The 144,179-nt window shown below is 42.1% G+C and overlaps 2 protein-coding genes across 3 annotated transcripts; both read right to left on the reverse strand.

Annotated features, from left to right (window-relative positions):
- Nucleotides 1-24,193: 24,193 nt before the first annotated feature.
- TGFB2 (transforming growth factor beta 2) lies at nt 24,194-83,868 on the reverse strand. 2 transcript variants are annotated; one of them, XM_040059711.1, is made up of 7 exons: nt 83,505-83,868; nt 47,211-47,374; nt 32,473-32,605; nt 32,244-32,354; nt 30,319-30,493; nt 29,588-29,741; nt 24,194-27,736 (listed from the first exon to the last, which is right to left on the reverse strand). In XM_040059711.1, exons 1-7 carry the CDS (start codon nt 83,845-83,847, stop codon nt 27,578-27,580), a joined length of 1,239 nt encoding a protein of 412 aa, XP_039915645.1. In that variant the 5' UTR covers nt 83,848-83,868; the 3' UTR covers nt 24,194-27,577. The 2 variants fall into 2 exon arrangements, with proteins under 2 accessions (XP_039915645.1, XP_058275926.1); XM_058419943.1 differs by lacking the exon at nt 24,194-27,736 and having other exon boundaries at nt 29,605-29,741; nt 30,319-30,381.
- Nucleotides 83,869-91,799: 7,931 nt separating this feature from the next.
- Nucleotides 91,800-119,285, reverse strand: RRP15 (ribosomal RNA processing 15 homolog). Its single transcript, XM_040060551.2, has 5 exons — nt 119,190-119,285; nt 115,578-115,852; nt 113,652-113,749; nt 112,607-112,808; nt 91,800-97,410 (listed from the first exon to the last, which is right to left on the reverse strand). Exons 1-5 carry the CDS (start codon nt 119,254-119,256, stop codon nt 97,258-97,260), a joined length of 795 nt encoding a protein of 264 aa, XP_039916485.1. The 5' UTR covers nt 119,257-119,285; the 3' UTR covers nt 91,800-97,257.
- Between the last annotated feature and the right edge of the window lie 24,894 nt (nt 119,286-144,179).

Consider the following 144,179-nt stretch of genomic DNA (forward strand, 5'->3'; position numbering starts at 1 on the left):
CTTCATAGCCATGGGAGTGCTAATTAAAACATTCAGCAGCTTTACTGTCTGAGCAGTGTAAATATGATGTAAAAAGTAAATTAAAGAGCATTTACACAGATGCATACTTGTTCATTGTAGCTATAAAATATAGCTGCAGGGACCTGGCAAGAGCAGGAGTCTCTTATTCTTCAAAACAAGTTATTCAGCAAAAAAAATTATACACCAAGCTTTAGCTTGGAAGTGTTATTCTTTGCTAGCTTCATTTTTTATTCATTCCTCCAAAGCCATGTTTCCCCACTTTTTTCTTGGTTTATAATACTGGTGACTCAATTTACTGCTGAAATGGGTTAAGGGATGATTTGTAACAAAATATTTGTTTCACACTCCTGAGGTCACAATCCACACACAAAACTTTTTTCCCTCCTACTCATGCAGCAACCACTTCTAGACAGTGAATCCCAGTCACAGGGAACAAAATCCCCTGAAACGTCAGCCACAGGTTATGCCTAGGATAGGGAAGGCATTCTGGGGAACCTTATTTTCCAGCGTTGGTTGATGTTTCAGTCTGGGATTTCAAGAACACCGACTACAGTTGTTTACACTGCAAAGAAAGGAGCTTTTTGATCAGGGGAAGCTGAGTCACTACTCCCTGTTAGTTTTATCATTTTGCAGAGAGCGAGAGCTGATGCCTGATCTTTCTCTGACCTTTTATTCAAGCTTTTTTTCCTACATTCCCAGGCTGTTTTATTCTGTTTAATCATGTCTCTTTGATTTTCAGAAGAATCAGATACTTTTTTGTTTGGTGTTACATGATGTCATAGACAAAAGCAGCATTAATCCCATGAGGTTACCCTCCGGTCAGCACGGTTCACTGAGAGGATGAGACCCAGTCCTAGAAATTTTTTCTGGGTCCTGAGCTATTTTCAGGACTGGGGAGAGGGAAGGCGGGGGGGGAAACTGGTTTTTGTTTTGTTTTGTTTTGTTTTCCCACAGACATCATAAGACAAACAGACCATGGGTCAGGTAATGTAAGCAACAGACTGCAAAACCATTGCCAAAAATTGTAACCACCCAATCATCTCTGAAGGAAAAAAATTCATTCAAGTGACACATGTTAATAGTATTGAATTCAAAACACTTGCTCTGACATTGAGATGTTGTAAAGTGCCATATCCTGATTAACAAAAATATTTTCTGGTCTTTCAGATCTTCGTTTCTTATTTTGATCACAAATCAAGTTTTGGAGAAAATTTTTTCCCACTACTGTCCACTGATCACATCACTGAAGTATTTCAAAATTTTAGCTTGCTTCCTATAAGGAAAAAATGGGAAACATAACCACAAATATTTATGTTAGTGTCAGTGCTTATTATTGGAATCTTAGTCCAGTCTGCTGCAGTGCCAGTGCAAGAACGTACCATCAGATATGGCAGCCAGCTCTGCCAGGCAGCTCAGAACAACATCAACACACACGATCTTTATAACCTGGAAAAGACAGAGTATCCCGAATGGGAAGGTGTGGGCAACAAGCAGAAATGTCCCCACTTGCAATTGCTTCTAGTGTGAAAGCTTAGGAAAGGCAGGGAAATATTAGCAACATGCATGAGCTGGCTTTGGAGCACCTTGCTCGTGGAAAAAACGAGAGCCCCAGATTTTGGTGTTAATTCCTCTGGGGCAGGAACAGCCACTAGTGATGCTCTGTAGCATCCAGGTGTTTGCTTAACTGTCTGCTGTCTGATATTGTGCCAGGACCCAGAATTTCCCTGTAAGATGGTGGGGAGGGAGAGGGGAATTTTGGGCAGAAGGGATTTAGTCCACCGTCCCGTAAAGCCTGTTTGTCTTCTACTGCTTTCTAAGGGTAGAAGGGGTAGGTGATGAAATTGCCAAGTTTATAAAATTTTATTAACTGATAGGATGGGGGCTCTCCTTTTGAGGAGAAGGAGCCCACAGTGGTCATGGTGTCAATGCAGAGTTCCCTTTCCATAGCAGGCAACCTGTGTATCCCTAGCTGGGTTCTGTGTGCTCTTCTTGTGGTTGTCCTTCCTTGTGGGGCTTGCATTACCCTTAATAGCGGTAAGAAATAAAAGGTTGTTACATTACCAAGTTCTACTAATAGATAGTAGATAATAATAATAATTAGTGTTATTGAGGAATGTAGTTATCTAAGAGAAATAGGTTAGGGATAGATGGCTCAGTAATGTTTCCACTAGCCTGTCCATTTGTCTCTCTTTCTTTAAATATGCCAGCTGAGACCCCAATGTAATTTCTGTGACAAAAGATCCTCATTACATTTTTATTGCTTTTTTTGTAGTCCTACTGCTAACTATATTTAATAAATAAAGCCTTACAACAATAATGAAGGTCTAATCACTCTCTCAGGTTTCTTTACAACAAAGGTGCTCAGTACACAAGAAAGCCTCCCATTTCTTCTTCCCAGGTGGATAATCCCTTTTCAACTGGGAAAATAAAGGCCCTTCCGTCACCAAAAGTTTTTGAATCTAGGAACAAAGGGAGCTCAAAATTATTGAAATGTAAGGGCAATAACAACAACAGAGGGCATCTCAGCCTAATCAAAAGTCCAAATTAAGTCTGAGGTGTGGTCAAGAAGAGAATTCAAGTTCTTTCCATTCCCAGATGAGAACTGTAACCAGAACTATATTCGAATTCCTTATTTATTCTATTTTGGTACATTTTCACTTATCAACGAAGCAGTTTCATTTTCTGGAATTTTAAGGTTTATGACACATTTCAGTTTCTTCCTTTATGGGGAAGACACATTGCAAACATTGGGCAACGTCTTGCAAAGTCTTGTCCTAACCTAACACGACTGAGCAGTGTGGGAGGAGGAAGTAATGACTTCCCCCTGACCTGAGTAGCTGACATGAAGTCTGCCAAGAATCACAGCCTCTTTGCTCCAGGGAACACAGGAGCAACTCTTCAGAGAGGAGGCGGGGAAGGGGGGGGGGACAAAAGGGGGGGCTCAGAAGTGTGCCTCTGCCCCCCTCCTGTGCTCCATATGGCAGAAGAGAGTGGCTGCAACACTTAAAAAGAAGTAATAAATTCCTCCCCACCTTTTTCCCCCGCCGGTAGTTTGCTTGCAAAGGGTTGGGCAGTGCAGCCCTCTCGGGTTGGTAGCATTTCACGGTGTCCACAATGTGGGGTAGCATATAAAATGCAGAGTCTAGCCCCTTTGGAAAAGAAAATGGGTTTCCTGTGCGGACAGAAAGACAGAGCTGTAAGGATGGAATTTCACAACAGGACAAAAATAAAGCAACAGCACTGTTTCAGAATTTCTCGATTCTTATTCTAAACAGCAATAAACCCACCTCCCAAACCCCAGTCCGGACAAAATATTAGCATTCCCTCCACTCTGGTTACAGCTTACATCCCTCTTAATACCTCTTGCTCTGCCATGAACTATTTGTATAAGAAAGCCTTATGTTTGAACTGGAATAGGCACAAATAATTGGATATTCCTTTTCTGCAGCAATCTGATCTCTTTCAGTGCTTCACAAATCACAGTATCCACAGAGGACAGAAGCCTGTGTTTTCTTCTTCTCCAAAGAGAATAAAAAATCGGCAGTAACCCTGACAGCTTCCTGTAGTGTGGCTCTCACAGCTTATTCCAGATGAGCCAAACGTAAAACTCGCCATAAAAATGTTATGATGGGAGGATGTATCTCCCACAGTACTCAGAAATTATGTAGCGAGTTTTACCATCACCATCCCCGGGTTGTAACCATTTCCCAGCTCTTCTGAAAAAGTGAAAACGGCAAGGACAAACTTTAAAAAACCCGGACCACAACAACGACAAATAACAGAAATAATTATCAAAGGCGGCCAAAACGACCTAAGCAGAAGCCAGAAGCCGGGACGAGCGCGCCCCACGCCCCGGGGCTGCGGGCAGCGGCGGATGGCCGGGATGGAGCGCAGGCTGCGCTCCTGCGGGCAGCGCGGAGCGGCGGGAGGCGGCTGGCCCCGCGCCGGCCGCGGGAGGCGGAGGATGCGCTCCGTCCCTGCCTGCAGCCGCCCGGAGATCCCGGTGAGTCAGCTGGCCCCGGGCTCCCTCCGCTCCCTCGGCTCGGACGGAGCGCCCAGCAGCAAAACCAGCCTTCAGAGCCTTACTGATGGCCGGGAAGGAGCGCTAAGCTGCTGACATCTGTCAGGCTGCCTCTAATTTCACCAGCGATTGCCAAGCAGAGGATCTGCCCCCTACGGTTTTCTTCTCACTGAGCAGCTGCTGCTCCTTTATAGTCTATTTGGTTATGTCATCATTAGCTTTTTTAAATACGGGGAAGGAACCTTAAAAATGCTTTATGCTCTCAAGAGATCTGGAATTTCTCAAAAAAAAAAAAAAAAAGTTCTGATGTTTCTCAAGCCTCCCTCCCTCTCCCCTTCTGAAAGGGCTTAAAAATGTGGAATGTTGTGGGAAATTACTCAGAATGTAATAAAAAATGTACATGTTAAAAAAAAAAAAAAAAATCTAACTCACAGCTTCCTTGGCTGGAGTGATGTCCCAGGGCTGGATCCAGCTCAGCAATGCTCTTTGGCCTTTCCCTAGTTTTCTCTTTCCAGGACCACATCTCTCATTTAGTTTCTGCTTCCAGGACCCTCTCTCTCACCCACACACACCACATAAATATACAGACACATACAGCTCTGACACACATTTCTTTCTATGGCACAGGATACCCCCAAAGCTTCTTTTCCTTTTCACAAAGTTCAAGCAGTCCCTGTGCAGAGCACCTCCCTTCTCTGCTCTGTAGTTCCAGCTAGATACAAACAGTCCAAAACAAGGTTTATTTACTGGGTCTGCTTTTTTAGCCATTTGGACACTGCAACACTCATTTTTCCTCCAAGCATATCTTACAAAAAGTAACAAAAACACTCCTGGAAAGTACCTGCTGTTCAGGTTATTTTGCATTTTACAATGTTATTTTATTACTGCTCATTTTACATACACAATCTTTCTGACAAAAAGCAATTGAAAATAACTTTACAAAATGTCTTGCTGAGGATTTAAAAACATTAAAATATATAAAAGGCAGTTACTTCAAAGGTTCTCAAAATAAAACCAGCCCTGAATTTTATTGTTTTGGTAACAATTTTAACTTTCCTATCCAGAAGTCACTTCAAAAATGATGGTGTTCAGAGCTATACATACATGAGTCATTCCCTCCGTCTCTTTTATACCCCTAAATATTTCTGCTGTTACCATTCACCAAACTACACGCTGTTTACACCTTTCCATTAAAAAGCACAATATTTTTATAATTAAAAGTTCTATCAAAGATTATAATTACTATTCCTATGAATATTTCAGAGTTAAGCTTGCTGACTTGAGGCTTGGGCTGTATTGAAAGCCTCACATATGACTCAGTGGTGTAGAGATGGGCTTTTCAAAGCCAGTTAAAAGCATGAATTGAGGAATGCATTTCATGATTAGGCTCCATGCTGATCATGTAATAGGAAGTTGATTAGAGTTCTTGCATGCTTAAATATAGGCGTTGGTACCTTGCTTGATCATGCCACAAATGAGTATAGCTTAGATACGTAAATAGTTTAGAAAACACTGTGTGCTTAAAATAACATTTTACCCTTTAAATGTTCCTGTCCATTTTCAAATTTTCCATCTCAGATGGTATTGCCATTGAAGGACACAGAGTTGAGGACGTTCTGTCCCTGGGGCTGCCCAGCTGGGTCACTTCAGCTCCTGCAGTAACTCACCTCAAAGTGGCCAATGTGCCTCTTCCTGCCACGGCACATGACATGGGCTCCCTCTTGATGAGCGAGATTTTCACTCTGCGAAATTTCCACTCATCTGTGCTCTGGGAGATTTCAGGGCTGGTAAGGAGGGATCTCTGCAGAGACGGTTTGACCCACCAAGCGCTTCTGTTTTGCCACAGCTGCTGCAAAGGCCATCTTGCCATCCCGTGTGGCCTGAAGCCTGGGAAAAGGAGCTCCACAGCCAAATACATTAGGAAAGGAAGAAGGTCTCCCAGCCTTGAAAGTCTTATTTTTGCATAATTTATCCAAGTTTTGGAGGTACTTCTTTAGGTAATGCCCATTTCTGGATGTCCCCATAAGGCCTCAGAAATCTCCCATGGTGATGAGAATCCTGAAAAAGGATTGCAGTTTCTCTGTACTGAACTGCTTTCTCCAAGTCCATATCCTGGCACTATCCTGTTTTCCAGGACAGATGTTGTTTAGCTAAGCATCTCCCCAGTAATGTTATAGAGACAGTGGCAAAGAGAAAAAGCTGCAGTAGGTCTCTGCTGTCCTATCTCTATTTGACATTGATATATTTGCAAAAGAATGGTGTTAGACACAAGCCCAAAGTGCTGTAGGTGTGTTACCAGGCTGGAACGAATTACCTGCAGGCAAAAGGGAGCCAGCATCTGCATGGCATTGTTTTGGCAGAAACTCTCTCCTTGGCACAAGAGAGCTGTGTGTAGTCCAGAGCCAGGGAAGCTTGGGGATGAGGTGATGCCGGGTGTCACATTGTCAGTTCTGACTGAAGAATTTGAAAGAGAGGGATGTAAATGTCTCTTTCCAGGTCTCAGTTTTCTAACCACTCCTCATAAAACTTAATCAGAGTAACTGTTGCAGCAGTGAGAGGTCACCAAAATTATTAGAAATCCTCTGGTTTTGCATCTGCTGTCAAAAAATTCCTCCAGGAGAGGGGATCTTCCCAGGACCAGAGCCATATAGGCAGGCTGTAGTAGAGGTGAAGAAAGGAAGAGAAAAATAAAAGATCAGGTGTCCCGATATCAGAGGAATCATTTCAGATCTACCTATACATCTGAGAACAACATTTCACCCACTGGCTTCCTGATTAAAAATGCCTCCCTCATCTCCTAGAAAGCAGCAGCTCCCTTACAAGTTCCAGCCTCAAAAGTCCTTTGCTCATTCTTGCTCCCAGAACATTTGTGAAGTGGATTTTAGGCACCCAGCTCCTGTTGGCTTCTAGGGACCCTTGGAAGCCGAACTCCTTGAGGAATTTCTTCTCTAAGATGCAGAAGGGTTTCTATATTGAGTAGGAGTGGGTCAAACTGACATCTCTGCTCCCTGTTGCTATAGTCTCTTCCTGAGTGCTGATGAGCACTCTGGCCATCTGCAGTACCAAACCACCAGTGCCAACTCTAGGAAGGTGTCTTTTCTGACAAATTTTTCTGAAGCTCCTTGCAGGCTGAGAATGCACACTAGGTCCTCACCTGCACCAAAAGCAGCTGGCTGGCTATGCATATTAAAAATATAGGGTATTTCTGCCCCAAAATGATTATGGTCTGAGTTGCTTACAAAACCTGTTTGTACTGATAAGCTTCTGTGTTTGTGCAGCAAAATAATTCTCCAGGAAATTGTGTCAGGTTTGACTGCAGCTGATGAATTTAACTTCATTTAAATAATACCTGCAGGTCAGAAAATATGAAAGTATGCAAAGAGGTACCAACAGTCTACTACAGCGAGTTCACAGGGCAGTGGCCCAAAACTATCTTGGTTTTTGGCAACACCAAGCACAGTTTGGTTGTGCAAGTCTAATTATGATATTGATGGGCATTATTCATCTGCCACAGCTTGTCACTACCATGATACACAAAAATCAAAACAACAATTCTGTATTAACATCCAAAAATCCAAGTGCTTTCTACAAATACCAGCTACATCTCAGCTATATAAAATCCTCAAAGTCTCTCGGAGTAGAGCCAAGAATGGAGGACAGCTGTGCTTGCCTTTTTCAACATTCCTAGTTTGGGTTTTGGAGTTCATCTGAAGGAATGACAGTAAGCAATCAAAGAAAAAGATAGGTAATTCTATAGCTGATTGTACTGGAATGTCTTGGAAAAAGAAACTTGTGGATTCACTGAAATGTCGTTTTAGCGCCAGTGCGAAAATTACATCCAGATTACTTCGCTTCAGCATTAATGACACTGGGGAGACAGGGAACATTAATTGCAGTTTGTGCTGTAACCTAAGTAATTAGTGATTGCACCTGCCTTTCATAAATGGCAGCACTCTGCCTGCTATGAAATTGCCTCTAACACAAACACAGACAAAATTTACCGAGGCTGCTTGCACGTCAGAGAGAGCTGTTGCACATGGAACAGGGAAATGAGCAGCACAGGGTGGCTAATACTGCAGCATTTGAACTTTATAGTGGATGGCAGACAATCTAATGGGTAATTAAGCAAAGGGCTGTTCTACTACTCAGCTTTAACGAGAACCGTATTTCCAGCGTATGGAAAAGTATTTAGATACGATTTGCTGAAAGAATTACAAGGAATCTCAGTGCACACATAAGGACTGTGCTGAGATGGAAGAATAGCTGACCATTCCGAGTAAACTATTACATAACAGCTAAGCTATAATAAAACCCTGATTCCAAATCAAATAACTCTCCCAGACTGCTTAAAATGAGTCACCAACAGCTTTATAAACATACAAAATACTTGACAAGGAAGTCTCTGATAATTTTTTAGTAATTATGTCTGTGAATTGTTCTCTGCTGACATCACTATTAGAAATGGTTTCCCATAAGCTTGCACTGCCTGTTAACATCTGCTCATTTATCACTGAGGCTTTGAATATTTCTTTCATTACAAATTTATTAGAGAGTTTACACCATTTGTTCAAAGAAATGTTTAATTAGTACACAAACGATAGCTAAAGACAATACAGGTTTGCTTTGTATGGATTTTTATGGCTTCAAAACACCCCAAACAAGACATGATTTCACAAGATGATCACAGATGAAGAAATAGCTGTGCATCTCAGAAATTTGCAAGGAATAGAAAATAATTTTTCAAGTGCCAAAAGGACACTTTCAAACCTTGTCTATCATCTGAAGAAAACACTGAAATGTGATTTGGAAGCAAATCACAAATTTGCAAATAGCAAAAACTATATTTCTTAAGACAGTACTGCAGGGCTGATATAGTGAGCAGATAAAATTGGCCTAAAAATGACCATGAAATAGGAAGGATGTAATCAGGGCCCGAGGGAAGAAGATCATCCTCAGGAATACAATTTTTGATGAGAGTCTGACAGTTACAACAGAGTGTTTTGGAGGCAGGAAGGTCCTAAGTTCAATGGCAGCTAAAGTATCACCACAGGCAGTTCTCTTGACCTCTGTGGTACCTCAGTCAGCTAAGCTGTAAGACTGGCTTCCACGGAAATCCAGATGTTGCCTCTGAATTAAAAACTGTCCTGAGTAAATAAGTTACCAGAAGAATTGCATATCTGAAAAAAGGCTTAGCCAGAGGTTACTAAAGGGTATTACTAATGACAGACAAATGAGGAATATCAGAGAATGCCATATTTGTAGATACTTCAGCCATGGGTGTTTCCTACGTAAAACTTTGAGGAAAACAAATAATGAGTTTTTTACACTTTTAAGAATATTAAAAAAAAAAAAAAAATTAAAAAAAAAAAAAAAAAGCCACAGTGGAAAAACAGATGCTACTGTTTAATGAAAGCTAAAATGTTTTCATGAGGAGAAAACCTATAGTGGCAGCTCTCAGTTCATTTTAATAGGATATTAAAGTACATATGAAATCCCATGCAGTCTATCCTGCAAAACACAAATGTAGCAGCACTGACGGACAATGTGTATGGAAAAAAAAAAATTCAGATGGCCAGCAAGCTCATGCCCCAAGTGCATGAATAGATACCAAGAGATGCCAAGCTGAAATTAGACCCCTAAATAAATAAAAGAGACAGAAGCTGCAGGACAGCTATGAAAGCTTCCAACAGGAAATGTTCCCAGTGGTAAGCTCTTTGTCCTGATGAGGACACACTGGTCTGTGGCTCTGGTAATGGAATGGGGACAAGGGCTGCCTGCTGGTTTGCTTTCTCTGAAGAACAGTTTTGGGGGAAAGAGTGGCAGTAGAGGGGAAGGGGTATCGATGGCTGGTGTCAAGGAATAACTGCTATGACAGTCACATTTATCCACAGCTGAGCACTCTAGGTTATGTCAAAGCATGGCCATATACAGGACCTGCATCCTGGACCAACCCACAGAAGGAAGAAATGCAGTTGATGGTGATCATAAGACCAAAGATAATAGGCAGGTCACTCGATCTTATGATTATGTTTTTTCAAGTCCTCCTTCTTGCGCAATTTTTAGTCTTGTGGGATGTGGGTTTTTTGTTTTTTTTTTTTTAATCCTTTTTGCATCTCCCTCCTTCAAAAAGCAAAGTAGCAAGAGCTTCACCTAGGACGGGCTGCTGTACTGGAGTGGGATGGAGTTTGGTCTTTATGCTTTTCTTTTACACAAGAAGCTTTGGTTTGAAAATAGTGTCCAGAAATGAACAGGGATTTTGCCATTTTTTTATTATGTGCAAAATGCTAGGAATGTTTAAAAGTAACAGTAACCAAAGTAACAGGGTATAGGAAATAGGAGAGACATTTATCCCCTTAGAAACAGTTTATTCCCCTTGCATTTCTACAGGAGCATAGACATTTTCTGTCTGCTTTGGCACCAGGAGCAACTTTTTCAAACATCAGGAATTTTTCTGTCTTTTACAAGAGCTGCATAATACTGGATGTGAGAGCAAGAAAATGGACTTCATTTTTAAAACACTTTATCAATGCTACCAGCAGGACAGTGTAACAAATATGACATTCTCCTGAACAAGACAGGTTGTAGAAGAAATACATGTTTTCAGAGGACTCCAAAGTAGATTTTTTATTTTGTTTTGCAACTAGTTCCTGCTTGGTCAATCCATCCATAAAAGCAGCTGAAAAATGTGGAGTAGGTTAAGATGAATGTATCTGTAACTTGTACTCCCCGGTTGGGAGATAAGTACAGCTCAGCATGAAAAAAGAGGCATTTTTATTGTAACAGTGATCCAGCAAGATCAGTCACAAAAGGACCTGGTCTAAAGTCCATTAACATCCAGTTTTTTCACTGATTTAATAGGCTTTTAGTCAGACCTACTGCCTCTTCTACAATAACCATCTCCTCTGATCTTAGAGCAGATTAGTACAAAGCAAAAGATATGCACACTGCCATGAAGGTCATGTGCGCTGATCAGCCATAGCATATGCCATAGACAGGATTTCATGTACCTCGAGCTGACATCAGGAGCAATTTAGAGTTAGAGGAGAGTATTGAATAACAGCCCTTTAAATACAGTAATTATAAGGTCTTTGAAACAAATACCGGCGTTGTGATTTGGGGAGCCCGAGGAATTTAATCAGCCATTCTTGATCTAATTGCCAGTGTGATTTTCACTCTATCAGATGTGAGTTGTAATTGGTTTTGAAAAGTTTGACATATGATAGGCTTCTGGGCTCGTCTTACTTAAATACTTTATTTATTTTATCAAACAACTTTCTAAGCAGAATATGTACCCTGGTCTGAAACTCTCACCCTCTTTCTTAGGACACAGTGAGGTAGATGTTGAAATGCCTGGAAGAATAGCTCTGGAAAGCTATCACAGCTAGTAAGGTCTGAGGTTTCGATATTTACAAAGAGCCAGAAACCACTTTCTGCTAGGATCCAGTATTTTAATTTTAATGGAAAGAAAAATGAATCTTTGTCTTAAATCCCACAGTAGAAGGACAACTTCAGGAAAATGAAAGGAAGTGCTTCTTCCCAGAGTGGAATTCATTGCTGCAGGAAACACTGGAGTCAAATACTATGTCTGGATTTCTACAGGACTGCAGCAGCACTACTAATAACAACTGCAAATTCAATTTATGAGCGCAATCCTGCACCAGTAGAGTCCTTGCAGGATTTGGGCTTAGATCTGCAGATTCGCAGAAGCAGGAATCTGTGTTCAGAATTATCTGTGCGGACAACAAAAAGGGATGAGAAAGGCTGAGCTGCCACGGGTGTTGTGGGAGGCTTCACCAAAACCATTGAAATATCAATGGGTTTTGTTACCTGTCTCAGGTAAAAATACTCCTTTTTAAGGCGAGGAAATTGCAAGCATCGTTTTGATTCAGGGGTAGTGCCTCTCACAGTCTTCTCTTTCTGCTAAATTCAGCATGCTGAAGGGACTTTGCAAAGAGCAGCAAGCTGGTCCTGTTATTTAGGTCTGATTATGGGGCTGAGCCTCCTCCTATATGGCAGAAAAAGGGCAAGTGCTTTCTGTCAACATAGGACCGTAGAGAGGGGAACGTAAGGAGGCTGTAAAGAAATGTGATGCAACACGACCTGAGCCTGATCCAGAGCTCAGCAGAGCCAATGGAAAGACTCGTAACGAGTCCTGGATCCTGCTCCAGAGGGATTGTAACTGTGCTCTGCCGAGAGCCCAGGACCCACCTTCGCCGGCTGCGCAGCGGGCCCGTGTCCTCACGCCAGGCAGAGCCGAACCCTGCCGAAAGGTTGTTTGTTATTGTTATTGTCATTGTTGTTATTATTGAAAGAAGTATTTTCACAGCAGTGAAGGTCAGCTACGAATGATGACTCACTTGCACCGCAGATCTACACAAATAGCATGTGCTAAGATTACCATCTGGTATAACAATCTACATCACAAGACACCACATTTCCTGTTACCCAGGGTAAGTAAATTTCAAGCATGAGGGAAAATTTTAGCAAGTTTCCCCAAGTACCTTTGCAGAAAGAATAATGTGGCTTACACAGAGGGGGGAAGAGAAAGGGAAATTATGAGGTAAATGCTATTCCCCTCCCTCCTGCCCCCTCATCTCCCAAGAAGAAAAACATATTAAGTTTGCACTTCTCATTTCTATCGTATTTAAAAAGTCAAATCTATGTAATGAATACCTGTCTGGAGGGAGTCCAGCGGGATGCTGACAGCCAGGCTTTCTGGACACTGTGTGAAATGGAGGGTGTACGTTTCACTCTCTCGCTCCATCTCTCTTTTTTTACTATTTATTTAATGTCAGGACAGTGCTGTGTGTGCAGCCGCAGTGAAGGGCGTTGGATCTCGGCGGTGCTGACGATGCTCTCCCCCGCACCCGGTGGGTCTGCGCCTGTGGTGGGAGGACAGCCGGGCCCGTGCCAACCTGAGGCACCCCAAAAATTGAGGAAGGCTCCGCTCCTTTCCCCGGGCGCCGTCTGACTGGCAGGGGTGTGCCACCCTTCGGCCCCTCTCCTTGGAGACGCTATTTGGGCAGCCCCCCAGGCGAGGCACGGAGGAAAATACAAGGATGAATCAAGCTGGTGTGTTTCCATGGATGACAGTGGCCTGGCTGTGGCAGCAGCTGAGAGCCTCGTCCCAGCCAGAACGGCACCCGCTGGCAAGGGAGAAAGAGGCTTTCTGTGGCAGTGCTAAGCCTACGCATGCCGGGTGCTGAGGGCCATATTCATGGCCTGGCAAATTTTCCCGGCGCCAGTGAACGTTTTCCTCCTCCCTCCATCAGATTTGCCTTTCCCATCACCGCTGTGTGAGAGGGGGCTGTGTCCCTGCTGGAAGCTCAGCCCAGGGCTGAAGCCGCGTCCCAGGGTGACACTGCAGCCCCACAGCCTTCGCAGGGTGCCAAACACCACATCTCCCACCTGACATCTCTCCCTCCAGCTGCGGCGCCGCATCCCTCTCCTGGCAGGTCCTGGTCACCTCCCAGGAGCTGGCTGCTGGCCAAGCTGACAAGGGACGAGGGATGGCTCCTCCTCCAGAGAGGCTGGCAAACCCAGTGGCCCCCGGATTTGGCAGGAGCTGAAAGAAAGGCCTGAGCCGCGGGAGGAGAAACGGGTAAGTCTTTTCCAGACAAAACAGAGGTGAATAAAACAAATAAATAAATAAATCTGGGCAAGCCACTGGATGCCAGAGGCGCTGCACATGAGTGAGGTGGCTGGGAATCCCCTTTGGGATGCTGGCAAGGCTTTCTTTGGCTTCAGGGAGTTCCTGGTGTCTTTTGCCGTGACTCAGTGCTGTTCAAAATCAGCTGCAGAGACAGGCCTCAGCAAGGATGAGGGAGGTTTCATCTCCTGCATCTCCTGCTCACATTTCAGACAAAATCCAGGCACTTGGGAGGAGGCGTCTTTCTTTCTGACTGTTTGCACGCCAAGGGCTGCAGCCTGTGCTGTGGTGGAAATACCAGGAGACAGGCAGACAACACAGCAAGAAACACAGAGATAAAGTGACTGTAAGAGCCCTTTTTTCCCAGCCATGGGCACCCTTCTTGCCCTTCCCTGTCCTTCCCTGCCCTTCCCTGCCCTACCCCAGCACATCCTTTCCAAATTTGCCATCCAAAACCCTCCTTTCTGTGACTCATGAATGTTTTAAGCCATCTCTGGGGTAGTGCTGCTGCCTAGCCATGAGCACGTCTCCAGCCAGGAGAAGCTGGCCCTGCTCTGTCAAAGCCTGAGACCATAGTCACTTGGGGAGAAAATCCTTTTAATTGGTAGTGCTTGTCTTAGTTTTCTCCACTTAGATTTAGCTATCTGTGCCTCAGTGAAAGGGCAAAGATCAATTCTTCCTCTTGCTCCAGGTATGTCTAGGCCTGCTGTCAATGCTGGCAATACAACTGCTGCTGTCTGAAATAAAAAAGCAGTAATGCAAAGATCATAAACTGAGACCTGCACAGCCTGCTTGCTCATCATTTTAATCACCAGCATAACTCTGACAAAATTAGGATCTATATATGATGTAAACTGGCAGACCATTGCATATGACCTTTTGAATCTCCATGAAAACTGCTGCCCCGTGGTGCCAAAAGGAGAGCTCTTCCATTCTGCATTGGCCACGTAGTCCAAACAGCCTGAAAATGCAGGGGCTGCACCTCAAACCCTGTAAGACAACAGACAGCAAACCTGAGAAAAGGCCTCACTGTTATAGCTGGATTAGAGCAGGCCATGTTTTTTCCACCCAGTGATCTAAGGAGCTTTAGGAGAATCTTCAGAGAGAGAAATACTCTCATGAGCTGGTAATATACATGAAGAACAGCAGTGTTCCCGTGACGTGCAGCATCCATTGAACATATGACGAAATACTCTGGTGCCCCAAACCTACAACCACCCAAAGTCAGGCCAACAACACTTTTGCTTCTCTTTCTGTTTTATCAAGGCCTGTGATGACATAAATCAGACCTCCCCTGAAATCACTGTACTGAACTAACGCAGCAGATGGAGACCCATCTCAGTGTGCATCAGGACAGCTTGAGATGTGGCACAGTGGTGTGTAACTTCACATCTTAGTGATGAAAGAGCGCTACAACCCCAATTAGTTTTATAAACTTTCTTTAAAGGATGATGCACTGGACAGCAACAGATGGGAAAAATTTTAAATCAGGACAACCTTAGGGACGTTACATTTGCCGTGAGTCTGAAAACTCAGAGTGGGGGCTGCTTTTTTAAAGGTATTTTCTTAGTTTTTAAAAACTTTACCGAAACCCATCTCTAAAACCTCAGTTCCAAGAGCACAGATTTCATTAGTAATCCTGCAAGAATAAAAATGTGACTTCAGCACTTCTGAGTTATTCTTAACATATGAGCCATTTTCTGGAGAATCCAAACCTTTGATCAACTTTATGAGAAATACCTGTGGCAGAAAGAAAACATTTAATGAGCTAGAGACGTCAATTACAAGCTTTCAAGCAATTTTATACCCTATATAATGCATATAAACCAATACAATTTAAAGTGTATTTTATCATTCTATAAATGTCCTAAACTATCCCTTTTAATATTTCAACTTTTTTTTTTTTTTTTTTTTTTCATTTATTTGTTTCAAAGCATGAAAGATAAACCCTTTTCAAATGTTCATGGTCTTTCATGGTATAAGGCAAAACAAATTGGGAACAAACCAGCAGAACAGCACAGAGATTGTAAATTTCAAACAAATGAAACACGTCTGCATTTTTTATTTTAATCAAAAATTGTTCAGATGGGTAAGTGGCTGATGTCGATTTTGTGGGTTTTATGTTTTGCTTATTTTTTTAACATTCTCCTTTACTGACCCTTGTGCTCAGGACCCGACTCTGAATCACCAATATTAAGGAGGAACTTACCTCTGACTTTAGAAAAAACATATTCTTTTGCCAACATCTTTGGGACAATATTTAGACATCTTTATTTATTGTCGGTGTCTGTTCTTAGGTGTCTTATGGTGCCTTGGTTTTTTAAGAGTGCTGAATTCTAGTCTCCTGATCTGCACAACCATTATGTGACTTGAAGATAGACTTTCCAAATATCTCTTTGCTTTGGTAAATCTTGATCCTTAGACCTTGAGTTCTGCAAAACTGTTCCATCAGAATGCTAAGAATCTCTGATTATCAGTATAATAAGGAGTGGTAAAAAACCGCTACTTTAGCCATTTAAAGCTCATGTAGACCAAATTCTAATTTTTTCTGTTATCAGTACACTTTGACTGAGAAAGAACAGGATGTTTCCCTTATGCAGCTAGACAAATACCCAGGGAAGACAAAATGTTACAACTTCTAATTTAACTTAGGTACTCAAGCAGCAGACAGGCTAAATCCAGCTGCTTTAAAAGGGTTTTCATTCCTTTGCAGTCTCTGGGCCTATCTCTAATACCTTATGCTTCCATTTTGTGAGGTTTCTTGCAAAACATATTAGCTTCAGTAAGAAATCTTCAATTCCCACGGAGAATTACATTTCAAAATGATGCTCCGTGCTAGTAAGCAATATTTTTCCTGGGCTTCCACATATGGCAATATTTATCTTCAAAGTTTTCTTCTTTGGCTTGTAGGCTGGTTTGCAAACCAGATGGTCTTGTGTGGCCTAATTGTAAGATGATTTGTTGTGTGATTCAGTAGCATTGTTTATTTGTACAGTGGTTTGATGGAATTTGTAAACTGCATAATATTGTTTTACTGTGTTTTCTTTTATGACAGAGCCACATCTTGCTCTGGCATTTGTGGTGGTGATTATAATTAAATGTAGTTCTCAAGATACTTTGATCTCTGTTTTCTTGCTGTATTAAACTAGTAACATAAAAACACAATATTTCTCATTTAAGCTGTTAAATAATGCTGGATTTGAAGGCTGAGTGAATGCACCAGATTTTATCTTAAACCCCCCAAAAATACACCAATCAAACAAGATGTTTGTTGAACGCTGGAAATCCAATGGCTATTCAGCAGTGTCAAGTGTGAGATTTACTTGGAGCTAATCATAGAATCACAAAATGGTCTGGCTTTGCAGGAACCTTAAGGATTTTGGAGTTTCAAACTCCCCACCACAGGCAGGGATGCCACCCACTAGATCAGGTTGCCCTGGACCCATCCAGCCTGGTCTTGAACACCTCTAGGGACATCCCCATTTTATCCAGCCCTTTTCACTATGGGTTCTGCAGAGAAGTCTCTTTTGCTTTTTTGAGACAAGAAGAATTTGGCTGTAATTGATCATTGCATATGGTTAGTTGTTTTCACATCAGTAGTCCTTAGCTAGGAATATATTTAGATTTCCAAGCCTATAAACACATCTAAAGAGCTTTCTGGCCTTCCGGTTCTGTTTCCATCATGAAAGGCACCTTGTGTTTAGTTTCTGGAAGCAGACTTGAAGAGGAACGACTGTGACTGGAACCCAAAAAACACTTTGGAATATGGGCTCCAAGATCAGGAATTTAGGAGGTTTCTTTCACTTTTAGGAACTCAACTTCAAGCCAACCCATTTTACTCAAAGTCAAGTGTATCTCCTAGCTGTCAATGGTCTGTGTGGCAAACTGATGGACAAACTTCAATGCCATACACTTTTTCAAGATACGTCAACATAAGATACAAGAAAATGAACACCACGAACTCATGGCATTGATACAGAGAAACTTCAGGAGACAGGCTGCAGAATGAAGAGATAAAAGAAACAGATTTGTCCTTTAGCCGCTGGAAGTAGTTTCCTTAAAGCAAATTGAAAATTTTTGGTATGGATTAAGAATTATTTTAGTACATGCTCAGCATGTAATCTCTAGTCAGTAATTTACAACAGATTTGAAATACATCAAAAGAAGCACAGTGTTCTAAACAAATCTCCTAATTATTCCAGCAGGAAGTATGGGTGTAATGATGATTCACATAAAAGGTGTCTGATTGACCTTTATTTTTCATGTGGACATTTGCTGCTTTCAGCCCTTTACGCAAACATATTCTGTGGCAGATTACCCTTGAAAAGATTTCAAAGGAATAAATCACGATTCAGAGACAGACACATACCACCAAACAACCCAAGTGCATGAGGAAGCTGAAACTAGACTGTGATGAAGCTACTCCCACGCAGTGCCTGGCCAGCCTAGGGATGTGTCATCATTTTTTGTAGTGCCTTGAGAGAGAGAGTCACTGCTCTTGCAGTTTCTTAAGCAGGTCTTTGGTAAAAAACCTTCTCCTTCTGCCTGTTTGTCTCTGGAGATTCAGGGTACAATTCTTGCTGTGGTAATTTTTTGCTAAATGAGATCCCTTCATGCTTGCATTTTCTCTTGGGTCAGACAGTGGTTGAACATCCAGATGTGTCTGAACACAGTTTGTCTTCTGCATCTACCTTATTTCAAAGGGCCATTAAAGCTTTATTCTCTTGTCAAGTTGCCACTGTTCAGCAGCGAATAAAGGCCCAACTACAAGAGAGAAGTGCAGCTAAAAGATGAGTCTGGCATCCCTTTCCATAAGCTGATGGAGAGTATTGACACTGAGGTGTTTGCCCTCTTAATACAGATAGGAAAGGGCAAGGCTCTTTCTGGAGAGGCTTCTCACTAGGACACTTACTCTGGTGGACCAGTGCATGCTGCAATTTCTTTTTCTGAGAAGAATACTGTTGAGGCGGAAAACAGTTTAGATTGTTAGCTATTTCTTTTTCCTATTTTTTTTTTTTCCCTCCTCAACAAGAACCTGAAATCCTGACATTTTCATTCTTAAATTCCAAAGAAAAAAGATGACAATTGTTTCACTTGTGAGACGTTGTTGCTGTATGTCAGAGGCATGGGGGAAAGGCCTTTCCTCTGAAAAGAGCTTATTCTCCATTGAAAAGCTACAAAGAACAAAACTTCACTCTATGATCTGTTGCGGTAATTCTTCAGACTCAAGTAGATGTTGCTGTGTTAATTCAACACAGCTCATGGTTTCGTATATTTCTTTACAGTCAGAACACTGGAAATCTGCTTTCATGTTTGAAATGAAGGCTGATATACTCATCTGACTGTGACCCCAACAAACTAGAGGGCAAATGACTGAATTCTGCTCTCAAGCTGAGTTGTGTGTGATTGAAAAGTATAAGGCAAACATACCTATTACTCTCAGAAGTCAAAGATATCGCAGCCATACCTGATAAAACTGTGTAGACAAATTTATCTCTGGGCTGGATTCCAGTATCAAAAGGTCAGACTGAAAATTATTTGAGAGCACTATAAGCAACTCAAAAGGATACTTTTCCCCAGGCTATAGTTATATATTACACCCATGCAATAAATACAACACAGGAATTGATTCCAGCATTAGAGAATGTTATTTTCAATGCTGCTGGATGAGATAAAAATGGCAGCAACACCTTGCAAAATATACCAGTTTAAATGATAATAAGATCAATTTCCTTCTCCAGAAGACTGCCATGTTCATAATCTTTCTAGATTTCAAATATAAGCTCAAACGTGCAATAGAAATACCTTCTTGTGGGCTACTGTGGCAATCAGTGTTCAAACACTTCACAAACACATATGCTTTGTGTGAAGGCTCTTGTAAAACAGCAAACTGAGCCTGACTATTCTTAGACAAATGACTTTAAATCTGGTTTGTCCCTTGTTGAAATAGTTGTGCTGTAGTAAAGCTGAAGTAAGAGAGCTGGGAATAAGACCAGTCAGTTCAACTCTGTTGCCTCCAAAAGTAATTTCCTGAATGCACCAATGCAAGTTACAAACCCAAACTGCTATCGTGGAGTAACCCAGAAGAGAATCAGCCTCTGAAATTTCCTTTTTTCCTCCCTGGGGCCATACAGCAAGATTGCTAAGAATACATGCAGTGAAACTGCCCAGAAAGTGCAAAGTTACTTAGGAAATAGAGAGTGGATTATGAATACAGGAAAAAAAAAAAAAAAATTGCAACCCAATGTATGTTTTAAAGAGGTCTTTATGTACACCACTTTAATCTAAGTATTCACAGAAACGGATCAAGCATGACTTGATTCTTTCCTTTTTCACTATGTACATTCTTCCTTGCAAGTGTGTCCTGAGTTTAAACCCAGCTGGAGATGAGGCACCACACAACTGCTCACTCAAACGCCTTCACCCCGGTGGAGTGGGGAGGAGAATCCAATGACACTTGTACGTTGAGATAAGAACAGTTTAATGATTGAAAATAAAGTAAAAATACAATAATAAGGGCAAATATTATTATTTTTACTTTTACTGGCAATAAAAGTAAAAAAAAAAAAGTCATGCACAATAGAATTGTTCACCACCTGCTGATCGATGCCAGGCCACCTTCGTGAACCCAGACTGGCTGCCCTTCCAGGTAACTCTCCCCAGGTATATAGAAGGATGTTCTATGGTGTGGAATACCCCTTTGGTCAGTTCAGGTCACCTGTCCCAGCTGTGTTCCCTCCTAGCTCCTTTTGCTCACCTCCTTACTGGCAGAGCATGAAACAAGGGGAAAAAATAGTCCTTGCCCTAGGATAAACACGACTTAGCAAAAAGCCCAAAGCATCAGTGAGTTATCAACACCATTCTCATTCTGAATCCAAAACACAGTCCTTTAAGAGCTGCTGAGAAGAAATTTACTTGAGCTGAAATCCAGGACAATAGGGTTTTCCCCTCTGCAATCCATGGCATCTATTTTTGCAGGTACATATTTATCAGCTTCTGAGGATAAATTTCCCTTGGCATGGGTGAGAGTTATGGATCCTCCTACACTGCTCAGTAGTTAGTTACAGTAGGGGAGGAGACCTGATCAGTGAGAGTTGTTTGAATGAGTCCACGAGCATCTCGTGGAGATCAAAACAGAGTACGTTTGCATTTACGTGGGTAGCCCACTGCTGAGAGTGCATTTGAGGTCTTGTTTTGTGCGCAGCCTGCAGATCATCTGGTGTGTTACAGCACTGCTTTAAGGGACCAGGAACTATACAAACCTGGGGTTTTAATGGTTGAGAGCTCCTCCTCAGTCCTTGGGATACTTGCTGAGATTTTGACTATTTGATAGACACCATCTGTTACCGCAAAGTAGTGGAGGAATATTTAACACTAAAATAAGAGATAGAGGCCAGGAGAACAGCAAGGGGTGCTTAGCTATAGGAAAAGTTAATTAAGGTTTTGTTAACAGCTCATTTAAATTATGTCTCCTGACTGCTAATGATCTTAAAATGTATCAGTGACTTACAATTATTCCTAGGTAAATTCCTACCTCCCTAAAGATACCCCTTCTCTTAAAGCATGAGAAATGGGAATGGCCCGTTGTGCCGTGGAAGCAGTCCAAAGCAAAAAGTACAACAAAAACTAGTCCAGTTTTCCTGTGGTGTTATGTAGGGCCTATACTTTTGCTGACAAAAACCTCCTGTTGTGTTCATCTTTCCTGCTCCGCTTTCTGTGACCCAAGCTTGTGTACATCAGTTGGCTGTATCCAACACTCAGGATCTGCAGTGATTCATCTTCAGTGTTATACATCATAGCTGGGTATCAAAGTGGAAAATGTCAGTTCATTTGCTTATTTACAGTCTTCTAGCTTTCTTTTTTTTTAATGGTAACTGAGGGTTTCCTAGAAGCAAAGGAAACAATATATTTCAGAGTATCTCCAAATGCAGCTTTCCTTCCCAACTGTTCACAAATTGATCCAGACCACCTCTTTGAGAACAGGTTACACACTGCAGAGGAATGCATAACTTGCCCATGAACTGCTGCATATTTTGTCTTGTATTTACATTTTTCCATGGGGAGAAAAAAAAAATCCTGATAAAGATATTTTCTGCTTTTGATGGACAAAATTAGTCTGCATATTCTTGGAGTCTGTCAACAAGTTTACACTAAGAACTGGAATGAAGCCATCAATTCATTTCACGCGGGTTCCATCAGACGGCAAAAAAATCATCACATAGTCCCATAATGCTGATCTTTAAATCACTGAAGAATGAGGTGACCTGTAACACTCCCTGGGAAACACCTTGATGCACACAGGCATTTTGACTGTTTCCAACTGCTATTCCTATGAGTGGCAATTGTATTTATGTGCCTTTGTTCTTGGAAGAAAAAATAGAACACTGGGCTGTGACACTTGCATCTGGCCTGCTCAGAGCAGCTCCAGCGCAAGAACTTCTGACATATTGAGCTCAAAGCCTCACACACTCCAGCAACAACTTTGGTGATTAAGGTTTGGTTATAAACCAGTTGCAGAGATTGGACCTAACTGAATTTCATAAAAGTGATTCAGGTTTGAATACTACTTCCAAGCCCCAGTCATTTGATTTTTGGTCAAATGTATACTCACACATTAATATTTTGGTTGCATCCATCTCTAATTTGCTGGATGAAACAGTATGTGGGAGCTCATGGTGTACTTCAGTTAACAAGAGACTCTGGTCCCCTTTGCCATTTTTATCTTCCTTATTCCCTTTCTTGCAGCAAATATTTTTGGAATGAATTTGTGAATCATTAAATCAGGACCTGCCTATAGGATGTGCAAACAGTGCTGAGACCCAAAGATCAATGATCACTGACCCTTCCTCCTGCAATCATCTTGGTCTGGCACCAGAACACCCCATTTATAGGAAATATTTGTTTCTTGGACCACCATATGGTTGAAGAAAGGTTTATTCCACAGGGGTTCTGTATTAGATTCCAGAAGGTTACTTCATTAAATGAGCATATCAAATTTGATTGGAAGTTCTCATCAGCTTTCTGTTCCATTTAATTTTATTTTTATACAGATGAAGAAATTACTGTTACACCCATACCCACTGACAAGCCAACTACATTACTTCACATCTACTTTATAACCACATATAATTACATAACCTCTTGGTTTATTTTCTTCCAGAACTCATGGCTCCTCATAGAATCTATTCTGTCTGAACTGAGAGTCAGATTTTGGCCTAAAAAACAGTTTTCAAGACATTTACGTGGTTTGGATTTTTTTCCTTTATTAAATATTCCACATTTATTAACCACAATTTGATTCAAGCACAGTAAGGGCTTCACTGATACAGTCTGGAGAGGCTATGTTAACAAAAGGAAAACAACAAGCCCAGCATCAAAATACTCTGCATAAATCTCATTATCATGGGAAATCTTCCATCTTTTCAGCCCCATGCTCTAAGATCTTTTAGCACACAACATTCCCTCCATTTTGTTCTTCTTTAGTTACAGGCACCATGATCACTTTCTCACCTACAATTTCAAATCAGCATTCCTCCTCAAACCCTCCTGTTCTTCACTGACTTCATGAAGACAGCAGACAGGGCTGTAAAGTATTCTCACCTCAAGGCAGTGAGAGGGCTTCTTTGGATAAGAATGAGGCTGGCAGGATATATTCATGTCAAAGCACATCGCTGGGTAGCTAAAAATAGAATTAAAATTGGCATCTGGAAAATCTTGAAGGACTACAGTTTTATGCCTGTGTAAACTCACAGAAATCAATTAAGGCTGGAGCGCAATCGTGGTGGAATTGCCCCTAAGATTGTTTTTAATGCTCATCCCGTTACATTCTTAAACATATTGACAGACCACAGAGCCCATTTGTTATAATTTATCACAATAACCCCAAAAAATCTGGCATAAACATGCTCTTTCATTCAAGCCAAGAAATGCTATGCACTCCTTAGATGCCAGAGAAGGCACCAGGAAGAGCAGTCCCTGGTGAGAGTTCCTGGTCTGGGAGAATTTTCATATATAATTTTATCAACTTTAAAAGCAATGATTCAATCCTGAAGTCCTTCCTCCCATCAGTTTTATTTATTTAAGTGACCAGAGCCTGATAAAGAAAAGCTGCAATTCCAGGCTCCTTAGTTCTTATTTGCTTAGATAATGCAATTGCATATTGCAGAGTGCATGGAAATAGACAACAAACTAGGGAATCCTATTTTCTGTCAAAAAACACTTCCATGCGCCCCATGGCTGCTCCTGGTAAACTGATATAGCTGAGGCAGTTGTCTACAGACCGAGACATCCACTGCAGCAGCTGAGGGTAGGGCAAACCCCACAGCAGATATGTTCCACCCTCACCCTGGACGGATGCTCTTCACCTCAGCCTGGGATGGACCAGATCAAGATCACCTATGCCAAAATCCCACACCAAATCAGGCTTTGCAGGGATTTAACATTCCAGAGCTGAGGAACTGCCTGTGCCAGAACAACACTGCCATACGAAAGCCACGCCAACATATAATTGAAATAATTTATTTACCACTAGAGCACCACAAAAACAGACATACAATGTGTTAAAATACAGAGTAATCAATCACCAAAATACAACACAGCTGTCCTTTAAGTTCCTTTTTTTTTCTTCCTCCTTTAAACCATGCCAACCATAGTTTTATTGATGCTAAACACGTAAGAAGTGCTATCCTACCCCACCCAGCTAAGTGCTATGATTCCCCCTCAGCCCTAGTCAGCCCCTTGGGTCTGATCTTTCAAGATGCTGAACATTTCCCATCAGCTCTCAGGGACTTTGCTCAGACAGCGGCAATCACCTTGCCAAAATAAGGCCTCATAGCACAAAATCCTTGAGCTGTTGCAGACCCATCTAAAGATCATTCGAGGGGTATTTACATCAGACCTGAAAGGTGCTAAGGACTCACATTACCCCACTCTGCAAAGGGGAATTTCAACCATGAGTTCCGCATATTGTAGGATCAGGCCTAACACCCTTGATAATTAAAGGGAAATAAATGCCTTATGAACAAGAAAAAAAAATTGTAGGAGCTTTAAAATAGAGAATTTCAAATATTATCAGTGCATTTTGAGGAACACTACAAATTAAAAATAAATTGCTCTTGGGGCAATGACTTACAGAAATAGTGTTTTATGCTTAGAGAGAAACTCCAAGTTCAAGTCCAAATTTTTTGCTGCATCCAGCACACAATGAGTATAGTTGGACAACTATGCTACCTCCCATTCCACTTTTTCAAAATTGGTTTTGAGCTGCATTCCTGTATCAGAGAACTGCAACAACATTAGTTTAAGTTTTGCAAAAGGTGCTCACTGTCGTCTTCTCTCCTGTCCAACAAAAATACAGTTCTCATACTGAACCTGATAAAACTAATTTTGCTGTTGTTATACAGCAAAATCCAGAGTATGTGTTACCCTGAGGAGTTTCACTGAGTTCAGTGCATCTTCTCACTGGAGTTAGTCTGGCTCAAGCAAGTGTTAGCAGGACAGGTTCTTCACCTGTTCACCTCAGCTCACTAAATAAAACAGGAGTCTAACATATCTTCTCCTCCTGAGCCAGGGGGTGGGATTAGATCATCTCTGGAGCTATGCTCCTATCTAGGCAATAAGCACAGGCTTCACAGAAGTCCTGAGGAGCTGACTGTGCAAACCACCATGGCACCTCAGTTTTACACCAGTATTCTGCTGAAGCCAAAGAAACTGCACTTCTTAAAACTGGAGCTGACACCACCAAGCTCAGGAGTGTCCTCCCAACACTGCTCAGGACAATGGCAGAAAATGTCCTTCTCACCCAAGCAGAATACTTGCATTGCAGGTTTCCAGCTTTGCCCTACAGAAGCATTCATTACGTGAAATGAAATTATTGCGCCTTCTTCAGAATTCTTTTTATCCTTATTTAGGTTGGGGCTTTTTAAAAATGAAGTATGCGACGTGATTTTTTTCTTTTTACTCCTCTGCAATATGAAAATGTGCAACAACAAAAACCTAGGAACCCCCATGTTCCTTTTCATTTTTTTTAAATAAGCTTTAATGTGAACTCAATTGAGAAAAAAATTGGTAGACTTGCAAAAAAATCAAGGGTCTGATCCTGCCAATCCTTACACACACCCCGAGAGCCTAAAGGGCCCTGCTGTGCCACTGCAGAAGTCAAAGGCAAACCGCTGGTACCTGCAGTAGGAGCAGGAGCAGCCCCACAAAGCCCCACCGAGGACCGAGCTCCCGCGTGCCAGGCCAATGCACCTGAGCGCGCTCCGCGCCCGCTCCCGCCTTGCGCATCGCCGCGGCAGCCACTGCCTCCAGCCTCCTGCACAGTGGTGAATGTCATTCTCTGCGAGGGTTTGCCTCGCCCCAGCCAGGCTGGGACAGCTCTTCTCTCCACACCTCGCTCCCTGCCCATCTGTTCGAATGCCTACAGCCGAAAGAAAAAGGGAAGGCGCAGAAATGCGAACCGCATCGCGATCCAAGTGTTACGAACGGGGACAACTGGAAGAGGAGGGGAGGAGCGGGGTGGGGAGATTGCTTTAATCCATCCTTTTTTTATAAAACAGAAAAACAAATGGAGTCAGGTAGCTTATGTCATAATGATGAACAATATACAAAGCACATGTATAGCAATTATTATAAAACATGTATTTGTAGTGCAAGTCAAAATATAGGGACTCTACTCATACTGGCCAGCTAGAGGGAAACACATGATTCTGAGTGATCAAAAAGAGCCCCAAATTCAAATTCAAAGTCATGAGAGCTGACAGTATTACAGAGTACAAAAATATGGTGAAAATTTACACATTACACATAAAGTACGTAATTTTTTAATAGTTTACAAATAGAGATCTACAGATATGTTTCCAATTAAGCTGGCTTTTACTACCCACCTATTGTAATACTCTAGGTATGGTTACATATACCAAAAGAACAAAAAAAATTCCCATAGCATAGCTATACAGCAACATATTAAGGTCTGAAGATTAGACCAGTACATGTTAAATATTTCACTGGTTTACTAAACTGACATTTTAAATCATTTACAGTAAAAAAAAATCTTATAGACTTGTCTTTGAGACTGAAACAGAGTGTCCTTTATTAGTAAATTATTCAGTATTTAAAACAAGGGTTTGAGACCTTACAAGAAGTCTCTCTAGGCAGCTGGCATGAAAAATAAAGTATTTTAAAGGCAGAGTTTGTCAGTAATGTAATAACTGATTTCTATTTTAATTGAACTAAACTAACCATTACTTTTCTGATTCTTTTGAGCTGGTGTTCCTTTAGGCTTTACATGTATTTCTGGCAGCTTATTTGGTCTCCACTTTGTCCACATTAGCTGGCTTTCGTTTTTCCAATGGTGATACAGAAATGTTCATCTGATAGTTTTTACACACAAATAAATAATGCACTGTTAACTCTAGAACTAAGAGGAATGGGTAGGATGCCTATTGCGTAACAATACAGAGAGATCAAGTAAGGCACGGGACAGATACAGCAACTCCACATCATGGGATTTTCCTGTTTTTTTCCTTTCACATAGTAACACTAACAAATTTCTTCCAGTGTTTATTTTTTAAAAGGTTTCTCTTTTCTTTAACTTTGCTTCTTGTCTATCTCACACTATGTGTAGGTGAAATGTAGGAAAAAGCCTTCAATGTTTTGCTTCAGATGCCAGTTTAAAAAACAAAACAAAACAAAACAAACTTTCAAACAGTTCAGACTAGTACCGCTTTTTTTTTCTTCTTTTTTTTTCTTTTAACACTGATGAACTCGGGTTTTTATTTTTCTTTCTTTCCTTCTCATTCTCTCTTTCTTTTTTTTTCCTTGGTTATCTTTTTTTTTTTTTTTTTTTTTTTTTTAATAAACACATCATGCTGTTTCAGGGATATCCTTTAGCTGCACTTGCAAGACTTTACAATCATGTTGGACAGCTGTTCAATTTTGGGTGTTTTTCCAATGTAGTAGAGGATGGTGAGGGGTTCCAAATCCTGGGACACACAGCATGGAGAGGCTGAAGCTTCTGGATTTATGGTGTTATACAAGCTGAGCACCTAGAAGGAGAAACCAAAAGACAGATTAAGGTAGCTATCTCTAATGAGTGAACTGTTTTCTGCATCACTTCCTCTCACAGCACCTGAGAGAATGTCCACTGAAAGTGGTATGAAGATTCCTGGATTTTAGGGGTCTTTTTATGCTTTTCCACTTTGATCTGGTGTTCACAATATGCCTGAATTTCCCAAGGTTTTGTCCAGGCAGCCTTAAGCCTCAAAGCAGGTACATACCTGGAGTCTGCCTCTGAAGTGCTGCCCTTTGAATCAACAGGCTATACTATATTTACGAGTACAGAGGAAATGGAAAGGGTTTTTTTAAATCTGTTTCATCGGGTTGCCATTTGCCATTTACATGATTTTGGATTTACAAGTGACCAAAGAGAAAAGAGACCTCTTCAGAGCATAGGCACTGCTTTTACCCTCTGGCTATGTTAGTTAAGTCCATTAATGCAACCCTGCAAGCACCAGGACTCAAGGTACTCAGCAGACTCTCAGCAGACTCTCAGCATTTACTCCTGCTGAGAGCCAGATGCATGGAGTTATCACCTATGTCACCCTGGATTCCTGTGCATGGTTCTCTGCAAGGGAAGTATGTAGGGTTAGCCACTGATGATGCATAGGTGCTCCTGAGGATGCCATTAATGCCTTAGCCAAACACCAAGTGACCTTTTCCTAGAACTTCCACACAACATTTGCAGCTTAGAGAGACAGAAGATCTGTTCAGGACAGCAACACTAACTACTTTATTAGGCAACTTCTGGCTCCTCGGGCAATTATCCAAACCACATATTTGTGACCATGACAGTTACTCTTCCTCCTTCCTTTAAAAACAAGCGCAGTTCCAAAATGTGTACACCATTACTCCACACCAGCATGGAAACATACCTTATTTATACCTCTGCCTGCTGAGATTGCTAACAGTACAATGTCAGAGACAGTGACAGCTACAGAGGGGTCTGCAAGCTCAGGAAGAACATGATATCATGGTTTTCCCAACCAAAAGGAACTCAAGCCGTCCCTTGGACACAGTGAATTCTCCCTGCTGGCTGACACTGATCTGTCATTTTAAGGGAGGCTTAAAAAAGGGGAGACATCATTCTTAGTATAGAAGTGAAGGTGAAATTCCTACTTTATGATAACCATGATACAAATGTCTGTCTCTTACCTTTACTGTCTAGACATCCTTAGTGATAGTTGAGAGGAAATTAGCACTTGTAGAATACTACTCATCGTAAGGCAGCTGGCTAAAATACCACATCTAATCCCTAAAATAAAAAGTCTCAGACAACTGATGTAGTTTTTCAACATCTCATACACAAAGTCCTTCCTTCCCATGTAAATTTTTGAAGTGTAAGAAAGAATATGTCTTTTGAAGTAAAAGAAATACAGCTATCAGTAGATTTTCATGAAATTCAGCATAGCAGGTGCTAACCTTGAAATGGCATGCCATAAAAGTAGGTGATGACCAGGTGGTACAACTCAGCTCTTTAGTTACCCTGAAAGTGCCTCCCTCATTGTCTTTGCAGACCACCTCATTGTGCCATCTTCCACTCACATCTATAATGAAAGACTTTTTCCAAGCCACCTCACACACTCACAAAACATATTCAATCCAACCATGTGTTCCTATCAATGAACTTATCTATAAAGAAAGTAAATCTCTGAGCCAATACATTTCTCCTGCTTCAACACTAGGCTTGAGGCCATGTGTGAGTTCCTCTATAGGGCCACAATCATCATCCTTAGTTACTGAGATTAACTCTGGACACTGGTGCTGATGTCAGTCCCAGAAACACAGCTCAACTTGCAGTTAGAAAACAGAAGCTGAAAATTAGCAAATCTATTACTTACTCTGCTGTGTTGAGTATCTGAGCTCCATAAATAGGGGCAGGCTCCTGCACAGAAATTAGCATGGTATCCTTTAGGTTCATGAATCCATTTCCAGCCAAGATCCCTCTTGAAGTCAATATAAAGTGGACGCAGACAGCAATTATCCTGCACATTCCTGGGAAGTAAAATACAAACACATAGGTCATAACAAAGACAACACCAGGAATAAAAAAATCTTGTTGCTTGCTCCCTGAATGATCCTTTACAGGCAGGCAAGTGTGAGCCACAAGAATTCTCAACTAAACCGAATCGACAGTAGCTTATGCTGTAACTGAAATGACAGTTACTGCAGGATGCTTAGACATGGCAGGACTTGCTCACACAGATAAAGCCAACGGCTTCCCTGGAGGGGAACACTACTCAAGTGTTTCTCTCCAGCTACTACAGAGGAGACTCTGAGTAGGTGAACGAAGTAAAGGTGATAATTTGGCTCTAACTATGGAACTAATGCATCTGGGAATCATCCCAGATAGAACTGAGCTTCTGCTGTCTAAGGTCACAACAATCTGCCACTGTCTCTGTGGGACTGGAGACTGCCAGGCAGAGACCTGCTGCACACAGACCCCGGGTCTGAGGATGAGGCTGTGCATTCTGTATAAATGCCAACTGTAAAGAAACATGATAAACAACTGCATGGCACCTCCCAGGCTAGCAGGACTGTGTAAGAACATTGGATGTGCAGTCATAGTTACCTAAAACAATAGGCAGCATCTAGAGCACGCTTCTTCCGCCGACTGGGCTGTTGCGACTCAAGTCTGTAGGAGGGTAACAACATTAGCAGAAGATGTGGGGTCTTCCCACTGTATTTTTTCCTATTGGACTTTAAAGCTTTCACATCACCACTGGAATATGTGTAGTCATCAATACCTTCAAAAAATACATTTTGGTGATAAACATTGTGTTGCTTTTTCTTCACAAATTAAATAAACCATCTCTTAAAAAAAATCTCTCAGAAACTGGGCCATGATGGTGTCAGCTGGGCATGTATACTGGGGAAGTGGGGGCAAATTTTAACCCAAGATGCCTAATATATTCACAGTTCTCATGTTAGCTATTGTATCAACCCTCCCACATTCACGTCTGTTTAATGGCATTTCAGTACATTTACCAGAAACGTTTAAAAGGGTAACAGAGTAATTTCAATCACTCCATCTGTGTGTCTTAGCTTCAAATGCCCCAAGCAGTGATTCTTTTGTTGCATCAGTTAGAGGAATACTCACAACTTTTAACAGGTATGCAACTTTTAAAACCTTTTAACACACTTAAAGCTGCTCTGGATACTTCATTTCCTGCTCTTACTTCCATCCCATTAGTTTCACCCATCACATTCACTCCTTTCTGATACTTGTAAATTCCCTTTCATTGCCAGTTTATTGAAAAGTCTTTCATTGACAGTTTATTTAAATCTGCTAATTTTCTCCAGAAAGTCAGTTATTCTAGTCTCTTCTTTTATATGGGCATGGCAAAGACACCAATCAAAATATTTCTTCTTGAAATGGCAATCCATGGCCTCACATTCTTTATTCTCTTTTAACACTAACTGCCTTATTAGCTTCTTATCACGGCAATAGTACAGACAAGAGACCCAAGGTATTGGCCTTTCATAGGAGACATGTTATACCTTTTGTTAAGATTCTTTACAAAATTAACCTGCCCAACCAGATACTACCATCTAAACAGAAAAAGATACACTATTCTTTTATTAACATATACAATTATAGGGACCAAACATCATACTGACCATTTTTTTTAATGCACACAGTGGCTTTAATCATATGTACAGAACATGTATTTACTTAGAGGAAAAAATTCCAAAGCAGTGAAACAATGGTTAGAAAAACTTAACTTGACAGGGAATATAGCCAAATACTTGGACCACAAGTGAACCAAATCATGATACACTTCAATAAATGAGAACTTGATGAACAGAATTCAGGTTAAAATTGGTTCTAATATAGCTATAGATTCATATGTGCTGGTGGATGGTAACTGTAGTACAGCCAATTAAATGTAATTTCTCTTTCTGAAAATGAAAGTTTAATGGCTTAAAAACACAAGAGAGCTTATACAACCTTGGTATATTTACTCCATACCACCTTGCCTGCTGTCCAGAAAGAGCACATATATTCATAACCCTCACTACACAGTTTTTATTTTTTAACACCCATTCATTCCAATCTTTTCAACTAAGTCTGACTCATTACAGCACTAGGATGGAGAGAAAAAGGTTTATTTTGAAAATATTGAGCTATTTTTTCATTACTATCCAAGAGTGGATGGCAAACTGTGCAAGAGTCCTCACTTAATCCAAAATTGTATGTATATCCCATGAGCATGCTGCAAACTGCAACACAGACTCTTAAGGACATCAAAGCTGCATGCATGGAATGAGGCAGCTTTTTCATACCTTCTGATTCTAGAATTGTTCAGGTGATATAGTTTTACCCTTGTGACTTTAGTACTGTTTCCTACCAGCCGAGAATCACGGTTCTCAAGTGAGGAAGTTTTCAATCAGCTGAATGCCATTTAGGAGGCAGAAACAGCTTTTTGTTTCCTTCCTCAATTAGTGCATACCACAACATCTTAAAAAGCTGGAGGTTTTTTTTTCTTTCATTACCTGCAAATCTTGCTTCAAGCTCCTCACTTTTATTTGGGATGATGTAATTATTGGAAGGCACGAAGGTACAGCATGGACAATGCAAGCTAATCTTAAATCCAAGATTCCTGTCTGCAAAACATAAAAGTGAGTGGAGTTGGTTTTTACACATGGAAAGACTCTGAAATACTCCTGAGTTAATGGAGGAGCAGCTGGGGCAGGAGTGCAGGTGAAGAGCACTTTTTGTCACCTCTGTGATGGAGCCACTCATGTACAGCCTCAGTGACATCAAAAGACAACCATTCTCCTTCAGCTCTTGTTTTAACTACTTTGCTGTCGATATAGCGCTGTCCTGGTGATGATAATTCTTTAGATTTTAAAACCTGCAAGAAACAACAAATAAGATTGCCTACAGGTTAACATTTACCTGGTTGGTTTTAAAATGGACCACAAACATTAGAAAATAGCACAAGAAACTATTACAGCTGAAACCTCTACGCAGTAGATGAACGTTCATGCAAGTTTTCAGAGAGAATCTTCTTAGGGTGTGTAAAGAGAAGAACAATGTAAAAACACCTAATGAAATCAGCTTAGGCTCCCAAGCAAAACACATCACATATTCCTTTGTGAGAGAAATCCCACAGAAAGAACTGACCTGAAAACAACCTGTAATACAAGTGCTGAAGAGATCACAGTAATTATCAAAGGAAGCTATTTTATCTTCTTCAGTAATACTTACACTGGCTAGAGCATAAGATGCCAAAGTCCAGGCTGTACAATGTAGTCTGTACACTGAAGATAACGACACTGCTCTCCTATAACTAACCTATGGTATTGCCTTATCCATTCTTTTAGCCTTCCCTCTGATTTCAGGTACTAATCATACATTAAACAGATGGCCATGCACAGATTTGTGCAACAGGTGAGGCTCCTTCCATCCAAACTTTGACGCAGGCTGTTTTTGTATTTGTGTCAAATGTTTCAGCAAAGCTGCTACTGACCAAGCAATAACAAATACCTGAACAAAAGAAACCCAGGCCTTGTATGACCAGAATTTCAAGTGCCTGCAGTCCTCCTCATCCCAGGCAAACAACTTGGTGGGTGTCTTCTCATATGCAAGCATAGTCTGCTATTACTTACCCTAACTCTAGGACAAAAATAATTGGACTTTTGGCTGTTAACACGTTTCTGGTTTTCTGGTTATTACTCTGTTGATAGTTTTGTGATGCAGGGAGCTGGAATGCCATGCATCATTAAGCCAACTCCAATCAAGATACCACACGATAACATCACTTTGTAACTTCGGGCATGCCAGCTGTTCGACTTCATATATTGTTTCGGGGTTTTCCTTTCTTTAAACACCCAAGTCCATCTCCAAATGAGTAACTGACAACACCTCATTGTTTTCTCCTATTTTCTCAGCCCAGAACAACCTGACATCTAGCAAGCACTGTTGTAATAAAATCATGGTGAAACCGCATAATACATGTAAAGAAAAATATTTCAAAAGAGGTGTGAAACTGTGCCATCATGATAAAATCAGGCTTTTCATAATTAAACAGGCTTGAAAAGATCAGATTCTGTCCAGCATGTGGAGTCAGAATGTAGAGTCTCCCCATTTATTGCAAGGCAGTGCTCGATCTCTCACAGGCCAACAGTGTGGCTCCTACAGTAACATTTGTCTTATGAAAAGAACAGCAACACGACAAGCTCCTTGTCTTCCTTCTGATCAACACCTTCAGCAAAAAGCCATGAGAAGATGTTGGTTCAAGTCCAGAAGATTACTAAGGGCCCCTGGTAGGCAATACCGAGTTCCCCAGGAGAAACTAAGGGCACTCAAACAGTGAACATCGGGACTCCTTTTTATGAGGTAACCTTCAAAGCGTCTGAATAACTGTTTACAGAGAGTCTGCCAGCAGCAAGGGGACTACCACTGCTCAGAAGTGCCAGAGGGATGAGAGAATCAATAATCAATGCTGGGAAAGTCCCAGAGAAGTACAAATATAACTTTGCCTTCCCTTTGGTCTTTATCAGGTCAAGTGTTTCTGAGGATGTAATGCAGCTGTCATTCTGCAGGGATGTGCTGGAACTGGGGGGGGGGTGGGGGGGGGGGGTGAGGCAGATGGGACACAAGAACTTGGCTCATTTCTCTTCCTTTCTGCACAGTCATATCTTTCCAAAGACTCCAGAAACTGCATACCTCAGTTTTGGCAGTGATGTAAGGATTAAATTAAGTAATGTGCCAAAAGCAATCTCCTGATGTTAACTATAATTGGTCTTAGACATATTCTGAAGACACAGCTGTGCCTTGATATCAAAAATAAATGTATTTATCCCAGTCTTTATCCCAACTGCTACCAAAAGACAGAGTCAAGGGCTGTCAGCGTGTACCTGGAATAAAAGGCATTCGTAAAAGTACAAGAAATCATCACTGCAGATATCCAATGGTACAAGGAAAATCCACCCCCACTGTTGAGCTGAATGGCAAGAAAAGTGTTGGCAGGTTTCTGAACTGTATGACACTGTGGGACAGGATAGATACTGTGGATTAAAAAGAGCTGGATATTATCCATCCTATGGTACCAACAATATCTGAAAGTAAAGTTTCTCTCCATGTTTTTTATACAGCATGTTCAGGAAAGAAAATTATAAAGAATGAAGTAAAAAGTCACAAACTAAGTATGAGATAATTTCCACAATTGACACCATGGGTTAAACAGGCACTGGCAGGTCTTAAGCAGAAGGCTGTTAAATGAGAAGAGTGTTACACTTAATGAAATTAACTTCCATCTCCTTCTCTTGGGTTAAGTGTCTTTATAGTGTTAGGGTGATGTATGATCTTCAAAACGTGAGTACTCGTAAACAAGAATGATCTTCTAGCCTCACTATTTCCATTCTCCCTTCTTTTGCTCTTACATTGCTGCAAGTGTGGAAAGTTAATGGAAGATAAAATCCTAGGCTGGATCTTCAGAGTCCATTTTCTCCCACAAAGCAATCTGATTAAATTTCTTATCCTACACTGCTTTCTATTTCCATCCACACTGAAGCAATTGCATCCTATAATGGTGCTAAACAAAGGGGCCTTTTTGTAGGAATATCTCGGAAATTTTTACAGCTACAGTATATTCTTCAAATGAGTCTTCCAGAATACTACATGGTTCTCTCTGCCATTTCCCAGCTTTGGTTTGCTTCTTTTTACTTTGCCCTACATTTCTGGTTTTAACCTTCCCCATCAGCAACACACCTTTTTCTTCCAACGCACCCTCAAGCCTACATCCCCAATGAAAAACTTCTCTTTCATTGTTTCCAATCCTTTCTTCCTACTAGATCAACTAATTTAGTTTCAAAGAAGAATAAAAGCCTTTTCTGTGCCTTGCAGCTTTAGTGCTTGAAAGCTTGTCTACTTCTTCCAACCACACTGATTGGTCTTAGAAGAGATATTACCTTCCTCTGTAAACATTGCCTTGCCTTACCTTTTATAAACACCACCTCACCTTCATGCTTAGCCCATCACAACCACATCAAACACCGTTATCAGAACTGCTGCTGCACAGCTTGTACCTGCAGGAGCTAAATGAAAGCCTTTGTGCAAAAGTTTTCAGTGCACTAAAAATATTAACAGAAGGCAAGGGGAAAAAAGAAAATCCACAGAAGAAGAAAGTCAACTGAGTTAAACTTCCCCTTTAATCCTTTCTTGCTTCCTTCTGGCACCTTACCCAAACACTCCCTCTTAAAGAGGCAGCAGGAGTTTGGTGACTACACGACTACAGGCCATGACGTGGAAGGCGAAGGTTTTCCGGTGGGGGAATCCGGTGCATCACCCGCTGCATGCAGAGACACAGAGCCCATCATTTGCATGAGCAGGAGACAGAGTTCCCACACAGGCAGCCCCACCTCCCTCACTGAGGAGGGACATCCCAACGCCACACTACAAAGAGCTGGTGATGCACCACGGCGGCGCACGTACGGGTGTGAGCAGACACACCTTCACACACGCCTCGGAGAAGGCTCAAAGCCAACAAAGCCGGGTTCTGGATGTGGGGATGTCTGTCCAGGGATACCTGCTTACTTGGTCTTGCTTCCAACAGTGATAAATGCAGCACTGCCTGTTACAATAAATGATCACACAGCGAACATCGCATGCTGTGGGGGTGAGCTGTGATGGAAGAAGTGTCACCAAACGGTGATCCATCAGACTTCTAGACCAGTATACAGAGTAATTTCCATTCAGTAGCAATACTCTAAATTCTAGGCACAATTTCAGGGTTTTTTTACCCCGTTTTTGTATGTGATTCCTCCCTTTCAAAGGAACATCATCAACGAGAAAACCTCTTAATCCTCTTCTCGACCGGTGTCTTGTACACTGCCTTCTACCTACTTTTCTTCTATGCCCACTGCTAACCTACCTCTCATACACCTTTTTTTCAATTCTGAGGCATCTTGAAAACACCTGGTGAAAAAATGATCTTACAAATACCCATGAAGAGTCTCCAGATATCACATACATGCAGCTACTGCCAGCACATCAAGGTGAAACGAACACATGAATAAATGAATAAAGCAGTTAATTTCAGGAAATGGCTCACGAAGAAGCCAGATGCAAACAAAGCATTGCTCTTGTTTGTGCAGCTCCATTTGTTTAGGAAGCCCAGCTGGGGATCTTGGTGATGACAGCACTCACATGCCACCCACAACAGGCCTGCCAGATTTCTGGTATTTTACAAATCCTGTTGAAATCTACTCCTCATCCTGCTTGGTCTTCTGGGGGAGAACCTCTGCTCGGCTGGCGGGGACTTGTCTGTGCTCCTCTCCATCCATTAGAGGAGGATGACCCATGATGTTATCTTGAAAGCATATGGCAAATCACCATGACCAGGGCATTCAGCAGTGAAAAACTTTAGTTTTGTCACAAACTGGTTTCAGAAGAATGAGGAGTTTCCAGGAAATACTGATTTGTAAATTAATTCTGTCACTTGCTATGCTTGTTTTTCAGACTAACTGGAAAGCAGTAACAGATACATTATTTAAAAAATTTAAGTATCAAGTAGCTGAAATCGTAATTAAAATACAGGAGGATGAAACTGTTTATTTATAGGCACACATGTTTATACCCTCAAGAAACTATCACACAGTTCTGAGTATAAAAGTAAGGATAAGGATTATCTTAGTTTGTATTTTATAAACTAAAGTACACTGAGAACACTACATAATTCATGATAACAAACAAAGCAGAATGCTTGCAAAATTAGCAGATGCATGACTTCTTTACAGAATGGGGCATATCAGAAGTTGACATGAGCAGAGCAGTAGCACTCGGCATCGGTGTAATTATAACTGGTTCAAAAACAAACTCGAAAAAACTCCTAAGCCCAAGACTCTGTTAAAAGAAACTTAATTATTTTGCTCAAAGTTTCCTTCGCCTACTCCCCCGCTCATTTATTTAGGCAGCTAAAGCAGGGGATAACTGAATCAACTCATTAGTGTATGTATTCTAGACAATAACCACTGACAGTGGAAGCCAGAACAGCCTGTCTTCTGTGACTCATTACACAGCTAAAAGGAAAAAAATTGACACAAAGATACACTGGTTCTTTCAAATAACTAGAGCTCCGAACAGCAACTTGTTAGTTCATTTCAGATTTGGTATTCTGGCCAATAACTACTTCTAGTCTTCTATTGTCACCACAATCAGATGCAGAAGAATAGGAAAATTACAATTAAGTACAATTTACAGTGGGATAGTTTTGGCTAATAAATTCACCACCTCCTCAGCAAGCAAACAAAAAACTGAATGCGGTTCAGCAGTGATGGTACACAGGCCGATGCATCAATGACATACATCTGCTGCAGCCAAGAAAACCAAGAGCATTTTACAGCTGGCTTTGAGAATTATGGTCACCAACTCTTTGGAAACATTTTTGGTGACTGACAGTTTCTTAAAACCAGCTGATGAACTTTCCAAACATAGTAATAAGATCACACGGCCACTTAAAAATATCTATCCTGTTTCCTGCATTGCCTTGGAACTTGAAATGGCCACTGCTATCAGCCAGTGTGGGTTCTACAGTCACTGAACAGCAGTAAATACGGCATTATCTTGTGAAAACCTGCCATTAATCTGTCTTTCCTCTCCATTCATTCTGGACTGTCTGATCTCCTCCCTCCAGATGCTGTTGGCCCCCTGATAACTTCCTTCCTTCCCTTCCCTTCTCTGTCATTTCAGACTCCTGTGATGTTCTAGTGTATTACAACATCTTGGCAGGCTCACTACTCTTTCTCTTACTTATCAGTCATTATCCATGATTTCCATTGGAACTTCACAGCCCTTTTAAACATAATGGAAATAACCTGACATGTACTTGTAAGCTTAAAGTAAATGAGCCCAAACAATGAGATCCAGTGGTAAATGATGTGCTTATGCTGGTTAACATGAGAGCAGAGATAAGTTCAGCTATGCACAGCATGGCTGAAAACTGCCATTAGGATGACCTTTTCTGAACTAGAAAAAACTGCAGGGGACTCCAGCCCAGCTCTCTACACTGGAATGACCAGAGTCCCAAGGTCTGCACACACAGCTGCTTGGCATTTCCAAAACCTTGCATGCTATTCACCCTTACTGAAAGATTCACTCACTGCCTGGTTCCAGATTTCAAAGGTCTCCTCGGACAGCTCTCAGGGACTTCAGCCAGCTCCTTCTGAAACTTACAGTTAAAAAATGGCCATGCTAATTATCAATCCTTTCTCATTCCCTAGTTAAATCTGAGGCCTTTGATCCTATTTTGGACACAAGGAAAAGCAAAGCATTGATTCTGCTGCAAACCTCTCCAGTTTCTTACTCATTATATGTGAAAACATATGGTGCAAAGTGCAAAGCTTCCATACAGTACCTTTTGCCAGATAATCGGGAATCTACTGGCTATCAAAATCTTAGCCGCTTCTAAGCGCAAGATACCAGCTGAGTATTTTTTAAAAAATGGTCAGTGTGAGTTTTTAAGCTCTTCTTGTAGCCACTCCTGCAAAGGAGCAATTCAGACTCTGCCTTCAGTGCTATGGAGTTAAAAAGGGCTTTACAGGCCCCCTGCTTATCAATGAAGTCTTTCCATTACTTGCAATTGTCTCCGAATCAGGCTCAAACTGAGGGCAGAATCTTTAGAGACTAGTATATGAGATGCAGAGTTCCTGCCAAAATACAAAGAAAGGTATGGAGTACTTGCCAAAGTTTGTAAAAAACCCATAGCTCTCTGATCCATCTGCTCAGAACTTGCCAGACACGTTCTTCATGCAAACTTGCAAGTAAAAAGAACATATTGCACACATAACCCAACCTCTTTTATATCTGGATGGGCTACAGCTGCAGAAGGATTCTCTTACAGTGTTGGCTGATGCTCACTTAAAGGTAAAAGAAGGTGAAGTGTGAGGAGGGTAAAGAGATGAGCCCTTAAGCAGGTCACAAAGGGAGGGGAAGTCAAGCATGTCATGGAATCACTGTAACTGACTCATTTCATCACCCTGCGGTGACAGGATGAGCTCTGGGAAGAGAACGGATCCTGGGAAGGGATTTCCTCTCCATTTGTTCCCCAAGCAGAGCCTTCCTCCTGATACTGAAGATACATGTGCGGTGTAAGTTGGGGACAGAGCCCCGAGGCTGTCCAGCCTGATTTATGTTTAAGCAGGCAGGAAGACTCTGCACTGTATAAGCAATAAACAAGAACTGAGGGTCTGGGGTCCTTCTCTTGGAAGATTCTGAAATATTGAGGGCAATTTCCTGCCATTTGGGAGATTTTAAGATAGCTCCAAAGAAAGATCTCATATAAAATGAAGCAAAACAAAAAAATCCCATAAACTTATCTAGCCTTTAGCTTTAACTTGCCAAAGGCACATTATGTTTTATTAAAATATCAACAAAGAGGAGCCAAAATCAACAGAAATAGAGTGGGTTCTCCTGTCTTCTAGCCAAATCTCCCAGATCCTGCAGGGTACTCCTGTGTTCATCTCCCCTTTATGCACAGGTTTAAGCCCTTCTCTCTTCCTTGGTCCTGTCCCTGACAGTCGTATCTCATCTTCATGGGCATTTTACTACAACATTTTGGCACGCAGCTTTCTTGGCTACATGAGTACTTGGACATAGCACTTTCTCCAAGATGTTGTCTTCTTCCACAAGTCCCTCCTCTTTCTTCCCTTCCTCTTGCCTGCCTTGTTCCCTATAACTCACAGTTCTCCTTGCGGTTTTCTCTTCCCACCACCTACAGATTTCCACCTAAACCACTCCCATCCTCCTCCATTTTCTCCCATCATCTATTCTGCTTCACCTTGGCTTCTCTCCAACAAAGCTTCACACTGTTTCCTACACCTCCCCAGAACAGGAACACCACCTTTCCCCCTCCAACAGGTTCTCTAGCACATGGCCACCAAGCCAACCTGATGTTCCTCAGCCCAGTGACCACCACGAGGAGTTGCTTGGTTCGAACTTGCTCATGTCCCAGCATTATGTAGGCTTGGCTACCCCAACAAAACCTAGCCCAAAGAGCAGGAACCCAAACCTAGTTGTTGTTTTCAGACCCATGGCCTGCATTGCCATGCCTCCAATAATGTACAGGCACTACAAATGGCAATACAGCCGTCTGTGGCCTGAATTTCTACACATGGCAGTGTCCAGATGGGGAACACATGCTGGCCCTTGCCAGGAACTGATGGAAATATTATATATTTCTCCAAGTTGTCTTCAGTAACTGATCTATTCCTGGCAAGAGGCGGGTGCATCTGAGATATGCTCTCAAATTACAGTGAAGATGATGCAGCCATAAGTACTTCCCATCACGCTCACAGAGTATTTCCGAAGGTGCTCTAGACATGGTCTCCCATGCACTGACATCTTTTTGTAGGGCATATAAGTATTTGGGACCAGAAAAAGGGAATTCTGGAACAAGGAGAAAACAGCAGTTCAACTGAAATATACTGCAAATTAACTTCCTCTGTTGCTGGGGGAAAGAGAAGGAGTTTGGTAGAAGAGAAAGTTATTACATCCGCGCTTTATACTGGGTTTGGCACTTCAAAGAACACTGTACATTGCCATTCAACATAACCTCGTAACCCTTCAGAATGCAACAGTCTGGTTCCAGGATCGCAATACATAAATTGTGAGATCCAAATGCACTGCTTTATATGTGGGTCACAGCGATGGCAGTCAATTATAACCAAGTGCCCCAGGTGATATCTGTAATACAGACATCCTGCGCCAGCTCACAGCCACAAATCCTGCTTCATGGTATTCTCTTCCTTGCCATTAGAGACAGCACTTTTTGGCAAGAAAAGAGAGCAAGGCCCCTCTGCTCCTGATTATACAGAGATCAGCCTGAAGGATCTCTGTTGCAGTCAGTGTAAATTGCCTCAGATTTGCACCGTGGAGATTTGGCCCAAATCTATAGTAGCTCACTCTAAACGTATTCCCCAACTGAAAAACAAGACAAAACACTGTCTGAATTGAAAGTATTTGAAGAACCGACTGTGGTTTAAATTTAAATCTGACTCATGATGGGGTAATATGTTCCACAGCATCTTCCCCCTCGCACCTCTAAGGCGGGAGAGAGGCTCTGGAAGAAATGGGGGTTACTACCATCTAGAGGACAGACACTCCTTCCTAGACCCCAAGCAAGCTCCACGGGAGCTCTTGACATGGACTGCGCCCTCCACAACATGGGAAGACCAAAGGTCTGCTCCTGTTTGCTTCACATTCTTCAGTACAATCGGATGTGTCCCCCCCAGCTTTAACCTGGGACTGTCCATCTGCCTCAACCCTTGCTCTGGTAAGTCCTCTGGGACGTCCCTCCCATCCACAGCCTCTCAGGTAATCCCACCCACAGCAGCCTCAGATAAGGATGACAATAAAACACAGCGCTTCAGCTGCACTTTTTGAGACACTTTATGATGTGTTAACAAAACAAGGCACTGCTTCCACAGGAAGTAATTATTACTTGTTATTGTTTGACTGCTGTACATAATAAAAATACCTTAAACCCAATACCACAGCACTCTCTGAAGGATGTCTTTTCACCCTGTAAGGGTTTCCAATAGTTCTGCTTTGCAGGGGTGCCTTATATGTTTTCTGGAATGTTTATTCATAAAAGACAAGGCTTTTTTTGAAGGGTGCAGGGACTTTATTCATAAATACAGAAGCACCTTAATAAAAGAAAGATGTGATGAAGTCTTCAAAGCAGGCAAGAAAACTGATGAACAAAGACATTCCCATAACAACTGAGCTTTATCTGATCAAATTCCAATAAAGCCTGCATTTGGCATAAATCTTTAAAAACATAGCAAGGGCCACTGGAGGATGCTAAAACTTGTTTATTTAATATTATTCCTCCTCCCTTCCCCTAAAGCACTTTATCCTCTTAATATTTTCTGAAGTCTTGGTGCACGTTGGGAAGCGCATTGAGCGAGCATGGCGTGTGGAAGAACGGGAGAAGGGCGCCTTGTCCGAGGTCACACCACTTCCTTCCTTCCCTTTGGCTTCCCACTCTCCAATGTGCTGATGATCAGCAGTGTAACCATCAGATTAAACCTCCCTTTTGGGCAGAAGAAACAATAGAAAAGATAGTGCCTTTTAAGAATTTAATTCTCTGCGGCTTCACTTGACCAGAGCCCAGTAGAGACAGAAGATTTCATACCAGCCTTATAAAAGTAACTTAATTCCTACTTCTGTGAGTTTTATTATTTTCCATCTTAAGACCACTTAGCATGTGCACTGCACTTCCCATCTGTGCAGGAACACACAGATGTGACTGACTAATCCTTAAATACCAAGAGAAGTATTCTGGGTGAAAACAGACATTTTCTGCACACAGGGATTACTACTTGCCCACCGGCTTTGTGGATGCATCCAGGGCACCTCCATGAGAATTAATCTCTAGGATTCACTGACTGGGGAAATCCAGATGGCAGAAAACCTGGCAGCCAGATTCATAACCACTCACTCCCAGCACAAATACAATGGGGTGCTCCATGCTCCAACTCAGCCTCTGAGCTGGGAACAGGGTCCTGCTGCTACTGAGCCAGGGGCTGGGAACAAGGGGCCACAGCCCTGGCTCACCATGCCAAGCAGCCCCAGACTGCCTTCCCAGAGTCAGTGCAAACAAGGGCTGTAGGAAAACACGAAGTCCCTTTCTGATGTGGTTTGGAAAAGGAAGCCAAGTACAGCCTGAGGAAAGCTTAGCTGAAAAGGTGCAGTTTTGCATTTCTTTCATTTTACGGGGGAGATCTGTAAGGTCAGAGGACCACACAAAGAAAGAATCAGGCAGAGAAACAAAATATTTATGTTCTGCTTGCTTATTTTTTCAATTTACCCTGCACATCTGTCTCTAGCTGTTCCTAAAATAGTCCTTTAGAATAATGTTGTCCCTTCCGCATCAGTGGTATACATGCTACTACTAAACTGCCACTGGTCTAAATCAGAACGCTCCTGGAGGGCAATTAGATGTGCACATGTTCAGGGACTATCTCAGTGAACTACAAGGGAGCTCTGATTCTCCCCAGAAGCCTTCTCCTGCTTGATTGAGAAAGACAAGGGGACAAAGGAACAACCATTCCTTGAAACTGCAGGTATGAGAGGAATTTCAAAAACCCTCATCAAGAAGAACTCCACAACAAAGCAAAACACTAGGCAACCTGAGACTTGGAGGTTGGAGGAGGAAAAAACCCCTAATAATTAAATGTTGCTTATGCAAGATGAAAAACCACACTGTTCCTTCTGGGCACAACAGCCCTGGCAGGCCCAGCACATATGTCACAAGACAGGAAGCAAAGCTCATGCACAGAGGAGGAGCGGCAGCTGCTCATGCCAACTCCACCGGCAATCTTCTCTGCAAGGCTCAGCCTCCACGCACGGCTTTTCATGCTCGAGTCAGATATCTGACTAAGTCCTCAGCCCTTACAGAAGATAGTTGCCTCTTCCACTTCCATTGAAATGAGAATCTTCCCTTTTACCTGCCACGTTTGTACCGTGTTCACCACTAGACAATTCTACCTGCATTCTCAATACATTAATACACAGCTCCAAACCTCCTCCTGCACCACTGGGGCACCAATGCCTCCTATCCCTCCTTCTTCATCCGCATAGATTTTCTTCTTTCTAATCTCTGGAATTCATACAGTAAGTTTTAGAATGCTTTCTATAGCACTGTTCTACAATACACCATGGCATATCTCAGGCTGGAAGGGACTCAAAGGCATCTTGGGTCCCTTGTCTCCAATTTCTCCCTCTTTTGCTTTTCCTCTTAAAACACCACATCCTAATCTCCTGTGCTGTGACGGAGATCAGCTGCAGCAACATTTAGGGACGCTCATACTCCTGGCAGAAGAGCTCCTGCCAAGGAACCCATGCAGTTCAGACTGCCCACCACAGAGCTGTAATACCCCCATAACAAGGTTTTAGGAAGAGCTGCATACAAGATTGCAAGAAATAAACATGGCCAAAGGGAAATGATCCAGAGACAGCTTGCCTCTCTACAAGCAAAGGAGCAAAGTAATGTGCCTAAAATATGCCTGGCACAAACACACAGGGCATGCTGCCTTTGGCTTGCCTGTTACTTGGTGGAGAAAAGATCTAATCCTACAATAACCTGCACTCATTACTCACCTAACACTTCACTTAGTTTGCTCCACCCAGCCTAAAAAAGAAACTGCCTTGCTCACCAGGCATATATTTATTCAGGGACCCAAGTACCTGCCCTGGATGCAGGTGTCAGTCATTTCCATGGGCACAGGCTTGCTGGAGTCAGGCTCTTTCAAGTAAGCCCCAGCTGTTTCTCATCACAAGGCAAAATCCCAGCCAAGCAAAGGCCCTTTCTTCCATACCTCTGCTGAACTCTTTGTGTCCCATGCTCCTCAAACACAGAAAGGCAAGGAACTGAGCTCAGGCAACCACATCTGTATTCTTTTCGGGTGGCTGACTAATAGCTCTCAAAAGTAGAACAACAGAAACCCCAGAGATGCCATCAACTCCTTTTAGGATGTCTGAACAGTGAGGTCAAGCCAGAATATACAACTGTTTCAGCAGGCTGCTGTGGCAGCATCCCTGGGACTCAAAGTGTGTTTCTCTGGGATGGCATCTACAGGCAACACCAATGATTCTCAATAGACATTCTTAGCTTTCCCTTTTAACAAATAACACATTATTTGCTCAACTTTTCTGCCACCCTGTTCTTGGAAAGGCTGGCAGTCAGGTCGCAGCCCACAGTGACCACCTGTGGACCTGAACCACATTCAGATGGGAATTAAATCTTTCCCTACATTTAAACAACATCTAAACAGACCAACACACTTTTCCTGCTGTCAGCCTCCGTGACTGGCTTTTACTGTCACTTCAGCAAGCCTGTGAACCCAAACTGCTCCCTCTCCCTGCTTCAAGTTTGGCTTCCACTTGACCAGACCAGGCAGGAAAAGGTGAACATTTAAAGTGAGGGAGAAGACTCAAATTTGCACCCACAGGATCCGAGCTGGACTTTACAGTGCTGCAAGCCCAGGACAGTGCCCAAGCACAGCTAATGCAGGCAGCAAGAAGAGAGCTAAAGAGGGTCTCCATACGCTTTTACAAGGTGGTATCATATCCTTCAGGGTTTTCAGCAGAACATGTCACAGGCTGCTGGAACAACTGTGAGTTTTCCTTGGTATAAAACTTCTGGGAGCTGGGCCTGTTTTAGCCGCTGCGTTTCTCAGTGAGAACTGTGCTTTACATGAAATATGCCCTACATAGTACTTGCACAAATGCACAGACTCTATGCTAAATGAGGTTAAAGGCTCTAAAGTCCTTAAAGATTAAATGACATCAATCTTGTCAACACTCAGGAGTGAAAGAGTCATGGGGCGTTTTCTTACTCACTCCACAATCCCTGAATTGTCCAATCCCTTGCCTCAACCCTTGAACTACTATACAGAGGCCAGGTTGGAAACTCCTAAGCTTTGCAACTCAGTTTTAATTCCATTTCTACAAGGAAGGCTTTAAAAGCTTCTCCGGAACACGGGCCAGAGAGAGGAATTTGACCTCTATGTAAACTACTGTTCAGGTCAGGTGTTGGGAAACAGAGATTCTGGGAATAACTTGATGTCTTCTTCTCTCACTTTTTTTTTTAATACACTGTGAAACACAGAACCACAGAATAACAGAGCCACTAAGGTTGGAAAAGACCTCCAAGATCACGGAGTCCAACCTTTGACCAAACACCACCATGTCAAGTGGACCATGGCACTAAGTGCCATGTCCAGTCATTTCTTGAACTCTTCGAGGGATGGTGACTCTACCACCTTCCTGGGCAGCCTGTTCCAATACTTGATAACCCTTTCAGTGAAGGAATTCGTCCTCATTTCCAACCCCAACCTCCTGTGCTGCAGCTCAAGACCATTTCCTCTTGTCCTGTTGCTGGCTGCAGAGGAGAAGCCAACCCCCACCTGGCCACACCCTCCTTTCAGGGAATTGTAAAGTGATAAGGTCATCCCTGAGCCTCCTTTTCTCCAGGCTAAACACCCCCAGCTCCCTCAGCCACTCCTCACTGGACTCCCTCTCTAAACCCTTGCCCATCTTTGCTGCCCTTCTCTGGACATGTTCCAACACCTCAATGTCTTTCTTGCAGGGTGGGGCCCAAAACAGGACACAGGATTTGAGATGCGACCTCACCAGGGCTGAATAGAGAGGGACAATCACTGTCCTGGTCCTGCTGGCCACACTACTGCTCATACAAGCCAGGATGTCACTGGCCCTCTGGGCCATCTGGACACACTGCTGGCTCAAAACTCCGGAGGCTCAACTGCTAGAGAAAGTTTGCACATTTCAGCTTTGTAGGATTCCAAGTGAAGTCCTTCCTAGGGAAGGCACTGAAATAGGAGACTGCTTTGGAGAGAGGGGACTCAGCTGCTTCTCCTCACGGTTTGTTCTCCCTGCTAGGTGGGTTTGCAGCAGCAAGGCGGGGAGCTGAGGCGTGTGAGGTGCCTCCATACCTGGTACAGCTCTATCCGCTGCTCCGAGACGCGGGCCTTGGAGTTCTGCAGGCGGAAGACCCTGAACTCAGCCTTCACCAAGTTGGAGGCGTTCTTCTCCATCGCTGAGACATCAAACCGGACGATTCGGAAGTAAAGGCTGTAATAGTTTGGTGGGATGGCGTCTGCAAGAAAGCAGTGGGATCTTATTACTTTTCTTGATGACAAAATTTGTTGTTCCTTCAAGCATTCTAACACAAGACAGCCTTAGTCAGGGAAATACCTCAAGCATGGTTCAGTTTCTAGTGGTCAATTTAGTACCATTAACAATTTAGTAAAAATTAAGAAAATATACCCCATGTGTTTTTTAAAAGACTGCCATATTAATCGAGATTAACAACTACTTTCAACTCTATTTCAGGGCATGCATTTAAACCTCCCCTCTTTCAATCTACTGCTGGAAAATCCTGAATACTTATGAACTGAGAAAAAAACCACAGCAGTTGGTACACGGTAAATGCCTTCAGGCTTATAGAGAGTTCACAGGGATCTGCTAAGACTACAAATAACAGCAGCTCGTCTGATCTATATGTTCTCCGAAACCCACTTCCCCCAGAATATGGAGCGTGAATTAGCCAGCTTCAGATTTTACTCCACACCTAGGTATTAAAGGATATTTTTGGAACAAAATAGTCATTCTGATTATAGTGATGAGGGCTGAAAGAGAAGAGGAGGGAAAAACAAAGGGAAAAGGCAAGCAGACAGTAGACACTATAAACAGGATTACATGAATTTTGACCACTTGGAAGCAGTAAAAGCCATAAACATAACCACCCCTTACTACATACTGGGGAAAAGCAGGCCTCAAGTCTTCAATAGCAATGTTAGACATCTCAGTTCAGATTTCAAAACAGCGTTTCTCCTTCCCAGAGGTAAAGCCTGACTAAGGGCAAGCAGCAAGGCAGTTTCGCACAAACCAGGTAACCCTAAGGGGGTTCAGTCATCGCCTGTGGCCCCTCCACACTGCCCAGAGCAGCTGGAGCAATTGCCTGCACCACTCCTGTCTGACGCCCAAACTCCTCAGAGACAGGGGAAGAGAGTGGGAGGAGATAAGCTCACACTCCTCAGAGAGGAGATGAAATTACTTTTCAGGCCTGATGGAAATCTCTGTTCAATTGGAGGGAACAGTTTCTTCTTCTCTTACAGTGTGAAAACTGAAGTGGATAAAGGAAAAGAAAAAGGAAAATTGTGTTTGGGGGCTGGGTAGGCATTTTCAGCTGAGAAAGCACAGGTGTTCTCACAGTTACACATTTAATAACCCACTTTTTGTAGCTCTTTGAGTAAGTTCAAACTGACTACTTAATGAATGCAGCTATGAGAAGATCTTTGATGATAAAGAAATAATCTCAGCCTTAACCGTAGATGCATTATAAGTGAGAGATGACAAGTTCTCAAAACACTTCAAAAAATCCTCTGAAAGAGTACTTCCCCAAGCAGATCCTCAGTATGATCAAACAGGTACAGCTATGAACAGGAAGCCCCAGACTTCCTTATGATTCCATTTAATTAGAAAAACAAACAAAAAAAAGGTTCTCAGATTTTCACATCTGCAGGGCTTGAAAATAACCCCCCAGGCATCACAGTCACGGTTCTTGGCTACCATGCTTATTGACAGGAAACTGCTACAAGCTCTCAGTGAGAACTCAAAGGCAAACAGACGCAAATTACTCCTACACCAAAGCTGCTCCTCTCTCCCATCAGCAACAGATCCGTGCTAGAGTCTCTCAAAATACCAAGGGAAAGGCTTCTGAGAAATGCTTAACTGTGCAGCTATGACCTTGATGTATTTTGCAAATTCTTATAAAAGCTGCTTGGTTCGGATATTACACCCTCCTTTAAGAGAGAAATAGTATTTTCAGTTTATTTTTCCTGCTGCAGGAAACTCCGAGACTACTACTTGTTCTTCAGCCAAACCTAATCCTACTAGGAATATAATTTGGCATAATAACATGTATATATAAGATTGATGCTTCCAGGATGAGTTGTAAGTTGTCCTTCCCTGTCATTTGTCTGAGGCATCAACCTACCATTTTGTTCACTGTGGACAAGCCAAACTAGCAGCCATTCACTCGCCCCGGCACAGACAAACCCTGCCCATCTTGACTTTATTTTAGATTGAAAAGCCCTGTTTAACCATCAGTTTGGTTTATATTTAGCTTCTTATTCCTAGAACTTTCTTGTGCTATCTTTGTAGGCCTTCTTTCCAGTTCCTTTGTTTTAGATACTGTATATTACAAATTTCTGATGTATCTGAGTGGATATTCCTCAACCACTCCTGCATTTACATTTTTTCTCTCTTTTATGTATTAGAAAGACACAGAATGAATACTCTTTCAGTGTGCCTGCTTTTGTGTTTGCATATGTGCGTTTGTATACTGCAAACAAGTATTTACCTTCCACTGGAAGGCAGGCATGGGATGCCCTCTGTGAGTAAAAAGGTAATCTTGTCTTACTGAAGTTTCAACTCTCTTGCAGTTTTACATCTTTATATGCAAAACTTCACATAAGAAATTCAATTTCTTTATCATTCTGACAGTATCCACAGGAAGTCAGCTGAGGAAAAGGTATTTTTCATGGACAGATTAAAAAATGAAGGGATGGCTGACTGCACAACTGGGGTTTATGTGAAAATTAATCAACATGAAGACTGAGAAATGAGACTTGAAAATCTCTTTAAAGGAGTGGTAAGAACCCTATGGAGTCTACAAGGTTTTGGATTAGCCTTTAAGTGATCTCAGATGCTGTAATTTATCTCTCTTTGTGACTCCACCTTAACCTGACAGTTGTATCAATTCCGATTCATTTGGATACCTCTGCACTCCCCTCTGGCTTTGGCCCCATGACTGCAGCAGACACCAGGATGACTCTGACCGAGCTGGTCTGCAAACACAGTTCCCCTGCTGCAGACTGAACTCCCGAAGCATTCTTTGAACTATTATCATTAATGAGTGGAATTAAATCAATATGTTTCCCGTAGCTAGGAAAACACAGATTTCTTTTGTTTTGGTGGGAGAGAGAATAGTAAACGTAATGAAAGGTTCCATTTTTATCATTTTTAAATTACTCGTCAAATCAACCCTCAAAAAAACCTGAAGACTTCCAGCTGTAATAATCACAATCACAATCATCACGGTTGAAACGAGTTATACAGCATGGCTGGAGAAGGTGAAGGCAGCATCCATCCTCCCCCTCCCTTTAGGCTGCTAAACCCTGAGCATCACGAATTTACTCTTTTTCTGTTGGCTTTTTTGATTTTTTTTTCCCCCCTGTCTCGAACAAGCCGAAACTTCATCAGCCGCTTTAGACGGGACAGTCCGAACGGCCGGGTTAAAATGTACCCTGGTATGCGAGCCATTAAGCGCAGAAGGACCCTGTGGTTTCTGTGCCTCCTGCTGACTTTGTTCAATGTCCAGCATCCTCGCCAGAAAGCAGCCCTGCCCTGACAAAGCAGAAAAGCACCAATGGGAGGGGTGCAGGAGACCCAGCCCCGCTTAGTCTTCAGCACTGCTCCAGGTTGGAACACTGTCAGTGGGAGAGAGAGACTGAACGCACTCTCTGACCAACCATCCAACACAGCACACAGGCCCCCAGGAGCGCCCGGGAGGAGAGCAGGGTGTAGCCAAGCACCCTGAAACTGAAAGGGGGGATAGGATCTTCATGCTGGAGGTGTTCCCCAAAGCAGGAATAAACCACATAAAAGGATGACACTTTGGCCTTGCGCAGTCGTGTTTGGTGAACTAAGCCCTGCATTTCCACAGCTTTCCTCACAAGTACTGCATGTACTGACATTTCAGGAGAAACAAAACACTCTGTTTGACACAGCTCTTCTGAGAGCTGAGCTTTCGCTCTGGCGAGGAAAAAGACCGAAATTCAATTGTATCCAAATGAGGCTTTTTTTCCCCCCCTCTGAATTTTCATTACTGCTATTGAAACAAAAAGAAATCAATTGCATGCACAGCCCCAGTTAGGAAATGTAAACAACTTTTCTTTTCTCATTGGAAGAGGCCAGACAGGCCGCCTTCACACATACACCCACACTGGAAAGGCTGAGAGCTTCAATCTAATCCTTCCATCAAGGGCTTGTAATAAATGCTCCAAAGATTTATTTTTATTCCCTTTTGTGTTTATTAAACTTTGGAGGGTTTCTTTTCCTTTTCCCTTTCCTTCTGGTGCTTTGCCCATTCTTTATTATGGCAGCTACAAAACACGGAGTGCCCTTTTCTTCCCGCTCTCCTTTTTTTTCCCCTCCTCATCTTTCTAACTGCAGTACATGAATGACCGTGTAGTAGGCTTTGAACCAGCACATGCAAATATTTATAAGAGTAGCTTGATTGTTATTAAATGCAGTTGTTATGCTTTCCACGCTCTGGCAAGCTTCCCTAACCTCTTTAACTATTAGGACCATTTATGCTGTTTAGATTTCAGCTCACTGATAGCAAATTCTATGGGTTTTTTTCCCTAACAAGCAGCATAACACGACATCGTTTCTCCCTCTGTGTGAATTTCTCTCCCCGCTCAGCTTTGGGGTCCCTGCCAGGAGCTGGGTCGGGCTGCCTCCAAAGACATGCAGACACGGTAAGTGAAGCAGCATGCGCTGGAAGGATGAACATCTTGTCAGCTGTGACAGCACATCTTTCCAGCAGGATCCCATCCTTCCCATCAGGCTCACTTGGGTCACAAATCCTCTCCTCTTTTCCAGGGAAAGTCTCTCCAAGAAATGAGAAGCTTGTTTAATGCATCTGGGCTCCCAAAGCCCATAATAATCACTCTGCTCACCCCTCTTGACCCTGATGTGACTGCAGAATCCTGCTGGAAACTGCCTCTGCAATCAAAGGGGACCAAATATTGGAAGCCACAGGTCATATCCAGGAACTGGGACTGGCCCTCAAGGGCCATACATACATACATCACCCTCCCATCAGCTCTGAAACTGCCCCACCATGACATTAGGCTATGAGCACACGCGTTAGCTGATCACTGCTCTTGGACAGAACACTCGCGCCGTTCTTCCTCAGGCATCGCTTCCAGGCCCTAGCAGCACGGCTTCAAAGTCAGACAGTACAAAAGCAGTGTAAGAGACTTACTCCAATATTCCAGTTTTTATCTACAAAGTTGCCTCTGAGGTGCTACCTTTATCTGTCATCAACCATTTGCTACTGAGGAGGAACTGTGCACTCAAAGTCAGAAAAAACCCATTTGGAAGACAGTAGGTTGAGAAAGAGTACCTAATTACCAGATTTTGTGACCTATTTTTCACTGTTGAACCCCTTGCTATTCCTCCTCTGAAACACATTTAAGATCTATGACAGTATAAGAAAAGTAAACAACCCCAGGACATTCCAGATTGAAAAACAGGCACAATGAGGTAGAGAGAGGATTTTTGGAGGACGTTTATGAAATTATGTGCTCCTCACTCAAAATATGACAAGAGTCTTCTGGTTCTGCTGCGACTTCCTCATTGCTTCACCAAGCCTGAATCAAGAGATGACTAGCCAAAGCAATGACTTCAACAGTAAACAGATCTGGTAGCCAGGTTTCCAGTTACCCAAATAATTCATTCCCTCAAGGTACTCCTACTACTCTGGAGTTTGATGGACTCTGACAACACTTTTACATAACTGTCTTTTGTACCTTCAAATTCTGTAATGGTGAAAAACATCCTGCAGTCACCCTTGGGTCAAAAATGCAACCAGCACAGTAAGGATTCTGAGACATTTTAATTATCCCCTGGAGAATCACAGGATTAGGTTAAGTTTAGGTTTAAAGTTCTCACAAAGACAAGTAGCAAAAAAAATTCAAGTAATTGTTTGTGGTGTAGCAAAGCTGCTGCACAGGATTCTTGTACAAAAGAGGTTTAAGTCCTGGCTTTGTGGGTCACCATGAAGATGTAAAGAGGAGGGCATCTTATTACATGCTCCCTTAATTTCTGTCACTTCATCCCTACTGGCACATTGGAGCTGGATGTGAATCTTACAGTAGGCAACACACCTTGCCTAGAAAAGCTACCATTGCCGTTTTAAGGCTGTAACAATTCAACACATTTTAATACTTTTGTTGCTGTTTTGTTTGTTTGTTTGTGTAGTTTTTCTCCCTGGGCTGGGTCAAATCATGTTGCAAGTTTAACCTCAACTGTGTTTAAATGCTGCAGCTGAAACTGGCTGCTTTGGATGTTAATTTGGTATGCAGACCACTGTAAGAAGAGCCATAATTTTGCTGTACCACTGAACTGTCAGATTTAAGTGGATCTTATCAGCCAGAAAGCCTTCATTTAGATCCTTTTTTCCACCGGACCTTCTCTCTCTGCTACTCTTTCACAATTATTTTCAGGCTACTAGTCTTTGTACACTCAGTCCAAAACAGCATTTATCATGAAAAAATCCCTACTACTCACACCAGCCAGAGAGAAGGAAAATATCTATCCTGAACAATCAGTGATGGCTTCTTCTCTCCTTCCTCTCTTACAGGTTACGTAAAGAAATAAGAAAATGGCAAACATCGGATACATTTGTTCACCTCCTATGAGGTGCACCAAGAGTCTGGGCTACAGCAGGTGCCCTAAATGGACCCCTTTCAAAAAAGGTTCCCAGCTATTCCATCACCCAAAAGGCGAAGGAGAGTCAAATTTAATACCAAATAGAAAAGCTGCAGGAGCATTCTGCTTTGTGTGAGATGACCAAAAGCATCAGAGACTCCAGGATACTGTGAATGATAGGGAGGCACTGCTGCCTCACACACTCCTGATGCAAGGTGGGTGCAGCCAGCCACAGAAAAAAACCCTGTCACTCCCCCATCACTGCTCATTGCAGGGAAGAAGAGAAAATCTGAATGCTTTCCAGCAATGGGAGAAAAATACTTAAGGAAAACATACACAGTCCTTCAAGACAAGCTACACAATTTACTTTTGAGGAAATCAGTAGTTTGTGTGGGATGTTTGGAGCAAAAAGGTAACACCTGTGGAACACACAGGAAGACACCTGGAACTGAGGACTACAGACTGCATGTGTGAGTTCACATCTTCAGATGTATGGTAAGGTAAACCAGCAGAGAGACTGCAAAAACTTACAACTACTTTACCACCACAGAGCAGTCCTGAGACAACTACAGGACACAATCCTGGTACTTTACAAAGTCTCCTGTTCTTAGAGTGTGTTCTGTTGAATGAATCCCTTTAGGAAAGTGCACTTTTCTTCTGCAACTCTGAAGAAAGCAATAGCTATCCAGAAGACCACTTCTGCTATACAACGAAACTCTCTGAGTATTAACCTCTAGACAAATCTGAATAAACACTGAGCCTCTCAAATCAACTGCCTGGATCCAAACTTCTGAAGCTGGAGGAGAATCAAAAGCTTGATGAAATCACTGAAATCTCTGGCTAAGGCGAAAGGGGAAACTGTCCGGTCCCTTTCAGGAACACAAAACTAGAACCCCAACCCAGGCATACTTACTTGGTGTGACCACTCAGAAATATTCCTATTTCTTAAAAAGGAGGAGGGAATCCCTCCTAGGGGACCCTCAAGACCCTCTTGAGACAAAGTAGCACACACAGTACTGCCCCATGCCTGATATTTCTTTTCCCTATCTACCAATGCTGGAGCAGATGGAAACGCGAAAACCAGCACCGCATGACAACACCTGCATGGTGCTCAACAGGCATTTTCTGCCCCTGCCTTTATGACTGCTTGAACGTGAATTTCCTGAAGAGAAATTCCACCATGTGAACTCACCAGACCCTCCTCTCGCTGCCTGCCTTCCAAGCTTTCCAGGCTGCTGGCTTGTTTTCCCTCATCCAGGCTGAAACACAGGGGCTGCGTAATGCAAACACTGACACATCAGAGCTGCTCTCAGGTCTCCATTCTGACCCATCTGAGCAATGCTTAATCAGAGGAACTTGATTACTTGGGAGAGCAGCAAATGCTGAGTTTTCTATTTCAGACCATCTTTCACATATATAAATCTCCAGGCATTTTAGAAAGTCTGAAAGGTCTGACCTCAATTCTCCTCTTCTCAAAGTCCTCTTTACACATCACCTGTCATGCAAAGTAGCCAGAGAGGGAATGTAAACACAAACCCTACTGCTATCTTTGTTTCTCAACAAAGAAGTCTTAACCTTGTGGCAGGTTAAAACATATGGGGTAAAGGTACAACACAACCACTGACTCTCTCACACAAAAACCCCCTCTAATCTCACTGCTGTGTATGCAAACCTGCAGCTTTAATAGTGAGAGAGAAAAACCCAACTTCAGATGTGTCCCTCACTCCTGCACTGGACGCCAGCACAGCAAGCCCATGACCATGCCCGCCCAAGAGAAGCTGATCCTTTTCTGCAGGGGAGGTGCATGACGAGCTAACAGGAACGCTGCTGTGTCTGTCAACAGGCATTAGAACAAGTTATAAAGTTGCCAAAGTCTCCCCAAAACCCGAGTAAAGTTTTGGTCCCACTGAAGTCACTGACCAAACGTTCGCAACACTTTCAAAAGGGCCAGGAATTTACCCCACAACTGCAAGCACAGAGAAGATTTTCAGCACAAGGAAACTGTCTCCAGCCTCTCTGAATTTATCTGCCAACAAAAGGCCCTTCAGCTTTCAGCAGTTATTTTGTGAACATTCAGAGAAGAAGAACTCCTTTCAAATCCCCATCAGGATCCTTTGAATGAAATCCCAGGTTATCATGTATCACCACTGAAATCAAATATGTAAATAGATGTGTGTTGTGTTTGGAAACGTCTCAGGTATGTACTTCGCTATTCTACTTACACTGGAATGTAAGAAAAATACTCCTAGTGTCTTTCATCTCTCTCCATGAAAGGCTGCTCCTCTTTCAGCTAGGAATCATAAGGAAGAATTGCAAGTACAATTGCCTATCTCATCTTAAAAAAAAAAAGAAAAAAAGGGTGGGGCAAAAAGAAAAAAGCTCACCAGGGAACACAAACCTTTCTCACAAGCAGAGGAAGACTTGACTTGCTGGCACAGTTCAGCTGAGGTTTTATGGCTGCAATGACCTCAGTGAGTGAAAACAGAGCAAACCAACCTTCTGCCGTTCACAAGACTGACCAACAGTCTTCCCTGTAACAAAGACCTTTTTTCTCTCCCATTTCCCAATCTCTTCTGCTTGCACGCTACTGAAGTGATACCTTCTGCAACAAGAGACCTCTCTGCTGGCAGGCTGGAGAGGCAGACATGATCACAAGCCCAGCTGCACTGCTGTGTATCCACATGCCTTACACAGACACTGACACTGGGTTTCAGTGCCTGAAACCCCCTAAGCAGCCATCAATGCTCCAACCTCCCCCCCCAACCCCAAGTTACCTTGAATAATTTTTATCTAAGAAAAACAATTTACCTTCTCCACAGCAGATTAGGAGTAAGGTTAGATTTATGTGTGTGTGTCTGAGAAAGTCTATATATGTTTATTATTTCTTTTAAATCCTTCCTCCTCCTGGCACCTTTCTGAGGAATTTCACTTGCACTCACAGCCCAGCCAGCAGGATTCAAACTTGCTTCACTACTGCGTTACCACAGTGCCATTTTACTAATCAACTATATTTAAAAAATAAGCTTTGTTCGGACATACTTTCATTGACTCCCTCAGATTCACACAAAAAATGACTTCTGTTATAAATCTACCTTCCCTGTCAGTCTACGAGAGGAGCTTGGCACGCCGCACGCAGCTCCGCACTCTCTGCATCTCTCCCTCCTCTCCGCTCCAGGGTTTCCACGGGCACCAGGCCAAGGCAGCAGCACCCTGCTGCCCTGGGGGGACCTGCCATCCCTGGCAAGGCAAAGCTGCACTCCCTCAGCAGCGCCCAAGGCAGAGAAGGCAACCAGCCCACAGGGTCAGGATGCTCTCAAGAGCCACGGGACATTGGTCCTGCAGGGCCAGCCCGGTCAGGCGCCCCCAGACCCGGGGAGCAGGCTGATCTTTTGGGGAGCTCTGAAAGCAGCTCCGGTGAGGAGGATCACGTTTAAGCCCGCTCCTTGGACAGAAGCACAGGCATATCCTCTCAGCGCTAGACACCAGGCTTTACAAGACTAACCTTTCCAAGGAGATGGGCTCAGCACTTCCTTTAAGGCGAGCTGTGGTTACCCATCGTCTGCCTCTGTCTGTAAAATCAGGCTGCTGCACTCTGACAGCAAACACGCTCCTCACAGGCTTCGACCTGTGCCTTTAGTGCTGGATGACTTGAGCTGCCTTTTAAGCCCACAAAAGCCATCTCCATTTTAATCTTCTGCGTAGAAGGGCTTCTAATCACAAGCTTTGTTACGAAATCCACGAGGATGGCTGGAAATCTCTTGGATACGTCCTAAGGATTGTATTATGCCAGAGCAATGCAACTATACAAAAACCTACTTTACAAAAAATGTACCGCTGCAGAACAAAGCTGCGCTGGAGAGAAAAAAACTGAACTGGAAAACATTCCGAATTATTTAAAGAACTAAGAAAACTTTCCCCAAATCCAATTTTCTCCAACAGTGTCACAACAACCACAAAGCCGTCATACATGACAAACTCAGTGGTGTTGAAATCAAGGAAATGGCAGCAAAAAGACATTCTCAGGCTGTTTCACAATTCAGTTTAAGCTGCTGCGTTTATGTGCCTCTCTACCTTAGCATAGAATAATTCAAATATCACTTCTCTTGTTCTTAAATCCAACATTTTATTTCTCCTCTTATACATCTGCAGGGCTACTCAATCAGCTGGAATTCAACATACATGATATAAGTGGTAAAACCAGCCTGAATATTTAGCACAGTAACACGGCAAGAAGCCTACCCCTCTGCTTCAGAAAAAGAGCATAGGCATTGGCTTCCCTTTGAACACAGTTCTCTCAAAGCCATCCTGTTTTTTATGCAGCCATGTGCTTAAAGGATCTCCTGTCTCAGAGCCCGTGGGAGCGAGGGAGCACAGGTTGAACCCAGCCCTTGTGATGCTCCTCAGACTGAGGAGAGGCTACAGGACCAAATCCACCATGCAGCTCACACTTGGAATGTGATTTTTGTTACAGCTTTCCCAACCTACCCAACCTGTGTTTTGGAAAGGCCTCCTCTGAGTAGGAGCAGGAGTAGATAATAGCTTTCCTGCCTATGCTGTCGGTGGCCTTGCAGCTCACACTCCTGGTGGGAGAGATGAAAATGAGTGTCAACCTTTTGAAGAGACTGCTCATTCCACACTTCCCACACTGGCCTGTGGACAGTCACCCCCTACTAACACTCTCCAGGTCCCCCCTGGGTTACATTCCAGGCTAGATAAGAGTCATCCAGTCTCCCCAGATTTATTTGTTTGTTTTAGCATGGGAAGAGAGTACAGTTTCAACTGACAGAAGTTGGTCAAGGCAAGTCCCTTGCACAGAGATTAAATTAAACAGTGCATCCCACAGAACCCAGCAGGGCAGCAGCCTTTGCTCAGTCATGGATGACTACTGAGTTAGAGTATACCATAAACCAAGTTGTCCTAAGTAACTTTTCCTTTTAAGATGGACCTAGACAGAGGAGTGTCCTTTTAAATGCCAAAGGTGTGGAGCACCAAGACCTGCCTCTTACCTATGGCTGCAGGTTACTGCATGTAAGGCAATCTGCCTTTGAAACTGTGAACTCTCCTTTTCCTCCTTCTGTCTGCATATTTATGCAGCCCCATGACCACAGTTTTTAGGTGCACATCTGTCATCCATCACAGCTGGTGGTAGCTTTTTACTTTTGCTGCCTCATCTCACTTGGAGCTCTCCCACCATTTCATTCCTGTAAACCACTCAGGCATTTTCTCTCTTCAATTAGTCTCTTAAAACTTTCCTTCCTCTTCAAGCTTATGATTATTCTTTCATTAGTGCATTTTGTGGTGCTTTCTAAGGAGAACAAAACAAAATAAACCTCTTTCCCCTCCAAACTACACTGTCATGTTCTGAATGACCTGTAAGAAACCAAGCCAAGGCACAGACTGATAATGAAGGTAATACCATCAGGTTTCACCCTCTTCTGGAAGAGGAAGAGAGTAAAATTGAATATACAGCCATAAACCATAGGAAATTTTTTTAAATAGGTCTCTGCAAATGAAAGTTGCCTGTGAAAATAGTTTCCAGGTTTATGGTTTTAATTACTACATAAATGAATGGAAAGATTAAGGAATTTGCACAATTGTTACACATCGTATTTGGAATCAGCCTTTTTTTTCAGCTACAATACCCATGAAGGCATAATCCAATAAAGTCCAACTGAACTAGATCCAATTTCTCCTTGATACTTAGTTTGGTAGACAAAAATCTGAAGTAATTCTCCAGTAGCACTCCCGTGGGACTGAAACACGTAATATCAGGGTGATTTTGCAAAGCTTCCTCACTTATTCTCAGGCTTCGGATTTTATGATTTGCAGTCTATAACTTCCAGTTTTTCATCTTTGCTCATTTAGTAACTGTTTCTAAACAAGATTTCAAGCGCCAGTTGAGCCATGGACCATGACTCCCTCTCAGTTGATAAAGCCATCTGGGAATCAATCAAAGGTGCAGAGGAGCAGAAGTGCTGGAACCGCTCTTGTACCCTTTCATGTTTGCAGACACAAAATCTTGGTGCTTTCTCCTGCAGGATCCTTGCCTGTCACATTATGGACTCCACAACAGCAGGGACCAACATGGGTAAACTTCTGTCATGCCATAACTGAGTTTACAGAACAGCACTGAGAGCCAGCTGATATTGAAGAGTAAGAAGAGCCATAAAGCAACAACTAAGTTCAAATTCTCTTATAATCAAGCCTTATTGATTGGCACCACATAGCGCAGCTTGGCAAGGATAAACTCCAAGCACTTCTCACCTTGTAACCCAGGGCTGTGTCCATATAGGTTCAGTCTTGACTAAGGCTAATTTCCAAGTGCTCTGTTCAGAATTGCAAGACCCCCTAAAGCTGGAAGAGCCTGAATTTAGCATTTGCTTCTACTATTTAACTGTATGGATCAGATGCTTTGTGTCAGCACCAGTTAGAAAGAGACAGCATTCCCAGCTTCTCTCCCCTGGCTGGCCAACCCAACAGGCAGGAGCTCTGAACAGTGTAACTTGACTAATTCACACACAGGCTATAGGTCTGCTTGACTCTGAGACAGAAAGTTATGCCTTGCTAACCTAGTCCTCAGAAGCCTTGGACCAAAGTGCCTCTCAAAATTTGATGTAGAAACAAACAAAATGCCTTTGAATCTGAAAAGACACCAATATTCATCACAGATGTTTATGCAGGAACCTCTGACTAGCAGCAAGGTATGGGAAGACCATAGCTTCTCAGACCCTCTTGTTTCAACTTGAACTTTTTTTTTTTAATACAATGCTGGAAATGTTCTAGACACTTATGACTAAAAATGTTTTATTCCAACAGTCTACTTTTCATGCAAACACACCTCTTTCCAGTCTGATCTAAACTGTGGCCTCCAGTCTCTACTGGTCCAAGCACAGTAAGATCAGGTAAACAATGGCCTTTCTGAGCAAGAGCCCCCTCCAGATCACTCCTGAACAGTGATACAATTAAGAAAATCTAAAAGAATTTAAAAATTTATTGCCAGAAGAGCAAGGAAAAAAAAGGAAACAAAAACAAAAACAAAAACAAAAACAAAACAAAACAAAACAAAACAAAACAAAAAAAAAAAAAAAAGGAAAAAAAATTAGAAAGAGATTGTTTTTCTGAATAATTTCAAGTTAACATACTAAGATGTCCTAGACATTTTTCTGAGTCTTAAAACCATCTCATTTCAAATGTTGGTTTATGTAAATCTGGAAAGTTGCCTTGTCTGGAGTAAAATCATATACAGATTGAAAAAGGATTAAGTGGGGGGTTTTTTTGTTACAATATATGCAGTTTTTAGATTTTAACCGTCTAGTGTTTGAGATGGCAGAGAATTAGGAGAGCTGGGAGTAAGGAGAATGGGGAAGGGCATAGTTCACTGCAGGGGCCGCTGCAGGTATGGACTCTCCTTTTGCATTGCTCAAGGTAACACAGGGCATTGCAGACACGAAAATGTCATTTTATAGCGTGGCCCCTCCTTGTGACAGGTTAATACACAAGGAAATGGCAGAAGTTCATATCATAGTGGGCACTCAGTTCTTGTCTGTGCTATTCATAGCTGAATGTTCAGGTTTACAAGGCTAGACTGGCTCTCCTGTGTCCAAATAAAACAGCTAGATCGATCCAGTTGGACTTTCCAAAGGGCAAGATAAACGTCTTTCCCCGAAACACAGAAAATATCAATCACTCCGAGTGCCGCCACCTGCCTGGGATTCATCTGCAGAGAACTGGCTTTTGGACAGACATCACCACCAAGGAGCTCCTGATTCCTTTTTCCTTGGTGAGCTTTCTCACGCCCCGGAGGAGACTGCATGATAGCAGAACTGTGGTGCAGGACAGCTGTGCACCAGAGGTACCCGAGTGACAGGGGCAGGGACACACACCTCCAGCAGGTCCCTGGTACCACCAAGACAATGGAGCTACACCCCAGCTCAACAAGCTCAACAGCAAATCGCTTATTGCCTCCTATTTTAATGACAGGTTTTGCTCAATTAATTTCAACTCGTTGCCTCCACCTCAAGTTTCACCTATTTTCTTATAAATTTTTACAGTAATACTCCCCCCCAAATTTGCTTTACATTGGCAAGCAACATACTTTCTGCTTTTTTGGGCACGCATAAATGCTTGAGACAAAGTTCTCTAGAGAAAGAGGCGTGCATACAAACAGACACACTTACATGCACATGAAGAAACAAAAAATATAAAAGAATATGTTTCCGACTAACAAAATGACATCCAACTAAATATTAGAAAAAGATGTTCTGACCATTTATGATTCAGAAGAATCCAAAACTAACGCAGACTCCAGACAGAGATCACATTCAGTGAAAGAGCTCCACAAGTTGCATCATACAACACTATGACTGCGATAATGAATACGGATAGCAACTACAGAGTCAATGTCTGCATTTCTTAAGGATCAAAACAGACAAGAAATGCCTCAGCAGCTTCTTGGAATAAGCTAAAGAACGATTTGAAAACACATTAGATCAAAGGAGCATGAAAACCATGGTGGCTCTTCACAGCAAGTTTTAAATTTTCTGCTCTACATGCATTCTTAGTCATACTTCCTACTGGTGGGGCTCTGCAGGTATTCAGCTGACCTGTGCCTGCAGAAGCAGGGCTCCAGAAATGTCTTTACTGCTCCAGTCATATGTCACTGGCACAAATTACACATGATATTTAAGTTTAAGGATCATATTCAGAGGGAACAAGCACTGAACAGAGGCTGTGACACAGGGAACTGTTGGAAGAGCTTGTTGTTGAGTTGGGTGTTTTGTTTGAAGTACTTGTTGCACATCCTGGAGGTAGAGTCTTCCTCAACACTGATAGAAAAAAACAGGTGACAGTGAAATATCACACCCGTTTAGACAAAACACAGAATGCTTCAAAACTATTCTAGCTCTCCTCAACCCAAGGCTGACCCTCCATCAAAAGGAAAAGCTCCACATTGCAGAGGTGAAGCTTCAGAAGGAAATTTATCTTCAAAATGCACATGAATTACATCAATAATGAGGCAACACCTTTGTCCTGGCTCTGTATTCTTGATACCAGGTACCGCCAGCACCTCAGGATCACAGATACAGATGAGAAGTACGGGACACTAGCTAACCACCCTACAGTCATACCAACCAACGAAGAACTATTTTCTACCATTTTCAAATTTACACAATAGTAGGTTATTTTACAAACACAAAAGTACTACTAGAATGCACAAAATAATTATAAACATTAAAATCACTGCAAAAAAAAGTTTTAAAAAATGATTCAGCTGCAAGTGCATGGGAAGACAAGGGTTGATGGTGCACTGCAAACAAGTTCTCAGCGCATCACTGCAGCAAATGTGCTCTCAGCCTGCAAGGAAAAGTGAATTCTTTTACTGCAGAAGTTAACTAGGATCACACACACATACAAGATACTTCCTTTTAGTGCTGCACATGCATCTCTTTCCGATAGGATAGAGTCAAAACGGAGAGAAGTCAGAGCAAGGAGAAGCAAGGAGAGCCAATGGCTCCAGAGTGTCGTGAAAGAAAACAAAGACTCAATAGTACATTTTGGAAATAAGTTATCAAAGTGCTAATCTAAGAATTAGGTGAATAGCACCTATCTATGATAAAACACTTCTCCACTTAATCTGTGGCACCACATGCCTAAAGCACTGCGGATACATAATGCCTCCTTCTTCCTGCCAGCTACCCCAAGGGTGGAGGGAAGGGCACCTGGATACAGCAAGGGAGCCACCGACACTTGAAAGAAAAATTTGAGAGGAAATATAAAAAAGGATAAAATCATGTGCAGAGTAACATAATCCACGGCATCAAATACAGGCCACTGGAAAAAAATAATGCTTGAAAATCTCTATTAATCAGAAGAGATGAACTACCACTGTCCTGGAGACCAGGGCAGGGCACTGTGCTAGCATGAAACTTGAGCAGTCCCTATCCAAAGAACAAAAGCCCAAGGAATGTAGAAAATTATGTTTCTTGTAAATAGCAATTGTACGCCCTGGGATAGCAAACCTAGCCAACATTGTACACCGAGACAGAAAGATGATACAGCCTCATTTTGATTTCTTGAAAAGAGTACAGATAAGTTACTTCTTAATTCATTCAGTTATTTCAGAAGAGGCCTGAGAGAAAATGCTTAGAAGTTGTTTTCTCCATTCTTTTCATAGTTTCCATTTTTTGAAAGGCCATCAAATCCTAATTCCATCTAAAAAAAGTAATAAAAAAATAATAATAATGTGAGACGGGGAGAGTCACAGCTGAGCTCTATTCTTCTCAGTTGATAGCCTCCTTGAGGCACTTTAGTAAAAGATACTATAGAATAGTACTGTACATACTACACACACTACTCATCATTCCTCAGGCTGATTTTGAAAACAAAAAAAGGTACGATCGTGACACCGTTCAAATTTGACAAGTGACTTTAACACACAACCAGCAACTCACTTGGCTGTTTGCAATATATTTCAGCAGGATTCCCAAACTTTGCTTTGCTTCTCCAAGTACATAGCAAGCTACTAACCAATTACAAGACCAGCTGATGAACCAGGGCCACAGCACAACATAAAAAAACCCCAGACACAGACCATGACCAGAGGCAGAGATGCAGGCACAACCTCTCTGTGACAGACACATTCAACCCCTCTTTTCTCTACCTTTCTTACACAAGCAGTGCAGCTCTAGTGCACAGCCCTGCGCGCAAGGGACTATGGACACCCGCACACTCTTCTACAATTACCTAACCTTCGGAAAATACCTGCCACAAACTAATACGCTACTCTTACAATTAGGAAAAGATAATTTTAAATACATTGTCAGGCACCAGAAGATTGGAATGGAGCAATCTATGCTATCTATTGAAAAAATAAATAAAAGGGGAAGTGAGGGAAATGAGGGGTAGTGAGAAATTAAAGACAGAATGAGAGTGGAAAAATATTCAAACAAACAATTTGTTAGCACCTGGAAGTAAACAAGGAGTTGAGTAACTGCTCACACGGCCTTGTCAGAAGCAATTAGCATCTAAACAACCTGAAGTGCCTTCAGGACTGGGTAACAAACTTTACAAATAGAGGAGAAACCAGGGATGACATTTGACTTCAGTAAGTTTGGAGACTGACAAGCCTGTTAGCAAATGAGGGAAATGGGGTCTAGACAAAAACAGACAATAGGTAGGCTGTAAGACTGGAAAACTGCCCTGAACCAGCATTTATCACTGGTTCAGAGTTAAAACAAAAGCTCTACCCACCCAGGTACTGCAGAGGAATGAGATTATTACTGAGCTATCGAACAGGGACTAATCAGTTGGGTTGCCCAGCCAAAAAAGAGACTACTGAAGGTGTTAGGTAAAAACAGCCCCCAGCTATGTAAACAGCTGCCACAGAAAGGAAAGATCCTTTTCCACATTCATGAGGGATAAATCCAGAGTGGCTCTGAGCTGCAGCACAGGTTCGTTCTAGGCATCATGAAAGCCTTTTGACAAGCAAGGGCCATGCACAGAAAGCTCCCACTGCATCCAGAGTGAGTGGCAGGCTTCCAAAACCCTGCCCGTGGGAATAATCTTTACAGGATACCAATCACACACATAAAGACCAGCTAACTTAAAAATTTAACAATGTTTCTTCGAAGCATTCTGTTTCCTGGGCAGTGCACTTGGAAGCCTGCTGCAACTATCCTGGAATTAACTAATAAATTGTAACAGCTCCTTAAGTTAAAGAGATAAGCCTAGTGTTAAAGGAATTTATACCAGGATACTTAACATTTATAATGAGTAAATTCTCTGTGGTATTAAAACAACACAGTAAATAATTATAACTGATAACTCTATTTATTCCCTGATTGTGAATTCCCCAAGCTAGGATGCTATGTCGTATGACGCCTTCCTCCACTGGTGATTCATTATCTTGGGATTACTTGTTATATTGCTTGAAAAGTTATATTCAGTGTGAAGAGTGATGGTGAATTTTTGTAAAATTTTTATGATATGCTTTTTTTTTTTTTCCTTAGTCTTTGGCATTATTTCACGCTAAACTTTGAACTTGCTCCTTTCATTGATGTGCATTTCAAGTTTAAAGCGAAACAGTCCAATAGCTGAAGCCAAAAGTTTGACCTCCATTATAACTGCTGTAATCTTCTGGGAAAATATCCTCTTGACTCTAATTTCTCTTTTCAGACTCACCATGCTGCTGACGAGAAATAATAGTTATTGGAGCTGTAAGGCCAAGATTAATGTCTGGCACTGAAAAAAAAACCCCTCCAAACCAAAACAAAAAAAAAAAAAACAAACCCCACCCCCCCAAAAAAAGACCAGTAGCAGTGAATGAACACATGAAGTTTCTTAATTTCTCATGCGTGATCATTTCCTAGATAAGCAATCTGGATGAGATGATGAACACTCTCACATGAAGAAATATTTAAGATCACATGAAAATCTCTGGTTTCAAGCACGCGTGCCTTTTGCAGTGTAACTGATAATGCTGCAGAGCATCATTATCTGACTTGTCAGCCTAAATGGGAAGGTCTGTAGGGCTGGGAAAAGTACTGTGAGATCAACAGTGCCTCACGCACCAGGGCCCTGCTCTCTCACTGGGACTTCAGCAACTACTGTAATACAAGTATTACAGCATTCTCCACTTTGCCTCAATTGGACAGTGTTGTTAGATGGATGCAGCATGTTTCTATCAAGAAATACTTGGCTGTGCTTCTAGAAGAGTGAAATGATCCCTGTAAATACATGGACAAATTGTGGTTGGCCCTTGGCTCCACACATCAGAAAACCTCTCTGTCAGCAGCTGCAATATGGGGTGAAAGTTGGCTGATGCACTAGAAGGACCAGAATGGGAGCAAAGAAAAGGATCTCTGTTACGGGAGCTGTGGAGAGCCCTGACTCACTAAACATGGGCAGTTACAGCCTCCCCAGCTGGACCATTCCTACCCATAGATGTTTTACTTAGCACCTCTCAATAACACCAAAGGGAAAAAAAAAAAAAAAAAAAAAAAAAGTAATATCCATAGTGAACCTCTTTCTCTATTTTTCACTTTTTCCGGCATAGAAGAACAAGACTGCTTTCAGGTAGATTTTTTTCCTTTGGTGGCATCAATAAAAGTTTAAAGCTCCTTGTCAAAAGCAATGAAAAGGTCAAAAACAACACAGAATAGCTGTCAATGCCCTTGAACTAAGGGTGCTCATGCCCACTTGCTTAGCTGTCAGTACCAAAAACACTACCACTGCTTCATAATGCTAAAATTAAGATGGATATTTTTGTATTCACTTGAGGCTACCACAATCTCAAAGGAAGAAGGATCCCAAACTCTCATGGGGTCTCCAAATTCCAGTCAGGGACACAAATTTTCACCAGAAAAATTCTGGTGGAGCAAATGCCAAATTTGCACAGCACAAGAGATGCATTTGCTCTAGATGGCATTGTCAGCTTTTTATCAAGTCAGCCATCAGCATTTTCTGCATCCAACTGCAGGATCATGTATTGTAACAATCCAATCTAGAAGTTTGTAAAGCTTACTTCACCATAACCAGACTTTCACAGAAGTGGATAAAACAAAGGCTCAAACAAATTGTTTCTTCCACCTTTGAAAACACATGGGAGCATGACAGAAGTTTCCCCATGACGCTGAGGTTTTGTACAGCTTAAAGATTTCACATCACTGCTGGTGCAAGCGCGGGACAAAGCTCCTCTGGGTGAGGAGCTCTGTCACCAGTGGTAGGTCAGTTGTGACTTCAAGCCAAGCCACGAACCTCACACCGTTTGCTGACTTCGCTTAAGGTTCAGGGTAAAAGCTGAACCAGTACAGATACAGAGGAATGTATCACTTAAAAAGGTGGCATGAGAATCCATGGCATCTCCAGGTATCACTGAAGCGCCTTAGGAAGAAGGCAAGCAAACAGTTACAGATTTAGGCGAGTCAGACTTGGAGGCAAATAAAAGAAAGGCTTCTCCATGGGAGTCATTTTCACACTGGGACCTCTTCTGAAACATGTCTGGGATGAAACCATAAAAGGGGATAGATACTTTTCAAACTTTTTCCCAGAGGCTTAAAAAGAGAAGCCTTTTTGCTTGTGTATTTCTGATAAAGGCCCCAGCAATGAAGACCAAGGAATTAAGTTTAATTGGATTTTACCAGGTAACCTGGAACATTTCACTTCAGAGAATACTCCAAGAAGTAAAGCATTTGCAGTGCTGCTGACAGCAACTTGTCTTCAGGAGTTCAAAGCCAGAATGCAATGCAGTCCTCCTGCCCAAGACTTCACCTCAACAACAGGGCTCACGTACTCTGCAACGCTCAGGGGTCCCAAAAGCAAACCCACAAATCCAGACATACCAAGAAATTTGGAAAGGAAAAAACAAAAAAACAAAAACCAAACCAAACCCAAACCCAAAAAAAAAAAAAAATCAGAACATTCCAGCACATCCAAACATAAGTATACTAAATAAAATGGAATAGGACAAATCTTAGAATTTTTTTTAACAAAAAAACATATGTGGATGATTATACAAAAAGGTCACTCACACAAGGTGAACAGCGAAGGCGACCAGACACATGGGAGCACCCATCTTCCCTTATTAGTATTTTTAATCTATTGCTGTTTATAAGAGCAAGCTGCATTTTCCTCCTCTACGGCTTTTTTCCTATACAAGTGGGCCTCACTAGTTCGCTGCTCTAACTGGAAGACCTAACAGTGGTCAGGAAATTTCAGGACTGCCTTGCAGAGAGTGCAGGAGATGAAAGCAAGTCCCACGGCACAGGCTCCATTCCTCTCGCCCCACCTCTGCCAGGAAGCGCTCCTGTTCCCCTGGCAAGCAGCACAGCTGGCTGCCTTCTCCTGCTCCGCCAAGGGTCCAGAGAGCAGCTTTTCCAAACTATTCCCTGGCTGCAGGAGCAAATGAAAGCAAGCTATTTTCAAGAAAAGCAGATTGGATTGTTCAATCCTTTCACTCCGGGGAGAACAGAAAAAAAGAAAAAAAGAATTATACAAGAAGTAAAAGTATAACGAAGAAGGAAAAGCAAAATAAAACTACATTGGGTTATTTTTTTCATTGTAGAGAAGTCAAGATTCACAGACTCAAAGCACAGGCAACACATCTTTAAATGATTAAGATAAAGACAGCAGACAACAGATGAATGCTAGAGACAGAGGGAAGTGAAAGTTTTAAACCACATTAAATTGTTCAATCTTTCCTGCTTTGTAACAGTAATTACAATTAAAATGATTTACACTCTGGTGCAGTGCAAATCAGGAACAGAAAAGCACAGAGACTTTAAGCCTCTCTCTGCAGGAAATCCCTGCAGCTCCTAGAAGCGCCCCTAGCTGCCTGCATGCAGGGAACACACACCTGTCTGCCCATACAAAGGTGCTCAGCTTTCAACTCCTTCCTCTGCTTCTTCAGCTGGCCCAGGAAGCTCCCAGGCCACTGCTGAAAATGCTTCACGTACTGCATGGGAAATGTGTCCGCCCACTGAGCCCAGGAATGGCTGTAGAGATGGGACAGGGAAGGATTAGAAGGAGCAGCACAGACAAGACAGAACAGTACAACAAAACCTGGAGAAACTCATCTGCAGAGCTTCGTGTTCAGCCAGCCACAAATGCTGCTACCACGGAATCATGGCTGACACAGAGAGGATTAATGCAGGTCACTCTCTTTGACATGGTAACTTGTAAAAAAAACCCAAGAGATTGCTCCATGAAGATTCTTGCTGGAGTCAGCTCCAATTTAGTGCTAATGAGCGTATCAGCTCCTATTATTTAACTACAGATAAGCCTAATGCCAAGGTCCTTTTACAAAGTCACAATTACTAGGATGACTTACGATCCATTATGCCCTCTACACTATTTTTACCACAAGCGAAATTTCTTTATAGGTTAAGGGCTCAGACCTCAGGGTGGGGTAGGAAGAACACATCCACTAACTGCTTTGCACATGGAGTCACCAACTGAGTCAGTGACTTGGAGGTCTCCCATGTCTTGTGCTATTGAACATGGAAAAGAAACCCAAAAATATTATTTGCCTTCCAAAATTATGGTTCCTGGCAAGAGAACTAACCTCACAGCTGGAGTGTCTGGCCCCATGCTTCTCTGAGGGAAGAGCTGCCAATGGTCCCAGATAACCCATCACCACCCACTCGGCAGTCTGGAGCGGTCGGTAGCATCACTTTTGCCAGCACGAGGGCCACCAAACTCTGCCAGGCCACGTCTCTACACCTGGCTCCTGAGGAAATACGGTGACTCTCTGATGAGCTGGTCCCCACAGAACCCTGATTTTAGGTTGCTGGCACTTCAACAGCTAAGCAACTTCAAAGAGCCAGATGTAAGTACCGATTTATTCTTAAGATGGAAGCGAGGTGCTTGACAGGCAAGATTCAGAGCTCAGGTAGAAGACACTACCTTGTGTTCTGCACAAAATCAGCAAGCCCCAAAGAACTGAACACATGGGTTTAGTATTATGAAGGAGACAGTCATACAAAGATGATACAATGGTGAACTGAATCAACTGGACAGAAGTGTTTACAGAGAAAACTGGACAGGATGATGGACTGACACTTAGCTTGCTGGAGAAGTAGAAATGATACACAATCAACAAATAAGACCACTCGGGTTAGAAACCTGTCTGTGAACCACAGTGAAGCCGTAAGAATGCCACCCTAAGAAGATGAAGTTAAAAAATGCAACTATATATTACCAAAACACCCTGTAACTAATAGCTGCTGAAACACCAGAAAATAAGAACTGCAGGATCAGGCAGACCAGCTCCATGGCCAAGAAACTCAGAGATGAGATTTACTTAAGTACTAAGGAAACTTAACAGTGACAGTTCTCCATTGCATAAAAAAATGTTAAAGTAGGAGCACAGAAATATGAAATATATTTCTGTAGATAAAAAAGCCGGGCAAGTATAAGATGAACAGATTCTTTATTATTCCAGCAGCAACACAGAAGGTTTTAAAACAACACTGTAAAGCAAGTAAGACCAGATAACTTGCATAAGGACTTTTTAAAGAGCTGTCCAGGGAAGAATGTAAATTATTGAAACTAGCCATCACTAAATCCCAAACACTGAAAAATACCTTAAAAATATGAGGCAGAACAAAACTGTTTGTACACAATCCTAAACAGGCAATCCATGATATCGCACCGACACAGACAGCCCTATGCTGATCCCAGAAAAAATAATGTGAAGTGTAGGAATGAGAATAAGCTCGGAAAACTAAGGGAGTATAATCCACAACAACTCCAGGAAAAGAGATCCCACCTTAGTGGGATCATGTTTTAATATCATGTATTTGGGTAGCTGCAAGACATTCAAGCTGGTGCTACATAAATGGCTTCATTAGAAAACAGGAACAACAGGACACAAATGGGGACAGGCAGTAAAAGAATCAAAGCCCTGAGTTTTATGAGACTTAAAATACAATGGTAGACTGCAAGCCATTATTGAGAAGAAAGCATCTACAAAGGACTCATTTTACTGTGATCTATTATCTAATATTTTTTATCCATCTTCTGGAAGGAAACCAAACCATTACTAATCAACTGCAGATTCAATAATGATGTGGATGCGTTGAATAATGAAGGATATGCACCAAAAATAGAGTGACCTCAATCCTGAATTATCAAGATGCACGTTTTTCAGTATGGAAAAAGGACAGAGAAACTGGACCATACTTACGAAGTAGGAGTCAGCACCTCTGAAAAGAACTTGGGAGAGACCCTGGTGGATAATTATCCAAGCATGAATTTTAACTTCTCCTTACAGAGCTCCTGGCAAAGTTACTGCCAAAGTTAGCTGCATGAACTGTGTACTATTGAATTAAAGGAGTTCACAACAAGCACGTAACTTGATAATGGCACAGCCACTCCTGAAATATGGTGTCCAATACTGTGGTCAACAGTCTCAGCAGAACATGAACAAAGCTGAGGAGTTTCAGAGGGGAACCATGAGAATAACTGGTAAGGCTAGGAAGTATCTCATGGATTCCAGCACACTTAACTTTAAAGAGACATGGCTTGATCACAGTCCACAGATCTGAAAGACACTTGAAATTGGATAAAGCAGCCCATGCCAAGCTCCTGGATGCTTATTGCAGGGTCCTCCAGCAGCTACACCAGCTTATTCCTAGCCAGATCTGTTCTCCTCTGCAAACTTCCATTTCCTGTGAGTACCTACAGAAAGCCCACAGACCTAACAATGGATCTTCAAAATTGCAAGTGAAGGTCTAAACCAGATTCAAATGCTAGAACTTGAAGCTAAACAACTTAAACCACAAAGCTACCCCATTCTGAGTCCCTGTAATTAACCAATGGAATAATTTACCAAGTGTGCTGTGAACTCCCTTTCAAAAAGGAATTAATTCAAAACTCAGTGGCCTGGAATATACAGGTAGAGAGATCAGACAACCATAATGAGGGCTTCCAGCTTTTTTTAACCTGTCCATTCTATCATAACTCAAAGCTTCCTAGAGCGACATCAGTCTCATCCATTCTAAAGTATGATACCAACTGTTGATTAGCTATGAGTGTGAAGAGGCCTGGAAATGTTACACCCTGAGAAGAACATCTCATCCTTGCTGAGATGAGCATCTCCTTCAGCTGCCAGGCAACATACAAGCTCAGTGAGAAAGCTACCTGCAGGTCTGGCTGTCCTTACATTAAGGCATTTTATATCCTGTAACATTAATGCATCATATTAAACAAGAACCAATACATTTGGTTTCATATCCTGAATCAAATGAAATCTTATCCCACCATGATACAGAAAGTACCATACAGACAGAATACAAACCAAGCTTTTTGCTTTGCTTTTTTATAAAAAAAGCAAACACACAAAACCTCAACAACCCGTGGCAGATGTTGAGTCCTTTCAAGCTTTGAGAAGTATAAAATAGTAGCACAAATATGATACAAAACAGCATTCAGGACATTTCTTATCAGCAAAGCAGATTGGACTGCCTCAGTCCTCATCTGAACAAAAGGCTGGGATCCTCCAAGGCAACAAAGAAACCACTCCTTTAGGTGCTGCTTAAAGCCCTGGCCACAATGACTGTTCTGCTTGCCTTAAGAATTGCTGCACAGAATCCAGTTTCAACACCACACGAAAAAATCTGGAGTGACTTTACTGACTCAAATTAAACTGCTCCAGCTCTTCATCCATGCAAAAAAAAAAAAAAAAAAAAAAAAAAAAAAAAAGGTATCTCAACTCATTATTTTGTGAGCTTAGAGACATGTCAAGTCAGAGAGGCTTTATGTAAAACCACATGCACCTTCACGTTACAAGCACAGCTCCTGTTCCCAAACTTCTTGGCTTTCCAGCTTGTAAACTCAGCATATACCATGTAGCAAACTGACTTTCAGAAATGGTCCTCCTGGCTCCAGCTCTATGCAGAACTAACTTTTAAGATTTTATTGATAACATAAAAACACCTTGTTGGCTTAGCCCTGACCCTTCTTTACAGTCCACTGCACAGAGATTTGCCACATTCTCAGTCAAAGCCTTTAGATTCTTCCCTGCTCTGGGCGCTGAGGTCTGATTTTGCACATGTTTCTAAGAAACCTCTGGATGTGGAGCGATGAACTTCTAGACAAAAACTCACTGTAGGGAGGATGATAAAGATATATTATGGCACGTTTATTTGCCAAGACCTTTGCAGTCAGATGGTCATTTATTTTAGACTGGTGAAGATGTGGAATACCTAAGAAGTACAGGGCTTTAACTCATTCCTCTTTCTCTGAATTCTGCAGTTCTTGCCATATTGCCACCATATGCTGATCCCAGATGACATCTGCCAACAAATGAATCCATCAATAAAGCTAACTAAGGTGTTTATTTTCAAACGTGGCCTTTGTTTTTCAGGGCCTTATGCAGAAGAATGTCTCCAGTGGAAACTCACTAAAGAAGAAAGCACCACATTACAGTAATACACCCCAATATACATTGGAGAGGTGGCCACTCCCTGAAACAAAGGAATGACACTTAATACCTGACCAAAGACTTCTGCAGCCAGTGGAAAAACTCCCAGCATTTTCAGCAGGCTTTGGACCAGGACCCCCTCCCCTTAATCTGGGGAACATATTCTCAAAAGGCAGAGAAATGGAAAGGTTTGACTGAGTCACATGTATAGCTGGCCCAGCGGTGGCAAGGGAGCATGAGGTAGATTCCTTTCCAGACTCTACCTCAACAAATACACTTCCAGCCAGAGAAAATTAGGTTTCCCAATAAAGTGTGGTAAATATTGGGACTGCAGCTTGGAAGAAGCCAAGCTCCTTCAGACACATGAGACTGTTGCAATCCAAACTATGGCCACCTTCATAAAGATCTCTTTTTCTAGATTCTTTTGGGGCTCTTTTCTTCCCTGATTAGCAAGGGGAATGTGAAACCTCCAAATACACGGCTCCTAGGATCAGGGAGAAATGCAAGCTGGAAGGGAAGAATCCAGATTCAAAGAGGAAGAGAAAGGTCAGGCCCCCAACAATCTGTTCCGACTCCATCCGAGCTGGGCCAAAGCTGCTCACTTAGCTCCCTTGCTTTGCAAACTGTGTATCCTGGCAGGGAGCCTCTCAGCTCCTATCACACCACCAGATCAGAACAGCAGATTGGTTTTCAAGAAAGCTGGAACTTGCTCCCCACTCAGACCTGGAGATGTGCGTCTGCTGCAACAGCCTGCCATCGCAGGCTGGATAAACACGCAACGAGCACAACAAGCGAAACGCACAGACATCTTTCAGCAAACCTCAATGTTGAAATGTGGCTACTTCACTTCCAAAGCGTGCATCAAGAAAAATCTGAGCATAAAGCAGTGATTGGCACAAGACATACAAGCCCTTGCTCTGCCAGGGAGGCCCAGAGCCAACTGCAACAGCCAAGAAAACCGGGTTGGATCTCTTGGAGATTGGGCGGCAACGAGAACATCAGTGATCTGCACAGATCCAACACATCCCTCGGCTGTTTACAATGTCCTGTCATGTTAGAGAACACACTATATCATTCATCCTTCCCTGAAGGCAAGTATCCCTTATATCCCCTGCAGGCATCCGAAGGCAGAAATGAACTGCCAGTGGACCTGAACCTTGGCATCCATGAATCTTGCTTACTAGGCATTCATTAAGTGCTCTGTTTAACTATTCTCCAGTCAGCTGGATCAATCCCTGAACCAAAGCCTCGAAGCACAAAGGCCAGGAACTGGGATGCTAAGGGCAGAGCTGTGCCCCCACGGTCAGGGAGAACAGAGATGTCTCAGCTTTGCTGGTCTGGGCCCCCCATGAGAGCAAGCAGAGGTGGGAGAAGGAGCAGCAGCCTGTCCCAGGCTCTGGTGAACACCAGGCCCAGATCGCCGCTTGTGCCATTGTTTCAACCCACGGCTGCATCAGAAGAGGCTAAATTTGCAGCGCTGTTTTCACACGCTGTTTGGATGATGTAAAGTTTTGCAGGTGTTTCTTCAAGTGTACATCTTGGCAGTCCTAGAGATCTTTACGAGTGTTTGCCCAAAGCCCAAAAGAAGTAATTTTATACATACTAGACAATGCCCACTCAAATAAGCAAGGACCACTCTCTCAATCTGGGGTACTGGAGATCAGCTGTAAACACAACCGCGGGCTCGGGGTTAATAAGTATTATTGTGCAGAAGCCTTCATCACATACGTGATTGTGAGGCGCTCTCTGACCACTTCAAAAGAGTCAGTGCTGCTAACACCTATTCATTTTTCAGCCTTGTGAATACAAAGTTCAGCCACGGGGTTGGGGGATTTTGTGGACTGCTTTTTTTTCTTCCACCCCAAGGAATGAAAATCAACATGTTCTGATTCCTATCTTTCAATCATCACTATGGTAAAGATATATTACCATCAGTATTTCAGCTGAGCTAGCTGCTGAATTGCAAATGCTATAAGTAAACAAAAACAAGTAAGAGAAAGAACTTCAACAGGCTTAGCTTGCCTTTTAAAATTCAAAGCAGGGGTTTAAAAGAGATGAAGCCAGGGAAAACATTGGATACTAACACCAGCCAAACAGGGAAAAATAACGAAGTTGTAAGCCTGAAAAACTGAAATGGAAAGAATGACAGATTTACTGCCGCATTTGATGCACATAACCACCGATAGACTCTCCCCAGGAAGTGTTGAAATTACCATCACTGAAACGAATCCAGGAGCTAAAAATTAAATTATCTTTCCCAGAACATTCCAATTCGGGCTCTGGCAACAACAGATGTTTTAATACTCTAAAATGTATGCACGCGCGTGTGCGCACGCATGCACACACGCAACACACCCTCAAGCACAGTATCCTCTTTCACGCAAGACCTCCCTCTTAGCCTTCACCAAGTCAGACTGAACTCACGGTCATTCTACAAAGTCTTTGCTTCAAAGTCTCTGCTCAAATGCACAACTGTCAGATTAAGCAATCCATAAGGAGCCTTACAGCAGCTCCAAGTTATGAATGAATGGTTATTTGTGAACTTGCCTGTCAAGACAGATGCGGTATTTGTCAGCGCAGCGTGGGTTAGATACGATGGGAAGGAGCCAAACAAGCGAAGTGAAAGGTCAGTATCACAACATTTTCCTTCCCCGCCCCTCCTCAGTTTGCCTACAACTATGCCACAGCTTTTGCTGAAGTCCAATACAGTAGTCTATTTTCATGCAACTTACCATGCTTATTTGAAAAGCAACATTCAAGCAAGAAAAGCAAAATGAAACTGTGTGCAGAGGGGGAGAAGAACAGGAACACTTTGGTGCAAGAAAGCTACAGCAGAGGGACAAATCCAAGACTGGCAGAAAGCAGCACACCTTTAGAAACGTGGTGATACTAGAATCAAGACCGCCCTGTGGAAGTTGAAATACAATGCATTGTTTTCCTTGCATAAAAATGTAGTATTACAAGGATTACGGGTTAATTCACGTTGGAAGTCCAACCTCCAGCTCAAAGCAGGGTCAGCTATGAGGACAACTTATGTTTTATAATTTATACAGTTGCTTTTAACAACAACCTGAAATCAGCACTGTACTAAGTATTATATAACAACAAAAAGAGGCTCCCTCCCTAAGGGGGATTCAGAGGGGAAAAGCTCAGCTCTACAACAAAGAGCCTGAATATGTCAGTGAGCATCACACCTGAAATGAGAAGCACTCCTCACTCACTGCCTAAATCAAAACTGAACAAGGGAGAGATGTTCTGAAGATCACCTCCACACCCTCTGCCACAGATCTGCTGCAGGGGTGCCTGTGAGGTCCAGCACCTCCTGGAAACCAAACACAGATGCCAGAGAGCGCAAACAGCAACACAAGATGTATTTCAGCAGAGCCTGTCTCTTCACAGTGAGTGAGCAGTCTCTCTGCACACCTGCCTTAACTCACCCAACAAAACCTCCAACACAAGGAGCCAGAAGCTTTCCCAGTGGCATAAACTGCCATGTTCCCTTTGAAAACCTGGCTGCTGTAAAGAACTCTATTTTACCCAAAGAAGCAAATTCTCTACTGTGGACCAACTTGCAGAGGACCAAACACACGTAAAAAACTATAAAGACCAGACAGGTCTAACAAAGCCAGGTCTAGCACTTCATTTCTGCAAAGCCAGTCCTGTGCCATTCGAGCTAAGAGAACCACAGCAGTCAACAGCTTCATGAGTAATTCAAAAATCCAAACACAACTGGTCACACTGGAAGGAGATAAAACACAACACTTGACACTAGGGGCTTTTTTCCCAACATTTTACTGTCTTGTTACAGACAAATCTTTGAGTTTCTCCTCTATACCTTGCAGCTGTACGTCTTGTACAGCCGGGTGCCCAGCTGCAATCACTTAGCACAGACAGCAAGGACAAGCACGGCAGAGATGTTTTAAGAAGAAACATTGCTGCTTCAGACTGACTACTACAGGAAGCCAGCTGACAGTGATGCTGGAGCTAGGCACCGACTATCCACAGCACAGACTGAAGGGGAAGCAAGCAACAGCCTGTGGTGGGAGGCAGGGTGCAAGCCTCCCCTAAACAATCCCAAACAATCCTTTTAATCTAAACAAACCAGCAGAAACATCCGTAACACATTATTACATTAAACAATACCTGGAGAGCGTATCATCCTCAAGCTAAAAACTGCCTGCTTGAAAACGTGCTGCATGTGGTTTCACAACAGGAACGAAAACATTCATGTGTCCTCACTCATGACTCGTTTTGTCACCATACCCTGGGGTTCCTCTCTTTATCTGTAATACAGGAGCAGTCTAGCACATCAGTGCAAAGGCAAAGGAAGCCAGCTGCCCAACAGGGTCAGCCTTCTTCAGGATCACTGAAGAGTTTCTTCTTTCCTCTCTAAAACATGCTGTAAAGCATTTCCTTCTCGCCGGGCTCCCATGCCCAAATGACAGATTTCAACACAGTGAGAGGGATTTGAACTGTCCGGCTTTGTTCATCCCTGCAAATGTGCCGTAAACCGGGCCTCAACTCAGAAAGCTAATTAGGCATACAAGGAGCCTTAATGCTAATGAATCTGTTCATGTGTGTGAAGCTCCGTGCGTGTTTCAGGGCTGTGCTGAAGAAGCTCACTGAGAACGACAGCCACTTCTCTCATTCATCCTTTTTCTCTGCCCTGGTGCAGACAAGATCTCAAGCTGCCAGCAAAATGCTGGACTTGGTAACTTTGAAATAACTCAGCCATCCCGATGGCCACCGCAGTTCTCATGTAGAGCACCAAAGAGGGGCAAGGCTGAAACCAGCGTCTAATGAAGATGATGCTCTGCCTTCCTCACTCAATCACCTACGCACACTAGTCCTGCAAGAGCAGCACAAGCTCTGGGCACTCCCTGCACATCCCCAGCCGGGAGCAGAAGACAAGGGCACGTTTCCAGAAAGGTCTCTGGGACTATAAAACATTCACAATGTCAATGGCTAGAGGGTAGGGAGCAGCAGGGGCACTGCTGCATATTCAGCAAAAGGGGTTTTTAAGCGTGGGAACAGGCTGCCCAGGGAAGTGGTGGAGGCACCATCCCTGGAGGTATTTAGAAGTATAGATGTGGCACACATGGCCAAGGCTTAGTGGTGAACTTCACAGTGACAGGTTAACTGCTGTACTCAGAGGATGTTAAAAGTCTTTTCCAACTTAAGTGATTCCATGATTCTGCCAAACCTTCTCACTCACCAAACTACAGTGAAAAGTACCTCTTTAAAACAGACACAAGAGAAATTCCAGAAGGGTTATGGAAAGGACTTGAGAACAGAGCCCTGTCTTGCAGCTCACCTGACCATGCAGTGTTAAAGAGGGGGGTATCTAGCTTTGCTGTAGGCTTCATCCTCTGGAAAAAACTCAAGGACCGTGTGTCACTCCAGAGTGGCTCTTGGACCTTCCCCCCTGCTTCCCAGCTTGGCATCCTGCTTACAGTAAAAGTGGCTGGTGATTCAGAAGCCAGGCAGGAAGCACATGTGGTGCTGCCCTTCATTAGTGCACCAGAGCATGTTATTTTATTATCCCTCTCAGTATGTAGAGGACTACTGTCTAGAAAATTACCCTGTGCCTTTCTAAAGTTATTTGCAATTTCCTGGGGTTTTCCACCTACGAAGATTGCATTAAGTGTCACTCCTCGAGGAATAAGGAACTGTTCACCCCAATACTTTCCTTTGGAAAGCCTTCACATGGCTTCAGGTGCTCTCTGTAATGCAGAAGAGTATGCCTGACAAACACCTCCTCTTTTCAGAGGTGCTCCAGAGCACAATCATAGGTCCAGCATAGCTAGAAGGTCTTAAAATAAGTTGTTCCTCCTGAGTCTGTATCCTATCACTAATAACACGGGAAAACCCAACAGATTAGACTCAGTGCTGTGCTAAATGCAAACACAGGTGAGCTGTTAACACTGTGGTAATGATGCAGTCAGTGCTGGGAGCTGTCTGCAGGAGCAGTTCCGGTACCCTGAAGACAAGGAACGCACATACGTGTAATTGCTAGTAAATTGAGTCCTTGTTGATAAAGTAGAAGCATGTCATTGTGCCCTGCCAGTTTATAATGTTGTCTTTCATGGGGCAAATATTCAGCAGAATGATGGCCTATGTAAAGCAATATTCATGGGACACAGCTCCTGAGAAGACTAATCCTAACCACCAGTGCAGAGTGGAACCCTCGGAGGCTCCTTCACACCCAGGTAGCTTAAAACTCATGAAAAACCAGGCCCAAACCAAGAATTGTGCTTTCTTAGGCTACTGAGTACTTATAAGCCTATCTTCAAGAATGCAGAAAACATAAAAAATTTACCTGCATTGGCATTAAGCTGTCACTACAAACCAATTCATCGGCTGTGGTAAAAATTGCTTTGAATGAAGATGATAGAATGGGCCTTTGCCTCCAAATACACGTTGCCTGTTTTTCTCAAGTATGCCCATTTTTCATTAGCATTACAATTCACAACGCTTAATTGTGTTGGCATTAAATTTCTGTTTACTCTCAGCACAATGGCAATCATCACCTAGCTTAATTATCGGGCCCTAGATATTCAACGAAGAACGGGCAAGTAAAAAGCTTCTAATGTGATCCAGCATTCACAGTAACCAGTTTAAAGCATTTACTCAGGTAACTTTGCCTAGGCAACAAAATCCCCAAGAACGCTCTGATGTTGTGCTCAGAGAACACCATATCCAACCTTCCTCTTTAAGCTGCGCTGAAAAACCTCAAATTCTGACTGCCATCTGGACTTTGGAGAGATTCAGGCTCATACAGATGCATACTGTCCTGAGCTCAAGGCATGCCTGACAGACAAAAGCTTTCTGTTTTTCCCAGAAATGTCTGTGTAGTATTTTTTTCTGTCACTTCTTTCGCATCTGTTGCTTTCGGGTTGGAGAGTCCCTGAAACTCACCGAGTCTCCACCTACATCCCGATGAGTCCTTAGCCTCAGGTGGACTCTCAAGCCAGATGCCCCCTTACTTCCTCAGTGCAAACTATCAGTAAACCTTAGCACAACTTTAGTTTGAGCCTTAAATTAACAGCATGTGAAAAGATTAATATGAATAATTTCAAAACTAATCAGATCCCTTCTTTAAATGTTGACACAGTATTATTTATATCCCATAAATACCTTCTTGACTAAAATTCATCCCAGGAGATTGGCATCTTGCCAGTTCTATTCATATTTACTGTATTTATACAGTACAGTTGGCCAAGGATAATATTTAAGACAAAATATGCCTTAGGGTATATACAATATCTCTTATAGTTTTCCTTTTAAATCTCCTCATTGCTAAAAATATTTAGTCTGAACTTTACAAAATGCCCCACCAAGACCTATCAGCGATCTGTAGTGATATATTGCTGACTATGAGTATAATTAGAGCATATTTGTAATACTTGGGTTGTAGTCAGTTACTGAATGCTAACAACTTGTGGTAAAAACTGAACCACTGATCTTTCCCATGCCTGCCTTCCAGCAGCTTTTGACCTCCAGCGCATTCACACCGATCCCCTTCTCCCTCCCGCCTCTCTCCAACACAGCAGTCACTGCAGAGTTAAAAAAATCCACCCTGAAATGCCTAGGAGAAAGTGCCTGTGGCCGCCAGAGCCGCGCTTTCAGTTTCTTCCTTTAAAATATGGTGGAGTGATTTCTTCCTTAGTGTCTTTTTTGGAAAGGTTCGCTCCATCCAGCATAACTAGAGAGCAGTGGAAAAACAGTTAACCTACTTACTCTGATGTCAGGACAGCCCTCGCACAGTAGTGCTGGAGCTGCTGCCGGCCGGCCCTCGGATCCCAAACGTCTGATGCACTCTGTTGGTGGATACCTGCAATCTCCTTTGCTCTTCCAAAGCCTCTATCGATACCTCAGACCAAACCTGGCCCCTGACAACGTTTTAAAAATAGATCCTCTTTTGCCAATACCATCCAAGTCACACACCACAGATATTTCAATTTTCTGGGAAGCATGCAGCTGCATTTTGGACTATTGGTCCTTTGTAGTTTGCTGAAGCAAGGAGAGAGGACAGATGTGCTCAGGATGGATGCACTCTGCAATTCTCAGAGGCTCTCTGCTACAGGGTCAACTCCCCAAGCCAAGGCTCTGCTACAGGTCTTCCCAACCTTTGCCCGCAGGTGCTCCTCTGCCCCGGGTATCATCTAATAGGTCTCGAAAGGAAGCGCTGACTTCTACCAAAACCACCAGCAAAATAATACAGTACATCGACGTGGAAAACAAGCATGACTTCTGCGTTCCTGCTACGGCTATGACTTACACTGAACCACTCTGCTCATACCCACTTGGCTCCAAATATGTGGGTTTAAAAAAAAAAAAAAAAAAGTAAGTATTTCTTCCCCAAGGGTAATAAGGGTGGAGTGTATTTATCATGGCTATTAAGGATGGTGCCATAATTACAATAATAAAATGGCTCTGACTGCCAGGATGTCCTGTACCTGATGTTGTCATTTAAGACTAAAGGAAGAAAGGGAGGCAGCTGCACGGAGCGTGGGGTTCAGATACCTTGGCTGGCATCCTAGGACTATCCCATGCAAGACGGAGCAAGCCCCAAAGCTACAACTTGCTAAACTAAAAATAAATAAGGGGAAAATGCAATTAGAAACTCTAGGATAAAGTTACCAAGATGGCTGAATTATCTATTTAAGCAAGAGCTATGTGCTTTTGAGAAACAGACAGCAAGAATACAGGGCATCAAGTGGTGGGGGAGGGAAGCGAGCTAAATGAAATGACTAGGGACTAGGGTTTGGTTATGTGAACGGTGAAGTTATTTTCTGCTTCTGGTATTTCACTTTCCTCAGTATGATGATGATCTAGATTCTTTTAAGGCAGTGCGGTGCTTTTTCTTTCTTTTTTTTTTTTTCTATGCACTTACACTTAAGCTTCACTACCAAAACAAAAAGGCACGTCGTTATGATTATTAATCACTCTAAGTGGATTTGGTCAGCACAGAGCATTTGTACCCTCTTTTTTTTTTTTTTTCTTTTCTTTTTTTTTTTTTTTTTGCAAAACGTGGCACGGATCACCAGAAGGTCGTTAAAAACAGCAAAATGCAGACGGGCTGAGACAGGTTCCAAGAACCGAGGCTACCCAGAAGGGAAAAGTTTTTCTGTACCTGAAATGAAAAGTGCCCACGAACCGAAAGGGGAGGCTAGTTAAAGTAGGAAGAGGAGGGAGGACGTCTCTGTCCTCTCTGAGCACCAAATGTGAACAGCAGTCTGCGGGACAATGCTCTAGAGGGACACAGACAAGACGAGGTGGCGACTTCTTTTTTTTTTTTTTTTTTTTGTCTTTTAAAGACCTCCTTTTCTTTTCAGTTATGGAGAGATGGAAACCTGCCCGCTCCAGACACTCCAAGGGAAACAAGAGCAGTGGAAAGACACTGGCTCTTTCTGGAGGCTGTACACGGGGCTGCCGGGGAGCTAAACCCGGAGCTGGGGGGGCAGCGGGATCCCGGGAGGGGGGAGCTCTGCTCAGGTACGTGCTGCGGGCAGCAGAGGCGCCCCGAGGCATTCCCGGATGACTTTAAAGGGGTCCGGAAACCTCGCCAGCCTGGGGCAGCAGGTGACCCCCCTCCCCTAACATACCCACCCAGTCGTACTTATGCCCCGTCACCTAAATTAAACCCTAGAAGCCTCCACCTAAGCGATGCTGAGGATGACAAGCGAGCCGAGCGAAGGCGGCGGGTTGCGAGGCTCGGGGGTGCTATTCAAAGGTGCCGAGCACCGCTAAGCCTCGGGGGCGAAACTACGCACACACGCACAAACACGGAGGAACTTACTTTCGGGGTAGAAAGGCTGCATGTCTATTTTGTAAACTTCTTTGGCGTAATACTCCTCGTCGCTCCTCTCCCTCTCGCAAGTGGCGGCTCTGTGGTTGGCTTTTTCCTGCAGCAGGTCCCTGGTGCTGTTGTAGATGGAGATGACCTCCGGGGGCACCTCCTCGGGCTCGGGGTACTCGTCCGGGGGGCTGGTGAGCTTCAGCTTGCTCAAGATCTGCCCCCGGATCGCCTCGATCCTCTTGCGCATGAACTGATCCATGTCGAGGGTGCTGCAGGTAGACAGGCTGAGAGCCACGGTGGCCAGATCCACGGTGAGGAGCACGCTCAGCAGATAGCAGTGCATTTTAAGTGTTTAAATACAGCGCCCCCCCCCAACCAAAAAAAAAAAAAAAAAAAAAAAAAGTGACTTTAGCAACGAACGACAACAAGGAAAAAAAAAATCAAAAAATAAAAATGGGATCTGTGCAAACAAAGGGGAGATCTGCAGGCAAAATGCTCTTAAAAAATCAGGCTGAGAAGGCGGCTCGCAATCGGAAAATGCACGGGAGGAGCCAGTGAAAAAACACACCAGTAATAATAATAATAAGGGAAAAAAAAAAAGAAAAAGAAAAAGAAAAAAGGGAAAAGCAAGTTGCTACAACTAGATAAAATTCGGGGCTGGAGTGAGCCGGACAGCAAAAAAAGAGCAGGAAAAAAGCCCCCAAACAGATACAACAAACCTGCAAATCAAGTAAATGGCAGAGAAGCTGCTCTCAGCGCGCTGTAGAACAAAAATCTGAAGTGGGGGAAGGAAAGGGGAAAGGAAAAAAAAAAAAAAAAAAACCACCAAAAAAAAAGGAGGAGGGCGAGAAGGCGCAGTGATGGGTATCACAGGGCGCTGCCGCAGCCGGCAGAGAGAGGGTGCCGGCGCGGCGCTGAGCCCCGCCGTGCGCCCGCGGCGCCCGACGGCTCCCGGCGGGCAGCGGCAGCGGCACCGCCCCGCGCCCGGCGGCGCTCAGCCCCCGCGGCGGCGCGGGCACCGAGAGCCGCGCACGTGTGCGCCCGGCGGCGCCGAGCCCCGGCCCCCGCGCCCGGCCCGGGCGCGGCGCAGCGGCAGCGGCAGGCGGCGGCCCCGGCCCCGCGGCGGCGCCCGGCGCCCGCGGCGAGCGGCGATCCCCCGTCCGGCCGCGTCCCGCAGGCTGCTGCGTGCGCCCCGCGCCGCATGCACCGACCCACCCCCCGCCCGGGCCGCTGCGCGCCGCGCAGCTCTTCCCAGCTCCCTCCTCTTCCTCCTCCTTCCGAAACGCCAACCCCGCGCCGCAGTCAGCGAGGCAGCGCCGCCGCGCCCCGGCAGCCTCCCGCGGGTCGCAGGCGCGGAGCCGGCCGCCCGGGGCTGGCCGCAGCGCAGCGCCGCTCTCCCCCACCCCCCCCCGCCGGCCTCCCCCGCGGGGCTGGGGCTGGCCCCGTCCCCGGCGGCTCTAGCGCTCCGCCCGGCGCCCCCCGCCTGCCGCCCCCGGCCCCTCGGCTCTCCCTGCGCGGAGGGGACGGGTGCCAGCAGATAACATCACGGCCGCGCAGGGAGAGGGAGATTTATACGATCTCCCCGCCCCACGTGCTCGGCTCGCTGCGAAGTGACGTGGAGGGGCTGCGGGAGCGGAGGGCTCCGCGCCGCCGCCCGGCTATTTATTCCCCACCGCGCCACCGGCCGGGGACTCGCCGCAGCCCGGCCGCTGCCGAGGTGCCTCGCCCCGGGGCAAGGAGAGGGGAGGCAGCCCGGAGCCGAGAAGGAAAAAGCAAGTCCCGCCAGGCTTTTATTTTATTTCTTTTTTAAATAAAGGTTTTAGTGCTTCTTGTACCTAATATTAAAGTAATTGGGCCAAATAGCGCTCCGGCGCTAGAGGAAGAATAACACGCCTCTTGGACACCGCTCAGACGCGTTCCTGTTCGAGGTTGCGGGGCAGCTCTGCCCGCTGCTCTGTCACAGAACGCTACTCGGCGCTGCCCCTCAGTTTCACTTCCAAGCGTGTTTTGAGCAATTCTCGCTGTTCCGCGGATACCTCGGTAATCGGTACTACCGGCCAAGGAGGCAGAGACAACAGAAGAGGAGGATTTGCTCCTTCGCCGAGGTCTCCTCTCCTGTCAGAAGCGTGCAAATACATCCTCATCTGCACTTGACAGAAACTCTCGAGCCCCAAATGCTTTGGCTATGCCTGTAATTCAATTTTTCCGCTGCCTCTTTGGCCACAACAAACATCACAGGCTCCATACGTACCCTACTCTGCCCCAGGGAAATCACTCCACAGTCTACTAGACATCCCTCAAGTTAATGCCACAAAGCTTTTCCTTCACAGTTCATTTATCACCACTGTACATTAACTTTAAAAAGTGATCAAGTAGACTTTTTCTTTACTCTCACCCATTTTAGCTCTACATTCCCTTCTGAATTATCACAGGTTTTACTTGCCAGAACTTTCCAGTAACATCATCCTAAGTGGGGCAAGGCTGTTTTTGGAAAACCTCTATTTTCAGAGATGAGGACAGATGTAGAAGAGGCACTCAAAAGGCAGTAGGTGTTCCCAAGAACAGCTCAGCCATCGCCAGTGGTATCATGGGCAAACATACCCAAGAGAAAGCACACTGAGGGACCTGGAAGCACACGGAGGATCATGTAAGACACAAACCAGCTAGACACCCCTGAAGGCTTCCTCCAGCTGACCACACCTCAGGAACCATCTTCTTTCTGCAAAATTTTCAAATGTTTCCCAAAGCTGGAGACTGCCAGTCCCCAAATTAAATGCGAGTTTTCCCTTCCCAGGGAGGAAAAGTGCTTCCTCCAAGCAGCTGTGGCGGAGTGCTGGGGTGATGGAAGCACCCAGCAGCACGGAGCTGCCACACGCTGTTTGCCTTGGCAGGGCTCTGCTGCAGGGGAATCTGGTGCCAACGCGACCAGCTAACCTCGCACTGCTGTGGGTACCAGCAGCGATGACGTTCTCCCAGAGATGGAGGAGCTACGAAAATATATTTTTGACAGGCATGTCTACACACACAGACTCTAAAAGTAAACTTCATTCTTGTGTGGGTATGTACAGCCCTGCACGCAACCAAGATTGCATCCTCATGATGCAGGAGTTAAATCCGCTTAAATCCATGAATTCCTGCAAGGCCAGATTAAACCTCTCTGCCACAACATCACTCTTTTACGGCTGTACATGTCAATGTCCTGCTCCTACTGACCTCAAAAACACAGCTGCAGTGTCAGGAATGGCAACGTTTCCAAAATTACTCAAATAAACAAGCAAGCTCAACATGTAGACTCAGCTGGTTTCACTTCTGCAGCACACCTGTACAAAACCAAGGGGACAGTTCCTCGAGCTGTTACATCTCACAGCTCCACTGCTAGCCAGCTGAGGAATCAGCTCTGTTACACGAGGTACCTCAACCACAAATACTTCTAAAGAAAAGGGTTATTAAATTATTTCCTCCAAAAGCTACAGCTGAAACCGTGAAGGGATTCCTTATACAGCAGCTATGGCCCTGTAACACTTGGCTCTGCGTGCCACTCACCCCGAGGGCTTCAAGAGCAGAGATTGGGACAGTGCTGGACACCCTCCTCAGGCAGGGAACCTGCCCCCATCTCAGGATCCCTCTGCAGACACAACCCGCCTGCATTACAAAGTGTATTGATCTTTGAAAGTTTATTATTCGTGGGGGAAGGAACGAAAACCCAACCAACCCAAACTGTGCAGTGTCTTTCACAAACCCTGAAGCCTAAGGGCTGCCCTGCTGGAGGCCATCAGCTCCCGTGTGTTCAGTGCCCAGCTGGCCCCGCTGCCCACGGAGCTGCAGGAGGTCCAAGCTCCAGAGAAGCCCTCCGTGTAAGCTGCCAGAGATCCAGCCAGGCTGACAGCAAACCAGGCTGACAGCAAACCAGTCTGACTAGATTTTGAAAGTTGCTGAGATTCCTTCTGATTTGGCAATGATTCCTCAGTGCCTTTTAGACCATCTAGGAAAACAACAACAACAACAACAAAATTAAGATAAATCTTGGGTTTGTTCTTATCTGAGAAAAACCCTTTGCTTCTCTTCTCTTCACTTTGAGTGTGACATACGGCGTCAGGCTTACCCAGGTGCGTGTCTCCATTTTGCCTTATGACCACAACAAAGGTGGATTCCCTAAAACTTCCCGATGTCACCATGGTGATGTTTTTGCCTTGCAGAACTTCCCAGGCATGCATACTCCATTCCAAAAGCCCTGGCCGCTTGGGCTAAATCCCCAGCAGCTGCAGAAGCCCACCACACATGCCTGAGCTGCTCCAGTGTGCTCCAGGAAGGAACATCTACCTGCTAGCCAAATCATTCAAATACACATCCACATTCATAAACATCGACTTTCCATTATGTAATCTAAATGGAAAATACCTGGAACATATACATCATGATAGATCTGGTCTTAGTTCTAAATTCTCCCCCTTGCACATTTAAGAAGGCTTTTTTTACCACCAAAGTCCTGCAAACTAGACTCAAACAGGTGCCATTTTACCTTGCTGAAGTGAGGAACACACAAAAAAGATAATCAAAAATTGTCAGAAATGGTAGAACCAAACTGCAGGCACTCGACAAAGCTGGATAAAGTTTTATATCACAGAATTCAACTATAACATGACCTTTTACACAGGTAATTCTGCTTCTACATTCTACTGTTAATTTTCATGATTATTATCGCAATTATGGTTTTGTATTCTATCTTGCAAAGCTTTATCGTTTTTATTCATTCCACAGTAGTTTTTATTGATGACTACCTGCTAGTTTCAAAAGCTGCTGGGATTATCTGGCACTGAAGGTTAACCCATCTTACATTTATCTCTTCCCTGGGTGTCTATGAAATGGCCTTGTCCTGTGTGCCTGCTGTCAGTGAAAGCTTGGTAAGCCAAAAAGTGGCAACGGGCCCTTAGAGTGCATATGGGGAAAGAACAGAACTTATCTGTTTTGGCACTTTTAATTCAATACAATACTGTCTTTTTTACGTATTATTTTTTTTTTTTTAATAAACACTAACTGTTTATTAGAAAAACAGGGACACCTGGAAAGTTACTTCACTAAATGTAAAAGTTTCGTGTTTCCTATTAAGTTAAAAATTACGTGGTCAGGATTTTACAATTTGTGGTTTCTTTTTAGATTGTTTTGGTTATACGCAAATACACCGTGCAAAATACAAAGGCAATAATCTTTCTAAAACTGCTGACGACCAGGTCATTAAGTAAGGTGGCTGGTCACATTTCATAAACTAAAGAACATTGTTGGAAGAGGAATAACTTTTAAAAGTTAAGAGGTGACTTTTGTAAATTCTCACACTGATGACGAGTGCAGGATGATTGCACAATTAATTCTTTGTGGCATGCACAGAAATCTGCAGCAGTAACTGTGGTTGTGTAGAATCTCAGTCATTCTGATGCAGGGTGCTAGGGAAAAAAAACCCTTCTGAATTCTCCTTTTTATAAAAATACACGTATAAAGGTTCAACTCGGAGAGCCAAGGTGGCACCTAATAAAGGTGAGGCAAAGAGGAGATGACAAATAATGGAAAATTGTAATATATACTATAATAAAACCTTAGATTTTACTGTTTATTATCCTTAGTGAAGTAGAAGTCCATACCTCTGTGCTGCACATTTCATTAGTGTGCGCTGTAACGCTTGGATGAATTTGAGAGCAAACCCTGCTGACCTTACTAACACAGGCAGCCCCACTGCCCCAGGATTGCATTTCACACAACCACAGCCCATTCCTGCAGCACTCATGTTCCAGAAGATAAAGGCTATTTTATAGAACACGCTGTTTGACACGCAAGACTGCTACCCATATATACATATGTAACTACTTGTCAACTTGCAAATCAAAGGTATGTTTCCAATATAAAGAGATAATTTATTTGTGTGAAACAGAACTTCCTTTAAATATACACAGAACAAATATAAAATATATAACAGGAATAAGAACTTTTATTTTTATATATATTTATACACACACACACACACATTTTTTGTGTATTTATAAATATAGGTATTCATACATACACACCTATATACATTAAAAAAGTTCTCATTCCTACAAATACATTTAATCATTTCAGTGGAAACAGTCACAAGAGTAGTCAACAGGATCTGATCCAAAAAGCCATTCAGGTGTCATCTCTGAGATTTTATGGAATGGCATCATCTCCCACCATCAAGTAAGAACACAAAGCTGTAATGTCCACACAGCAGTGTATAGTCTGTGTTTGAAACTGCACCTTAAAAAAGACATCTAGAATGCAATTAACCCCAAAAAATCTGTTACCAAAGACCACCAAAAAAACCCCAGAACAACAACACTGAAACTGTAGACAGGGCACCTCAAGCCAGAATGACTAAACTCTGAAGGAAAGGGGAAAATAAAATTCTTACGGATAAAAGGAAAAAGGGAACAGAAAGGAACATCACCATTGGTCTGTATTTCAGTGCTACATTATTCTTCACATGGCTGGGATTTTACAACTCCTAAAATAGCTTCTCCCCAGTAAAGTTGCACCTTGTCTCCACAGAGTACAGCCAGATATTAGGGGTCAAGGGAAGCATCAATAGCCTAAACCCCATATCCTAAAAAGATACACATTTCCCATAAAAGCTGCACACATCAGTGCTGCATCCAAAGAGGTTTCTGCTTCCAACAGCTGATTTCCAGCTTTGAATCAGTTAAGATTCAAGTCTTCATAAAAACTTTGCTAGAGAAGTTTCCCCATGGTTACACCTCCCGGAGTTTGATCCCCTCATGTGCTTTCCCAAATCTGCTTGTCAGCCTTGAGGATGCCACACTAATCTTCCATGTATCATTCCAGCTTTAGTCTATGTGCCACTGAAAAAGAGGCCTTCCTTAATCCTAGCACCTGTGGTTTTAATCACCACAGGAAATCCTGTTTCCACTTAAGTCAGTAAGACTTAAATATCTATCAGCAGAGGAAAATGATCAGATTCACTAACTAAAAATAAAAATAATTAAAATAAGACAGAGAAATACAAGCTCAGCGGTTTATAAACCAGAGGGCCTTGACATCTACTTATAGCAAGCATGACAAAGTAAAGACAGTAGGGTAAAAGTCATCCCTTTAATCTCAAGGTCTGAACTCGTGACCTGCATCTCCTTCTCAGTATTACAGCTGTTGCCTTCTATTTCTGAACTGCATGGTGATGATTCGGATTATACCTCATTAAGTAACACACAAATGATATCCATAGATATTGGATTCCTAACAGAGCATCCACTGGAGTTTATTCAACAAATTAAAACCATGTAACTCAAGTTAGAATGTGCACCCAGATCGGCGCTGTTAAGTTTTAAGAAAATTACGTGTAAAGCAAGATTAATTGGCAGCAACTTCAAAAATGGGCCAGCCTGTAATGCCATATTTAAATCATACTCTGCAGCTACAAAAAACAAATAGCTCTGGGTCTGGCATCCTGACTTCTTCACAAGCTGCCTATGGAGTCTGCACAGATGAAAAGCTCAAATAAGCGAACACGGCTTCAGAAATCTTTTTTCCTAATGTTTTTTAAGCAAGATGTGTTCAAGAACATCCTAGAAAGCTTACAGAAAGCAATGTATTGTTTCGTATTACCTCACGAAACAAAAGCAAACCCACAACCAAACCAGACCTCCTGCAGTACCAAGCTTCTGTGCTGCACTCACCGGCTAAGTGCAGAGGTCTTTGCCTCTCAGTCTTACGCGTTTTTAAACCCATTTCCTATGCCTGGCTACTGAAATCGATGAATGCAGTATTCCTGAATGGCTGATGAAACTACTTCCTCCCAGACAGATGATGGTTTGAGCTTGGTGACTCCATCTAGAACTACAACAGAAAGATCCATTTCTGTATTAGCGATTTTGGTCCATATCCAGATTATTTTAGAGCTGGATCTTGAACAGGCCACCTCTGCAGAGTGGCAAAGATGTTCAATATTTTCTTCTCCTGAATCCATGATCTTTTAGATGGGATTGCAATTGAAGTAACCTACTCCCCTGGTTTTAGCTGGGCTCTATGGACCAGTCTCTAATCTTCCTCATCATGGATAGAGACTGAGAGCTGAAATGCCTCCTCTCACAAATTCCAATGTCATTTGAACATCCACCTTATCAACAATTAAATCAGTGTGTAAAAATGCCTACAAATTGGCTGCAAACGTGCATCGGACCCAGTAGTGCCTCACATAAAGGACATGAGTCCACAAGCTTATCACTGCAGTCCTATGAAATTAATTTTTTTTTTTTTTTTTTTTTTTTTTCAAAAAAAGGCAAAACATAGCACATGGAGAGAACAGCAGTGGCACTGGCAGTCCTGGTCTGACCTGCTGGTTGTGGTGCTGCATCAGAAAGATGTTCAGCATCTTGCAAGGCCTGACCAGTCCCTTTCTAACACAATCCACAAGAAAGAAGATCAATATATCATCCTCCCAATTTGACCAGTGTTCACGGTGGAAGTATATTTATACTTGGGTCTAATAACTTGCTTTGGCTGAGTAATGCATCCTTAAATTGAGGGTCTTTTCTGAAGGTTCTGAAAAATCTTCAGTCTTTTTCTGTTAATCATGAAGAGACACTTCAGAATTTTATGAAGTCTTTTCTTAATGAGCATTTCTTTCATAAGGATGTACCACATCTCAGCAGGTACTGTCAAACACTTCACTCCTCTAAAAAGCCACCATATACGAAACCACACCGTTGTTACCTTTTGTACAGAGGTGCACTATTGCAGCAATATTGCACTACTGTGCAGTGTGAACCTCTTTTGAAGCTCGCTGGGGTTATAAGTGAGGATGCAGAGTACCCCATGGTGGAAAGACTGACGAGATGTGTTTGACTGCCCATTGCCTCCAAGCAGCCCTGCGAGGTGTGACAGTGAAGGTGCTATGGGCGAGTACATCAAAGGCTCAATTACCAACAGCTCGGGGACTCAGCTCTCCGCTGAGAGTTTTCGTTCAGCTGCTTCACTGCCCACAAAACTTGCAGTTTATGGGTCACTTAAAACCAAAGAAAATCCTCTTGAGATAAACTGTACTCAACTTGGAAGTCAATGCAAAGTGCACATAATCAGGAAAGCTTTTCACTATCTTGTTGCTTGAATCAAGCAACACTTTTAAGCTTTTCTGTTCTGAACAATGGAGAATGTCCTCCTTTATCAGGATAGAAAAGCAAAGTTCAAAGCAAGACAGTGACTGAATAGCCACAGGCCTTAAGTCACAATCATCACGATTATATTCATAATACACTTTATAAAGGGCTCATAAATGGCTAGTGGAATCTTAAAGTACATCAGATTTTAGAACTATGGCAAACAACCCCGTTACCTTCTACTTATGATCACACATGCCTACGACACATGACTTAAAGGACTACTAACATAACATCAGCAGGCTTTATATTTAACCATTTCTTAATTACGGCACAAAGTTTCTGATAAGAAGTGTAACTAGTTTATCCTGTAAGTGAACACGTTCTATTAATTATTCAGCTACTTCTGAGAATACTATGTAAGAAATCCTAATGGGATGAAAATCTCAATGCAAGTCTGACCCTGGTTAGCAGTTTGCAATTAACACCACCACATTTACTGAAAACAGTGAAGAAACACTAAGAAAATGTTGTAAAATGATGCTCCAAAAGTTCATGCACTGGCATGAGAGAATGGGCTACTGAACCAACTGTGTCACTGTGAAGAAATAATGCTTTTTATGAGTATTCCTAAAATAACCTTCCCAAGTGCCTCTTGTAAACTCCTTGTGCTCATGAGTTCACACCCAAAAGCTCGATCAAAGTGCCCTGGTGCATTTAACAATTTTGTATCCAACAGGTTAAACATATGGATTTAAACAAAAATAAGTCGTTTCAAGGGATGGAGCATTACACAAACACAAGGATCTTTCATGTTGAAGGTATTCAGTTTGACTGGAGTTTCATTTTTAACATGTCCCTTAAGACAGAAAAGCAATTGAAAAGATGCATTTGAAAACACTGCTTATCTAAGAAGTATCAGCCATTGCTAAAAGTCTGAAGAAGAATTATAAAGAAAAAAGCCCTCGTCTGCTAGATCACTTACACAGGTGAAACACTGGAGGTTTACATGCTGCAAGAGGTTAGAAGCCACTGCTTTAGAATAGCAGTAAATGAAATGTACAGTCTTCCACCATCTGTTAATCAAGAACTTGTTCAGTCTCCAGTGTCTGAGGTCTTAGACTCCCGAGTTTAACATCTTATTTAGCACAAGGACCCAATCTGTGTAACATGATCCTGAGTCTCCACTACCTCAAGCCTTCTCCTGGCCCTCTCACTCCTTACCTCAGCAAGTCTTGAAGAAATCATTGAGCAATTTGCAGGGATTGGAAGTGAACAACACTGATGACTGCTCTGTGTGTATATTAACTGTGCCAGGACTCATTTCATAAGAATGAGAAGTTTGTCATTTTCAGTTGTGCGGAGTGTTTTGTGCCAGATGACTTCTGCCTTCCTCCCCAGAGACCGCTACTGAGCCAGCTCTGAACAGATGCAGCTCTACAGACCACCTTCTTCTGGAAGCATCAGATAGTCAAAAAACTTTTATGGCCTCCAAACAATTAATTTCTCTCTTCAAAACACATCAGACAAAAAAAGCCCTATCTTCACCAGGAAGCAGCTTCCAGCTCTTTTGTTCTGCTCAGCTTGTGAACCCAGGAGAATCTGCCTCACAGCTGCAGAAGTGGGAGCTCTTCCCTCCAGCTTTCAGCAGAGAAGATGCTGTGGTACAGTGGCATCAGGCACAACAAGGATATTCCATCACCACTCCCGAAGTGTTTCCCTAACAGGAGGCTGAAGAAAAGCAGGGACAAGACAGTTATTTTTTTCCATAGGCCAACTCATGCCTTCCTTGCTGGAAAAAAGTTAGCACAATTAATGCGAGGAGAAATTAGACCAGAGGACGAGAGACATGGGGAAGAGCTGACCCTGTGCCTTCTCTTATTAAACAAAACCCTTGCTTTGCGTGCAATCCATAGAATATTAAACTTTACATACTCTGGAATTGGCTTGAAGCCTAACAAAACTGGAACCACCCCATCCTTATTGGCTTTATATAGATAGGTACAGAAATATACAAAGTTGAGATGATTCATGCTCTCTGGAATGAAGGGCAGCAGCACAGCTTTGCTTGAGCAGAGATATTCATGGGAGCAGGAAAAACAGAGCGAGCACTCTGACTGCTGGGAAAAGCTGCTGAAGGTTGTTCTTGGTAGCTGCTGAAGAGGAAGAACATTACTGAAAAAGGGGGTAGGGCAGCCCAGAGAAGAGACTGGAAGGTGCCTGGGCCAAACAAGATCTTTTGAACTGCTAGTCAACAAAAACAAAACTTGTGAAATAAAGCAGACTAAAATCAAAATATCTAGTTAGCAATTTTAGCAATTCTTAGGCATATGGCACAAAAAAAAAAAAAAAAAAGACAAGGCAAAGACAAGATACAGTATAAAATTTAAATAACTACTCAATATACATAAAAATTCTTAAAGGGCAAGAAATGCTCTCCATATATAGGCTATGCACTCTAAATTAAATGAGAGCTCAAAATACCTTAAGCAATAATGATAGATTCTACATTTTTCTTAAACACACTAGAGACACTTTAGTGCTTTAATCAAAACATTACTCCAAAAAAGCACAAATAAACACCCAAGTATTCCAAAAGTATTTGGACAGTATTCTGAAATTTTTAATAATTACCTCAGGATGTCGCAGTTCCTAAGGAAAACTTAGATTATTTTCCAGAAGTTTGATTATGGAAAGAAAACTGCTGATATGAAACTAGAGAACAATTGTAGATTTAAGGGTGCTGATGTAATTTTTCCACAGAAAACAGCTGAACTCTGTAGAGAGAAAGCAGTGTCAGGTTAGAATGTCATGCTGCTTCATGGACTCAAACCCCATTGCAGCACATTTTCACACTGCACTAATGAGATGGTGACTCCCACTGCACAGCTGTACAGATGTTGAGCCTTCAGAAGCCGGGATAACCATATGTCAAACTTCTGTGGTTTTGCCACTTGGTATTTTGGGTGTATGCCTTCATTTGTGATAATAAATATCAGGCCACAAACTAATGTCTCCTCAGATTTCTAATATGTTTAACACTCAAAACAGCTTGAAAATCTAAACATTTCTCCTGTTAGCTTTGAGCTCTCCTGGAAGAATTACGCTACAATATATACCAGATGAATAGGCTAGGGATAAGACAATGATTGCCAGTTGTTGGGATGGGTTTCTCTGCCATTTTGTACCCGTATTTTTTATCCTGCAGAACACACAAAGTCCAAACAATGCCTTTGTTAGGAAAATCTAAATCCTACTGCACACTTCAATGCTGAAGACTGAAAATTTTAAAGTTGCTCCTAATCATATCTTGCCTAAAAGGAGGTACAAAGAAAGGTTTGTCTGTAAGGCATCTGCAGAAAGGGACAGAACAGTACCATGTATTTTAACTATCAATTAATAGGCCCCAAGGCTTTTTCTTCACATAGCAAATGGGGAAATGTGATAGCAAAGTTAAACAAATGACACAGCATCAGACAGTCAGTCTGGAACAGCAAAGGCAGCAGAATTCAACCCCAGCCTCTCATTTAGAACACCCTTACCACCACACAATTCCTTCTGTATGCATAGGCTTATATAAAATATATTCTTATTACGTGTGTTAGCTTCTGCACCTCTGCAACCAACAACTACTGAGGAGAAACTGCTGTAGCTTAAACAAAGGCAATTGTATTATCCTGAGAGATGGCTTCCAAATTTGTTACTCTTATGGCCCACACCTAAGAGGAAGGGCTCTGGTCTGACCCTTTGCAGACCTGAGGAATTAGATCTGACTTGGCACCAGACCCGACTAAACCCACAGGATGAATCTCGGAGCTCCGGCTCCTCACTGAAAAAGGCCAGAACACCACAACTGCAAGTGAAGCAACACTGAACACAGTCCTCTGTGGGACTGCTAGTAAAGCTCTCCCTCCCCAATGAAACCAATGGCAATGACTGTCCTTTCCTCTCCTACCACACTCTCAGCTTATACAAACTCAGACTTGCAATGGAAAAACCATATATACATACACATATAAACACTAAAGTAGGGTCAAGTCTCTCTCCTAACGATTCTGTTTCCAGAGTTGTCCCCAATCAAATTAATGCTCCAAGACCAGAACTATCACATTAATGGTTACTTTCCTTTATTATCTACAGAACCTTTTCTGGCCAAAGTAGTAAAGACTCTATAGGAGTCCGATAACTTTACAAGGTGACGGCATTTCTGTGTTTATTGTAAGTCATTTCTATTGCAAATTGCAACAACTTTTCAAAGTGCAGCAGTGATTTGGAAATGCAGGCACACTAATACATCAATTGCCATGACTAATGTATAAACTTTTAATGACCTTGGCAAAATCTGTCTTTCATTGGGCAAGTGCCACTATTTTGACTGTACAAAATGTTTTGGAAATATGTTGAAAATTATACTTGTTTTGGAAAATATTTCAGGATTTCAGTATAGCAAACGGAGCTATATTAAATAAAAGTTTGACATGGAGGAGAAAATACTCCAAGGTTGTGTAAGTCTTTTTTTTTTTTTTCTTTTAAAAGAGGTATCCTCCAAGTGTTGTACATTCATAGAATGCTGACTTTTTATCCAAACAAACTTAAGAAGATAAAACACGATCTTGAATTGTTTTCTGTTTCATTCAGTCACTGTCATCTTCTTGTTTCAGACCACCTCCTTCTTCACTGTTGCCCTCTCCATCGCTTTCCTTGTCCCAGTCCTTCATCGAAGCTCCCATCATGAAGTCATCACGCAGTATATTCCATTCTGGCCCCTCTTCAGATTTCACTTCACCCTGCATGTTTGAGGGGATGAGAAGTAAGAACAGAGGAACATGAGATAAATGTGAAAGGCAGTAAGAGTTGCAAGGCCTCCATGCAATCAAAGTAACACCTCCTACAATCAGCAGACCGAGGGCCAGCTGTTGTGCAAACGGTACAGAAACACACAGAACAACCAAAAATTACTTGACGCTAAAATGCAAACTTGTTCTAACCAACCAGTAAAAGAAATATGGAAACAAAACAATTATTCCTTATGGATGAAACAGTCAACCCTGGGCATGGCTTCCTTTATTAAAATCTTTCTTGGCAATCAGAACGGATTCATGATATCATTTATTAACCCCCAGATGCTGCTTCATTAGAACACTTCTTGGCACATTTCTAAAACACAAATATGGATTTAATAAAGGCTTAACCCCCCCAAATTTAATATTTAACATATTCGGTGATACGTGAACCAAATCCCCTTTATGTGAATTATTACCTCACTACCTGAGCTTGTCATATGGTACAAAGCTGCCTCTATAAGAAACAAAGTTGATCCACTCTTAGCAAGCCAACAACACCTTACTCCAAATTTCCTACCTCTTGGAAGTGGATAAACTCGAGGCCCACTACATGGACTGGCGAATAATAAAGAAAAGGGCCGGGAGTGGTTTCAGGCTGGCTCTGAAAGCAGCGCTTGGTGGCGGCTCCCCGGAGGTGACAGATCCCGTTTGGGCAGTGCAAGAGCCCCATCCTGTGGCAACGCTTCCCAACAACAGCTGGGAGCAACGCTTGCGTCCTTACCGGAGAAATCGCCGCAAGCTGCTCAACGCGCTGAGGAAGGATTTATTTCAGCGTTCATGCCTTAGCAGCAAAACATTTCTGAGGAACAACTCGGCTCAGGGTCCAGCAGGCAAGCAAAAACCTACCTGTTCCACCAAAGTGGAACCGGGGCCACTGAAAATGCTTCATTTAGTTCTGCAGGGTCTTTGAAAATAAAGTTAACACTGGCATCCCAGGCAGGCTTTCCCTGCTCCCCGGCTCCTAAGAAGGGACTTCAGCGTCCTCTGCGGACAAGAATTGCCTGCTGGATGCAAAACCTGCAGTAAATGTATGATCACCATAGACATCTGTCCATGCCTCTTCTCTCTCATGCATCTAGGAATGTGATACCACTGCTTATTTAAGCTGAAGCCTGTAGGAATCAACCTTTGGGAGAGAGCAGCATGTAGAATTTGACAGCAGGAGAAAAGAGAAATGAAGAATGTGGGTCCATCAGAGTAAATAAAACACATCCTATCACACCATCAGAAGTGATCTGAGTGCAAAACGTCTGCCAAACAAGGTATGTGCTTTTAATAGGCAATCAAAGCAGAAATGCTACGTGTGACTTCTGCAGTTCTTTATGAAACGCTGCCCTCACAAGAACAGGATAACAAGTCTTAACACTTTCCTTCCCAAAAGGAATTTCCCAGGGCCCGGCTCAAAAAACTAGAACTCTACAGCTGTTCCTCAAGATGTTTTCACTGGATTTGGGCTTAAGGTTGGCTTTTGTGCCTTCACAGATGCTCTCATTAATGGCTACTCCCATCCAACAATTCCCCTTTTCCCAAGGGTAGTGCCTCCTAACCACTTTCCACTCTTGCAGCAATTTGCTTCAAGTGCTACAGCTGGTAAACCTAAAATCATCTCAGAAGGGGAAATCGATTACCTGGAATTAAAGAGCTACAGATAAGGCAGGTCTCTAGGCAGACCTTGCAATTTCCACATGGGAATCATCTGTACTATTACGATAGTGCAAACACCGGTAGTCTGTTCTGGGACGCAAGGAGATGGTAACTATTGTTTTCCTCCTTTTTAACTGTATTGAAGTTGTACATGTTTGCCTTTGCAGAGTAGAGAACAGTTAAAAAAAAAAAATCACAAAAATCACCAAGTTATTTTTTTTCAGTCCCAGATCTTTGATATGTCAGTATTTGAACAGTGAAATTTAAGAGAGCTGAATTTGAAATACTTAAATGGAAACATCCCATATTTTTTTACAAAACAATCTACATTTTTTGTTTTCAATAATAAACCCAACAGAATTCCGTTTTTTCCCAGATGTGCAGAACAGGTGGTGTTGTTTTGGTTTTTTTTTTTTTTTTTTTTTTTTTTTTACCTTATTTTGTTTTGGTTTTTAAAAAGCACAGGAGTAGATTATTATCAGCAATGACAGTTGCAGGCTCGGGGTTTGAAAAGCTAAATCCTCAAATTCATCACAAGCTACTATTCAGCAGCCATTAGCCCTTCTTTCTGGCTATGTCAAGTGAACAGGACAAAAGCAGGACTTTAACAAAAGAGGGATGCTGATCCTCCATAGCATTACCCATTATGTAAGGCACCACAAAGGCCTGAATAGTTTTTACAACAAGCCCAAAGGAGAAAGACAGAGGTAGCATGTTCATGCCTCAAAGATGAAGATTTAATGCTTGAAAGCAAATATTTAATCAATTTTAAGCATGCTTCCAACTGAAGAAGACGCCTTGTTTAGTATCTTCATTCCTAACTCATTTACTATTCTATTTTCCCCTCGGAATAAAAACTCTCCAAATCTACTGCATCGCAAAACATTCCCAAAATCTTAAGAAAATATGCAGCAAGAGTATTTGTATAATTAACAATTAGTTGAACTGTAACATCACTTCCCAACTTGCTTTATGTAAGAATGTTAATACAGTTGGGTTTTCAATGCCATAATCTAGTTTCATCTAAATAAAACAAAACTGATTCTTGGCACGTGGAAAATAAACCAGCTTTCAATCTACACAAATGCCTTTGAACTCCCAGTCAGCTGTTCATGCACATCTCACTACAACACTGAAGTCCCCTTTGAACATCCCCAAATGAAAACAAAGCAGGCTATAAACAGAGTGTAATGCTACATAATATGAATCCTTCAGAAAGGCAAGGAGTGAAAAATTCTCGTCTTGCTTTTTTCCCTCTTCTCTTTTATACATTGGAATTGGGTTTTCTTTGCCAGAAGGGTGTGGCAACCTATTTCAAAAGGTCTGAGAGGGAGCAATTAGTAAAATACCTCAAGAGTCACTGGTGTTTTACTAATTGCTGGCGATGAACTTGTTATCATGAGCTGAAGTAAGGCAGACTAAAGTACGCACTGTGGTTACTTTAGTGCTGATACTTGCTCTGATGGACTCATAGTCCAGTTGAAAAGAGTTCATACAGATTAAAAAAAACCAAACAAAAAACAAACAAACAAAAAACCAACAAAAACCTTACCTACTTGCTAGGCTATCTCAGCATTAGCTAAAGTCTGACACAAGCAGGGCTCTGTAGCGGGGACATACTTCCTGTGATTCGGTTTTGAAGACATACTCTCCTAAATCCACACGAGGACAAGATGAACTGAAATTCTTGGCCAAGTCCTAATACAACCACCAAACAAAGCTCCAAACTAAGCTCCAACAAAGCTTAGTTCTGTCACTTAGAACAAGCAGCTGACTCTTATGGGATGCAGGCTGGAACTGCCTCCTGGATGTTTTTAAAGGAATTGGTCTATGAAAGCCCCGTGGTAGCAGCAGCAGCAATATGACCAAGTTAGAAATCTCCCTGGTTTTGTTCATTTCTTTACCACCACAAAAAACTGGAGCTGCAAAATTTGCTCTTGGTAAATGGCAAGATAGTATCTTCAACTGAGACCTGCCAAACCCAACACTGGAGCTGTGGCAGACAGCACTGACACCGAGGTGTGGATCACTCCTCTCTGCCTCTTCTGAAGCAGGACACCTGCCAGAGCTTTTCAGAACCTTACACTCAAGCAGACCAAAGTCCACAGTGCTTATTGGTAAGTAATGGCATTAAAAGATATGCCTTGAAATCAGACAAAAGACAGCATTTCACTCCACTGTCCACCGGCTTCTGTCACTTGAGCACGCTCCAGGCTTCTGCATCTGCAAAGCAGCAAACACACCTACAGCATTCTGGAGATTCCCCAAGAGCTGTGTCCAGAAGACAGAAACTCCAGGGTTTTAACAAAGGAACATTTTTCAGACCTAGGGATTACAGTCAGCACACTGGACCCCCATGCCTTTGCTCTGTGTATAAGATGAAATGCCAGAGCTTGTAGGGGCATCTCTCTTTACCATCACTGACAATAAATGTTTATTTGTACCTGTCAGGGAAGGAATTTCTAACATAAATATCTCTCAAGCCACAACTTTAAGCACTGAGAAAACAATTCTAACGTGTCTAATTAATCTGAACTGTCTCCCCAGGTTTCTCTGTGTTGCTCAATACAAACATTTAAGACCTTGAGACACAGCGAAGCTTTTGTCATGATGAAGAAGTCAAAAAGCGTAACTGCCAGAACACATTCTCACACACATCTGCAATTACCTTCCCTGTCAGCCTGCATCTTGCTCTCAATGACTGCTGCTATTCTGGTCCTCATTCCCCAGCAAGTCAGTGTAAACTGAGCTCAAGGAACCCCAAACAAACAGCACAGGCATACACTGAGGTATGTTAAATCTCAATTTAAAATAACAACAACAATAATAACAACACCCCGACTTGGCAGAAGAGGGGGGAAGGACTTAAAAGCAAAACACCAGCATAATCATTTCTCCTGAGTTCATTTTCAGCAATATGTGAGCTCACAGGCTATGAAAATAAATTTCCTTCAGGCAGAGAAGAAATGAAAAAAACTGCAGCCAAAGTATCTAAAGCAGAAGTATAAGCAGAAAACAAACTGTAATGATTTTTAACAGGAAAATGATACTTGGGTTGGATCACAAGTGGTTCCTACAACTTTATCTGATTTCAATTGCAGCAGATCTTGACTCTAAGAAAGGTTCCTATGTAAGCTTGATCCCAAACAGCTAAACCCCCACAAATCTGCAAACTGAGAATACAACCTGAACTTCTATTATCTTGAACTTCTGAACTGAATTCTCACAGCAACTCACTCTGGGAAGCATTTTCAAGCTTGCAGAATGTGTGAGCCGTACAACAGAAATCCATCCTGCTGCAGTATAATTCTGCACAATCATTTGTTCCTTAGGGTGAGAGTTATTCAATACCCATTTGCATTCTCTCTCTGAATGAGAAATTAGAGCAGCTGAACTAAACTGCCCTGGTTTAATTGAAGTGACACCACACTGGGTATCAACAGTAGCACAGGGGATTTACTCAGATCACAAACTCTCTCATACACACCAGAACCTACTCTGGCAATTCTAGTAAATAAATCTAAGAATGAAAAATTTTTACAGTGTGTTTTGAGACCTGCTGTTCCTGCTCAAACTTCTCTGAAAGTAACACACTGGAATTATTACTACAAGCACAACAAATAGTGATTTTCCTTTTGAGCACAGCCAGAAGACCACCCAGATCTTAATGACCTGCATGAGGAATCTCCCCATCCTCACATCCTCCTCTAGGGTTTACTACAACTGGGGATGTGTGAACAAGAAGGAATGCTTTGGGTTGGCACCAGAGGCTTAAACATGGCCCAATTTTAGAAGGGTCAGAACTCAATTACAGAATTTCTAAAAACAAGCATTATTAATCTGGGTCTAAGCAAAAAAGAAAATTCACAAGCATCGTTATTAAATGCTCAGTTGCAAAGAAGAATCTTAGAAAAAAGCTTATGAAAGAACAGATTTCCTCGGGCTTGGTTCACCAGAAACCCCGTGAATTATTATTTCTGTCAGGAAAAGCAAAAATATTTTAAGAATTCAAGCTTAACACAGGGCCCTTCTGCACACAGGACTCTCTGGAACTCCTCAGCCTGCGCTGTACTCCAGCCATCGACAGCAGCCATCTCAGAAACCCCTGTGCTGCACAAGGAATTCCACCACATGTTGCTGCAAGACACGTTTGGCCATACTGGCATCAAGACTCCCTTCCCATGTTTTAATGAGCATGATGTATAGCACGGGCATGCTACACCAGGAGCTGCTCGCAGACAATAAAAACTCACCTTAAAACAAGACTCGCCCAAAGAAACAATCCTATGGTTAAGTTACAACACAGGCACAAACTGTTTCCTTCACCCATACTGGCAGGTCCCCCCGTGGAATGCACTCTGTAACTCGTCCATTAAAATACAAGGCAAAATGACAATGTTGCAAATATGAAGCAATGGCACTGGTTTTCCAACTGCCAGGCCAAAACACCCCCCTGACATAAAGATGAAAGAAAAGGTCCACGAATAAGCGTTTCTAAGTAGGTACCAAGTAAAGATTAGTTCAGAGTAGATTGCAAGTTATTCCAGAAAAGGTATCTGGAGAGATAGGAATAGATTCCTACATTCCCTGTATGAGACTGTCATGCAACACATCAGAGCAGAAAAGTTTATAGACTCTTTCCATATGCCACTGCTACTCATTTTCAGTCCTGCTCGTTTTTGTCTTCTTGTAAGAACAAAACTCCTCATCACCCTCATCTATATGTGTATGCCTTCACATCTGAATGCCTGCTTATCAGCAGTCATACTACTGACAGTGAAATTCCTGCCTCCCAGTCTGGCCATTCCTATGCCTGTATTTACCTGTTAAAAATAACAGAGATTTACCCTTTATTCACCTGTAAATCTCCACACAGCTTTCATGCTTCATGTACTTGGCACTGCACAGCATCAGCATCAATTAATACTTTATGATATAAAGACTCCCTGAGTCCTGTGGTTGAAAACAACACATGATCAAGACCTTTGTACTTAAAGCAACGTGTTACACTTTCACTGCTTATCAGACAAGAATCTGTACGGCCAGTTATGGCAACCAAACTAGCTGAGTCATAGTTCTGACTTGGAAAAGACAGTGCTGTCCATGAGAAAAAACAACTTTTGCTAGCTAGTCATGAGCTTCAGGTCTGAGGCAAAATATTGCTCATTTTATATTAAAGTCATACTGGTTAATTACTAAGAACAATCTTACATGGACAACTCCCTACCCCTTTCCATCGTTATTACTAAAAGGATGATAATGAACTGAGAATTCTTTTGTTTGGATGGGACCCAAAATGAAGGAATAAACTTCTCTAGATGTGCAGCATTTCAACCCTGAAATAAATGCCACACAACTTCTCAAAAGTAATAAAAATACTCTCCATCAGCTGGTCCTTCATTTCCTAATGAGGTAATGAGGACTTGACAGAGTTCAAAGATGAACCTAAACATCACCTCAGATCCAAAACATGGTTGTTACAAGCTGCACAGTTCCTGAACCACCAAGCTGTACCTGGTAAATACACAGATATAGCAAGAGTGCCTAGTAAAAAAGCATGCAGTCAAGATTAAGGCCTCCACTGTGCTATCCCTCAGAAGTCACATCCTCATATCTCTCAACAGTCTACTTTAGACAAACGTTTTCTAGTCACAACAGATTTTTCTCAGATGTCACCCATTTACGCAAGACACTTTTGCACTATCTCAGCTGGGCACCTAAAATTTTCTGCAAACTGTTATAAAAGCTTGCCTGTTGGCCCAGTAAAGAAACATGCAGACCTGAAGCTGTATGGAGTATTTCTGATTGTTTTTTGGTTTGTTTGTTTGGTTTTTTTACAATAAATTAGCAGCTTGCAAATTTTTGAATATGAAAATCACTCAAATTATTTCCAACAAACGATGCTAAAATCATCCACTGTTTTTCATTATGATTCAGCAAGAGTCATAATGGAGTGAGTCCCAAAAGGCTGTCTCAAACAATAAAGGCTGCAGTAATGACCATGCCCATCCCTTCTAGCACTTAAGAAATCATCTCACAGAACAGCTGATGAGAAAGAAGTAGGGAGAGTAAAAAGCCTCCTCTTCTTGTCCCAGGATTTCGAATTTGAGTCTCAGAAGAAGTATAAGGATAAAAAACTTTGAGGTAGGAGGGTGAGGGAAAAAAACCCTAAAACAGAGCCTACAAGGAACTAAACTAACCTTTGTGTAATTTTATTACTAAATATGAAATAATGACATTTTCATGTCTGCTAAGCAGCTTGTCTGATTTTACCTCCCTACAGTCATTGCCCTTGCTTTTACCTAAATGGTTTTTGTGACATCTCCAAATCCAAATTTCTCTGATTTTATATTCCTGTCATTTCCCCTCATGCTGCCATGTGCGAGTGGAAAGCTCTTTAAGGAAGAGACCATACCTCTCAATACTCCCAGGCTGCTTTCTCAAAGCAGTTTAAACCTGATGAAGGAAGATGTAAACTGCCCACGATCCCAATCACTTATCTTTAACATCTGGCTACCCTTCCTCTGCACTTCTGACCTTTCCATCTCTTTTTGTGTTTCTGATTGGGCTTTCCCAACAGCTGCAGGTGGAGAAGAAATGACACAGACCACCTGCAGAGCACTGTCCAAAGTTCAGCAGCAAACCAAAAAGAGGTCAGACCTTTCCAAGAGGCAGTTTTAGTACAATTTGTAATACTACCAGGTTTTAAAAAGCACATTTTCTAATCTTTCAGTAAATTTCAGAAACACTCATTAAAAACTGGCTGGGATTTCCCACAGTACTGAAAAAAAATTTACTGAACTCAGCAACCCTCTTAACCATTGCAAGCTGGAAGCAGTTTGATCCACCACTCCTGAAGTCTATCTACCAAGATAAACAGATGGGTAGGTACCCACAAAGATCATTTATAACACACACACTCTGGAAATCACAACATTTTATATCTTAATAAAACTTCAAAGTAAAGGAATTACTTTTCTTGATAATTTCCAATAGCAAATGCTCAGATGGGGGAAACAAACTTGTTCAGATAGGCAAGCTCCACCCAAACCTTCTTACTTCCAGAGAACATTTTTCTATAAAACTTCATGAAATGTTTAGATATTTTTTTTCTCTAAGTACACTGCCCTGCCTATAAGAGTTATGAACAAAGCCAAAAGTGGAGAGCTGCTTTTATAAGGCTTCCAACTTGATTCACCAGATAAAAGTCTAATAGGATTTGATTCTTTGTGCTTTGTATACTCACAGGAAGATCAAAAGAAGATGTATGCCACAAGTTTTTCAAATGTGGTTGATTTAGACAGTTTTACTGAAAAAAAGCCTTGCAACATCTTCTGGGAAAACAGAACACCAGCATAGTATCCTGTGCACTAATAAACAAATAGCAAGGCAAGTTACTCTCAAATATGACAGACGGAGCTGTCTCAGCATTGCCTGACATTTCAATCACAAGTCCCTGTTTATATTCACTTAAAATTTTGCCAAACTTCAACTGCTTCATGCTGAAGGATTTTGCAATGTTTCAAATATAACCACTTCATTCCGTTTCAAGGAAAGACAATCTTAAAATATTTTGTCTTCAGCTCTAAGGAAGAAAGAGACATTTTCTACAGGAACCCATTAAAACTTTGCATCATTCATTATTTTTAAACTTAAAAATCAGTTAAGGATATGTTTTGGAGCTGGCAGTGTTATCTTTTGCTATCTCCATGAACATTTGCCTGGATCTGGACAAGTTCTAAATATCTGGAAGGTCACCCTCCCCAGACCTCAGGTCATCACCTCAGCAGATGCAACAGGCATTTAGCATCCAAAATCTCTTAAGACACCTGCCCTCACTGATCACACACTATCTGCATCTTAGCAGGCAGCATTCAGCTGAACTGTGAGTGACTTGTGATGACACACAGGGAACTGGCCTTTCTGTGCCAACAGCTGCCAGGGCTGCTCCTGCATCAGGCACAGGATACTTGCTTGGCCCTCAGGTGCAGGGGGGAAAGAACCTGTCAGGAACATAGAACAGGAAGAGAACTTTAAAAAAAAAAAAAGGTAGGTGGGAACAAAGTGCAAAATCACAGCCTTTTCCCTTCCTGATTTCTGACTGATTTCTGATCAAATATCTGAAAAAGAGGACAGAAAGGAATATCTGAGCATAAAACCACAGGAAAAAGGGTAAACCTAGTAAAATACTGCCCTTCACATGACTCCTAATTGTCTTATGTGGAGTTGAACTTACAGTGTTAAGTTCTTGACATCTAATCAATCAAATTTAAATATTCAAACCCTGACAAATTTATATTGACATTAAACACTGACAAAGTCCTACATTCCCATGTTAACACAGATGTGCATTACCTGCTATGACAACAATCACGGAATTGAGCCTGCACATCTTAAAAACCCAATCCTGTTGATGGCCCAAACTCTGTGAGTTAATACAACTTCTAAACAGATTTAAAGTAAAAATGCCACCATCGAACAACCTCTAATACTGCACAACAACCCTTTACCTTAAAGAACATAATGAATGTAGGATACAGCAAACTGGTGGCAGGCTGCACTGCATTTATCCCTAAGGATATCCCTAAGAATACAGCATACAATTAGTTGTCAGCAACTTTCTGGTACAAAACCAAAAAACTTCATTAAAAGCATCAACTCCAAACATATATGGGGTGACCTTCAAGAGAATGTACACACAGTGGGGAAAAATACAGATACAGAACAGATACAAATGCAGGATCCAAAGGAATCCAATTTAAAAGTTTTTGTGCATGTGATGGGAAGACATTTATTAAAACTGGGAGAATACATCTACTCTGGCTACAGCTGAACTAAATTAATACTTGGCTGCCCCCTCAAATCTGCTGGAATACATGCATGCCTGGTTACTCCTCCAATTAGGTCTGTAAAACCAGCACACAACAGCTGTAGTAATAAACTTCTGCTACTCCGCAATGCCATTATCACCTAAGGAAGTTTCCTGATAAGATTAAAAGAGGTGTTGATACACCTTACCACATTTCCAGAAGTCATCCCTGCCTTCATGCGCACTTCAGAAACAATTTCCTAACACAGGCTGAAGCAACTGTTCAGATGACTGTCACTCCAAAGAGGTATATGAATGAAAACAGCTTTTTTTTCACCCTCCCCATTTCTACACCGTGGAAGCAGCGGAAAAAAACGGACCATGCTGATGGCCAGCAGTCAAGAAGCTGCAAGGAAAAGATGACAGTTGCCCTCAGTTTTCAAACTGATGTGACTTTTAAGCTGGAAAGCACAATCAATACCCCCATTTAGCTTAAAAGATGAAAGCCCCCATGCCACTGCTTGTACCTCAGCAAGAACAGCGGTCAACGTTGGAAGCGTAGTATTCCTCCTGCCCTGGAACAATCTTCAAACTACTGCTTAAAATAAAGTCTTACAAACAGAAGAAAAATCTATAGTAAGCCTGACTCTAATCACTGTCCTTACAAATTACTTACCAGGTACTTGAAGCATTTATAAAATATGCTTGAGGTAGAAGGAACTTTTCTGGAAAAGCACTTTAAGTCCCATATGAGCAATAGCTACTATGAAATAGCACTTGTATTCTTCTTCACTCATCTTCCTTCCCATCAATAAATTATTTTCGAATAGGTACTATTTTGAGACTAACCCACCAACTTCTTCCAGATGTCATCACAACACAGGAAGTAAACTGTACCTCTGGGTCATGCACTCAGCCCAGCTTACAGAAAGATTACCTTGCAGAATTTGGGTCATGGTTGCTGAAGCAGACCAGGAAATCCTGCTCTTTACTTTCACCACTGAAATGCTCTGCAACAGATCTGGTGTAAGAAAGCCTACAAGTTAAAGCAAAATCATGCTACAAAGTCCTAATTAAAAATGAAAGGTTCATGAGTGCAGGTTATGCTTGTCATAAAGAATATTTGTAACTTTCAAGCCAGTTGTTTATGTGTCACTAAAAAATGTTTTATCACAAAGCAAAATACTTTACAGGGAGCAGCACCAATGACAAGAGAAAAGTCAAGATGAAATTGTTACTGACACACAGTAAGCGATGAGAGTAACTCTAAATTTCCTCTGAATTTCTTTCTTTTCTTACAATTAAGATTTCAAGATCTCATGTAGTTCACTACATTAGCCAACATATCTGTGCAGCTCTTAAGGGAACAGAAACTTCACTCAACCCTGGAAGCAAAGGTACTTCCTAAGAGCACCCTGAAATTTATTAAGGACCTAAAGAAAACAAAAGGTTCCTGCAAGGAATCCTTTACTGCCACTACCAATCTTTGTATTCATTCTGTAGACATAAAAATTACTTCGTCCTCCAGGCCTGAAAAAACAGTGTTTCTGATACGTAACCCTTTCTAAACCTAAAGTTTAATAATGTTTCTTGTAGTGTCTTACAGGAAGATATGACCAACACATCCTGAAATGAAAAGCTGGTGTGTAAGGATTGTGTTGAACAAAATTGAAAGCTCTCACACCTAACAGTAAAAGATTCCTAGATAAACCCACCCCAAAACTTAAAAAAAAAGCCCATCTGAACACAAATGAGTGGGATTTTAATTTTTTTTTTTTTTAATCACTACATTTTTCTCCCACATTGCAAAGCTTCAGACAAGGTGGTGAGGGGAGAGAAATTAGATGATCTTACCCAGAGGCAAGCATCATGCACAGTAACTTGGAAAAAAAACAGGAAAAAATATTACACAAGTCAGCTGGCTCAGCAAGGATTAAGAAATACCTTGATAAACAGCAAATGATATGAAAGGCAAAGCTTTTGGCTCCAGCTCAGAAAAGTAATTACTCCCAGCTGGGCACACAGAACTCCAAGAAGGGCTACAGTTTCACAAGAAGGGCACAGGGAAACGTGCACAGCCTTACAGTCTTTCCTTCATAGTTATGTTGGTAGGTATATGCCAAGTAACATTTAGGCCGATGGCTAAAAGTAAACAAGACTGTGAACAATGTTCTAGTGGGACACAGGTTACCTGTCCTTCCCAGGAACGCAGGGAGCTGATGGAAACAGAGAACAAAATTTTTAAAAAGTGGTCATGCTACTTTGAAATCCAGAGCATTTAATTTCTTTTTTTTCACACATAAATATACTTGGCTTAATAGTCAATCAACAGAGCTTTATAAGGGGTTTCTTCAACAACCCCTGACACTTGAAAGAAATTGCCACACTTTCAAAAATACAAAGCAAATTTTGCATTCAAAAACTCCTGCAGAGCAAGAAAATGCTTTTGCCCATTCTCAAAATACAGTCAAGTCTCATGTCACAGTACAAGGCTTGACTCAAAAAAGGTTTGCTTTCACTGGTAAAACTTTTTTCTGCTATTTTTCCTGCTGACTGCTTGTTTTATGTGGGTGGGGTAGTGTTTTTATTGTTCTGGACTGCCTTTTAATTGATGGCAGAGTGCCTGGATTTTGGGATTGGCATCTCTTCCATTGTTTTTGCTGAGATAAATGTATCTCCCCCTCTCCTTTTTTTTAAATGGATACACTCCATACTCTCGACTGCTAAAAACAAACCCATAAAACAAACAAACAAAAACTTTCAGATGGCACAAACAATCTGCTGAGATCCTGCTGCAAGGAATTTACTACTGAAAACCCTTATGCAGGCTCCCTACCCTCTGAAACACCCTCAGAGACCAAGAAGCAAAGATACGACAGTGGAGGCCAGCAGAACTGTTCAGTGGCTAAATATTTGTGTAATTCTGAGAAGGAGAATGAACAGCAGATTTTGGCCTCATCCTCAAGCCTCAACAACTACCAGGAGGGGAGCTTGCTAAATGAGTAAGATATGTTCTCAAGAGAAAATAAGGCAGATTAGGAACAGCTTGGAAAGGAGTTATTGAAGAGTTTGGTTCAGTATTAAACTGAATGGAGAGTCACTGAAGCAAAGGCAACAAGGGAGAGAGGAAGGGGGTTGGTCTGTCTGGGCAGACATGCAATTAAAAAACCCAACCAAAAACCCCAATCCCCACCAGCTTTTGTGCACAATCAACGTGAAAGCAGCACCTACATTAACAGTCAAGCACAACAGTAACCGGCCAGCATCTAAAGCATCTTCAGAGGTCTTGAATGGAAATATACTGTTACTGATGCAGCCAAAATAAAACTTTTTTGTTTGTTTGTTTAAGTATAGAAACATTTGCAATCTGTGTTTTCTGACCTAGTAATTTAAAAATTGCCCTGTTACAATGTGTCACAAAAAAAAGGTCCTAGTTCTTGCTCAGCTATTGATTCAATGCTGACTACAACAGTAGTTGGCACTGCCATTGTTCCAATACTCTGCTATTCCAAGGGAGGAAAAACAAACAAGCCAACCAAAAAAAGAGAACCACACACACGCTCATGTCCCCCCACCCAAACAAGCAAGCTGGAATTATTTAAGGAGAAATAAAGTGTCAGCACCGAGCTAAATTGTTCTCATTATCCAAAGAATTTAAAAAATACTTTTAATACTGCACTTGCATGAAACTTGTATGAGCACTCCATGCCAGGCAGTGTTTCAGCATGTTCCCCAAGTGCACACAAACAAAAAACATATGACAAACCGTTGTCTCCCAACTGATTAAAGTATTTCTTCCTGGCATGGAAAAGCACTTAGTTAACTGCAGTGTGTCTGGGCCAACTGCAGTATTCCACCCACCACCAAGCAGAGAGTTCAAACCTGAACACAAATACAACTTCAAAAACGTGCAGCTTCTGAAATACGAGAAAGAGTGTGTCTGACCAACTTGTTTTCAACCCTGAGCTACTTGGTGAGCTGAAAGAACTGATGAAGAGTTGGATGACTCCAACTACACTGTGTCTCAAAAACATTTGGAAAAAGTGGAATGCATTTCTTTCCAAAACATCACAAGAGCAAGGAATCCACACCAGCCCAAGGCAGAGAGAGAATCAGGGAAAGAAGAACCTACATATAAGGTTTAGTATGTCTCTGTTCCTTTCTGTTGTGGTATTCATTTTGTATGGCAAATCCTTCAGTTTCAGACACCCTAATCACTCAAAGGAAGCGGGTTTGACGTGACCAAACCGTGGGGACACTCAAGTAGTACAGTCTAATACACCATGTAAGACGAACAGCCTCCAGGCCTTTAACAATTTCAACGAGTCAAGTACTTATAGCCAAATTCCAAATGTCACAACCCACCATAATCTAGCAGTTTGTTCCATGCCTAGTGCAAAATCCAAGATAAAATCCAGTGCTTCATAATCTTTTTTTAAACACATAGCTAAACCAAGTTATTTGCATAAAAGGCTTGATGTCTTATCAGAAGAGCTTCTAGTGTTTTGTACTTTGATGGCCAAAAGACAGGGAAAACAGGCTAAGAGCTACTTGTTCCCTTCCAGAAGTGTCAACACATCCCAGACATTTGGGTCACAGGTTTACAAAGAGCAGACACACTAACAGAGAGTCATTACATTGAGAAGGTACCTTGGCAAGCATTTTTTTCTCACAGATGAAGCTTACCTGTTTACTTTTTGTGGCCTTTCCAGCAGGATTCTTGCCTCCTTTAGCACCGTCCATGTTTCTTAAAACATCGATGAAATCTCTCTTTGAAACAGAAGACATCAGTTTCGCGCGCTTCCTCTCAGAGCTCCCGGCTTTCTTCACCTCCTCTTCCATTTTCTTCTGGTGCATCCTGACGGCATTGAATAATTGCACAACACCTCTGGGACAGGGAAAAAGACAACAAAGCAAATTTTTTAACTCAAGCTCCTTTTACAGAAATGAACTCCCTACTAAAGCTAATTAGTGCAGAGGCTGGATGGCTCCTAGCTCCCCAAAATTGTTACCTGGAACCTCAATTTAGTTAAGAAGTAACATTTACTGCAACACAAAAGTCTTCCAATTTTTACTCCTCCATCATACTCATTGCTAGGATCCAGTAACAAACAAATGTACAAATTACTATTCAGACTCTGAAGTAAGCCTGGTAATCTGGCACTGAGATCGGTTTCATCCTTGAGCATGTTTCATCCTTGGAAATACATTATTTATCCTAAAATCAGTTATTAAATTACTCAGGCAAATTTCTTAGCAGCAGCTGAAGCTGAGGGATAGAGTAGAGGAATGAGCAAGGAGACGCATACAGGCAGCACATCAAAATGTTCAACTAGTTCTGTGACACCAAACTACCACAATGTGAACAGGCAGCTGAACTTCACAGCTGTGGGTCTGGTGAATCCTCTGCGGAGAAGCAAAAAACCAGAACGGTAGAAACAACTGTTCTGCATTTTTAAGGCATTAAATTAACAAAATAAGGGGATCCAACAAAGCACTTCTGTTAAGCAAACATTAGATTCCCATCTAAATTTTTACTCTTTCGTAAAGCTTCTGAAATCTTTTGTTGAACTTGATACTGTACAATGCAGACCTGCCTATAAATCTCTCGGCTCCTGCTAGTCACTTCTTAAGAGTTCAATCTGATTGGAAACAGATTACCTGCACAGGCCCTTCCCTCCTCTTTTTGATATACATATATTTAAGGAAAACACTCAGAAAAAACTTTTACCTTGTGGCAATTCTCTGAAGATTTCTTTCCTTCTCTCGGTCTTTGACAACATCTGGCTTCACTCGGCACATCATTTCCCACTCCCGCTTTTTCTCGAGCTGCATTATAAATATTGCTATGTGAAACAACACGGACATTTGAGAATGCAGCATGATCTGATAGAGTATGTAGAGGAGGAAAAAAGAATCTGCAAAGTTCAGTTTGGTTGAAAGTAAAAGGAGCTCCAATATAGGGCTGGACAACAGGTCTGAGCAAGTCTCTTGCATTGACACAACAGGGGCCACACTCACATCTCAGAGAGTCCTCTGCTTCCCGTAACAAAAGCCTAGGAGAAAGATGCTTTCATACTGGCTGCCAAGAGCAAGGAAATTATTCAAAGACAGCCTTCAAACCCCAGAGTTCACAAGCTGATCACAGAAAACTTTCTAAAAAATAAAATCCTGGGTCCATCAAGAGAGGCATGTCACACTTTGAGCCTTGGGAATCTGACTTCCCCCCTCAGAATTGATCCCGATATAGCTTTGCGACCAAAGTGACACTCAGCAAACAGTGCAACTGCAAACTTCCTGGTTTAGAACTCTGAAACAGGAAGAGCACCAGAGTCCATGTGTACAATATTGGTTTTAGTCTATTTTTTTGGAGGCTCTCTGTCTCAAAGCCAAATTGATCCACTTTTCCATTCCCAGATAATACCACCAGCTTTGTTTCTGCTGCAATAGGAGACCACTGTATTTCATTACTTCTGCTTTAGGAGTAAGGTAGTGACATTTTTTCTTCCCCTCTGAACAATTTAACAGTGTCCTAGGCCAGGTGATGTTCCATTAAATCTGTTTTATGCAAGAAGTCTCTAATGGAATTTCAGAGTCCTTATCTTTATAATTCCAGGCAGACTACTATGAATTTCTGAGTTTATGACCATGGTTTGGCCTTTGATCAAAAGAACTGCCCTATCCTACCTTTCATCAGCAAGAAATCAATGAAAGGCAAATTGCTTTCAAGTTTTTCTAAAGTAAACAAGTCACTCTGGGGACCCGTGGCCCATCTCTGTTGTGCAGTATTCTCACGTATCACCTGGATGAGAGCAGGTATTTAGGACAACCATTACTGTGCAGATGCTGTACTGAAGCTTTCTGTATTTAAAAGGCAAGCCATGGCCCAACTGCAGCAAGTCCCAAACTGTCAGGTGAATAACCTGGTTAGCCCAGTGAAACACAACTGGTGGGATGAGACATTAGAACTATTAATGTATTTCTAGCCTGAAGGCAAATCAATCAGAGCCTGGAATTAAAAGTTCCACTGAAGGCACAAACAAGTGATTTACTTGCCAACACAGTTTTGCTTTCTTCACACCAGTTCCAGAAGCAGAAGCAATTTAGGGAACTGACATGGTAATAGAAAACTCCAATCAGGAAAATGATTGAGGGGAGCAAGCAACAATGTACAACCACATCAAGGATTACTGCAATCTCAACCTGGAGGCCTTGACTTTGGAACTCACAGCACAATTTAAATGGAAGAAGTTTTCTTCTCTTTCTCCCTCTCACTTTCTGTGGTAGAGAGATATTTCAATTTGTAATGCCATCAAAGTGAATTTCACCCCAAATTAACGATGCCAATTAGAAAAATCAAGCTTAAAGTAGCTGCTTTCACCCCCTCAAAAAAGAAAACACCTTAAGCTGACAGACTGAAACACTCCTGCTGCCAAAGTTCAGCCTGCCTGATGACCCAGAAGCAGCAGTAAGGGAAAAATCCTTAAACAGCATGACTACAAAGTAAAAAAAAAGTTAAGCTACTCAAGATGACTGTGAAGGAGAGACTCAAAAACTGACACAGCATCAGCAGAGATTTGGGACAGTGCTCTGAGACTATCTTGCATGTAGCCCATTTGACAGTCACTGCACATGGAATACTGCATCTTTTTCTCACCCTCATCTTCTTTTCTTGCCTCTCTTGTTTTTTTTTCTCTCTCTCCTTCTCCAGGGTTTTATTCTTGGCCAAGATGGTGGACTTATTCTGGGGAATCTTTTTGTTGAGCACTTTTGCCATGGCATCTGCCCATCCTGAACTTGGGCCATCTTTGGAGCTTGTTGCCTCTTCAGCCACGTTGCCAGGGGCTGCTGCTTCATCTTCATCATCACCATCCAGGGCTTCACCTCCCGAAGAGTAGCTGTCTTCTGGAAGTTCTGAGCTTAACTCAGAACCTAGGGATAGAACAAAAAAACAAAAGAAAACAAAAGAAAACAAATCAAAACAAAACAAACAAGCAAAAAAAAAAAAAAAAAAGAGAGAGAGAGAAAAGAAGCAAAAAAGGTGTCAGGAATTGTTTCTAGTAAGAATCATTCACTAGTGCCATCAGCTTCACATGTAAATGTTATCCAAGTTCAGAGCGAGGTATTGATGTACATGTGCTCTTACAATTCATTCCTCAAGCAGGCACACATCGTTATACTGAATTTATTAGAAACAATGCAGTGTAAGTGCTTGCCCACCCCAGTGATGATTTAAAGTGATTGAAAGAGGACAGACAAAAGGGCAGCCTTGGATATTTATTATTAGATTACTGAATATTTTTATATTTAGGGCTGGTAATTGTGGGGGGGGGGGAACCTGTCTATTTTCCAGTTTAAAAAGTGTAACTTACAGATGCCTATCCACACAAATACGTGTGCACACGCTCAGAGAAATTGCAACAGTGACATCTGGTGTTTGAGTGCAAACAGCCACAGGAATGAACCTGAAGCAGGGGGACATTTCTCATGAGACAGCAAAACCTGCTCAGAGAGAACACCGCCAGCAAAAACACAACGATCTAAGCATAGTGAAGGGGAGGCTGCTCTGTGAAATACTGCATCAAGACAGTCATCAGGCAGCTCAGAAGAAACCAGAGGCACTGAGCCTTCTGGGATAAGTAACTGCTCAAGTTACACGGATAAAACACCCCCAAAGTCAAGTTTCCTCACCCCTATGAGCCCTTCAAAACAAAAGAAGGAACTGAAGTTACAATACCAAAGTTTGGAATTAAGCATCATTCGGGCGGCTGAAAACAGCCAAATTGATGGGACAGCAAATACGTGAAGAATTAGTTCTCACCACTCTGTTCAGTGGGTCAAACTGCAAAAGCAGGAATCTTTAACAGTGCAGGTGATTGACTATAATGAAACGGGCTGCAGATTTAGGGTGTGCTAAAATATGCTTGGTTATTTTACTTCACCGCGTACTCAAGAGCAGAGCATATGCAAGGTCTTGCCACCATTAACTACTATTCCACTAACATTTGTGCCACGTTAAATTTTAAATTGATTATCTTATATACAACTTTCAAGGCTGCAAAATCAAGTGCTGAAACAGAAGGAGGCTGGTTTCTGAACCCACCCAGTCCCATCAGCAAGGGACAGATTCCCCACCTGACTCACTTCCATTCATCTACCACTCTCCAACTCCCGAAAAAAGAAAATTTAAATTTTAAATCACAGTAGTACTGAGCCAAGTGCTTTACTTTGTAAGCACTCCTATATCCTATGAAGTACCTTTATCAACCAAACCATTAAGAGAATGAAGCCAGGAGTGCTTCGCTAGATCTGTTCACCATAAAACCATGCAGGCAGCTATTAATGATATTCCCCATTAATCAACTGTCTATTTAATTACTAAGCAAACATAAACATACACTCTGTTGCAACACTAATTCATTATTCTGCCTTCTCCATGTGGCTGTTTAAACCAGGATAAAACCTAACAAACAACATAGCAGCAAAACAGTGCCGTTGACCAATTTAAAACAAAACCTCTACTGCCCAGGCATGTTCAGAGGCTTGGGGAGCATTTAGTTATCCTGATGGAAAGAAGTAAGAGACTGTGGTTACAAAACAAACGTGTAAGAGCAATAATTACTGAAAACTTGGTCATTATCTGTACCAGTATGACTTTTACTACCACCAAAGCAAACACAGTCATGCTCCAATGTCATGCTCCACTCAAAATAAATTATGGAGGTGCTTTCCAACAGTCCTTACTATAAATTAGAAGTTTAGAACTGGCAAATTTTCTCAACACATTCAGTAATGACTTAAAGGGATCCTTTTTATCCTTTTTAAAATCCTTTTCTATATCAGTATGTCTCCAAATCCTGAGTTGCAAATAATAATATATATATATATTAAAAAAAAAAAAAAAAAGAGTAATTCAAACTATTGTCTGTGAAATATTAAGTGCAACACCACATTGTGGTTGCTACAGGTAAAAGAATGTCAAATTTTTAAACAAGGGAATCAACCCCTGCTTGTGACATTTTTTACACGCACAAAAGCTAACAACTACCAGAAGTCCAAACCTGAATCCCCCACGCTGCTTAGGACCATCTTTTGCAGTTGGCCATAAAAAACAGATCAGACTTATAAAAAAGGAAATTTGCAAAAGCATGTATCATCCTCTTTACATAACATCTTCTACCAGTAAAATAGGAGAATACCAACAACATTTTGCTTTCAACAATTAAAGAAAAATTTACAAGGTTTCCACTACCAGCCATAATTTAGTCTTTAATACATCTGAGTGTCAGTCAACAGCACGAGATAAAGAAGAGTTATTTCAAAATAATTTAAACCTGATTAACTCAATCAGAAGTAGGACCTGGGGCCCTACTCTGAATTGAAAAGACTGATACCTGGCATAGATTTAATATAAAAAGTTTTAATTGCTTCTATGTGTGTTGTGAAATACACATACAACTACCTCTACTTAACTCTTTTAAACTTGTTCAGTGATCAAGGTGTTGGCACACAGTTAAAATATTCAGCACAGCAAACATTCAGCAATGAGCTCGGAGAGAAGCTCCCACAAGCGCTCCCCTTTGGGTTCAATTTTGACGCTCAAACCGAGCAGAACCAACGCGAGCCGCAGCTCCAGACGGTCACAGCCCTGACTCCTCCCAGAAAAATGAAAAAAAGAAACCAAATTACAGGACAGAATTAAGAAGTAATCGCAGCTAGCTGGTACAAGCTCACAAGGCGCAAGGAGGCGAGAACGAGTGGAGAACTGCGCGCTAAGGGTAAATCACCGGAACCACAGCGTCCCAGGGGTTTCCTTCGACAGAAGCAGATCCCGGCCTCGCACAGACGCGGAACTCGTGCAGCTCTGCACAGCCGTTCCCCCTCTCCCAAGAAAGGGCAGCGAAAGCTATGCTGGTGGGCCTAAGGAACTGAGGAGCTGTTGCGGTGCTCCCCGGGCTGAGTGGGAAAAGCCCAAAGGACCCGCGCCGGGCGGGCAGGGGCAGCCGCGGCACCGCGGGAATGCCACCCGCGGGACACGCCGCTGGGAAGCGGCCTCAGCAGGTGGCCGGGCCGGGGCCTGAGCTCCCGTTCCCCACGCCGACCGGCGCCGGCCCTCGGCGCGGAGCGGGGGGGACGAAGGACCACGGACCCACGGGCGGGCTCAGGCGGGGCAGAAAGGAAAGGCCTCCAAGGTCAGAGACGGCCCACAGCGGCGGCCGGAGATGCTTCAGAAGAAGAGAGGGGCCCACCCCGTTCCCGCTCCCGTTACCGCTGTCCGTATCTGTGTCGGTGTCCGCGGACCCGCGCCCACGTGGGCTCGCCACGGCCGCCGCCATCTTCCCCAGGGTCCGCCCCGTGCCGCGCTCCGGCCCGGCCCCCGCGCCGCCAACCCGCGTTCCGGCCCCAGAGGTTCCGGGCCGGCCAGAGGCGCTTCCGGGCCGGGGGCTCCGGGCGGGCAGAAATGGGCCCGTGAATGAAGCAAACAGGACTGTCCCGGCCCTTCTGCCTCCCCAGGCCCTGGCTGCTGCCCCCTCCAACCCTGGGCAGAGCCTTCGCCGTGGTGGGGTCACCCCCACGCAGACTCCGATCGTGAGCTCCCCGTGACGGGAAAGCTGCGCCCGCCTGGAGCATGGGAAGTTCCCTGGGAAACGCTCCAGCACGGCAAAGCTGAGGCGGATTGTTCGCTTCCACCCCGGGGAGCCGCTGCGGATGGGCATGGCTACGATAAAAAATCAATTAGTGCTGTGTATATGTAGGGTGCCCGGTGCGAGGAGGAGTTTGAAGGCTCCACCGCGGTGCTGGTGTTCCCGAGAAAACTTAGCCATGCTCTCAAACACTGCTTTAAGTCCCAAAAGGATGGGCTGGAAAAACTTGCAAACTCCAGTTGGAAAACTGAAATCGCTTTCTCTTAGTGGTGGTATTTGTTGTTAGCACCGGTCAGAAGAGCAGACCATCCGCCACATGTAGGAAAACAACATTTCTTCTGTGTTAGGTGAGAGAAATCTTAGTAACGCTAATTTTCTGTCACTTCACAACCACTAAACAGGCACTCAGATTGTAAGGCCAGATTGCAACCCTGCCAGTCATCCAATTACCATCAATTTGATGTATCTCTAAGAAGCACGTCCTGAAAATAGCACCGCCTAGAACACCGGAACTGTAAAGAAGCAAATATTAGGCAACTTCTTACATAGAAGCTCTCTAAACTACACAAACAAACGAAAAGTAGTTACCAAGAACTGCCGTTCTTGTAGCAATAAAATGTGCTGGAGGACAGAAAGCTCCAGGATTCCTTGGAGCCCCAAAGTAGTGCAGTAGAAATAACCACGGACATTGCCAAGTACATATACGAATGTAGGTAGTACACGGAGAAATTTTTACATGTAGTGTAGTCTTCAGTATTTTTCAGGTTTTAAAATCTTAAAAAGGTTGTTTAATTTCTACACCCTATGTTTTTGTAAGCGTTTGTTTTGTTGCTGCAACCCTGCACCATAAGTGACCTATGTCTTTGCACTTCTGCCATTCCACATTTTTTCCTCAATGATGTGGATTGCAGCTGAGATAGCAAATTTCTTTTCCTGCCTCAGTATCAGGTGGGAAAATTAGAAGTTGGAGAAAGGTCAGAAAGTGGTGACAGATATTCTGACATGACTGGGGAAACTGTTTCACAAGGAAAGCTTATAAAGACTAAATAAGTATGTCTTGGTTAAATGCTAAGGACAAACAGGATTGGACTTGTTTCTATCATCATCTGAGCTGCTAAGTGGAGCTGTCTGGTACAAATTTCAGTCTAACTCCCTGCAAAGAGAAAACAAGCAAAGAGAAAACTTGTGCTTAAAAACTTGGGCCACTCCTGTGATTTGCAGAGTAACGAGGAAGCTATAAACACCCCCATGATGTTTGATGAATAGGCCCAAGCAATACAGGAGATGTAATTCCTAATGTTTTACTCTGTGGGGCTCAAATCCTATGGTGCCCGCCAATAATAAGCAGTAAGCATTTGGTCAAGTCTGCAGTGGGATGATAAAGACCCTTTCCGTGTGCTTGGCATGATTCATCTCTGAATCGCATTGTGTCGGAAGGGATGCTGCGAGGAGAAGGTCATTAAATTGCATAGACAACAAGCTCTCTCAGCATGGCAATTACAGCCCTCATTTCCTACAGTACACACCTTATTGAACATGTCTCACTCGTGGTAGCCCATTTGTCTTGGAAGTATGTCAAAATCTTCAGATTAAGTCCTGTAATAGGTTCCAATAAATGACGGCTCTGAATCTTCTTCCCTCGCACTGAATTAACAAGTCGCATCTCCGAGAGCGCAATTCTCTCTGCAAGCATTATCCCAGAGCGTTTGTCAGAAAATTTGTTGCCAAACCTCATTTCAAATGACTGTCATTGTCTCCCATCACTCTGGTCTGAATGTTTTCTGTGTTGAAATTGTGGTCTGAGGAATGCTGGAGATATAACCAGACTACAGAATCCTTCCAAACCAGACAAAGCAGCAGTTACATCCCAGTTTGTCATTATGAACTGTGGCTGAAGAGCAGCAGAGGCACAAGCTGGCATTTTGTGTGTACGAGTCTGTAGTTAAACCTTGGCTAATGAAACAGTGCACAGAACTTTGATCTGTGGGTGCACCAGGGCCAACATCGGGAAAAAAATCCAAGCCAAAACCATAGAAAGGTGCAGGAATTTTCAATCCTAACTTTTTTTTCTAAGATTTTAAATATGTGAGTTTATTTTTTTGCTGAAAGTTTGAATATCAACAATACTGGGATAAAGCTCAGTTGAAGCAGTTACTGTGTATTGCTCATTACAAAAACAGCAGCAGCAAATTCACAGAATCATGGAATGGTTTGCTTTGGAAGGGGCCTTAGAGGTCATCCAGCTCCAGATTCCTGCCATAGGCAGGAACATCTTCCACTAGACCAAGTTGTTGAGAGCTCCATCCACCCTGGCCTTAAACACTTCCAGGCATGGGGCATCCACAACTTCTCTGGGCAACCTGTGCTGGTGCCTCACCACCCTCAAAGTGGAGAATGTCTTCCTAATATCTCATCTAAACCTGCCCTGTGTCGGTTTGAAGCCACTATCCCTTGTCCTATCACTACACACCCATGTTGAAAACTCCCTCTCCAACTTCCTTCTAAGTTGTTTCAGGTACTGAGAGGTCCTGCAAGTTCTCCACGGGGCTGTGTCTGTTTCATGCTGAATAAACCCTGCTCTCTTGGTCTGTCTTTCTAAGAGAGAACAAATAAAGACAAGAGTTTCCTTTGGTTTCTCTTTGAAGTTGTACAATTCCTGTGTCCTGGTGTGCTCTAGAGTTACAATTAATTTGTAGATCCCAGCAGTAAAGTGACCAATGTCTCCATAAGTCTGTTGTCAGTTTATCTCTAGGAAGGAAGTTTGCAGGGTGTTCTTCAACTCAAAGGCACAGACTCAGGGAAATGTGCAGCAGGTTTAAAGCAGAACAAGGTCAGAGTAAGGTACCTTGTGCTGAAACAAGGCAGTAAAAGTTTTGCACTACCCTTAGTTCTTACGGGGAAGTCTCCACAGACTTGTCTCATTCTGTGCAAAGGAACTCTCGCCTAGGGAGACAGGATTACCCTCCCTAAAAAAGTTCAGTCATGCTGCAGTTCTTGGCTGTTCTTCATCCCAGAGTGGAGCTCTCGATACCCTGGGTGCAGGCCACCAAAAGTCTTTAAGATACGATTCCAGTTTTGGCTGAACTGGATGGGTGTGGAAGTAAATATAGATACCCGCTGCCTCCAGTAGCCGTTGGATCAAAATCTTCATGCTTAAATTACAGTAGAATAGAAATGAAAAAAATAATATGATAATTACAAAAGTAGCCCTTTGTTCTGTGCTAGAAATTCTTACTGTCATCTGTGAAAATGGAGAATTGTAGCACCCTCACATGTTCATGTGCCATTATCCTCAGCTTGCATAGATCCATGATCTGAGCCCATATTATCCCAACTAAACACTAAGTGTTTTGGATCTTTCCAGCTTTTTTTTTTTTTTTTTTTTTTCCCCCAGCCTTCTCCTATGGCTGCTACCACTCTCTTCCTCTTCTCTTTCTGAACAAATTGCCTTGACTCACACATATCCCCTGAATAATTGCCCTTTCTGTTCCAATGAAGACTGAATTCCAAGCCAGTATAATAAAGTTTAAAATCTTTGCCACTTTTGTAGGTCATATTCATAGCCTGATTCGTGCACTAAGAGAGATCAATAACACCAGATAGGAGATGAGCATGATAAAGCTCTCCTGTGCCCCAGGATTTAAACATGTTTATTCTCATTTCCATTGCTTTGGTTTAGCTGATGCCATGTTTTCCCCTCAGCTCTGCAGGGTATTTGCAGATGAAGGAAAAAAATAAAAGAGCAGTTCATGAGTAAATCACAGAATACTGTGCTGTCATATAATAACTACTGCTCTAATCTCATATTCAATAAAACTCATATAAACTGACATTTAATAAATCATAATAAAGTACTACCTGGTCCTCTGCAAATGTTTTGCCTCATGGAAGTTCTAGTCCAGTTCCCAGCAAGGTCAGGTGGAAACTTTCTATTTCTCTCCATGTGAGCTAATTTGATCCCTGAGCTTCACAAACACCAGTGCAGTAAATCTTAATGTTTTTAGGAGGGAGACACAGAGTAGTAAATACAACGTTTGCAAACCTTTATGCCTGTGTTTTAAACATAAACATATTCGTGGACTTAGCAGGATGCTTGTGCAACTGCTAGCTACCTCAGCAATGAAAAACACAGAAAAGACAAGATCTCTGGTGTACATAAAAAAAAAAAAAAAAAACAAAACAAAAAAAACCCCAAGCACAGAATCATAGACTGAAAAATTATTCTAAAAAAATTGTGAAATCTTGCCCACTGAATGCAACATCTTTGCACTCTGTGTATGCATGAACTGATGCTGGATAATCTTAAATCTGTGATTTCTGAACTTAAAGTGCTCTAATTTGAAACGATATTATTTGACTCAATTTATTCTGCATGCAGTTGTTGAGTATTATGTATCAGCTTTCAACCAATACCACGATGCCATTTGAAAAACAGCATCCTAGTTTAATAGATATGTAAGTTTATATGCCATTTTGAGGAGGAATTATTATTTTCTCCTTCATCAATATGAAAAAATTAAAAAGAGATAAAAGGACTTAATTTACCTAATATATACCTAAATCTTAAATTTTTCTGTGTTTCTTCTTCCCTAACTCCATTTATTCATTTATTCACACTCAATAATCATTCTTATTCCTATAATTCACAGGAATTAATTATAGTAGTGATGTATTACCTGACATAATCAAGTTCAGAACATGAACCAAATGGAATTTTAAGAATTCATGTTAGATTTTTTCTATTTTATCAATACCTGCATCACAGGAGTTGGCTGGAGCAACTGAGAAAAAGATCTTTTCCCAAAAAATTGTGGTTTTATGTCCTGAGTAGATTTTAAATGTTTAAGGACTTGTCAAGGAGGGCTGGCGGGAGAACAAGATGATCAATGAATATTGTATCCAAATCTTTAAGGCTTTGGGGGTGGAGTTTTTTTCATTAATTTTTTGTCAGTGATGTTCATCAGGGCTGATAATTTTTAAGATTTGTCAGTAATCGTTTGTAAACAGAAGAATGAATTTGCATGTATGCACGAATCAGAAAAGCTTAGGTAAGCTCAGAAAGTTGTGTTGGGCTCCCTGGGATTTGCAGAAGAGATTGTGGCTTGAGCCTGTCTGTAATAGAAGAAAATCCAAATGCCTGATGTTCAAGTGGGACAAGGGTGCCAGAACAGTGACTTAGCCTGTATGCACTGGGGGTTGTGCAGGGACACAAGTTATAGATGCAGTGAAAGACAATTCTCTAAGGTGACTAATTATAAACCATTTTCTACTACAGAATAATCTCAGGGAAGTTTATATATCATTTTAGTTGAAAGAGTTATATATTTTTCACCTAAATATTTTTATATTATGCTTAATTATTGCCTCAAATAGTAAAATTTTCCAGAGCTACTTTGTTCATTATTATAAAAGTCTTCACAAAACTACTTGAAGCCTTGCTGCAGTGATTTTGCATTGGCCATAAAAGTCATTATAAAATAGAGATGCAGAAGGGTTAGCCAAAAATCGTATCATAACTGCAAAGCAAAATCTGTAATGGGATAATTGAGGAGGGTGAGATAATAGCCGTGTACAATGGTGTAAGATCCAAAGAAAAATCATGTTAAACTAGCTTAAAATTTAAACTATATATTTTTTTAAAACCCTAAGGCAGGAAAATTCTGTGTTTTAGCTGGATTTGACCTTTAATTCAAATTTGTTTGCAAAAAATCAGTAAGTACATGAATTCTTGCACTTCATTTAATATCTTAATTTAAAAGGTTTTGATACACCTCCCTTCAATACCACCTCACACATAAGTTATCCTACACCAATCAGTAGAAAAATCCCTGAACAACCAAATAAAATCCAGCTTCAAAAACTTCAAAACCCCTCTTCAGGGTTTTTATTTTTTTTTTTCCCCCTGAGAACTGGAGCACAATGGGAATTGGTTTGCAACTGGTCTCCTGCCATACTTTCAGATTTTCAAGTAATGATATGTTTTTAGGAACCTGAGCTTTCCTAGAAGTAAGGTCACAGGAATAATTTAGATGTACAAAACTAAACTTTGCATTCAGATGTATTGCTGCAAAGTAATTTATTCCTAAGAATCAATTCCTCCCCCTCCTCCACTGCCTTCTCCTCACATTGAAAATCATCTACGAATCAGTGAATTCAGTTAATTGTCCTTCAGCTGAATGAGAACTTGGCCAACAGTAGTAGTTGAAACTCATTTAGATGAGGTGAGATCTATCAAGAGCCTCACCAGGCCTGGGACATATTTAGAGGGACCTAAACCCTTCAGTGGATGTGTGTTTAGACATGTTGAATTAAAGTTAAAGGAAGAGGTGGCTCTATCAGCCAGAAGCCCATTCTGTTAAGAAATTTGCAGGAGAGATTCATCATCCAATCTGTCTTCATCAAGTTTTCCTGTGTTCTAACAACAGGCGCCTTCCCAATTGACACTGGGATTATTTTTCAAAGTGTTTTAGGAGTCTTTCATCTTTAGTGAAAGACAAGTGAATAAATTCCTGGTTCCCCCAAATTCAGTAGCAAATCCCACACTGTGTTCAGGCAAAATAGAATTACATATCATATTTTTGTTGCCTGTGCAAAACCATAATTACTACTCGCTGTTTGTTAAGTTAATTTTCTTGCCTATACACTTCTAGTGATGTACCTTAATGATGGAATTGCTAACGGACAAACCTGTTATAGAAGGAAACTTTCAGCTTTCTTCTGAATGCTGACATTAACTAAACTCAAATCACCTTTTTTTTTTTTTTACTGCAGCCCCAACAGAAATAATTATTGCAAGTGAAATCCCTGAACTTCTTTCGATGCAATAAGTTTGGATGTTTGGAATAGATCTATGGAAATTATTGAAAGAACTTTGAGAAATAAACCTTACTTTTAATTTCAAAAGCACTTAGATCTGTAAATGTTCTTGGGTTTGTTTTGAGAGGAAGTCCTGTGGAGTAAGTCAGGCTCATGGTGCTGTTCAGCCTCCCCGCCTGAGTGAACCTCCCCATGCTGGCAGGATCTTCATTTGTTCTGCAGGAATGGGGCTGCCTGGGGTCCCATGGTGGCAGCAGGAAAAACGACTTGCCTTTCTAAATAGGGGCAAAAACATTTACCTGAATCTTGGGTTCGTGAAGAGCCGGAGCAGAGCATTTGTGGTGATCTTAACTGATAATTGGACAGACTGCAGAGTTTTATACAATAGTAACTCTTCAACTGACCTATCTTCATTTCTGGATTTCATTTCCATCCCGTTATTGCCCTTTAAAAGAAAAAAAAGGTGGTGGTGGTGTGATGTGGGAGAAAGACTAGAAGTCTGGCAGAAGGATATACATTTCTTTGGGGTTATTTTTGTGGGGTTTTAGGGAGGTTGGTTGGGGGGGGGTGTGGTTTGTTGAATTCGGTGTGGTTTTTTGCATTTTTTGAAGATAATCTGGGTTCTGTCAACCTGATTTTCCAGGTATGAAGATTCACAACTCTAGGAAGAGCCAAAATAGGATGTGTGTGTCCATTGCTACTCAAAACCAGACCCAAGGTTTTAGTACTGCTGATAGAAATAAAAGAAACACACCCATGTCTGAGAAGATAAATGTGAATCCTACATACATGCGTGAGCTTCTAATGAAGCTCTTTCTGCCTTTAGAAGAAAATGTTTCTGTTTATCTTTAATAGAAATCCATTGTGTGTAGCTATGTAATGGAATCTCTCATTTTTTATTTGCATCTGTTAGCTTTTTTATTGCAAATAGGGCTCTAAATCTTACTTTAGAAATGAGTATTGCACTATATGTCAGTGCATGTGCAAAGGAAGCCATTAATAATGTTCGTTATGAAAACCTGATCATAAGTGTTTTTAGTCCATTAGCCATTCAGTTTTATTTATGTCCGCTTTCAGGAAGAATTTGAAGCCAGAATTCAAAAGATGAAGTTTGGAAAAGGAGCCACACATGAGGTCATAAAAAGCTGTCACTTCCAGGATGCTAGAAAATTCTTTTCTTTCTGCAAGGTTTTCAATAACCTTTAGAAAGACAAATGAGTATTCATCATGTACTGCTTTGCCATCATTAAATTACAGTGCTTTTAGGAAACAAAACTCTGGCGAAGCAAGCCAAAGTAATCTGCTAATTTCACAAAATTAGAATATATCACGCTTCCCTGAGCTGTTTAAATGTACTGCAGGTAGCAGCTCTCCCAGCGTCTTAGTCCCTTCCCCTCAAGGCTTAGATGATGTAACTTTATTCCTGACTATTTGTCCTGACTTCCAAAGTGTGTAGTTTTCTGATCTTTTACAACAAAATACTGAAAAAATGGGTAGCAAACATCCCATCTTCATGGACTTACTCCAGCTGACCTGCATTTTTTTAATATGTATCACTGAAAAACATTGGGCCCTAGCTCTAAAATAGTCTGTGGTCCTATTTTCAGCAGACACCCTCAGGAAAAAAAAATTGTTCTAAAAAATCCTCATGAGCTGGGTGAATGCATAATCATATTGAAAAAAGAAAAGACTTCCTCTCTCAAAGAGCCATTCAATTTCTCTTGCATTTCTTTTCTTTCTGAAGTACTGTGGCAGTTGCATGATTTATAAATATAAAACTGTAGTTGCTATTTTATCTGAAACTGAAATCACCTTGTACCTTTGAGCTTGGGAAAAAATAAAAAATGTTTCTTATGGCTTCCTTGGAATATAGTTATTCTCAGCTCCAGAGATTTCTCGTGTATGTTTACTGTTTTAATGTATCCCTGAAGCTATGACTTGATCCTGTTGCATTCGGAAGTTGTGTTTGGGATTTGAAATGCCAGCAGAGGAGCTGCTCTCAATGCATCACCACTGCCGCAGGTAGCAGTGGCTGTGGCAGCCACTTCCAGGAGCTGCTGCCGTTCATATTTCACCAAAGCCTCCGGAAAAGAGGCTGTGTGAGAAATAGGGCAACGTAAAAACGGAACGATCTCGGCTAATCTGTCTTCATCTTTGGGTAACATAGTACGAGGCAAGTTGATTGTGTATGATACAAATTATTTCATGATGTATAGGGAGAGTTTTCTTCCTATGATTTGCATCAAAATGCGGTTGTTAACCTGATGTAATAATTTGGCATTCAGTGGTTTTCGATCGCCTAACGCTGAAAGGCTGGAGCGGTTTTTGCATGAAGAATAGGTCGCTAACTTCTGAATTAATTTCTGTAGGAGACAATATGGATGCAATGTTTTGAAAGCTTAATTTAGATTCAAATTAATGTGAAGACAAGCTCCTTGAGTCACCTAGTCTTTCTCTGTGGAATCATTTCTAATTGAATGTTAAGATCAAAGTTTAAGTTTATAAGAAAGAAAAACAAGTGCAGATAAATAGTTATTATCTGACATCCTTATGAAAATTCATGACCTGCCGCTTTATCAGAGACCTTTTAAGAATTCTAATTGTGAAGTATGCATGACTATTAAATGGCTAGAGCGCTTCAGTCTCTTGATAAGAAGCGAGTTAAATAATTGTCCTGTTTAACTTGTGCTTGTTAACCTTTAAGGTCAACTAGTTTGAACATACGTTTAATGAAATCCTGGAGCCAGAATTTATGATACTGCTGCTGAATGTTAAATTGGACAATTTACATAAGCAGGACATTAACCTTCTGAGCACTAAATAGCATTTTAGCACTTAGCCGCTGGGGACAATAAGGGACATGTTCTATATATTTGTGATTAGCTTGCCTGGAAACTCTCATGATGACCAATTGGCCTACCAAGTTTAGCAGCATAATTAAATGAATGGACTCAGCCTAAGTAAATTATCAGTGCTGTGTACAGTATATCATTATAGTCCTAAGGAAAAAAAAAAAAAGATATGAATAATTTAATATTACATTACTAATTTATCAATGCTAAGTGACTGTGAGGAGGCTCTTTGTAATTCGTTGTTTTAAATTTGATATTTGATTTACTGCTCATGTGATTAAACTTGAACCTACTTCATTCCTTTTTCAGAAATTTATGGTAAGAGTAGACTTTTTTCTCAGGGTAATGGATGTTTTTTTCATTTTCTCCAGCTTTAACGATAGCAGAAAATACAAAGTATTACATATTGCCAAACTTGTAATTAAGCAATTTGTCATAAGAAGACGTGTGTGTCATCTTTTGGCTGGCAGATCTTGTAGCAGATAAGGGCAGCAGACCTGGAATTGTCAGTGCCCCCAGCTGCAGGAGCAGAGTGATAGCAGCAGTAGCAGCTTAGGGTGTGCTTTGCTCCCTGAGCTGAAAGATGGAGCAGGATATCCACGCTCTGCCTACCCAGCTGCTCTCTTGGGGCAATGAAAGACCATGGATTCCCAATAAGCAGTGTAGATTTTTTGGGACTCGTACTGTACTTGTTAGAACAATTACGGTTTTGGGGGATGGTCCCTCTTCTCTGTCTGGTGTTAGGTGTTGCTGCACAAACATGAATCAGGACATGTTTCGAAGGACAAGGTGGGACCTGAGCTATTTCCTCAGTTGTTTTTTGGCTGTGAGGTGTCTCCAGATGGGTGTTACCTGTGGTCATTGCTCCACTGCTGTTCAGGTCCGCACCTGCAGGCAGGAGCCGCCCTGGGCTGCTGACTCATGTGCAGGTGCTGATCTCCAGCCCAGCCCATCGCCTCTGCCCCAGAGGTTACCCTTGGTCAGCAGAGATAGGGATGGGACTTGTGTTCCAGGAACTGGAGCCAAGAAGGACAGGATGGAGCTGACTGCCATTTCTGACAGTTGCCTGCACTGCCTGTGGGCTGGAAAGTGCAGGATTTGCAGATATCCCTGCCCGAAAGCATTGCCACCAATAAAAGTCCTTGTGTTACAGTCCTGAAAAAAGGACACTGACTAATGGCACTCTTGACTGAACAAAAGAATCAAGACAGTGATGGGCATACAGTAAATTAATAACTCATGGATGTTTCAACACAGAGAGAAAATAGCCCCAAGATGCGGCTCTGGAACTGCACAATAAAACTGTCAGGAAGATGTGGTGGCCTTGCTGTCCTTCCCTGATGGGATGGAGCAAGGCAGGCTGCCAAGCTTGCTCTGTGTGCCCTGTGGAGTTTGCTGAGGGTGCTGGAGAGGTTGAGCAGTGCCAGCAAGCTCAGGCTGTGTGTGTGTTGGTGCTGTTGGAGAAGAACACACAAAATCTGATTTTCTGGCACCCCAGTGTCCTATTTCAAGTTCTACACTGTCCGGTTTCTTCTCCTGTGTTGAGTACAAACTTTGTCATTCTGTTCATGTTCCAGAGGAGCGTCAACTTGACCCACAGGTGAATTCTCTGCTGGGTGTCTGTGATGTGGTTGCTTAGAGCTAATAATGCTAAGGTTGTGGGTTGGATCCTAGTATGGGCCATTCACTTAAGAGTTGGACTTGATGATTCTTGTGGATCCCTTCCAGTTCAGAATATTCTGTGCCTGCATGGATTTAGATCTTTGGGCTCATTCAGCTACACTCACTTCCCTAGTTGTGCCTGAGGAAGTCATGGGGTGTGACAGAAAACACAACATAGTTCATAATCCATGGATGTCCCTAAATGCTGCCTCATCAAGGAAGAGACGTGGTTTAGGTTCGTGTATGCTCTGAAGCTGCCTTCTCTCATCCAAAAGTAAAGGAGAGTGCAGTGAGTGTTTTAACTTTCCCTCCTTTTTATGTATTTTTGGCAATGCGTGGGATGGACTTGAAAAAAGATGCTTTTCATTGCAGTTTCTTGAGTCCTACTAATTCCAAGTATTTTTGCCAGAAGGGAAAAAGAAGGAAACCTATGACCTCAGGTCTCTGAAAAGGTACCTCTCCTTATAATTACAGTTCTCTTTCTGTAAGGGGTCAGGTATTCATGGGCAGGAACAAATTTACAAGATTCCTGCCTGTTTCCCCTCAAAACCAGTTGAAATTATTCCTAAGGGTATTGGTGACTAGCTAGGAAATTTTGTGCTTTAAAAAAAAATGAATCCCTGTGTTTTCAACAAGCTAGACAATTGCTTCTCTTGGTATTTTGGATGCTAGGGCTCTTGGCCTTTCCCTGGCTCACCAATACATACCAGCCTTTTCAGTCTTACTTACTGCTTACATCATAGTTAAAAATGATTAATAATAAAATAGCAGAACAGGAAAAACACTTAAAACCATCAGTAGATGTTAATATGCCTGATCATATCATCCTGAAGTTTATTCAAGGTGTCATGTGGTAGCTGTAGACATTTGGTAGACCTAAGAAGCAATTAAGAAGGGAATTGGGCATTTTCAGAAGCTGGTTTGTCTTAAAAGAAAACTCTTTGAATTGCAGATTTTTCCATATAGGCAACCCTGGGTGGCCCAAGTTCAGGGCCTCATTGTGGCAGAGAAGTTTATGTAATGCTGGGCAAGTCACTCAGTTTGAATACATCGCTTCTGAGCTCAAGTTCTGCCATACGCATAGGGCAGGTAATAGTGTCCTTCAAGTAATTCTGTGACGATGAATGCACCAGGACTGTGAGATACTCTGGCACTGCAGTCCTGTAGTCAGTGTAAGTATTTCCCCTTTCCAGTAAATAGTAAAACTCAATGGAAAAAAAAGTTAACTTTTTGTGACAAAAGGGTTTCAGCTTGCTGCATAATAAATACACTTGCATCTGAGTTGAGGAAAAAAAGAAAGAGATAAAGTCACGCACCAGCCCCTTTTTAGCCCCAGAGACTCAGACTGTTAAAAAAGATACATTATCGGCTCAGCACGCATCTGTTTTTCTACTCGACTTTTGTGGCATCAGTGCTTTCAATCAGCCGTCACTGGGATTGCAAGGTGCAAGGTTCTTCAGAAACAATTTTAAGAGAGTTTTTATATGTATGAGAATCACCTGTCCCCTCTCCTCTTCCCTCTTCTGGATATTTGTCATCTGAGACATTTCTCCATACATTTCCAAAACAGTTTTGCAAATGCAGTCAGAAGTTCTTAGCTCCCCACTACTTGCTGTGAAGGACAGCACAGCCCATCCAAAACAGCAGCACCACATCTGGAAAGAGAGGGAGTCACAGGGGAAGGAGTGCAAAAGATTGCTGGCAGAGGAGGACAGGAGCACCTTTCAGCACCAGACCTTTAGTATTTTTTTGTATTTTGTAGGAAGTAACTTGTGTGAAGGGACCAAAATCTGGGTTACTCTACACTTTTAAGGTTGTCCTTAATATTGTGCCTGAGTTGTTCTGTGTACCTGCTGCTGTAGAGAGCCAGTGGTGTCGGTGACAGGGAGGTGACAGGGACACTTGGCATGAGACCACAGCAGTTATGCTACTCCCCAGGTGTTACCCACGTAGCCCTTTTTGTTCTCATCAGTCATATTTACCAGTTTGAAATGCCGAAGAGACTGGGGAGGGCTGTTCACTGGGATTTTTCATTTTGTGGTCACAGACAATAGGGTTACCTTGGTGAGATAAAGTCTAGTTTTAATAAGGAACAGATGAAAGAAGTGGTGACTTCAGGTAGTACAGCCAGTACAGATGGAAACAATTAAGGCGATTGTAGCCCTCAGCTGCAGACTAGTACAAATCCAAATGGGAAAAGATGAATCTTTTGAAAGGCTCAGTGGTTATCTATCACTTGACCTCATCAACTTTACTCATGGCAAGATTCATTTACGCCTCTTTTGTTTCTCTTCTTTTCATACTGTTCAAATTCAATATAATCCGACAGCTATGTGATTTTGGGGTCTGATTCCCATTCAAGTGAATTCAGCCCTTGAATTTTTCTCTTTTGGTAAGCAAGCCTAGAAAATCTCCTTCTGCCCCTCTGTCCTCTACCACAGTCTTATTTTAGGATGCTTTTCTTGCCTCCACTACACTGGAAAATTTGTGTTCTGTTTCAATTGTCTTTTTTCCCCCTCCATCAAGAAAAGTTTTAATTCTTCTCAAACAGACAGTCCCTGTTGAGGGTGTAAACTCACAGAACTGCGAGCATTGCACCAGGTGATACCAAGGAAGAACAGAATAAAGTACATACATGCACACACACACACTGAATATGCAATATGATTAAATAGAGAGGCAGACTTTTCCTTCAGTGGATCACCTCCCATCAGTCATGGTGCAACCTGTTTTGCTTGAATCTTATGCTATTTGCAAGTATTTAACCTTCCTAGTTTTAAAAATGCAGCAGATACATTAGTTGAGTGCGTCGGGCAAGAGACTTCTCATCACATCTTTAAGAGCGCCTGCACTGATTTACACGCACTGGAAGCTGCACATTTGAAATTACTGGCATTGTTTTGTCTTTGCTTCCATACGCATTTTAGTCTCCCTAAGTGTATTCTTAGTTTAATGATGTCATCAGTTTGGTAAGTACCCCCCTGCTTCTATTTAAGCCTGGTAATAGCAGTGTATGTGCAGAAACTGATGCACATGAAGAGTTTTGTGTCACTTGAAGCCATAGAGTTTGTCTCTGCATCCTTTATTCTTCCTTTTACATTTTCTGCTCAGCAAAAGTTGTATGTAATATTACTAGCTCTATAGAATGATAAATTTTAAACAAGCTTAAAAAAAAATCTAGTCTTGAACCGCCGAAATGAAATAATGGATGTAGCATGCTGGCAGGCTGAGGAGATTTAAATGTTCTTTCAGCCTGGCTGTAGCTGTAAGACATCTTCCCACAGAACAACTGTTATCTTTTAAGAAAAAAAGAAAGACATTTCTCTGGCTTGTTTTCTGTACAGACATTTGTAAATATAATCCCTTCTGTCGCTTTGGTAAGTCAATCACACTAACAGGTACCAGTTATTCAGTGACTGCCTTGGGCTAAAAAGAGCAAATGACAAAAACACTTTTAGGTTGTCATGTGTTAATGCAAAATGCCCCCAGACCCCAGTGCTTATTCATCTTCATCTAGTTGACTAATGCTTTTCCCATGTTGTTACATGTTGGTAAATTAAAGAAGCCTTCCAGACAGTTCTGTCAACAGTTTACTGAAATGTACCTCATTAGTGAGGTTGAGCTGTCACATGAGTGTAATTTAATCCCATTGAATTATCACTCAAAAATGCTTGAATACCAGGCCTTTATACAGTGAGAAAGAAGGTTTTCTAGGAATACTGTCAGACTGTAAATTGATTAGATGTGAAGCATGCAAAGGGAAAACCCAGGAGTTTTTTTTACACTTGCAGTAAGATTTGTGACAACTCTTTCACTGCATTTGTGTTTTAGAGACCTGCATAGAGCCAGGTACATTTCTTATGAGCATTTGTTTTTCACATTCATAGTAAAGCAGAGAGGCTGAGTGGTATGCTTAAGATGGACTATTTAATTTTTTCACTGAAACAGAAAGGAGAGAGAGGGGGAAAAAAAGGGTAAGGAACTAGAAGGAGAAGGATGGACTTCAGTTGGTGTCATAGTAAATTATATATGTGTTTAGCCCTCCTTTTAGAGAACACTGGGCATTTTAAAATCTTTGGAAATGGTTCTTGTTTTTTGACCCATGGATATATGATTTAACACATGAAGTATAGGATCTGGCTCTGTGCCTGTCTGTGTCTTTAAGGACACTCTGTTCCTACTGAGACCATGGAAATGGGCCCCATCTGCAGACTGAGTGTGACATGCTTGGGAAAGTCCCAAACCAGCATTTGTCTGAAAAATTTATTTGTCAATACTGAGCATTTCCTAGAACTTTTCATTCTAATAATGCTCTTATTATAATTGGTTTGAGAGGACTTGGGGGAGAATTTAATGTCTCTTTTGGGGAGAGATAAGGGTGAGTTCTGCCCAACAGTGTGGATGTGGTGCATCATAGTTCACAGGACAACAGGACAGCTACATTTCCTACAGCCTACCTCTATGTTCAAAACACTAGATAACCAGATCGATAGCAGAAACGACCAAAAAAAAAAAAAAAAAAAAAAAATCACGACACTTCACAGAAATGGTTTTTAAATGCAGTGATTTCTCATTCACCCCAGCAATCCCTGCCAGCGAAGGAGTGGCACAATGGACAAATATTCACACAGACCCCACACTTCATCCACTGCTGATGCAGGGAGAGGGTGGATGGAGAGGTTTCCCAGCAGCTTGCCTTGCTGGAGAGCATCCCACCAGACCTGAGCCAGAGTGCAGGAAAGCTCCCTGGCACACAGTCCTCTCCCCACTGAAGGTCACCAGGGAGTCTCCGTGGAGCACGTCCTCTGTGCTTGGGGCCAGCCCTACCCAGTTTCCTCTCTGGTAGGTATGCTGCCTTTACATATTTAATGAGGTTTTATGGGTTTAGGCGTTGTAAATTATATTCACTTTCTCAGACCTCTAAGACCTTCCTCCACCTACCCTCCCTTACCTGTCAAGTTTCACTGGGTATGCTTTAAATTCTGGAGAGAAGAATACTGACTTTGCATAACATAAATGAAAGAGCCAGAAAGCATTACATTTTCATACAAATTACATGAAACCCCCAAGATTCTGCCCTTGAGGAGAGACAGCAAAGCAGCAAGAGAAAAAAAACTTTGGGTTTGGGCTTGTGTGGGCAGGGAGTGACGTTTCATGTACTTCACGTAAGGAAAGGAAAGCTCCTGTGCTTCGCAGGTAGTAGTTGTCAGGCAGAGCTGGATTTTACTTGGTTTTGTAAAAGCAAGAATCCTTGATCCTACACAGGAAGAGCTGCACATATCTATGGGAAGTTTATATGTGTGTGTGTGTGTGTGTGTGTGTGTGTGTGTGTGTGTGTGTGTGTTTATATATATATATATAAAAAAATATAAATGCAGCATTTTCTGTTTTGGCCTTCTGCACCAGTAATTTATTCCTCAGTGGAGAGCAAATGCTGCCTTCCACTGGGCATTGAACTTTTCTTCTGCAACAGGGACTCCTAAAGTCAAAGAATTTTCAGTAATGAAAATGCGGTGTTGCACCTTGTATGTGTGGCTGGGCAGCTGAGCTCAGTAGACTCCTACTGAGAATGTGTAACCTGTATGGAAAACTTTCCTCTTTCGAGCTACTATTGGAGGTAAAGACATATTAAGACTGGTCAATGGGGTTATCAGCAGAAAGTGAATCACTTCCTTGATGCTCCTGAGTCATTATTTCCACAAAGGCATTCGACTTTGATCTTTCATCATTCTGTGTGAGACAAATGTCCGATCAAAATATGCCTAATAATTTAAAACACTTACAAGTGATCACTTCTTTATTATTTGGAACACTAAGCCAGGCATAAAACGGAAGGGTCAGGTGTTTTCTGGCGTAGGCCAAAGCATATGGCGTAAGAGTAGTTTCTGGTCATGAGTCTTTGAGTTCAGAAACAAATTGTACACATTATTATGAGTTCATATGCAGAATAGTAGAAAAAGCAATATGAATTTCAGTATGAATCCTTATGGATAAACTATTTTTCATTTGGAAATAAAGTAATATTCAATATAATTTATCCACCCAGTTTGAAGAGAAAAAGTAATTTTGGGGTTAAATAGAGTCATGCCAAGAAAGCACATCCGGAGTCCTATTTTCATGGTGACCCTTTAACTCACAGAAGCTCTAATGGCCACGAGGGGCTGAACTAGAACTTCATTTAAAAGGGATACTCTGTTTTTCAGGTGACTTTGGAGTGTGGTGGGGTGTGTCCTGCTTTCCTGGACATGGCTGAGCACCTGCCTGCCTGTGGGAAGCAGTGAATTCATTCCTTGTTTTTCTTTGCTTGTGTGCTTTCCCTGTTAAACTCTCTTCATCTCAATCCATGGATTTTCCAGCTTTTACCCTTCTGATTTTCTCTCTGATCCCACTGGTGGCAGAGTGAGCAAGCAGGTGTGTGGGACTTGAGTGCTGGCTGGGGTTAACACATGACAACTGAGGGTGTTTCCTTATGCTTTCTTGGGTTTGTTTTCATTCTGCCAGAAGCATTATGTGCTTTAAGTATGTGGAACTCCAAACCAGTATTTGTCTTCCGAGGTCAGAACTATCAGTCAGCTGCTTTCTAGCTCTGGCCACAAAACCATTCTCTAAAAGAAAAGTGATACAAATTGCATAACAGCTTGCCAAAACGTACGTAAAAGAGCCCAGAGACTGAACACCACTAAACTTCAATGTTAGTTTCATATTGAAATGAAAAAGTACTACCTATTTGTACTATCTTTGCTTGACTTCTGGTATTTCAAACCACAAAAAGTGATCCTAAACTGATAGTGTGACTAACTTTTTAAACAGTAAATGTTTTAAAAACAATTATGTCAAACTTTTATTGGTAACCATGTATCTTTCTGAATATAAAACTCTTCTTAATTGTCTAATTTTTTTTTTGTAGCTGTGTGTTTTCTATTTATTTAGGTTCCAAATGAAGAAAAAAACTATATGTATAGTCTCACTGGACTTCTCCTTCATAAGTAAGTATATCAAGTTCATAGTGGCTTTTGCCACCTTGAAATTCCAAAAGAAAAAAATGTAAGCAAATATAAATCTGGTAAGTGTTGTAAGAGTAGGAAGGGGATATTTCAATCCATAGATAACGAGAGAGGAAATCAGATACTCTTCTGGAAATGATGGGGTTCCAATCCTGGGATTTCAAAGATTACTTTTTTTTTCTTTTTTTTTTTTTTTTTCTTTTTTTTTTTTAATTCATAGGGTTTTTGGAGGTAAACTTGGAATTGTATTAGCTTTAATTTCTGTTTCTAATTATCTTAGCAAAAAAATCTACTTCTTAAATTCGGACACTTCATTCCTCACAAAAAGGTCATTGAAGTAAAAGGAAAGATTCAATTACCCCATGATATTTTGCATCCAGTTTTTTAATGGAAGCATCTCATCATCCTTTTTTTCAGTGTTGTACATCTGATCATTTCTGGCACAGTGCTATTAGCGTCCTTTCTTTTACAAACAGTTAGACTGCCGGTTCTTAGTCGTGGGGTGAGCTTATAACTTCACATGCAGAGCTTTGGATTTTGTTCTTGTGGGTGGTTTTAAATAATATTAAGAAGAAATGTGGTTTTGAATATTTGAAATTCTTCCAGTTTGTGAGTGCAGTATACTTTGTTTTCGGATCCACTTTGTATTTGCTACAACTTTGCAGGAAGCTTGGAGTTAAAATATAGGGTGCAGGTCCAAATCTCTTTGTGTCATCAAATACCATGTGATGATGCTAGAATACATATAGTCTTGTTATGTGGTTACCCTATGATTTTTATAAAGTTGGATCACTGCCCTTTCTTGACAAATTACAGCTGTGTTTTATCTTTTTATTGAAGGAGTGCAGGAGAAGGGGGTTTATGTTTCATTTCCTATTTAGGACATAATTTGATGACAGCAAAAGGCTCACTGTTGTTGAAGGAGACCATCCTGGTCCCAGTCACATTTTTGTTCCCTTAGGCCAGCTCTGGGGTTTGTCAGATCCTTGAGTGAGCCAGCTCTGCTGATTGTGCAATCAGAAAACTTCCTCCTTGCCGAGTTAGATTTTATTGGTCTTATGAACTGACTCTGTTGGGTACAGGGGAGAGTGGGATCACATGCCCAGGAAAAAGCAGAAAGTTTTATTTTGTTGCAGCAAGTGGCTACCTTGGCTTAACCATTAATATGGCACCCTTATACAATCCTTTGGCTTAGCTATAGATTATGTATTTGAATAAATTGGGTGAAACATGACCATCACTGCAGGGAGGCAGTTTCCTGCACTCGGGCTTTTACCCAAGTACCTGCTTGGTGGCATTGCTGGAGGACAGCTTCTGACCTGTTTTCACGTTGACTAGTCCTGATGGGCACTGCAAGAGCCACAGAAGAGCTAAAAATTTCGGCACAGATTTAGTCTTTGGCCATGTAATCCACCACATTAGTTCCTTTTGTAGAATTCAAAGAGTGAAAATCGCATAGTTTCAAAACAGGAGTAAAAAGAGAGAGTGTAGCCTGAACCTTCTTCACTCACTCATTCACCTGCAGCATAGATGCATAGCAAAATAATACACTGGAGTAGCATCCCATGATGTTAACATCATATCTTTTTCCCCCGTGAAAAAGCAGAAACTAAATAGCTGGGCACAGAAGTGTAACATAAGAAAAGGGATAGCCATTATTCACAAAGAAAAATGAGAATGTGGAAGCCGATATGCCTAGGAATTTTTGCAGAAGGTGAGCATGATCCCAGCGCAGGCACATGCATGGCTGGAAGAGGGAATTTGCATTTTAAGGCAGATTTGCTGCTTGTTTTATTGCTCTGCTTTCAAGTAGCAAATCTTGCAAAGTTAGCTGGTTTGAAAAGGAAGGTTCAACTTCCGCAACAAAAACCAAAGAAAACTAAACTTTCAGAAGGAGTAGCAGTGTTGGAAGTCATGCTTAAAATGGATTATGCTGAAAAATAGAAAGACCTTTTTTTTTTTTTTTTTTTTTTTTTTTTTTTTTCTGTCCTGGCATGCTTGTAGATCCAGTATTTCAGAAAACCCTTGGCCTGTCTTCTTCCTCACTGTCATTCTTCTGGAGTGGGAATCTGTACCTGCTTGAAGACAAACTGAGATTTTTTTTCTGCCACCCTTCACAGAAGGGTGGTGCAAAGGCGGCAGTGTGAGTGACATCTCCCCAGTCATAAACCGTCTCTTGAAGCAACATGTCTGCTACACATGAGAAGAAACAGCTTCCAAAACCTTTACTTCTCGGTACGTGGCTCTGGCTCTGCATCCCAGTGGGTTAACAGCATTTTACTGACTTGTGGGTGAAGTGAAATGGTGGTATTTCACATGTGCTCTATTTGCCTTTTTAAGGATGCCCAAGAGTAGATAACCTGGTCATTTTTCTTTGATCTACTACAATTTCTACTAGGGACATTTCTGTGGTGGTCCTCTGTGGCAACACTTGTCTAGGCTATAAAATGTAAACACACCATATGATGCTGCTTTTGGGTTATCAGGACAACACTTCTGAAGTTTCATCTCACCTCACGGGTTAGAGCTGCAGCAATCAAGTGATGTGCAGAGCACCTCTTACACTTTTACAGGTTTCATATGCTTGGAATGCAGGCATCTTAAACACTGAAATGAGGTCTGGCCTTCAAAAGCTGGAAGGGTGCATGACCATACATCAGCATGAAACCATTGACAGGAACTCTGGACAGTTACCAGGAGTCAGATTGGCCGGGTGTAAGGAAAACAAACCAAAACAATACCCACTGCCCAAACCTGCCAAAAAACCCCAACAAACCACACAACATGACATTTTGTACTGACCAGCAACCTGCCTGGAGGCAGGAGGGGCAGGCTGCTTCCCAAGGGCTGGTGGCACCAGTAAGAGAGAGGGAAAAGCTCAGGCAGAAATTTCTCAGCCCCACAGTACCTGAACAAGAGGAGCAGATTGAGTCCAACAACAGCAGCCAGGGTCAACCAACAGCCCAGGCAGGCCAGTGGTTACAAATTCCAGGGACATGCCAGGCCAGTGTACCACCAAGGCAGAAAGGCAGGTACCCACTGCCCGAGGGGCTGCTCAGGGCACTGGTGACGTGCTCCTGGCCCTGGCACAAACACCTGCCCTGCTCTATAGATTTGTGGTGTCTTGTGTCAAACCAAGGTGTTAAATTGTGTGGATGTCAGTGGTGGGAAGGACACTGGTGCATGCCTGCTCTGGCACAGGAGACATGGGAAGAGCGAGGAGAAGTAGATCTCTACCCCCTACCTCATCTGAGTCTGTAGGTAGAGTGACTTGTAGATTGTCCTAATTTACATCTGGATAGGGATGAAGGCAGTTGGAAAATTAAAAGGGCATAACCACAGTCCTGATGGCCTCCCACTTTTCCTTTCTCAAACAGATCTTGGCGAAGGAAATAATCTGTCCTTCCTGCTTCTAAAGGGCAGGTTAAAAAGGCTCCAGCTTTGTCATGGCTGGTTTGAGTAGATGTTGAGGACAGAATGTTTTTTTCCAGCAGTGTCTAAACTGCGAGAAATCTTTCAAAGACTTGGAAACAAGGCAGTACAGCTTAAAAGATTTCACTTTTCAGTTCTTCATTGGCTTTGCTCTTGTTTTTTCTCCTTCATTTTTATGCCCATGAAAAGTGCTAGGTTGACAGACTTGGAGATGAACTTCCCTCTTTATCCAGCTGTCCTGACAATGTTCTTCTTCCCTGAGGGACCACTTTTAAGGGGACTGGATGGTAGGTTGATTCCTACATTATGTGTCTCTGCCAGTAACTAACTGCCTGTGAGGAGATGACCTAGTTCTGGCTGTGAAGGTGATGAGATTTTGGCAGGCCAAACTTCTGGCCACAAAAATTTGAGCTTTAATAATTACCTTAATCTGTAGGTAAGGTGCTTCTTTGGCTTAAGTATAGAGAGAAATCTACATGCACACAGACATAAAACATATATATATATATATGTATATGTACTCTTAAATGCCATGTACTTGCTTTGCCTTATAGTACTATTTGCTCTGTGGGCACAGCCCATGGAATTATTATCTTTACAGCTATTTTGCAGTCATGACACTGTTATTACCATGCAGGAATGGGAAAAATATTACCTTTTGTGTGTCGGTTTTCATTAAATTGCCAACATTTTATACCAAATAAAGAGTGGAGACTGTCAGCCACTTTATGCTTTTTTATCAATGCTAGGTGAACATGAGGGATTTTTTTACAGATACTGAACTGTGAAAAAATGATTTTTTAAAAGGATAAACAATTTCTGTATAAAATACAGTACATTAATCCTGCTGCAGCTTAATGTAACTACCTGAATTTGATCATTTCTTTAAATCCTGAAATCAGTTGGTTCTCAGTTACTTTTTCAATGACATTTAACAGTTAGACTTAAAAATACAGAAGAATGCATTATAAGTTTTACCCAAAATGATTATGGCAGTCATTTGAATAAAATACAGATTTTGCAAGCTGTAAAGCATATCATTATACTATATACTGGTCTAACTAAGGTTTGGTTCACAAACTACAGTGCTCTAACCAAGTCATTAAATCTATCTAAAAGGGCCTCATTTGAGAAGCAATAAAATTTTTAATCATTTTATTATTAAAAGAGTGTTTAATATGTAGCTAATTAAATGCCAAAGGCAGGTTATCTGAGTTTAACCTTCAAAAAGAAAATGATGTATCAAAGTCTGCCTCTGGCATCATGGGATAGAAATGTCATCCTCATAATCATTGCGTGACAACTAGCTGGTGGCCTTTTCTAGAGCTATAGTTAAATTACCTGATTAAATTAATAGCCATTTAGATGTTTTAGGAACTGCACAGACCTATATTAAATGAAAATTAGGTCCATTACATTTTCTGAGTGGGCTAGATAGACCCTAAAATAAAACACGTATGCCATTGTCCACATTACTTAGATTAAGCAATTAAAAGCTCTTTCTTAAAAGCTACTAATTTCCCATAGTGTGCCAAGAACTAGGTTTACCCTAATGATCAGTGAGAAATCTTCTCCTCTGCTTTCCCCCACCTTTCTTGTTTATTTTACTATTAAAAAAAATATATCTCAAATGTGCAAACGCTTCTGTGTGTTGTGTTGACTTCTCCTGAAGCCTGACCTCCTGGAGAGCAGCAAGGGAGGATGTGGAAATCATGATGGTCTTGTCTCTTCAAGCTGGAGCCCTTCAGCACTGGGCTTTGTCTCCATGACAAGAGAAGGCCCTGATGGGCACAGGTATATGAAATAGGCAAAGAGCAAAAGGCAAAATACTTGCACTGCCACACAGAGAGCTTTCAGCTATAGCTGACTTTTAAGACTCCAGTAAGGATATTTTCCTTGTCTTGATAGTCTGTTTGCAGAGAGAAGAGAATTCTGCGGGTGGTGTTCAGATTCTGCACACGGTGTTCAGTGAAGCTAGAGGCACTCACATTTCCTTTTGATCCATCTCCAATACTAACATTGTTTGTTGTCCAAGAGATTTCCATGTCATCCCCCCCACCCCAGTCAAGCAGATTCCAAGCACATTTACTGCTAAATTCCAGGTATGTCTTCCCCATACATGATGTTATCTAAATGCTTAAAGCAGTAAGAACCATGCTAAAATTTTGATTTAGATACGAGTTTTATGGATGCTTATTCCTTAATCCAGGTGTTGATATTTTTGTACAGCTCTCATCCAGCAAAGTGCTCCATAGGTTCAGTGGTTTAAATACATTGAATCCTGCTGAGTCCAGCAGGACTGAGTATACACGTTTGACTCGATATGTACACATTTTTAAAGTATCTTTTGAGTTACACTACAGATTTCCAAAAATAAAAGAATCTGTTCCAAACCAGGCTGTCACTGAGTGGAGCTGTGTGTTTAGTAGATCAAATCAGTATTCTCTCTAAGTCAAAAGTGTTCTTCAACCTGTCTTTCTTAGCATATGAGATAAAAATGTTTTACACATTAGGCTTTGAAGTGCTGCAGTTTTAACTGGATTAGTAAATTTAACTGTGAAGCATGATTTAAAAACCCAAACTGCTTCCTATTTTATGTTTAAGTCCAGCAGTGTTTTCAGAGTTAGTAAAACAAAATATGAGACAATCTCATGGAAAAGAAGTTATCATAGAAGCTATGGTATAATAAAACATGATTTAGCATTTCTTCTTTTTTTATCAATTAGAGAGGCATTAACACAATATTTATAATAATTTTGCAGCTTTAAATAAAGCTTGCCTTTTTGTTTCTGGAGTTTTAATTTTTTAATTCTACCGTGTAAGCAGCAAGTTTTACCAGTGATGTGTC

Source organism: Hirundo rustica, chromosome 3 (genome assembly GCF_015227805.2).
Source record: "Hirundo rustica isolate bHirRus1 chromosome 3, bHirRus1.pri.v3, whole genome shotgun sequence".
In the NCBI taxonomy this organism is placed as follows: domain Eukaryota; kingdom Metazoa; phylum Chordata; class Aves; order Passeriformes; family Hirundinidae; genus Hirundo; species Hirundo rustica.

Bases quoted from the DNA above. Each gene is read 5' to 3' on its own strand.
- RRP15 (XM_040060551.2), bottom strand. From the start codon at position 119,256: ATGGCGGCGGCCGTGGCGAGCCCACGTGGGCGCGGGTCCGCGGACACC. The intron at 112,809-113,651 runs GTAAAAGTTTTT...TCCCTGTCCCAG, and splicing joins CTTCAGAGAATTGCCACAAG to AGGTGTTGTGCAATTATTCA. The intron at 97,411-112,606 runs GTAAGCTTCATC...TCAAACATGCAG, and splicing joins AGGCCACAAAAAGTAAACAG to GGTGAAGTGAAATCTGAAGA.
- TGFB2 (XM_040059711.1), bottom strand. From the start codon at position 83,847: ATGCACTGCTATCTGCTGAGCGTGCTCCTCACCGTGGATCTGGCCACC. The intron at 32,355-32,472 runs GTGACAAAAAGT...TATGTTTTGCAG, and splicing joins TGAGTGGCTCCATCACAGAG to ACAGGAATCTTGGATTTAAG. The intron at 29,742-30,318 runs GTAACTATGACT...TTTACTTCCCAG, and splicing joins GATGCTGCCTATTGTTTTAG to GAATGTGCAGGATAATTGCT.